Source organism: Vidua macroura, chromosome 1 (assembly GCF_024509145.1).
Source record: "Vidua macroura isolate BioBank_ID:100142 chromosome 1, ASM2450914v1, whole genome shotgun sequence".
In the NCBI taxonomy this organism is placed as follows: domain Eukaryota; kingdom Metazoa; phylum Chordata; class Aves; order Passeriformes; family Viduidae; genus Vidua; species Vidua macroura.
In genome coordinates, this window is record NC_071571.1 from 36,314,914 (window position 1) to 36,459,092 (window position 144,179).

The 144,179-nt window shown below is 39.0% G+C and overlaps 1 protein-coding gene and 1 long non-coding RNA gene across 7 annotated transcripts; one reads left to right on the forward strand and one right to left on the reverse strand.

Moving 5' to 3' along the window:
• Positions 1 to 22,582: 22,582 nt before the first annotated feature.
• Positions 22,583 to 114,709, reverse strand: SATB1 (SATB homeobox 1). Of its 5 annotated transcripts, XM_053980488.1 has the most exons (13): positions 95,951 to 96,156; positions 95,789 to 95,858; positions 92,834 to 93,069; positions 88,838 to 89,014; positions 87,910 to 88,036; positions 87,066 to 87,189; positions 69,163 to 69,274; positions 66,383 to 66,837; positions 57,699 to 57,911; positions 49,240 to 49,395; positions 27,391 to 27,594; positions 26,795 to 26,890; positions 22,583 to 24,302 (listed from the first exon to the last, which is right to left on the reverse strand). In XM_053980488.1, exons 3-13 carry the CDS (start codon positions 93,042 to 93,044, stop codon positions 23,820 to 23,822), a joined length of 2,358 nt encoding a protein of 785 aa, XP_053836463.1. In that variant the 5' UTR covers positions 93,045 to 93,069; positions 95,789 to 95,858; positions 95,951 to 96,156; the 3' UTR covers positions 22,583 to 23,819. The 5 variants fall into 5 exon arrangements, with proteins under 5 accessions (XP_053836463.1, XP_053836485.1, XP_053836474.1 ...); XM_053980510.1 differs by lacking the exons at positions 95,789 to 95,858; positions 95,951 to 96,156 and adding an exon at positions 114,655 to 114,709; XM_053980499.1 differs by lacking the exon at positions 95,789 to 95,858.
• Positions 97,702 to 100,110, forward strand: LOC128808888 (uncharacterized). 2 transcript variants are annotated; one of them, XR_008437563.1, is made up of 3 exons: positions 97,702 to 97,860; positions 98,484 to 98,743; positions 99,825 to 100,110. It is a non-coding gene; the product is annotated as an uncharacterized LOC128808888 (long non-coding RNA). The 2 variants fall into 2 exon arrangements; XR_008437559.1 differs by lacking the exon at positions 97,702 to 97,860 and having other exon boundaries at positions 98,049 to 98,743.
• Positions 114,710 to 144,179: the final 29,470 nt, after the last annotated feature.

Here is a 144,179-nt window from a genome sequence, read left to right on the forward strand (position 1 = left end):
CTTCAGGCTGCTATTGTTTGCAATCTGGAGATAAAGGCACACTTGATAAAACTCTTTTAATGATGTTAATATTAATACTTTGGTGGAATACTTTATCCTCTAGTAATAGCTTTAAAGAGTTTGTTGAGATTTTGTCATCTCATACATTTTAATAGAAAATTAGGTTTGTGATTAACAAGAAAAATATATCTACCTGTTACTTTATTTTACTTACAGTGTCGTATAACTGCTGCCAGTGGAATAATGTATACCTTGCACCATATGTAGCTCGGCACTTGTGGTGAATACTTGATGCTTCAGACAGAAAGCAAGGTGCAAACTAGCTACGAGCATTACCATAGGCCATGCTGCCCAGTGTCTGTCCCTTGGGATTTCTGCATGGATGTAAGGGATGGCCGTGAAGCTCCTTTTTCTGAAGGAGGGAAAGCTCCCAATCTCATAGGGAACACAGCTGCCCCCATTCTCCCTTTGCAGAGGGAAGGTCATCCTGTGATCTGTAAGCCAGCAGCTCTACTAGGCTCTGGAGCTAAGCCAGGGACTTTAGTTTGTCCCTCTCTGCTCCTTTGGGAGGTTTTTATGCTTGAGGATGTAGGAACAGTGGCTTCATTTAATTGCACGGCAGGGGTGAGGAGGAAAGAGGAGACTCCATCTGTAGAGGGCTTTGTCAGCTGGAAACACGACCAGGAACTGTGTGTGATTGCTGCTGCTGAAGCTGTGCAGTACCAACCTTGGAAGAAAACTCAGGTTAGCTCCAGGGTAGGGAGATCTTGCACTGGCTTCTGAAGACCTTAGAGTGCAGTGCATGGAGCACAGAGTGGCATCTGGATCATTGCAGTGGGTTCGTCTCTGATAAAAGCCAGGATAAAGAAACAGTTTGGGGCCACTCAGTTCTTAGGGACAGGCCTTTACTGCTGCATACTCTTTACTGAGAGCCACGAGGTGCACTTTGCCGGCTCCTTTGGCTCCCATTTCTAATGAGCCATCCTCTGGTCTTTAGGTTCAGGCAGTCACAGTAGGTAGTCAGGTAGACACCACATTCTGGCTTTGGAGGTAGGAATACTGATCCTATTAGCTATTGAATATGTATCTCCAGAAGTTCTCCAGCAAGTATGCAAGCAGACTAAAGTGAAGGGTTCATTAAAGGCACCTAAGTCCCTACATGAGAAGTCCTCCTATGGGTTATAGCATTGCTCACTAACATCTTAAAAAAGATGGAAGCAGTCCTGCTTAAGGGAAATCTTTTCTGGTCAATGTTATCCAGTGCTACTGCTATCTAACAGGAGGGAGGCAGCATTTGCTGAACAGGACAGATTTACTCATGTGCAGGAGAGTAGGGGATCCACCCCTGATCCCCTTGGCAGAGGGCAGCGCTGCTCTGCCCAGCATGGGGCTGCGGCAAAGCCATGTGAGAGAGAGCACTATCCTTGCACAGGTCAATTGTTTTGCTTGCTATTGCATTCCCAGTTGCATAATTTATTGTGGCTGTCACGTGAGGGATAGTGAAGACAGCCAGAATGAAGTGCTGTGCCAGTAACAGCCTTGGTAAATTAAGTAGTGATGGGCCTGAGCAGTAAGATTTTGATATGGATCTGAATTTTGAACAGCTCGAGTTCAAGGGAACTGGGATCCTGGTTTTGGGCTCTGTCCCATTTAGAATTACAGCAAATGAACCCATCACCATTTTGAACCCAATGTTTCACACTGTGATAGTGGCTGTGGGAACACTTGATCAGCTGCTGTCAGTCAGAGCAATAAATTGGCCAGCTTTGTGTCAGCTGATGAAAATGCTACAGAAAAAAAGTGCAGGCTTTAAATGTCCTTTGGTCTTTTTTTTTTTTTTCCTCAGGCCAAAAAACAAAAGATATTTGCAATAATATAAATAAGAATGAATTCCCCAGATTCCCTTCTTTTTCAAGCTGGTAAAACAATCATCTTCTCTTCTTGCAATGCTCATCAGAGCTCAATTCTTTGTGTCACAGCCAAGTATAGCAAAGCCACTGCAAATCAGGGAAAATAAACATTCTCTTCTTGCTTGTCATTTGAATTTATCTTAACCTGATTTCAGGTGAATGATACTTTGCAGGGCCTCATTACATGGCTCCACTGTTTCTTCACCTGAAGGAACTTGCTTACCCTTCTCAGAAAGGAAGAATTTTTCATCCCTCACATATGGAAGGATTTAATCTTGATACTAGACAGCATGCAGGATTCATGCTTCATAATGAGCTTCCACTGTGAATCAGGATGAGACTTTAAACCTGTTAAGGGTGGTGTAATGTGGTGATGGAAGATAATCTTGCTTGGAATTCCCTAGAATGACTTAATGACTGTTGGGCAAACCAACAGGATTGACTGTGCTGAAAGTTCAGCCAGCTCAGTCTGCACCAGTCTGTGTGTGGGGTGTTTTGAATGCATCTGATTATCTCCCAGGTACATTGTCCAGTGCGTAACTTTTGGGGAATGCTTAAGTGGTGTGTTTAGCCTGGGAATAAAGCTTCAATGCAAAATTCAGTGTATGTTAGTTACCTTGCAGGAGCTTGCAGGAGAAACTCTGTCAGGGAATGTAGCGTGACAGGAACTCTTCAACTTGCATTAAGAAAATTCAATATAGGCCACATGGTAGCCTTCTTCTATTTACTGAGAAGCTGGACTATTATTTGCACTAAGCTTGACAATCTCAAATATTAACAATGTCCTTGACCTGTGTTAGAAGTCCTACAGTTATGTACATGAGTAGTACTAATACAGAGCTAGGAAAAAACGAGCAATTTGTTGCTGAATGCCCAGCATTCATGACAGTAACTGTTTCCTTTCTCCTTCTGCTGCCACGGACTAATTAACAGTATTTTCTAGACATCTAGGGAAACTATGTATCAATTCATTTATTGTTTGATTTTGCTATTTCAGTTGTAATTGTTATTCCCAGGGTGTCACCCTTCTTTTCAAATTTTTTCTTTCTTTTCAATTTTCTTCCATCATCATTTCTCTTCCAGATAGTTCACATTGCCCAGTGTAACCTTGCTATCAAAGATAATGGACTTTATGAAAGACTCCTTAAGTCCCTTCTTCTGTGAGTAATCCTAATTGCCTAAACAGCCCATATGGCTTCAATGAGATTACTTGTTTAAATAATAGTTTCTCTCTCTTGCCTTACTGTCTCTTTCAATCCATCTGGTAATCCAAGGTTATAAGTGCTCACAAATACTGGGTTAATTTGCTTTTGCAATTTCAAAAGAAAAACAAATATTTCATAAATGGGTCTTCCTTGCTTGCCTTGTAAGGCTACCACCCTTTGACTTCAAGGAATCGAATGAAAATTCTAATTCTAAGGAAAAGCTCTAGCAAAATTTGGAACTATTTTCATCTTCTTGATTCTTCTGACTAGTATCTCTAAACTCCAGTTTTTCTATTACAAATCTACTGGACTTATCTCATGCATATGCATGACAGTAAGTCAGACAGTATCAGGCTACAAATATGATTTAGTAAACATTGTTATTCAGGAGACCATTTCTGTTTTGACAATACTATCATGTATTGTGTTCCTTCACTGTCCTACCGTGCCTTTTAAGCAGTCCCCATTTTCTAGTCTCAGGAGAACTTTTCAAGTGTGACGAGGTGATAATCTGTAATAGGATTTCTGCCTACAGAGTACTCACAGGGTTTTGAAGCTAAGAACTTTAACTAAAGGTATTAAGCATTCTTGAAGGAAGCATGCCCAAAGAAAGAGTAATCTCAATTCTGATGTACAACAATAGATCACCAACTTAAAGGCTAACTGATGAGTGCAGATGTTCAGAGATCATGGCTAATTACATCACAAGCTGGCAACCACTGGATTCTAAGTACCATATGTTGTTTCTCAAAAATAAGTGATGCTTCTCCTATCCAAGAGGATGCCACCGCTGTCAAGAAGCTAATAAAAGAGTTCGGGGTCTCAGTGGATCTGCATTGGAGCCAATGATGTAACTTTGCAGATGCAACTTTGCAGATGCATTCCAATGTTTGTGTGTCCGAGACCTAGACAGTGCTCCAGGCACAAGTGTGAGAGTTGCTGTCTGCTCCTCTTGAGAACAATCTTGCTTGCTAGAATTAGATGGGAAATTTGGTGCCTGTGGTGATGGTAAACAGCTGAAACTTTACTACAGCAAATACTTTACCAGTCTGCTGCTTGTCCTGTGAATCACATCAAACCTTGTAAGAGTTTTATCTGTTTGTTCCCTTATACACAAATGTTCATGTAAGTCTTCCTCCCGCAGCAGCACGAAGTGGATCAGCTCTGCTGAGCTCTGTACTCTTAGCTGTGCCTGTCTGCAGGCAGGAACTGCTTCTCTATGTGGTCTAAAAGAGCTGTACCTGTCCCACGGCATTACCATGGCTCATGTGGCAGCCTAGGCCAATATTCTGTCCTCTTCGGGGGTGGGGTTTCCCCAGGTACAAGGGTGGATTGTCTCAGCCACGGATTTAGGCAGGCTGGGCCGATGGAGAGTCTGAGCTGGAGCTCTGAGCTGGCAGGACAGTGTAGGTATGTCCAGGTTTACTGAGTTTTCTTTTCCTTCAGAGAGTCTTGGAATGAACTCCTGGAGACCTATGCAAACAGAGGCTTGTGGGTATTAGCTGTGAAGGAAAGAAAACATTCCACAGTAGTTTTACATTAATTTTTTCAAGTAGCCCAGCTGTAATGCTCTGTATTCTGAGAGAGTATTTGTGCAAGAAAAACTGCACATTTAGTATAAAACAGTGATAATTTTTACTGTTGGTTAGATGTTCTGCTTATCCATACTCACCTATTTTGCCTCTTATATCAAAAACTGACCAGAGAAATTTAACACCTAGGAACTGTAGTGAAAAATACATAGGGAAGAAGGAGGAGTGAATCCTGAGAGCTCTGGAGTTTCAGTTCCTAAATACAAAACCTCATATTCTGTTTCATTACAGTAAATGGCAACTTGACCAGCAACTTGGGGAATACAGCCATTATGAAAGGCAATGTCGAGCATCCGTTTCTAAAAAGTCCATTCTGCGTATGTTTTATGATACATTATTTTCTCTGGATTTCAAATGTGTCAACTGTCCTATAAAGGAAACACTTTCTTTGAAATAGATCTACATGGAGAATAAAAAAATGGGGGTTTGGCCAAGACCAGATATTGTAGAAGTAATTATAATTAAGGTAGGAGAAGCTCTAAAGGAGCAACACAGAAAATTGCCATAATAAATACAGTAATGAAACAACATGGAATTTAGTACTTAAAAAGCAAACCCTTTATAACTTAGGACAGTAGTTTCTAGCACATAGTACCTCACATAGTGATTGATATCAAAGAAATCTTCATTTGGAGTGAGAGATGCCTCATCAGGTGTGCTGGAGCACTTGCTACACTTGCACCTTTCTGAAATTGCCTATAACCATGACACTTACTATCCTGCTGTTTACTCACATTTAAGATTAAGAAATTATTCATTGTTTAATACAGCATGTAATGCCTCCCCTAGAAAACACCTCCTCTGTGCAAATATACCATGTATTTATTATGAATGAAATTCATTAATAAGTAGTGCAATCAATATTTGAGCTCCTGCAAATATCAAATGCTGGGGTTGCCTCTTGGCTGCTATTCATCTTAATGTCAGGATTTGGAGAACAGGTTGTACTTCAGCAGAGGTATCAATTTCCATAAGTCAGAATCAGAAGTCGTGTCACCTGTTTTGCCATTTATCTACTAAATCATTCATCTGTCTCTAACACATGTGAACACCCGCTGCAGTCACTACTTATGGCTGCAATACTTGCTCACTTTTGCAGTTTTCCCCACCATGCTAAAGGGATGTTTATGCCAGAGTCAGGAAAATCTTTTTCATCTTAGTTCCCATTCAACCACTTTCTACTCAAATTGTTTACCTCATTCTTAACCAGACTCTCCTTGCTTTCCATATTTTATCACATGGGAGGCATTTCAGTCTAGTCCAACGCCGAAAACCTTAGAAAAAGTTGAAAGTGTACAAAATTTTTAGCATAAACCTCTGTGTATTTTTCTGTTGGCTGTTTTTCTTGCTTTACTTTTCTATTATGAACTCAGTTCATGGGGAGGGGCTTGTACATCCAGACAAATTCAGACCTGATGAAAAGCAGGGCTGTAATGTGAGAGGTGGGTGAAATGAGTATGACTAAATGACTAAATCTGTAGGAACTGAGAAATGATCCCACTGGCTCAGCTATCTGCAAGGTGTAAGATTTAGCAGGACTAGAGGAGGAATGCCTTTAGACCAGCACAAGCCCTCTCTGAGTCTGGCTGGAGGTCTCATAGAGAAGCAGCTCTGGGGGTCTTCAGACCATACCTGGTCTTTGAAGGTCACTGCAGAGATTTTGGTGCTGGACAGATGTCCTGGACTGTAGGATGAGCAGCTCCTCTGTGGGCAGCCCCCTGCCTTGTCCATCCGCTGTCCTTGCCTCACCCCAGCAGAGAGGCTCATTGCCCTGCTCTGAAACTGTCCCCTGCAAGAGCCCACTCCAATGGAATCACCACAAAGACCTCAAGTGCCACCCCAAAGGTGTTTGCTGCACTCTTTTTTTCCCAGTGTAGCCTTTCATGAAGAAATACTTGTCTAAATAAATAAGCTGTACACTTTGCAGAATGTTTCCCAAGTATAGCTCTCTTTATTATGGTCAGGACAAAAATGACTGAATTAATTGCAAAATTAATTCAGCTGTTCTTCTTGCATTTCTCCTGACATGCCTTTGGATTTTGAGTGATGTCCTTTCGGGACACTGGAAGATTCCTTTCTGTAACATCCTCTTAACATTTTTAAGCTCATCTTTCTTTTCTTGAGCATGAAATTACACATAGTCATTCCTTTTTTGTTCTTAACCCTTACACAAATTCTTTTAAAATGCCTATTCTACATGTCTTGTTTTTTTTTTTTTCTGAGACAAGAAAACCCACTGCAGCAACCTTACTCTGCATAAAGCTGGGCTGAAGTCATCCTAGGATTTGTTAGGGCTGATATGTTCAGTATATTTATTTTATTCAGTTTATGAGCAATATATTACCTGACCTATTCACATACAGACATCCAAGCTCAGGCTTCATAGCCCCACTACAAGTAAATATATAATACAGTAAAAACTGAGAATGTAGAAAAATCAAGAGTGTAAGCTGAGTTCATAATGTCCAACTGAACTCACTGGTCCCATAAAGATAGATATGTCAAACCATCACAGCAATATACATGCATGCAATTTAATTCTGTTACACAAATATTTTGAATTGTCATTGTGATACCTTCTAAATTGAAACTTACTTTTATTATGGGGCTGTTAAACAGTAAAATACCTGTGTTCGTATAGCAAATATAGCTACAGATTTCCTGGCTCATTTTCTACTGTAGATTTAAAAACCTTTCTGCCTCCTTATTTTGAATTTTTTTTTCTTTCTTTAGGTATGTAAGAACCACATTTGCACAGCAGTCCAATACAGCCAGTGTAAATCAGTGTCATTCCCTCCAAACAAGCAGAGCTACACTGATTTACACCAGCTGAGGCACCAGCTGAAAATGGTCGTAAATTTTATGTGGTTTTTGACTTCGGACTTCCTCCTTTTTCAAGGATACGTGTGATTAGTGCTACTCCTCTTCAGAAGCTGTGTGGGTTTGTGTTATGTGTTACTCCTAAAGGTGTTTTTATCTGTCCTTGATTGTTCTTCTACTAAGTCAGCAGTTAAGCATAGCTCTGAAGAGACAGTTTTCTTACTGTGACTCTAGTTTTCTATGCTTCCCTTTTTCTGACTATTGACATCCTTAATGCATGACATTTTAATTGAATGAATACTACTTCAAGCAGTACATAGCTGGACTTAATTTTTAAGGAACAATATTCTCCTCTCTTAAACATCACTGAAAGTTTATACACAGGAAAAAAAGAGAACAGTTATCTGCTGAACTGTATCAGCGTCCTCTGATATAGCCATCTTTAAAGCACTCCTTTGGGTAATAGTACTAATTAAATCCTGCAATGCTTATTCAGTCTTCTGTCCATAAAAACTCCCACTGATGGGATCTGAGAGTCCTCTGAAAAGCAGGGCTAACTTTATTTACGTGTATAGATATGGATTCAAATGCCTAACATTGCACAGTCTCTTGGAAAATGTTGGCCTCTATGCTTAAGGAACACAGGATAAGAGACTTTAGAGATGGAATGGCAATTTAAAATAGAGTGTTTCTCAGCCTCCCACCAATATAAAGATGCGCAGAAAGCTACAGTGTATTTCTTTCTTTCAAGGAAAAAAAAAGGAATCATTGAAAAGATTGAAAAGAAAATCAATGCACTTGTTGCACTGAGTTTGTGGGACATGAGTTCAAGGTAATGTGCAGTTACAAGAATGAACTATTTGAACTATTCATACATACTCATTTGTTACAAAAGATTTGTAACTGTTCTGTGAGAAAAGCTTTACACAAAGCCATCAATACCAAAGAGTGGTTTGTTGACAAAATGTTTTGATGAAAAAAAACACATAAAAAATTAACTGCACAGAAATGTGAGCTATATGTGGTCCTATAATTCCTTAAAATTTTGTCATGGTTGAATGGCACGTGACATAATGATGACTCCTCTGTTAGCTGAATTTGATGTTAGATGTTCTGTGTAGGTTTCTGTGGTGTAAGCAGTAGAGATCTTTTCCTTCCTGAATTAGATCTTATTAGGAAGGGTTTTTTTATCCACCTGGATCTTACCAGGTTTTGGGGGTGAATCCTATATTTTACATTTCTGTCCACATGCCAGGCTATCGTGAATGTAAACATCTTAGAAATGTCTGGGCAATTACACTTGCCCTTGCCAGACCCAAGCACGTCTGGTTTTTGAAAGTCTAACGGAAAATCAGTGGTGCTGTCTCCTAAGACAGATTTTCAAAGTTGCCTGTTTACATTTTGATGACTTGGGTTTCTAAGTCCTGAATGTAAAGCATCTAAATCCCTTTGGTTTTGCAAAGCCAAGAGGACTGAAGAGAAATGGGGATGGTGTCTGTGTAGCACTTGGAAGAATATCAGGTAGTTTATTTTTGCCTGTTCATCCAGCTGCTCAGCCATTTCCCATCCTAATAAGTCTAAGTACGCAACCTTCTGTTTCCCTAAGGAGTCTAGACTGCCTGTAGCTACGTGGATTGGTCTCTAATAGACAAAATATCTTATATGCATAGGAGGTCGGGCTGGTTCATTGACATTTGCTTGGGAAGGGGAATTTGCCACAGCTGTCCATCTCCTCTGCTGTTTTGCAAATTATTTTTTTCCTTTCTGCAAAGGCTGTGGATCCCGTGTGCCAGACCTCAGACCCTCACCACCTTACAGTGGTAAGTCTCTCCTCTCTGTGGATGTGTGGATATTGTCCTGCTCTAGGATGCAGGAACTCTGCACCTGGGCATGGGACTGGGGTCATGCAGCTCAGGCATTGCCCTGGAAAGCTGCTTGGCATGCAGTGTGCCTGCTCTGCTTGGCAGCCTGGTGTTTCATGGCTAATCAGCATGTGCTGGAGCACAGGCAGCACAGTTTAGAGTGGAACTGACTCCTAAATGTCCCTTTCTGGAAAAAAGCAAGGGTCAGGTTTAAGTAAATCTCACAACTGAGGTAGCTCTTTTCAGTCTTCCTCCTGGCTCTAGATGGCCCCCAGCATGGCAAAGGCCAGCTGCCCAAAAGGAAGGGCAAGATCATGTGGGGATGCCCCTGTCATCCAGCCCCTGTGGCCATGTCACTCCTGTGCAGAGGTCCTCTGGGATAGCTAGTGTGCTGGCAAGCCCTCGGGATCAACCATGCTTACCCCTTAGCTTGCCACAGCTCCTCCTGTGGGGATAGACAATGATTATCTGATGTCAGCTATATCAGTTTGATGTTAATATTTCCAGGAATTGATGCTTTTACAAATCAGTCATGAAGTATGATTTTAAACTAATTTTAACAACCAGAGTGTCACCAGATGACACAAGCAAAAACGACGCACCACAGCCTTGGTCACGATGAAGAGACTAATTTATTTTTTCTGACTCCAATCTTTTATAGTTCTCAAAAGATGCCAGTGGATTGGAGGGTGAACGTGCCACCTCTCCAAAGACACTGGACAAACTACCTGTACATCAAATTTCTCTGCCTCTATGAAAGAATGCAAAACAATAGGTTGTTTACAGAAAGTTGTGTGAGAAAGTTCTCTACAAGAATGTAAACTCAGAAGGCTTTAGAAAACTCTTGATAACCAGGGCGACACCAGAGCATGCTGCCACTAGGAAATGACAGCAAGTTTTTTGACACCAATATTTAAATGAATAGGAAAGAGAAGGAGACTGTACCTGCTGCTGAGTATTATGTTTTAAAGAAAATGAGAGGGATTTTGCATTTTGTCTTTTCTATTTTTTTTTTTTTTTTCTCCTTAGAGGTAGAAGATCAATTTTTCTGGCTGGACACAACACAGACGAGAAACTCTCAGGCCTGTAATTCCCTTGAACAGGCAGTGAGCTTGTAAAGCAATTATGGGCTTCTGTGGATTAGGATAAATAACCTCTCTGAACTACAGTGTTGTCACATACAGACCCAAAGTATATCCTACAGCAATATCTGTGCGCTTTGGTCTAGCTTGAACCTGCCAAAGTCTAACTCAATATATGACTTTCTCATCAGCTTGGCAACATGTAGACATATTTACAAAATTTCCAAACAACTGAAGCACTACTTGATCTTTCTCACTCCTAAGGCACAAGGAAGCTCAGTGGTGATGTTTTTTCCTGAAAAGGGGTGGTCCAATGAGGTGCTGCTTTAATGTGATGTTATGTTCTGCTGAGCACACGGAAGGAGCTGGACTTGTGTGTCTGGGAATGATGGGAGACCAGCCATAGCAAAGCAAGAGTATATGAAAGAATTCCTTTTCCTGGTGAGATTTGGAAGGAATTTCAGGATAACAAAAACCTGTCTCTGTATTTCTGGGAAGATGCCATGTTTGTATGTGATTGACTAATGGTCTGCTTGGATCTTGGTGATGGCTGGGTCTTCAGATGCTGTATCTTTTACCTGAGCATCTATTATGACGTTGCTTTTATTCCCTGACACAAAAATAGATGTGTTATTATCCTCTTTCAGGCTTTTGGAGCATCTCAGTGGTAGAAGTAAGAGAAAGGATGACTTACTGTGTTTCAGTAGTCTTCATGGGCTCCTGGCCTCTAGAGAGTAACAAAAAGGAAACAGAAGTGTAAAAGAAAATAGAAATAGGGAACAACAGAGTTCTCCTTTATGAGCAGCTTTTTTTCCAGGACAAGTCTCCAGCTGGGGCTGTTGGGGTGTGTGGGTGCTTCATCTGAGCCCTTATCCACTAACCATCATTAAAGAAACCACAGTCTTTTAAATGAGACGTGACTTTGCCATTACTTTCTGGTTATGTTCCAAATGAGCAATCATATTTCACACAGGTTGCACACTCTTCAGGGAGAGTTTCTGATCTATACTTAGGATACTCACTATTAATAATGGGGACCTTTGCTGAGATAGGTGACAGCTCATTAACATTCTTCCCAGGACCTTCTATGCTTAGATGTTATGTTGATAATGCTGTCTTCTGGTACAAGTGCTCAGAAATAAAACTTTACCATAATCGGCAAATTAGCTGCAGAATAATAAGCTTCATTACAGCTAGCCAGCCACTCCAGCCTTCTGCTTTTATCAATGAATTAAAAGCTCTTCATCTGCAGTTATTACTGTAACATGACACAGCAGCAACGCTGAACACTGAGAAGGCGATTTTGCTGTGATAAGCATGGTCCCCCACAGACTGTGGTTCTGTAGCTTGCTTCCCCAGCCATGGGTTTGTTCTCCATAATCAAAGATTTCATTTAAAAATAAGAGTGCATTACATCTAACATGCCTGTAAAGGCAGCTTTTAAAATAGTCCTCCAGTGTAGGACAGCGTCAGGATGTCAGTCTAAGTCTGCAGGCAGACAGGAAATTATTAAGCCTAATTCAGTCACTGCAATTCTCCATGTATTTTGTGCAGGGAATGATAGGAAAGTGCTCAGGTCCCTGCACAAAGAGTAACCACAGTGGTTAATGTTTAGAAAATCCCTAATTTATCTTTGAACTTCTGGATTTCCCAGTTGTTCTTCATGGAATGTAGGGTCTTCACCATTGCTGGTGTAGTTTCCAGAGTTATTTCTCTTTGTTCTAGGAAAGAATTGTAAGTTTCAATCCTTCTCCTTTCTGAGATTTAGATATTTTTCATGTCAAAACTTTCTGGGATATGTTGGCCATGGTGTTTGCTAGAATCATACATCTTGAAAAAGTTTTTTTTTTTTTTTTAATAATTTTAAAATAGCTGTCAGCTCAAATTTTGATTAGAAATCCCTTTTGCTTTCAGTATAAGCTACCCCAGAGTTCTATTTGCCAGGCACCTAACTATGACTTTGCTGATTTTGAAAGGAATCTTCTTGCTCCCTGGCTTTTGCAATAGCCAAAACCTGTCTTTTCTAGGTGGGAAGTCCTTTGAATGATGGTCACCAGACACAAAGACCTGAAGGAGTACTGGCAGAGTAGAAATCTTGGGTGCTTGATGTCAAGCCTGAGAAACCCTATTTGAAACAAGAAGTCTGCAGACCTCTTGCTAATGCAATGGAAGGAATAGTAAGACATTGTAAGACATTATGCTGGCTCTTAGGGCTGGAAACTGCTGTGAGAAATGGGAAGAGAAGGTAAGCCCAGAAGAAGACAGGAGAGATGCTATGTAAAGGCTGGAATACAGTCACCCTCTTCCCACTGAAATATTTCTCAGGTGTAAAAAAAAAAAATTGCTACGCAGTGTAACAGCCCATTAAGGAAGTGGTCACACAACATCTTTTTCTGAGGAGGAATTTCACTTAAAAACCTCATTCTCCCATACTATCTCAAATAAATCTAATAGACATTTTTCTGTTACTTTTCTCCCCCTTCTCCCTTAAACTCTTCTGAAAGTGTTCTTGCATGGTACAGTAGCTGGGACAGTGGAAGCAGCCTGTATTATTTGTGTACAACTTAATACTCCCTGCTAGCACCAATGAAGGGTTAACACAAAGGTGCAAATGAATGCAGATGCTCTTTAGACTATGTTGCAGTTCCTGTTCCAGAAAAGTTATATGTTCATGAATTTAAAACTGTGAAAAGCCATCCCTCCAATATCTAGAAAGTCCTCCTTCCTTTTGGGAAGTTTCTAGCCTTCAAGTTTCTTTCTGCAAGGATAATCATATGCATTGAGTGTACCCTATGGAGTCAAGAACTTGGAATATTTTTACAGAGGCCCTAAATATTTTTTATAATGAAAAACCTTGGAAAGAATCTCAGCCCACATATCAGTGGCCTTTGAATGCTTTAGACATGACTACACAGTTCACTATCTGGAAAAGAATTGCTGCTTTTTATTTTTTTTTAAACTGAGAGTTGTATTTCTAAAAGAAATGCTTTAGCTGAATATTTTGTGTGTATGAGAAAAGCATCATCTTCCAATTGAAATGTTCAGGTGCTGTGCAAGAATGCTCAAAGAAAATAAATTTTTTGAGTTAGTATGACCTTTTTTGCATGTATTTTGAAATACTAGTACAAAGTTAAATGCAAATTTAAATTTCTGTCATACTTGCCATGAGAAAGCAGGTTTTTCTAATAAAGCAATAATTTTTCTACTGGCTTTGTATTTGGTTTTTTTTGGTTTTATTTTCAGAAGAAAACATATGGGGGTTTTGTCATGGTTTGTTTCGTTTTAATCAGATTTAATAATGATTAATACTTGACATTACTTTTACTGGGTCTTTATTGGCATGTGCCAAAGTTAGCACATATATTAGACATTGGCTCCAGAAATAACCAATCCAATCCAGGTAACATTAGCCTTTGCAGGTGCTCATTGCAGGAAGATCAGACAGGAAACGCTTTGCTCCTCAGACAGCTCGGTTGCTCGTTGCCAAGGAGCTGTTGCAGAGGGGGCCTGGCACTGCCAAGTAGCCAAACTTCTCCTCAGCTGAACCAGTAACACTGCAGCAATGCCAGCATTTGTGGGCTCCCAGGTTTTTGGTGGCCTTCCTGGTCACCAATACCCATGCTGGGTGGAAGCCAGCTATTTTCATCTGGGCCAGGGCAATAGTTTTCCGAGGGCTGGTCCATCCAAGAGACAGGTGATGTCTACTGTATTAACTCCTTCAAGGAATTTTTATTCAACTCCATAGGAGCTGAGTGTTGGTTTGATTTCTGCTGCATGTTTGTCTCTGTGTAAAGATGAGGCAGGACTATTTTTGCGCCAAGGAGAGGCCCATCATTGCAGGAGACAAGAGAACAAACATTCTCACAGTATAATCAATCTTATAGACCAGATGGATACAGTAATTAGAGCAAAAACAATTTTGCCAAGAATATTAACATTTCAACAGTTTATCAGAAAGGGGGTGTTGACACCGGTCAATAATTTTCTGATTATTGCAAAAACATCTTAAGTTGTTGACTATTTTGTGCAAAATAGGACAGACTAATTTTGGCCTCCTGACCTTGTTTACAGCGATGGGAGGTAGCATTGCCACCAAAATATTTTTTTAAAACAAACAAACAAATAAACATGTGTTTTTCCAGGATTTGAAGGTATTGTAGGCCATAAAGATGTATGGGGTTTCCAAAGACCATATTTATTTATATTTTACTCAGTCTCATGATACTTGGGTGCATGTTGCAAAAAATGAAACAACTGTTGTCAACAGTTAGCACAAGTCAAGCCTACCCATTCCTCCCCCTCTTCCCATACGTGGATGAGATAAACATCATGTGTATGGACCTAAAAGAAAGAATAATAATAAAAAATAACTCAGAAGAATCCAAGTCCATCAAAGTTTAAAACACTTCCCTCACTGGGGAAGCAATAGCTTCTATTTGTTTTGTTTTTTCTGTCTCAGTATAAAACTAGCAAGTCTGTGCAAGACATGAGAGGAAATATTGGAATAACATTAGTATAGATGAGGGATAAGATATTTTACTGACATTAGTGTGTATTTCTGTTGTCTTTTATTTTTTTTTTTCTCTCCTATTTTTATTATTTATTCCACTTTTTCAGTATCAAGGAAATCCTTCCCACTTGCATGTTTTCTCCTGTGCTGTTCCTCAGCCTCTGATGCTACTCTCTTGGGGCACTTTCAGTGGTGGGCCATTAACATGCTGCTACACAGACCCAGCAGATCCATTGTTCTGTGCTGAAGGACCCACTCATCTGCCTGCTGGAAGGGACACCTCTGTGGGGCATCAAGGTGCCTTGATGTAACAGCTGATTACACAGCTGGATAGAAAATTTGAAAAAAGTCAGCACAAATCCTCTGAAACAATTTCCTGACCCTACAGCCAATCCTGTAACTCACTTTGAGGTATTGTGAAAGGACTGGGCACGGGGATATGAATTCACTTTGTCTCTTGCTTTGCCTTAATGAATCACATGAACCAGGATCTGGAAGAACCCAGGAAGGAGAAATCAGCAGAAGGAGGGAATTTCCTTGATGTCAGGAATGCCCTCCTGCCTACCCTGCCAGATGCCAGTGCTGAAGGAGTGGATAAAAGACCACATGTTCAGGCAGAAAACTGCAGTTATAGCTGCTTGACTTGCATGTGGCACGTAACTTCTTACTATCAGCAGTAACACTTTGCAGCTATAGCTTTATATCCTTCAGCTCTGGCTGATGACCAGTGCTTTCAGCAAAACCAAGGAGGTATGGGGTAGTGTGGCCTTAAATTAAATATTTTTATCCCCAGTCTCAGTGTTCTGTGACTATAAGACCAGGAAAAGCTTTCCTGTTGTGTCCCATGCCTCTCACTCATTTTCTGACTGGGTCTGCATCATGACCATGCTGGGTAGGACCTGACCATGGCATTTCACCTCCTTTGTTACAGCAACAGTGTATACTATGATGCCTAGAAAACAAGGTAGTTTTCCTCTTGCCCTAGCAAAGTAGCCAGAGACCATCAGGAGAGCAGCTCAGCAGCTGCAGTAGAAAAGGGACAGCTGCTACTCAGAGCTCTTGCAGCTGCTCCGTGTTAAACCCTGTGGGTTAAAAGTCTGGACTTGAAAGTCCTTGTGAGAATAATTGTCCCATCTACTGGCTGGCTGGCAGAGGTTGTGATCAACAGCTGACATATTGATTAAAGAGGAGAGACAACGGGTAAGCAGATAAACTTTTATTTCCAAAAATAACAGCAAGTGAAATTGAAGCTAAATCACTGGAAATATGCCCCTTCGAATCTTTAAAAGTCAGGTGTGTGGATCAAAGATCAAGTAATTGAGGAAGTGAGAGGGTAATAAATGCCCCAAAGGGCCTGAAACAGCCTGAGCTTTGGCCTTCAAAGTTTGTGCAAAGCATCTCCCAAAAGGAGGTGGAAAGCAGGAGGGCAATCTGAAGCCAAGCCCTAGGGCAGAGGGTGGCAGATGCTGCACACTGGAGCAGTGCTCCATGGGACACGATGCCAGCCCAAGGGTCTGCCTGCACAGAAATGATACATTGGATTAGGCAATTCACTCTGGCTTCAGGAATGAGCTGCATCAAATGTGAAATGCAATCACATTGCTTTGATCTGCTTTCACACTGCACTCCTTTTGTCCAACAGTGTTTGCAAGTGGTGTCAGGCTCATGGGCTGTGTGGTGCCCTGGGGAAGTATCCCCAGCAGTGACCATCTCATCACCCAGAGTGTGTTCCAGAAAACCCAGGGAGAACTGGAGGAGGAGACCTGGAATCAAACCAGTACATTCCTGTGATTCTTCTCCTGGCCATTCTGTAGTGCATTCTTAAAAAGCTTGGGAGTGATGGCCTATAGAGATGGCCTAGGTAAATACATACATTTTTATTTTTCTTTTTGAATGCTGTGTGAACCTCTCCTCAGGGCTTTTGAAGAAGAGAAAGGAACAGGTCAGCTAAACCTAAATGGAAGTGGGTTGTGCAGAGAGAAGGCTGAAAGAATGGTGGTAACAAGTGATAAAAAATGGCCCAGTTTTGTAGGCAAATGGGGTCAAAGGAGTCCTACTTTACTTTTGCTGCAGTTGAAGCACAGTTGTGAACAGCAACTATACTGGTACCATGGCAATGACCAAAATGATTTGGGTATAAATTTTCATGCTGGCATGCGTGGGAGGGAATGTTTTGTAAATATGAGGTGACCTACTCCTCACTGAAATGATTCAAATCAGTTTTTTAAAAATCTGATTATGAAGAATATAGGGAATAAAGTACACAAACTGCACTTAGCATACCTGACAAAGAAGACAGCAAATTTCAGCCCAATCAAATTTGTCACTTTTGTGCCTATGGAGGACTCAAAGCAACTGGTTGGATGCTTGACACTGCCCATATGGATGCCATCACTGTGTTGCCAGTTGTCCAGTACAAGAGTGGAAAACAGGCCTCTACAAAAGAAGGTCAGATCTACCCTTTCTTTTCACAATTTCTTTGCACTTTTAAAAAGCCATTTGTGCTCTTTGGTATGAAGGAGTGTGTATAGCAGTGAGTTCAGCAGTTGGATGTACAGAAAAATGCTCCCTTTTACTTATTTTTAATCCTGCTAATTGATAATTTCAAACATTGCCTCTAGATGTGTTACAAGAAGTTTTGAAGTTTCTTTCTGTATTCACCTTCCATGCATCACTTATGGTTGTGCAGCAAGCTGAGCTGCCTTTTTACAAGCCTTTTCTACTCAGTCTTTCCTCTGAAACAGCACTGTGTTCAATCTTTACCCATTTTCACAGGACATCCAGTATGTGAACCACAAAGTGGTCCTCACTTAGTTTTTCTTTGTGGCTAACTTAGATTTCCTTTAATTTAAACTAGTCTTGTAGTTCTCCAACCATCTCTAGGCATGACGGCCCCCAATAAGATTTTACCTAAAATATTTTTTCTCACTCCCTTTTCCTCCTTTTCTGTCTCTTTACTCTTCTTCCAGCTGATATGAAATCCTTATTAGGCTGGAGATATAGCATTTTTCCTACTAAGGCAAGCCAACAACACATCTACTTATTTCACAGTACAAGCTGCCATGCTGTTAATGATAAAGAATCACTTCTTCCTTTGTGAAAAGACAGCCCAGATTACCTTTCCCTGCTCTGGTTTGCTCTGGGGTAAGTTGTTTTCTAAATTGCTTTTCCCAGGTGAAAATGTTGACTGCAGGTGAAAGGCCATGGCTGGTGATGGGAGAGTGAAGAAGAGTGAAGCTGTTTTGGGGCATGCTATGTTCAGGGGAACCCTCTGGAGATGGGGCACATATGAGGGACAAATAGCTGAGGCAGTGCTGCTTGTTATCAGGACAGGGTCCTGCTTTAGTGTAGATGTGGAAGGGCAACAAGGTTTGTACTGCAAAGAATCTTTATTTTGTAATGCAAATAACAAAACAGAGTGCCCTTTGTTTCAAATTCTGTTCTGGCAGAAGGTCCTCTGCAAATATAGTAGGATTGTACATGAACTTTTCTGGCCCCAACAATTTCCAATCATTGGAACTGATGTTTTGAGATAGCTACAGCAGAATGAAGTGTCTCTCTGAAGCCTCTTGGGGCAAAAATCCCAAGAGCAAGCCTCTTGGAGGAAGCCTTGGAGCAAGCCTCTTGCTCCAAAACTTCTGATCTGTGTGTGCTTCATACATCTCTGCACCTACAAAAGTCATGTTTTTTCTGTTCTCTTGCACTATGATACACATCTGAGCTATACAACACATTTGCTGTGGTACATCTGGTCTGAGGAGAAGGAGCACTGCAGGAGACAGCTCCAAAAAGTAGGTTTGAGGCTGCAAGTGCACTGCTTGTGTTTGGATGTGATCCTGGAAGAAAATGAGAGGGCTTACAGCCTGGATACTACTTTAGCACATTGTATGGGTAGGCAAGTAACCTAGAAAGAGAGTCTCAGCTGCAACTGCCATGGTAATATGTCAGCAGCTGGCAAAAAGAATCCTGCATATCCTATGCACAGGGATGGTACCAGAGGACAAACTGATAGGGGACCTCTTTAGCCATGAACTGCTGAGGAGGTTTTGGTATTAATCTAGATATTGCCCTTTGAGGCATATCCCTCAACTGGAGACAATTGTGCGTTTTCCATGGAGTCTTGGTGGTACTCTTTAGTATTTTGAGTTTTCCCACAGCACGCCTTGCAAAAAAACTTGATCGCCCATGCAATGGTAGCTATTGTGACCTTTCTGACTCTTTCATCTTTCTCTGGCACCTTCCTTCTTTCTCCCCTATGGAATGCACGTCCCCTTGCCCTCTCTACTCCATCAGCTCAGAAGCAACCTGTCTCTTGGTGGGTTTGCTCCAGGTGCCATTCTCTTTCCTATGCAAGTGGCTTATTCAAGCAACTCTGCAGGGCTCCCAGCGTGAATGGTGATGACAAAGGGCAGGTGACATCAGACACATACTGTCCTTGCTGCCTCATATTAAACTGTGGCACATATACCTGAGTAATGGCAAATAACCAGGAGAGATGACATTTGGCCAAGATGACCTGGAGCAGGAAGAGTGCCTGGGTCAGGCCAAAACTAAACAATGCAGCTTGAGATAGTGGGAGGGCTGCCAGAAGCAGAGCGGCAGGAAGGCTCCCGTATGAACCCAAAAGCAAACAAACTCACTGCCAAGTAGCACTACTCCTGCTCCAAGGAGGATCACTTATTGCAGTTTGAATTATTAGCTCATTTGTTGTAGTAAAAGAGTGTGTGGACGCAAGGCACCGTGAGGAGACCAACCTAAATTACCTCTGTGTGCAAAAAAAGGCCTGGGAGTATATTTATATCCCTGCTTTGCTATGGGACTGTTATTCAAAGCACAACATAAATCATTATGCAAAAATCAAAATACCTTTGGTCTCTGCAATGTACCTGACTTCAAAGCACAAGTTCAATAAGTTAAGCAGGATTGGTAATACTTGATGTTCTAGTAGAGCCTCTATAATATCTCATTTATACTGCTCTTAACATATGGAGCATTTGCTTTGGCAAATGAACTTAGTAATATTTGGTGCTTTCCCAGCACACAATCAAAGTACTGACTTTGTAAATCATTGCAACAAAATCACTGGTTTGGAGGAACCTTTTGCTTTCTCCATTTGCTGCACCTTCCCAACTAAAAGAAAAAAGTGCAATAATTTACTTTTATACACGGACAGTTTTTGTTGGGTCGTCTTACCAATTTAAGTAGTTATACAAAACACAAATCTAAACCCGTGCATTTTATGGTAGTGAGTCTTTATAAGTAACTTGTGGATGTGACTGGGTCTTGAAACTGTCCCCAGGCCAAGGACCTTTTGGAATCTGGGGCCTATTTGGGTTTCTTTCAGGACGGAAAAACACACACCAGGGATTCTAGCATATACATATTAATCTTATTAGTTAAATATAGAATAATGGGAATCATCAGAGAGTAAAAATACTCCATTTTTTTATAGTAAACACTATTACATAAAACATGGTAAATACTTAGCTTCAGTTTTATAGTAAAAACTAAGTCCTGCCATCCCCTCCCAGCCCTCAGTTCCCTCTTTTTTAGGCATTTGGCTTTCTTTGCACCTTAAATTCTATTCCTCGTAATATTCCTTCCCCATTCTTTCCTAAGTGTATATGAAATACTCATTTCATACACTCAGAGAAGTCCTACTCAGTGAGTTTTACTAACAATTTCCCTACTAATAGTGGTTTTATGTCTCAATTTTTGTGCTTCATTACAGAATTCCAGTCTGATTTCTTAATCTTTGCTGAAGTGGAAAGGTGTTCGTTAGAGTGGTTTTTTTTTGTTTTTTTTTTTCAAGGTGGCATATGCCTGTTGTAGCTGAATTTCCAACAGTACAAACCTCTTGCATTCACAGAAAGCTGGAATCCTTAATACCCATATCACCTTTGAAAACACTGCCAAAGATTTAACAAAAATGCTTTTGGTCACATAGGCCAAGTTAAAAGACTGTACTTGCAGCCCACCCATTGGGACACAAAAAGGCAATGATTCGAACTTCTGCGCAGGTAATGTGTGATATAGAGGCTGAACCATTTGGAAGATAACCTCAGCTACAGCAGGAGAAAGAACAACGAAGATAATGGAAAAGAAACAGCTATAATAACCATCTGCAAGCACACATGGCCTCTACTTCAGCACCCATAAAACTTAAAATGATAAAAGAAAAGGAAATTGCTTGCAAAATAGCAAAGACTACTTCAAAACATTTCTTATGCTTTTGTAGGGTTGCCCTCTTTCTGGTATTTGGAGTGCTGTGTGTATTAGCATTTAGCGTGGAGAGAGGTACATTCAAGTCTTTCCTTCACTTCCCCGTCTGCCTTGTATCTGCACACATTGTTACTTATAGAGTGCACCCAAGGGTGCCAGCAGTATTGTCCTGCCCACCAAATTGGCTTGCATTGCCTGGGCTACATACCCTGCCCCTCGGCTGTGTATAGGGGTCAGTCCTAGCTCCATCTGCATGGCTGCACACAGCAACAATGTCATTGAAATAAGGGAAGAAATCCAATCATGACCACAGTCACTTCCCTAGACTAGACTTATTTTTGTGTTTTAGTGACCACCATAGCTTTGGGCTATCAATAATTTTATAGCTACTACAAGTCCCTTAAGCAAGAGCATAGTTTTATTGCCTTTTTATTGGAATGCAATGCCAAATTACATAGATGTGTCCCTCCTAAGGCTTATTTCCCTCCCAGAGTGGTACTAAGGCTTTTTCATTCAACTGGACTGGATCCCAAGCCCAAACCATGGTGCAGCCCCAACACAGTCCTGGAAGAAGCCAAGAGGTGCCACAGCTGAGAGCTGCTCAATGGACCCACAAAGGACATTGAGACAAAGGACAGCCTGCAGCAGTTTTAAATTTCCTTATGAGCGTAATGGAACTACACCAAGACTATTGCTAAGAGTCATGTGTGCCTTTGAAATTCACGTTGAGTTTTGCAAACTTTTAGTCATTTCAGGAAGAACTGAGCTGAATCCCCATCCCAAGTCACACCACTTGTGAGTTATTTATCTTCTAGGAGAACAACAGTGCAGACTGCTCTTTAGACTAGACATGAGCCTTGCATAAATTCAGAGGTCACCAATTGTTATGGCTTTATCAAGAACCTTATTAGTGATCATTAAAAATAATCTTGCTTAGAAGGAGACTGCTATGAGCAAAACCCATCTTTCCTATTTATTTTATGACTATTAATGGTTTTTTTTAATGTTTATACATTAGTGCAAGGAACAGTGTTAGCATAATTCTAGTGTAAAATAAAACCAGCTGTATCCATTATAAGTGCATTACTGCCAGGAACTGTAAATATGTTTATGCCTGATAGCCTTCTGACTCAATAATATCCTGCTATCTCTGTTGGGCAGGCAAGTTTTTAAACCAAGAAAAGACAGGTTATGATTTTCATAACCAAACTGTGTTTTTTCTTTTGAAGTATGTTATCTAAATTCAAATTTTAAGAAGGTCATTAAAAAAAATCCGTCTGTGATTTTAAAGGAGAACAAAGTGGTGGCAAGAAGGTATGATGTGCACTAAGAACAAGTTATTCCTCCCAGATATACATATACACAGACAAACCCTGCCATATCATACCATACAAACAATTTTAATTGTGTAGTTACAGTCAATAACCACTCCTAGTCAGAACATTTCTGCATAAAGAAAATTGTGATACACTTATAAAAACAGCCAGCTGTAACAAAATAACTGGTGTTTTCATAGCAATAAACTCATAAAAAAGAAATACACCTTTATACAGAAAATTTATACAGCTGTAGCTTTAAAATTGATTGTAAACCAAAGGAAGACACATTGCAAACATCAATTATTTTCACATTAATTGCATAAGTTTCTAAGGTGATCTATTAGTTTTATTTACCTAAGCTTATTTGCATGATAGTAAAAATTGCATACAACAATAAGAGTGAAGCTTATAGTATGAATTGCTTGGATAACATAGAGCACTTTTTATAGGCAACTGTGTAAAGCACATTTTCTCTATTTAAAACTTTTAAGACACTTTGTTTTACTGCCCATCAAAATACATTTATAAATAGAAAAAAAAATCAGTATGGTAACAAGAGAAGCAATATTACATTTAACGGAAACTTCCAAAAAAATTAATTACAACATGATGCTGCAGGATCTACAAATAAATAATGAGGACTAAATCGTGTTTCACATTTTCTTTTTCTTTTTCTCTAAAACCATGTAACAATGAGAATGGAAAAAAAAAAATACAGTGACCTTTATTTCCAAAAGAAAACAAATCTGAATTACGGCAGTGCCATATAATACAAGGCATTTGTTGGCATATGTTATCTTTAAACTGCATTCCACAGTCTATAGTTCTTTTGTAACATACAATAGAACAAGAGTAACAAACTCTTTTTATTTTATTTTTTTAAATAAATGTGATTTTTCAAAGATCAAGTGTGGAGTGCTACAGTAATAATTAAAAAACAAGAACAAAACAGAAACAAAAAAACAGTAAATCACAAAAGTTGTAATGCTTGTCTGAAGGCTCCAGAATCAAAATCACTGGTATCATGCTTATTGGGTACACTCACAGTGTATCCAGTGAACACAAATTAATATCAAACAATCCTCAATGCTTCATCTGTTGCTGCGAAGCAGTTTGTAAAATAGAGTAAAACATCTAGTGCAGTCTGCATTATCCTTTTTTTCAACTTTTGTGCAAGTTTTGGAAGATTCATTGGCCAAACAATGAATAATAAGGGTTTTTGACACAACGCAAGATGGAATTTTCATTTCATTAGTAAATACCAGCGGCACTGTTGAAAGAAAATAATACTTTTAGATCAGTCTTTCAATTCAGCATTAATCTCTGTGTTCCCTTCTGCTGATAACTCTTCTTCTAGTTTAACTGAAAAAAGCGTGTTTGCATTTTTGTCTTGAATGCTGTCTTCTAAATCCTTGAGCAGCTCTTCTTCCTTGTATTCTGCAACATCCACCTCCAAACCAGAATTGTCCTTCAGCTTCCCATGGTGCTTGAGATAATATCGCTGGTTCTGAAAGAACTTGATAATGGTGTACTTGGGCAGGTCAAGCTGAGCGGAGAGAGTCTGGATTGCTTCTTCATCTGGATACAGGCCTACATCTTGTATGAAACTCTGTAGGATCCCTAGGGCCTCAACAGAAATCTTTGTTCGCGGTCGGGGTTTCTGACGATTTTCATCCTCAGATTCAGCTGGTGATGCTACTGTCGGTTGCCTTGGGGGTAGTCTGGGACCTGGTTGTTGTTGCTGTTGCTGCTGCTGTTGTTGCTGTTGCTGCTGCTGCTGCTGCAAGACAAAGAACAGCATTTTTTTGTACATGTATTCTTGCTCATATTTTGTTACTGAGAAAATCCTGAGGAGGGAGTGGGGGGAAGAAAATGCAAAGCTACAAACAAAGGCTTAGTAAGCTTAAAGAAAAAAAAGGAAGCGAAAAAAAGAAAGAACAAAAAAGAATACAGACCAAAAGCACCGATGATACAACATTGGTGCGGTTTAGCTCACAAATTTTAATGAACATGCTCCATGAATCAAGTGCAGACAAGACAAAATGCTAAATGACATAGTATAGGATTAACTTGACCAGCTTAGCCAGAACTGTAGCAAGGGCAAAGTGAGAAAAGTGCCAGATGAGGGCAAACGTGCCGGAGCTCTGCCAGCAACGGCAGCTGCTGCCCAAAAACAAGGGCTGCAACTCTCTAGCAATAGCTAGACGAATGGGCTGGGGAGTCAGGGGGAAGGAGAGTGTTTTAGCTCTTTAAGTACAGAAATATCTCACTGCTGATCTGACCTCAGCATGCACTGAAGTCTTGTCAAACTTGCAAACATTACAACATAATATGCTGGCTGGAAGTGCCTAACGTGGCGCTGTCAAACCCAGCCTCGGCAAGGACAAAGGGATCTGGAGGTAGAAAATCTGTGCTTCCCCTTCAGGATCTGATCTCTTCTGCCTGTGGTCTCTGAGCAGGCCTGCACTGCCTGTATCCCAACTAACAAACAGGGAACAGACCTATTTACCTGCCTCTGTGTTTGTGCTGGAGATTATTTAGTTAATATTTATAAAGCACTAAGATGCAAAGCTCTAAATAAGTTGCACTATTATTATTAGAAGGGAACATGCTGCATTCCAAAAACTCAGGCAATAAAAATGAGCCAATATGCACATCAGAAGAATAAGATAAAGTAATTCATGATGTAAATAATTAACAAGAGCTTAAAATGAAGTTTTGCAAGCATGGATTCAGAAACATTCTTAAAAGGTGAGGCACTGAGCCCTAGGGATAGAAATGTTTTTCTCATCTACCACCAGAGTACAGTACACTATAAGATCACGTTTAAAATCAAAAGTAAATTTATCAGTTACTGTTTGTGTTGACAATTCTTTTGCTGCATAGCACAGGAAGCACTGGTTAGTAAGATATTTTGGATCAGCAAATTTCTTGTCATATGGTACAAACCACCAGTTATTATTAAAAAACAACCACAGCAAAACAAGCAGTTGCTATCACTGCATTTTATTTCCCTTTGAGAGTCTCCCTTCAACAATTTTTGTGTTTTGGTAGTGGTTTCCAGGCTTCTAGTAGCAGTTCTTTGAGACCCTAAGAAGCCAAGAATGCTGTACAAATGGTATAAATACTGGAGGGATTATAATTCTGTCCACTTCATAGGGACTCTTGTGGTTGTGGAGACTGCACAGACAGACATCCACAACGGATTTAGAAGCCACTGCTTTAAGTGATCTTCATATTTTAAGATCTGACACAAATGCCCTGGAACTGGGGCTCCTTCCTCATCCCTGTTCAGGTCATTCCATGCTTTATGGTCTGTGCGCAGTCTCATTCAAGGCTCCTGTCCTGAAGAGATTCAAGACTACTCCCAGCACATTAAATTCTTATAAGACTGGAGGCTTTATATATACAGTTTGAAAACTTGTGTCTGAGCTACATATTTATGCATCTTTAACAATTACCATGTAGAACAGCAGAGACAAAACTCAGGCCCAATCTCCCAATCCTTACTCTTACAAGTCATATTAAGAGATTACAATGCAACTGCTTATGTGAATAATATTTATGAGATCAAACACACAACTTTTATCAACAAGGCAAGAAAATCTAAGTAAGTGGCATAGTGGTTGTATGTTTATACTGTGCATAAGCTTCTCCTTTTATCCCCTTAAGAAGCGATTTTATTAAAAACAATGTACATTTTCAAACAAGTGCTGTTTTATTACTCAATATAGATCTTTCTCTCTCTTTTTGCTAAATCAAACAGCAAGTTTCCAGGCTTTCACAATTATTTTAGTACTTGATATCCTAAGGGATTGTCTTATTCAGTTTGCTTTATCTTTAATATACACTTGTGTTGTTTCTGGCTGTGAGATAACTCTATCCTTCCTAGCTTTGTAAATATTTTTCTGTATAGGTAATACAAGTGATACACAGGGTCTCAGCTGAGGCTGGAAAAGCGTGGGGTAATATCTGCCCTTTAAGAAGGAGCAGTTATAAGGCTGACCTCAGGCATTTTGTGAGAAGTGATCAAAGAGTCCCCAGCTCAGAGAGACAGCAGTCCCTACTGACAACCTGGGCTACGCAGCTTAGCACAACAGCCAGCTCCGCTCCCAGCTGGCAGTGTCTGTGCCAGCAAAAAGGGTGTGTACAGCTCCTGGAGGAGGCCCCGCTGGGGCTGCCCTGAAGCAGAGGGAAGCTCTTCCAAGTCTCATCGTGTGGGTCTTGCATCCCCTCCTCTCTCCCTGACATGGTGCCCTTGTGCCGGCTCACCTGCGGAGCAGCACCCAGCCAAGGTCCAGCGGTCAGCAGGCCTGGTAGGAAAGCGCCTCTATGCTCTCCTTTCCCAAGGGTGGTGGGAGAGGGGCTCTGAAGGAAAAACAAACAAATATTGACTCACCCCAGTCTGAACTGGGGTTAAAGTGGGATGAGAAATCCCCTTCCCTTCACTCCTACCCAGGTCGAGCTGCTACTGCCGAGGGTTCTTGCTTGGTTTTCAAAAAGCAGCACAACAAGGTCCTCCTGCTTTGCTGGGAAGGAAGACCTTTGACTGGTGCCACACACCCCTGCCTTCTGGCTCTGGTGCCTGTCCAGCCAGGCACAGCCAGCACGGGGCTCGCCCTGCCCCGCACACAGCTGCCTCTGCACTGCTACCACACACATTAGCAAACAACTGGTGAAGCGAAACAAGAACCGTGGGTGGTCGCACGGTCTCCTTTGAACTGCGGTGGTGGACGGCAGCGCGCTCTTATCTTGCACCGGGAGACCTGCGTTTAGCCTGACCAGGAGGGAAGAAACACTAATTTCCTTTGCTCCGTTTAAAGCTTTATTTACTTAGCGCTCTGCGGGATTGGCCAAGGTAAACTAACCTGAATCTGTTCTGCTGGCACATGGATAATGTGGGAAGGCCTGTCACCATGGTGATGAACTGCATTGCTTTCTTGTTCATAAATGGCATCGCGTTCAGGCTGAGGAAGACTGAGGAACCTTCGGATCATGGAGAGATTCTCCCAGAGGGTCCTGTTTTCTGGTGATGGATCTTCTTTCCAACGTAACAGCTCACAGAGCCACCCCTTGAAGACAAAACCAGCAAAACAGTAGGTTTTTTTTGGTCACACTGCAAGGGGCAAAATGAGGGCGAAATGTGTACTTTAGAAGTGCTGCATTCTCTCATCCTCTCACCTGATCAAAAGCGCTTTCACTGCACAGGCTGGGGTTAAAGCAAAGACCAATGCACTGAGAGGCTGCCCAGCCATTTCACAGACCCTTACCAACCACAGGCATTTTGGAAAGCGTCTTCCCCTTGGTCTCACACCACAGTGCTGCTATTTGTTTGCTTGACTGTAGGGCTGCCTAACGTAAATCACAGCAGTACAGGAACTCCCTAATATCTCTTCAAAAGACAGGAATCCTATGACTAGATGCAGTCAAGCAATAACATCTTAATTTCTGCTACAAGAAGAGGTTTCTCTGCAGGTGAACTTATTTCAAGTGATACATAACTGTTTCCAGACTGTCCTCATAGACCCAGAAAAAAATCAGTCTCTCAGTTTTACATACAGGGTTATTAGGGGTTGGGGGGAAGGAAGACGTGCTCTAGCTTCTGATATACATTTCTACATCAAGGACAGCAAGGTGCCTAAGAGTCTTTGGGGTACATAATATGAAGTCGGCTACAGAATCCCTTGCAAGAATCGAAGCAGTTGCTAATTTGCTTCCAAAAGAGACATATGAGTTCATCACGAAAATTTAATGTTTCTTTACATCTTCTTAAAATTTAATTGAGGATTTTTTTCTCAACTGTGCACTGGTAGTTCTAGAAGAGGAATGCAAACCCTCTAGCTAGGACAGTGTACATCAGCAGAAATTTTCTAATATATTAAAATTTAGGAACAAAATATTACATGTATAAAACATTTATTTTAGCTTCAAGGATCTGTTTTCAAAAATAGGTCCATGCAGTTTTCTTTCTTAATGCTGTAGGAAAGATAATGTGACATTTTATTGAATCAACAAATAATATAAATGTACAGAAGCTTTTAGGTCCTTTTTATATGTACTCCTAGTGGATTAATGGTTTACTAACACATACAATAGACTCATAGATACAATATAGATATGTATTTTCTTGAAGATCCTCATATCTTTAGCTAATAGTTTATAAATGCAGTGTAAAAATATTGCCACAACAGGAAGAGTAAAAGTAAGCAAATAGTGCTAATGCATTCATATTGTATATGAAAATATTTAGTGAGATGTGTATAAAAAGTTGAAGTACATTTGCTTGGATATAAGTGAAAAACTGAACAAATGACACAGAAGAAAATGCCCCCAAGAAACTATCAAAATGACAAATGTTATAGAGATGGTGGTAGCAGAGCTGAAAAAGCAAAAATTTAAATGGGGCCAAAATCTGCCAGGTGCTCATTAGGTGTGCGAGGGAGGAGCGGAGACAGGGGAGAGCAGAGGCAGCAGAAGGGCTCCCCTACACCCTAGGGATGGAGCACACCCCATTCCTTGACCATGCACTAAGTGGGGATGCTGGGTATTGCCCCAGGGTTTAGCAAAACGACTTGGAAATGTGGCCAAATGCCTTCACACAGAACACACAACCCTCAGCCTGTCCTGGCTGGAATTGTATGGCATGTTTTCAAACCAGAAGCAAGGGTCTCTGGGATCTCACTGGAATGTATTAGCAGGGCGAGCTCTCCCTGCCCCTAACAAAAACAACATGTTGCTTGGTGGCTCTCTGCTCACCTTGCATCCACAGGGACACTAAATGCTGGATTATGCTCAACAGCAGTATTCATTTATTGCAGTAAGTTAAAAGCAGTGCACTCAGAAAGCAGAGGCAGCTTCTTGGGGACAGAGGAGAGATGATGATGAAGATAAACCAATCTAGATCTTTTAACTGAAGAGCAGTTACAAAATTTTTAATTAAAGAACCCCAAAGCCGCAAACCACTCCATGCCAAAGCGTAAAAATTGTCCTTTGGTTGTCTGGAATCTGCACTGCTTTACACTGAAACTGTTGGTTTTCTTTCTAAAGTGGTGAAACAAAGAGCAGAGCTGTCTATCATGACAGTTTGGTTGAAGTTAAAAAAAAAAGACAGGATAACCCATCTCCACTCATGACACCTCTCCAAGGCATACAAACAGGCTGGAAAAGAACTTTTAGAAGCTGCAGATGTTTTGTCTGCTGACCACAGGAATCACAGGGTTTGTTTTTCCTTAAAAATGCAGTAGAGACCCTTTAAAAAGCATCCATTAGAAAAAATAATTCCTATGCAATAACATTTTCTGTTCATTAAACATATTTCACAACAGTTTTTGTTAACTAAGAAATATCTTCTGCCCTTACTGTCTTTTCTGTTTCTGTATTTACTAGGTCAGACCTTATTTTTATTAACTACTGATAGCTAACATTGTATTTCTAACACTTTTCTCTCATTTTTTGCACTGAAATAATACTTCTAATGCCTTATCTAAAATTATTTGATGAATTGTAACCTGAAACATGTCTCTGCTAGCCTTTCAGGGATTTTGAGATAATGAAGACAGATACTTCTGACAGGGTACACAGAAAAGATTACTGTTCTACCAAAATGTCTCTATTCCACTCGGCACAATTTTAAAGAAGTAGACACACTCTGATGAAACATTTGATGGAAAACATGGAAACAAACAACTGAATTATTTCACAATCACAAGGATAGAAACAATTTTTTAGTCTTTACTTCAATAAGTATTTCTATACTTATTTTTGAAAGTTGATCTCACCAATGTTCTCAGAAGAGATAGCAGACGGACAGTAGGAGAGGCTGTAGGGGCTTAGTTTGTTAAGAGAGTAAGAACTTTATCCCAATATGCTTTCTTTTGGTTCAAGATAAACAATTAAAAATAGAAGTATTTTATTTAGTTTCTGGTTCAGAATTCTGGACATGAAATAAAGCTCATTCATAAAAGTCACCTACATGAGAAAGCATGAAATGTTTTTACAAAATTTAGGGAAAAAAATCATCCAGATTTTTTTAATGGTTAATTTTAAGTTCTGTAAAATTTACAAGTTTTGTTTCCATTTGTTCTAAAAAAGGTATGAATTGTTGCAAATAGTGCAGTTGAATTTATAAGTGAATGTAACAGGGCCAGTTTTTCTCCTTTCATACTTTTTTAAGTCTAGAGCAATTTCTGCCTAGTTTCCTTTTTTTCTTGTCTTTATAGTTTTACAGGAAGTGGAAATGACCACAAAATAATAAGGAAATATTTATAAATCAGATTAGATCACAGCCAGTTTATACAGTATATAGAGTACATTATTAAGAAAACAGCATTAAAATAATGAAGTTGATACATTTATGCAGAAAGGCAAACCCCCCAAAAATTCTGCAATGACATTGGGAACAACCTTGATTTTAAAACAGAGTAAATTTGCCAGGCAACATTACACTGAATATAAAGAGAGTACAAAGCAAAATATAAACATTAGCCACATGTAAATATGTTTGGAGAACTTTCAGGATGTTACTACTTTTCAAACTGACAAAGTTTAATTTGACACCTTCTGTTCTAAAACCTTTGTTTCTATTCAAAATCACGCCTTTAGCTGCTATCAATCACTATGCTCTCCCTATTACTTAAAATACTGGCATGGGCCCTGGATAAGCTGAAAATGCCATGCAGATGAATTCTGAGATAATATGTTCAAACCTGTTATATACAACACAAATCCTGTAAAGTTATGTATTGTAAACCTACATTTATTGGGAACTAAAAGTCTTAAATCCATCTGCTACAAAGAAAATACTGTTATGCACTTTCAAGTAACCAAGTACCATCTGCAAAGGTCTTGCTACAGTAAGCAAGAAAATGGTGAAAAAAAAAAAGATGCTAAACCTAAGATATTTAAAATAAATAAGAGTCTTCTGTCTGGTTTTCTGATAGGGATTTAGTAAAGAAACACAAGACATTAGAGGGAAAAAAACCTGTGAAAGCTGAACTGCTAAACTATTGCAGGAAAAGCGCAAAGAGGATAACTGCCAAAACTTAGGCTCTGCAATACCCATGAGCATGATTATTTTAAAGAAAGCATCTATGCATTTTATCCATATATCCAAATTCTATTCGTTTCAGTTAGACCTCTGCTGTGCTTAAATAAAATCTTCTGCTCTTTCACAGAGTTTCTAATAAAATATTCTTCCATTCTTTATTATTGAAAGAAAAAAAAAATCTACACCTATTTACAAGGTGTAAATATCTACCCTAATTACATCAAAGAGGATAGCATTACAATAATGAAAAATGTTCTCTGGCCAAAGCTTTCCAAATCAGCAACAAACACATCTAGTCTGAGAAGGGAAGGCAAGGTGAAGTAATTGGACTTGTTTGGTTAATTTGTTACATTGATAATAATTTGCCAAATTATTAATATTTCTTACAGAATAACAATTAATTCAGCATTTTTAGAAAGGCTGTAGCTTAAATCTAAAATGTGAAAACATTTTTAGAGTATCAATGCTAAGACATGCTCATGTTTTTTTTTGTTATAGTATATTTAAGATTATTTTGTATCATTCTCTGGGGCATATAGTATAATAAAAATATATGGTGTTAAAAGAAATCAAGCTAAATAGGGAGGTTTTTGATACAAACATTTTAGCAGAAAGTGTGAATTGTATTTCAGCATCTACTGTGAACAAAGACTAAGTACGTAATCCATTAAACAGTACTTCTAACTAAAAAAAATTGAGTATTGTAGACTAAACTAAAGTAGGCATTTTGAATGAGCACATTTTCAGCAACTAACTAGAAAGCTAGCAATTTATCATTCAACAAATAATTTTCTACTTTTAAAAGAATCTGTAAGTGTTACTTATGCTAATGAAGACTGTTTTTAATCTGCCCACAAACATGCTAATAGAGGGCAATTTTTATTATTTACAATGCTGAAGGCACTCCAGTTTATAGAACGCAGATATGAAATTACACTTGGTAAAATGGGCTCTTAATTGTCTGAGCAATCCAAATCCTTCACCTTTAACAGGAAAGCTTATAGACAAAACAAAGGAAAAGAACTCAGGGACTAAACTTTAAATATTGACTTTTTCCCCTTCAAAAGCCATCCAACTTGCTTTACAATCTCATTATTGTTCCAAACAGCTGCACTCATCTTAGATAGTTCTATTTCTTTACCCAACAGATTCCACATATACAAGGGAAGAAAAAGGGTCAACACAACCACTACCATATAGATAGTATTAGTCTTTAGTATTAAACTTGTAAGCTACACATTGCCCAGAAAGGTTGCTTTTGGAAAAGTCATAATACTTTGAGTGAGATACATAATGGTAGCAAAGGAGTACTGAAAGCATTTTAAATTATTTACTAGGTTAAAAGGGTGAAATGGTACTTTAAATACATCAAATTTCATCATCTGGGCCATTTTTTGGTGGCAAAGTGGTATTGATCTTTCCAAATGCTTAAAATTAACTATTTCCAGAAGGTCATTATTTGATTAAAGGCATTAAAGTTGAGGGCAAGAAATGATGCACTTTGTCTTCTTTCCCATTCAAATAATCGTGTAATTTAATCAGAACTATCCCTTCATGTCATGTAATAAAAATGTTTGTCTTAAGATATTGTTCTTTACCTAACATATTAACCTTTAAATGTTATGAAGTTCTTAAGAATAATCTCTGCTTAGAGAAGATTCTTCCATAATGCAATGAAAGGATCTCCAGCATTTAAATTGATAAGGCCAAATTTCCCCTACACATTGATTGGAAAATGCATTAAACCCTTCAGCTGAGATTTCTCACAGTGTTGAACAGGATCAAAAATTCAGGAAGTTCTGAATCAGTACACTCATGCATACGGCATTGAGAAGCAAAAATAAGCAAATGTCACTTCAGCACAAACAAATATGACCAATAAGTAACAATGGACACTGCTTATTTTCTCTGGGAAATGTTGTTTGTGCTACGTTTACATTATCTGAAAAAACAGAACAAGGAAAACAGGGAACACCCACTGCAGGGTAAAAACAGAGCATTTAATTCAAAATTCATTTTCATGCTAAAATCCCTTAAATCTGACTTCCTTCAGTGTGAAATACCTGTGGGTTCAGACATGGGAACAAGCCTACATGACAAGAGCAGTCCTTTTTACCCTTAGATGTTATTCTGGAATTTCCTGCTGCAGGAAAATTCCTTCTGACTGCAGGTTTATCTTTCCTAAAATACATAAAGTGTCCTGGCTAGCTCCTATGCAAAGCTGAATAGACTTAAGGGCTTCACAGAAGAACTGAAGTCTATTAAAAGAAAGGCCACTGAGTATTTTTATAAAGATCTGGGAAAACTAATAACCTACTGGACTTCGCAATTTTTGATACTGACCAAAACATTTGTTAGACTTCATTTTAGCTTATTTTCTCAAGAAATTTTAAGCACTGATTTCCTTCTGTGAGGCATAGTTTTGACTAATTTTAAAAACTGCAGTGAATATTCAATACTTTGGGATTTCCCCATTTTTCTAAGAAAATTGTGCATCTTGAACTTAGGAAGCAAAAGCTCATTTTCAGCTGGTTCCAGAAGATGAATAGAGATACCAGGATACAAATTCTCTTCTTGATATGTGGCCTAAAGTGATAATAAATGTGCCCATAACAATGCTTGCATTAGTATTTTATTTATGCTAATCAGCCTTAAGTTTCAGGCTTTGCCTTTGAGCATTGTCCTAAATCATAGAAAGTGTGAAACCTGAATCTGTCCTTTATCTCCAGATATTCCTGGTTCATCTATTTTACTGGCTTTCATTACTAGAATGTTGAAAAGGGAAGCCAGATGTGGATTTTAAGTAAATCTGTATCTACCATCATCATAGATGAGATTTGAAACTGAAAACCCCACAACCTCATACAGCTTTTCAGAAGAAAGGTAAACTTCACTGGCAGAAAAAAAAAACTTCCTTTGAAGAATACTGAGACAGATGATGCCATTCCTTAACTTTCTTATCCAACCTATTATTCAGCTACACCATCTGTCTGCATGGCACCTCCACCTTTTGTCTGTGTGGTGAAAAACAAATGACCAAATACCTAGCAGTGGTACACAAATTTTCAGTGATATTTTAGGGGAAAATATGTCTCTTCATCCTTCTGCCCTTTCCTCTCCCTAGCTGCAGCATTTCAAAGTTAAATACATATTTCTATTCTTGTAAACATCCAAACAAATAAATAGGAAAGGGAAATTTGCTAAAGCAACCTCTAAAATTCAGTGACAAGCATCTGACAAGTACAGAAGCAAAATGACATGGAGAGCTGTTGTGCTGCTCCCAGAGCCTTGTCTGTCATACCATACCTCTGTTTCTATGCAGAGCCATCCATGGTGAGTGGCCAAAAGCCAGGGCTTGCAAAAGACTACCTAGATTAAGGTCTGAGGCTGTATCAAAACTGGTCCATGCATCCCCCATGTATGAGCACTACAAACACCACCAGCTCATGGACAGAAAAAACCTAACCTGTAATTCTAAACCTGACTGAAAACATAAGTATCATTACTTTTTAGTTGAGTAGAGAGGAAATTCAATAATCTAAATGAAGGGCTTCTCCCAAGCTTGGTTTTTCTGCTCTCAGCTTCCTTCACCTTTTCTTTCTCCTGTTCAAATGTATCTTTTTTACAGCATTGCCTTCACTTACCTAGCAATGATAGATAGGCACAAGCCCTCATCAAAACCACAATGTATATATGTATATACCTTTGAGAATCTTATATAAAATGCAACTACATTCATATGCAAAAAGAGAAAAAAGTAACAGATGCAAAAAATAATGGGTGCAGCTTTACTATGCCTTTCTCTCTTCCAGATCCTTCCTCTTTCACACACACCTGATTCAATTGGCATTGTAACCATGAGAGAACATCTGACAAAAATGGACTTAACAATAATAAAAAAAAAACCTAGAAAGGAAAACCACCTGCTAATTATTAAATAACCCAGTCTTAGTCTGGTACATTACTTTTTATAGTACAGTCATATAAAATGGGTCAATGGGTTTCACAAAGGGTGACTGATAATATATATCAGCCCTTTATCTTTTATTTAAGCAGAAAGAAGTACTGATTTCACTGCAATATCAATGTGTCCCTTGAAAGTAAATACAACCTTAAATTCAACCACGACCCTTAACAGCCCACATTTATTTTTTCTTAAACATGCAATCAATTTTGTATGGCAGCTATATCTGCAGTTTAGTTAGAGAAGAGTCTTTAATAGAAAGAGCCTGGCAATTTTAAAAATCTTTTTTACTACTATCAATTTACAGTGAACAGCAAATGTTTATTATTACATTGCTTACAGAGATTTAACATTTGCTTTGGGGGAAAAGACCTCCAGTAAAAGAGCCATTGGGCCAAAGTGTCACTTTTGTAATTACTTATATGTTAACCCATCATGTTGTTATATATATATATATTTTTTTTAATATTATAATTTCCCAGATGGAGCAATTTAATTTCATGGCTTCTTGTCACTTGTTTTTTTCTTTCCAGAATTCATTTTGGATCAGGGGAAGATCTACCACACATTGAGGAATCACAGGCTCACAGATATTTGGACTTCATTGTAAATGCAGTTCAGCTGACAAGATATTCCAACAAGTGACATCATTCCAAAACATACACAGCTCAAATCCATTCTCAGACAACCCTTCAAATTTTCACATCCTAACTAAAAGCTTTCATATAGATTTGAATTAGACATTTAAATATTCTGAGAAAATGTCTCTTGCAGTTAAGCTGGATTCTGTGGGTCTCAGTTTCACAGTGAAGAACACTTAATACCCTGATAAAGCCAAGGGTGAGGGGAGTCTTAAGAAAATTGAAAAGAAATTTTTCTCTGACTTTCCCCCAGATTTTGTTAACCACAGCAAGAGTCAGAAAATTAATAATATTCATTATCTCAAAGCAGTTAAAAGAAAAAAATCTTTAAAATCCACACCTGTGAGACTTGATGCCTCCCAGCAAACAAGAAGGGAGCAGCCAGAAGCACGTATCTCACTCATGGAAAAAGAAAGGCAATGAAATCCTCAGAAAGCTAAAATACCCTTACTTGGAGCACAATTGCTTGCAGCAGAAGCTTAAAATAATAGGAAAGCTGGATCAAAAGGGAAGCTGGAGAAATCAGGTTTCTCTCTCCTGGGTGGGAACCAACACAAGAGTACTTCCAGGTAGTTTGCCGTCAGGATGAGGTCAAGAACAGCCACAAGGGAAGAGTTCGTAGAGAGAGCAGTTCTTAGTGTTACAATTTTCCTCACTGGCCAAGAAGAGTGCCAGCCTAGCTGAGTCCCAGTCCCAGCTGTATTTCCAGACAGCAGTTTCGGCAGTACCTTCTGCCCTTAAGAGGGACTGCAGGGAGCAGCACGTGTCTTCCTGCCCTGATCCCTCCCATCTGGTTCCTCAGGTGAAAAAGATCAATCCTTTTAGATTCTCTCTTTATATAAAATAGGAGTAGCAAATGATTCATTGGAGGTGAAGTAAACTGGCTCCCTTAAAGCAAAAAATATAAAGAAACTAATTCAAGCCTTTTCATAATTTTTTTGATTTTTTTTTTAATAACTGGTCTTACATAAAGAGTGGAAACTTCCTGTATCACTAGAGCTTTCTCTTGCATGCTATAGATACTAAAGATCAGGCTCAGCAAAATAACCAGTCACCTGAGTAAACCCACAGATGTTAACTGACATGTGTATCATTCTTGCTAAGTTGGGGTCCAAAACTTCAGGGAATTCTGCTAAGGACTTCTCAGTCCAAACATTTTTGCTTTACAAAGATTCTGAAAATTACATGCTTTTAAAATTCCATCCTGAAGTAAGGGAACATAACAATGCACAGGAATAAAAATGAGATGCCCCCCGAATAACAATATGCTTTCAGATAGAATCTGGCAGATTTGAAATTAGATAAATATTTGCAAATTGGAAATTTCCCCACTTAGCTAGCTTCATGCCTGCTCTAGCCTATTCAATAGATGCCAACAGTTTGGGCTAACGCATAACCAAAAATCTGAAGTTTGACTTAGAGGTGAAATTTGAAGAAAATAAATTAAAAAAAAAAAAAAAGGATGCAATGAGAAATTATTAGGAACAGCAAAATAAAAATTTATCTGGAACAAGAACAAATTATCATCTCCTTTCTCACCTTGCATCTAGAAATCCTGCAATGTTCTTTCAGGTGTAATGTGTTCTGAATTACAAAGTTTAGGGGAGAAAACACGCATCTGTTATTTCCTGCTCCTGCCTTTGCCCAGCAGCCCTTCACCTGATTTGTGATTGGTCACTCCTTCAGCAAATTACTTCTCAGACCGTTAGTGTACATTTGTGCTTGCACAAGATGCCTTTACTCTTTGCAGTTACATATTTAGCAGCTCTCGGTTTTTCAGCAGGAATTCTACTCTGTCATTTCCTGTTTAGTTACGGGTTGAGCTTGCTTTTGTTTTCTGTGCTGTTTACTTGGTACCCTGCTTCCCCCACAGCCGGGAACCACAGGCTGCTCACTAACTCCTCAGCCTCCTCCTCGCCTCTGCCACCACAGCTTTGTTTTCTTTTATGCCCCTAGTTAACTCTCATACAGCTCACTCAAACTTTCTCCCTTTTTATTAATAGTTAAAACACTGATATACTCAATCTTCAAAAACCTCCTGAATCAGTGATCTGCTCACAGAAGCCACAAGCAACCTGAAAAATCAAAGAGTATGGCTCTTTCCCTGGCTAAATCTGTGTCACCACACAGAGAAAGGAACAATGCTTCACCCTAAAAGCCAGCAGTGTTGGTGACCAGTCCAGCAAAGGCCAAGGGCATGGAATGCCCACACTGTGCCCCACACACAAAGGAATATGTGTACAAAATCATGGAGTATGTGGGGATGTGCCTAGGGTGGGATTCCAGCAGTCAGGGGACAGGGGTGGGACAGGATAAAGAGGCAGATGGTGCAAGAGTAGGTGGTGAGGGTATTTAAGGGACAGGAAGGTGTGGGAAAAGTCGAAGGCGAACTAAAAGAAAAGCTATACTGAGAGGAATAAGAGAAGGTGGTGAGATAAAAACAAAACAGAAGGTGAGGATATAGAAAGCAGGAAGAGAGATTAAGAAAATCCATCCTGCCAGAAACAGCACCTCTTGTCAGGCAGACAGCAGGTGCTGCCTGGGGAAGAGCTGATTCACACATCTGGAGTGTAGGAACCAGAACACCTCTACCTAAGAGAGAAAAACTAAAAATAAAAGACTCAGAAGGTGGCAGAGGGTGCCATACTTTCTTCTTTTGGCAACCCAGTGCTTCCCAACATGCATGACATTTTTTTGAATAGCTTTCTGGAGAAATGAGTGCTGTATTTCCAGATCTTTGCAAGAATCTTGACAGTTCATTTCAGCATTTCCTCATTCAATATGAACCCTTCCTGTCCTCCTCTTCATCTTACTTCAGACTTATTTTTCTGATATCTACAGCCATAGCACTTCCAGGACTTTGGCTGCTCCTCCAGAATATGATTTTCACTTTTTTTGGGGCCTGCATGGATCCTGAGGGGGCAACTAATGGAGATGCACTGCCATGCAGTGAGGGACACTGATGGCACACCTGCATCGACCAACTCAGCTCTGGGAAACTAGTGATGCAGTCAGAAATGCAGTCACTAGCTGCTGGCCAACTGGAATGAGCATGGGTCTTTGTCTGCATCAGCCTGGGGGGGGCATCTAAATTGCCAAATTTCCTGCTACAAACTGCACCTTCAGCTGTCGTGTTCACCTTCTTGTAACTGACTTCGAACACTGAGTCTTAGCTCCCTGGCTCTTGCACTTTCAATATTGCCACTGCATCACAAATCACTGCCAATGATTGATTGCCAATGATTGAACCTCTTACTAAAGCTACCTTTTTTTAAACTGCCCCTGGAAGCCTTATTACAGATTAGACTCGAGGAATTTCTATCCAGTGTACTGCTCCATTCTTCCTGCCTGATAATACCTGGGACAGCTTTCAGAGAATCTGCTCAGTTCCATTCTGTACACTTACTTTTTTTTTCCTTGCTGCAAAAATTGTTTTAGAATCTTATAATTAAAACTTTCTATCAAAATAGCATTGATTTTTTTTCTCAGTGTAGGAAAACTAGCCAACTGTGATCTACTAAAGAGTAGATGGTTTAAAAAAAAACACCTTACCAAGTACTGATGGCTGTTTAATAAGGGAAAGCTGAACAATTTACCTAAAAAAATGAATTTATGAAAAAAAGACAAAACAATTTACAGAAATTTCTAGTTTCCTAAAAAGTGTTTTCATAAGAAAATATTTAATTTTTCATTATCTGTTTTCAAAAGAAATATGGGAGTCTTTTAATAAAAAAACTGATCATTTTTCCATTTCCAAAAATTTCTAAAGACTTTGAGGATTCTTTTTTAAAAAGAATCTTTTCCCCAAAGGAAGAGGTACTGGGAAGGGTTAGCAAGGAGACAAAAAACACGGTGAAAAACTTTGGCAGAAAATTTTATTTCTGCTAAATTTAAGTAGCAGTGAAGACTACATTTTTTGGTTAGAAGCTCTTCTTAAAGTGAGGTGTTTGCTGGCATGTTATTTTGAAAACCAGCACAGTAGGATGACTTCTTTAATAAGTGGGCATAAACCCCAGAGATTAGAAAGTCTCAGAGTGAGTGACAAACCCCTGTGCGGTATCTGATTTCTTTGCCAAAACAGGGAAGGTTTTTAATAAAGGTCAAAGAGAAATAATCTCCAAAGACGGTAGTGTCTCTTCCCCCTGTATGTTTACGCTTTTATTTCACCCCTTTACAGCTAAAGGCAAACCTTAACACACACGCACACACAAAAGGAAACAAGAACCAAAGAGGAGGGAAAAAAAAAAAAAGCGCCTGAAATTTTAGTTACACCACATGTGGTTTTCATTTGTGAAAAATGAACAAGCTGTTTGTGGTTAAACTGTCTAATCTGCTGTTATCAATCTAGCACTGCATTCAAGATTTACAGGATACATCAGCTTCTGTGCCACATTAGCTGTAAAAGGGAGAGGGGGTGGGAGGAAAAAGGAGGAGGAGAGAGTTTATCCTGAGGAATAATATTTCCAATGCAGCCACACTCACACTACATCTGGTTGTGCTGGTAGCGGCAGTTAAATTGAAATATTTCACAGCGTGTGTCAGAAACATGCAGAATGGTAATTATGACAGATCTGATTAAGCCTGAGTGCCACTAGCTCCCTGGCCAGCTCCGGTTGTGCAGGTGTGACCTTGTGCGTGCCTGCGTGTGTAAATAAAATTAATTACAAGCGAGAGGGCGAAGGCTTCGGTGACATCACAAAGCGGAGAAACTCCCAAGGGGGAGACCTAATGGAATATTTTCCCTCAGTCTAATAATACAGTTCATATTGACTTGAGGTAATTAGTGGGATCATTAAAGCAGTTTTCCCGGCGTATTTGGCTGCCTGATCAGATTAGTGAAAATGTTCTTCAGAACAAGCCCTGTGTGGTCTGCCAGAGAAGGAGGAAATAAAAAGCAACAAAGCATATTTTGGAATGATAAGCAGTGCTGGACTTTTTTCACGGCATTTTGCAGGGTCAGTCCCAGAAGCCTGGGTGCTTGACTCTCCTGACCAGTTCAATCTTTCATCCCAGGTGCACATGCTCTTGCTGCACATCACCTGAGACTTTTAAGTTTTTGTTCTTCTATACTTCAAAACTATGCCATCCCTACCCCTCAATGCTTAAAAAATTCAGATAAAATCTTGTAGGGCTTGTGGGATCACAAGCCCTAGAAGAAATACATTAAGATAACTGGGGGAAGGAAGAATAAATATGTGATCAGATCCTCCCCACCTCTCCACAGAAGTCTAACAGAAGATTGAAGGACTGGTTTGAGAATCATTAATGTTTTCATTTCCTAATGAGCTTACCCCAGGAGAAGAAAAAGGGGGAAAAAAACCAAGAAGTTTAACTATGATATAAAGTCTTCCACAGTAACAGAACACAGAGCCCTAATCGAGAAATGGACCATTTGTTTAAAAACAGTCTATTGAGCATGCTCTACCTTGCAAATGGAATATGCCAAGCTCTGTCACAGATGGCAAGCTTTGACAGTTCCCATCCGTAGCGTCGATACTCGACAGTTCAGCACAAGATCAGTGACATTCTGTCTCATTAGAGCCACGCTAATTATCACAGCTAGTTTCAGGGGAAACCATGTGTTGCAATGGTCAATTTGAAGGAGTCTGTGCATCAACAAACTGGTAATAAGGATCAGACACCTTATTATATGACAGCATGCTGCCTATGATCTGATTTACTGAATCAGAGGTACTGAGGCAACACTGAAGCCTGATGGGTTATGGAATCGCGTGTACACAATGAGTAGCTGAAATATGCTTTAAAAATAAAAAGGAGCTATATAGAAACAATACAAATAAAAAATTTAAAATGGTGAAGTTATAATAGGGAGTTTTTTTCATTTGACGTTAAGACATGCAGAGATGTTAGAGATCTTGTCAGCCAGTTTTATCTTTAATCAAATCATATAAGATAAATAATTCAAAATGAAAACTGTAAAATTATGGATTATGCTAAATTATAATTCATTCCATGCTCTGATTTTTCAGTTTCAATAACATGTACCAAACATTCCTTATGTTGTGCCGTCTTGATGCTTTAACATAATTTTATATTTTGTAAAGAGCTTTCTCTTCTTGGCTCTCTTTTTTCATTTGTACATTTAATGACTTAAACTTGTACTTCTCCTAGCTTCTCTCATTTATGCTCTTTCCACCAGACAAAAACCATCCAACCAAAACCCCCTGCTCTGCTGTTTCTGGACACCTGCGGGCCGCATCCTGCCAGGCACTCAGCGGTCCCAGAGCCTCCCAGGGACGCGCCACAGGCTGCGGCCGTGAGAGCGTTGAGCATTAACTCCCAACCAGAGCAGGGCAGGTGTGCACTGTATCCCTCCAGGGAAACTCTCCTCAGGGCTCAAATATACTCCATCTCCTGAAGCTGCTACCAGTCCTTTAAACAGCAGCATTTGAACAGCTCCTGCTGCCACCCATCTGACTGGGAATCTCCAGCCTCAGCCGATTTGACCCCACGTGTAAAGCATGTTCAAGGAAGCACTCTTTTTCATCAGTGTGTCAACAAATCTAGCCTCTGCCTAATGTGTTGAAAGGGCTACCTGGCTCCAAGGAGGTGTTTGAAGAGGTCAATATAATCCTCTTAACAATTAAGTATTCTCTGTACCTGTTTATTTTTTCTTATTTCTATTTTGTTATTTCAGGTTTTAATGACTTTTTCTCCCTCCCTTACATAGATTTACATGGGCAATTACATGCTGATGTGAACCACCTTGAAGATTTTAAGGTGGTTTCTCTTCAGTGCACCTTTGTTGATTCATGAAGCTGCTGTCTGTTCTTTATTAGGGGGAACCCAAGGCTCACTGAAGTCAAGCCACTTCACCAAAGCCATACCAATAATGTGGGATATAGTCAGGATCAATGCCAGCCCTTTCTTGGGACTATCATGATCAGGAGATAAGAGAGTCAACTGAACTCGATTTTCTACTCCCTTTCTGAGAAGTATTTTTTTTTTAAAGCTACAGAAATTTCCTGAGCTTTTAACCTTTATTTCTGAGAAGAGATGTTGTAAAAAAGACTAGGACATGGGGCAGAGGAAGGACATGGAACATTCTTTTTTTTTTCCCTACCAGAAACCTGAAAATCTTTTTTCCTCTGACCTGGGCAAGACAGAACACACTATGACTCTGTAACTCGATATTTTGTGAAAGAAACAAATCAGCTCTATCTGCCAACTTTCACAGTTTCACTGAATGACATGCTGCTTTATGGGGCAATTCTTGATTGCATGCAAAAGCCCATCTTGCTTTCTCAGTTCACACTCTTCCTCCTGCATCCCGATCCCTCCCGGACTCCTGCTGCTCATGGCACCTCTTCAACTGCCAGAGCAATCACCCCCAGGCAATGAGGGGGGAGGAAAACAACATTAAAAAATAATAAAAATATATGTTCTTGTGTGTTTTTGCAGCTAATGTTTTCTAACTACTGTATCTCACCTTTGCACTGGGGTGAGGAGTTTATTTCCAGGTGGATCTGTGAAACAGCAGACCTCAGAGTACATTGTGTTTCCACCTCGCGTCTCCCCGTGCAGCATCCCTCCCTGCTCCACAGAGAATCCATTGTACACTGAGGTTGGGGGGGAAGGGGGGTGGGGGGGGGAAGGAGGTTTTTAAGCCAAGATTTAAACCCAGGAAGTGACTCAGCTGCTCTGAGGGAGACAAAGGCAGGAGAGAAATTGATGGAGAGCAGGGTGATGGGCAAAGGACAGAGCCCCCTCCTGCCCTGCAGGTTGCACCCCTCTGGGCAGCCTGAGGTGCAGTGCCCTGAGGAAACAGCTTTGGAAATAAATTTCAAGATCCTCTTCTAAAGCCACATTGTTACCAGAGGGTTACTCTTGGTGATAAAAAGGTTTCTTTTCCTCCAGCTGGAAAATAGTTGAATAGATTGTTCTATATCTGCGGTAATGGCATGTTACATCTCTGTGCCAGATCCACAATACCGTGCTTGTTCAGTGTGGGAAGCTGTTTAAAAATGACTTTCCTATTAGAGTATATAGCTTAGTCTCTAGATGGAAAAAGCCAGATCAAAGATATAGCATTTATAAAACTGCTGGTTAAAAAGATAAAAGTGAGATAACAGACATCAATTCTTCACTATAAATCTCTAGGTTTACTACAACATTAAAATTTCCAGTAAAAGCAGGGTTTTATATACCTGAACTCTAATGGCCTATTCTGAAAATATTTATGTCAGGAAAAGCATGGTATTTGCATGCCAAAAGCATTTTTAGTGCCAATGTTTAGCATTCCCTTCCCATTTAACTCCTTCCCATCTACTCATGAGTGCTAGATGCTCTGCCTTGCGCCTACCTGTTGGATCTCCTCACGCAGCCTCCTGGAAGACAAAACTCCGGGTGCATACAAAGACAAAAAGTCAAATGCTTCTAATTAAATAGCCACTGCATAAAATACTTGCCTGATGGCTCAGGATGGAGTCTCTAGCACGGTCTGAAACCCAATATTTTACCTCCACACTTTGTACATGAAATGACTACTAATCAAAGCAAAAGCCAGGGACGGAAGGACAGAAAACTGGGCAACACAACACAACAGCTCAGAAGTAACAGGTCAGAACTCTACATCATTAGATGAGGTTTCTGGAGGTATGGGTAGTACTCCATTAGATTTATTTTAAAATCAAAGCATGTTCCTGTGAGAACCAATTGTCTCACCCTCCACATACAGGCATTTTCATTTGGTGAGAAGGGCATTTGGCACCTATGGGGCCATAAAAAGAGCCATTGGTAGGATTGATGCTGCAGAAGAGTATTGATTTCACCCGTTTATTTCACTAAAAATTAAACTTCTTTAGGCAAAAAATGCAGGCTAGCGGCCTTAAACTGTAGTGCATGGGACTCTCAGAGGTATGGAGCTTGATATTACTGCAGTTTTTGTAAACTGTAATTTCTGAAATTTAAAAAAGCTTTAGAAATTTAACTTGATTTTCAGCAAAGTATTGCTTTTCTTCCCTGCTACATACTAGCACATACAAGCCACAGGTTTTCAGGATAAACCGTAACATAAATCTAACTTCTCAAAACATAGCAAACATACAGAAACGCTACAAGTCTCTACCTGCCTTATCTCTCACGGCTCTTAGGTATGGGGGTTTTGTTTGCTTGTTTATCTGTTTTTATGGAATAAAATTAGATTTCAGCATCTGTCACCATCAAGGAAAACTCATCCCTGGCTCCCACATGAGAACATCGTAACCACTGCAGAGTTACTGAACCATGATACCTTAATGATCATTATACAAATCAACTTTTTTTTTTTAATAACAAAATTAAGAATGTGCTTCCATAAGTACTCGAACCAGACTTTCAGGTTACAAATTTAATAAAAACCCAATACGATGAAATTGTAAAAGTAACGTACGCCACAAAATTTTATGTGTGGATTCTTTTAATTTAGAGTTATTCAGGTGTGCTGATTAAATTTTAGCAAATAATACTGTTGGCATTGCCACTCTACCATTAAGAATCAACAATCTGCGAGAAGAAACAAAACACTTGGTAAACCTTTCTGTCTTCCTTTTGTGTGCATTTTTGCAAAGCTTTCTTTTCAACATAATCTAACAAAAAAACCATGCAGGCCTATTAGAAAGACAACCTACAATAAAAGCATAAGATTTTAAACACGGACATTAGGTGTTTTGCTAATTAAAGTTTTAAAATTACCCAAAGATATGTTGTATTCAGGAATTTGAATTGTAATATCTTCCTTAGCTCCTCAGTATAATCATATTAACTTTTGAAGTCTATATTTTGAATTTAACAGATTTTTAATTTATTCTGTAGATAATATATCATTAAAAACATAGAAACTTAAAAAATATACAGAATGTATGCATTCCTGTATGGAAAAAGACTTCAACAATTGAAGGAATGTCCTAGCTGTCTCCCCAAACCCATTCAAACCCATGCACCAGATAGGCCCTTTCTTTTGGGATCACCAACAAGCTGCCAGTAAAGTGCACTCTGAAACTTCAAGCAGGCAAATCATCCCTCACCTGAGTCAGCAAATAAACTCTCTAACAGCGCTGCAACCTCTGCCTAATCCCACGACCTATGCCACAGCAGGCCCCAGCACCCAGCTGCTTTGTTGAGCATCAGGTTCACATGCGGTTGGTCCTCCACAACTCAGGAGGATTTAAAAATAAAACTGTTAATAAACACATTATTTTCTAATATGTTTCCTCCAGACTTTTCACTGTAATGAAGTGATTATCCCAGGATTTCCAGTTCCACTCTTGCCAAAGGCACAAACACAGCGCAAGGGAAGACGCTAGTTTTTTACCTTGGCGCTACCCAAATAGAAACTCCTCTAGCGCATCATTTAGTAACAATTCTGTACAAAGTGCTCTAGTCAGCAGAACATTATCTGCAGTCTCCTGGCTCAGGCAAGCCCAGCCACCTTGCAGATGCTGGCTGCTTAGACATCCAATCTAATGTTGCCCCAAATCAGTTTATTAAGGGGAAAAAAAAAAAAAAAAAAAAAGGCCTTCTAGGCCTTTGTCCTCTCTAAGAGCTGGTTTAGGTCACATATGATTTTATACCACAACTCCAGACTGCACTCAGAAATTAATTTTTTATATCCAAAATAAGATAAAATCAGCAACGTTCAATTTTAGCAATTTTTAAAAACAAAAATGTTAACCAACACATCATGTTCTAATATGTGTCCTTCAGACTTTTTACTATAACTTGGGTTGTTTCAGGATTTCCTGTTCTGAGTATGGAACCAATACCTCCAAATTGAAAAAATATCAGTAAGAGATTTCTCTCAAGAGAGGCTCTTTTAGAGAATATGTTTGAACAAGCCTCCTTTTGTGCAAGGGAGACTTTTTTGTCCTAAGAAATGTTTACTTATACCACTGAAGAGTTCCAATGAGAATCTTTTACAATACGTGTACCTCCTTTAGTATATGTGGCAGTGCTACCTATTCAAAGATTATTAATTGGGTTACTAACAGTCAGCTAGTTTGAGAAGGCCCAGCACATCCTAGTCTACCTAGGAGGTTACTTCTGCAAAGCAGCTTTCTGGTACAAATAACACTATCTAACTACAGACCTGAAAACTTGCTAGACACATAAATTAACATTACATTGCTGAAATTGGGAAGAAAAATAACCCCTGAGAACACAGGTATGATCACCAGAATAAAATGGAAAAGAACTATGTGTTTGGTGTTGTTTTCAGTACTTAGTAGCAAAGTTTGTACAAGAATCTAAATTTTATAGCAATGCTCAAATAAACCTGCACTGCATCCTCTGGAAGCTTTCAGGCTTCATTTTGGTTGCCTGTCCCTTGGAAAGTCAGCACTGGAAGAGCTGACCCACCTAGAAATTTTAAGGCTTTGCACTTAAATAAATACACTATCACACAAATCAGATCAGAACAAAATTATGTGGGCTGACAGGTTGGCTTCATACCTTAGCCATACAGAAGACTGCAGTGGAAAGGAGAAGGTGCAGAAAACGGACAGTTCTCTAACCCCAAGTTTTGACATGTAAATAAAGACATGTGAAGAGTACACAGGTTGGAAGCTGCTGTAACATTCTATCATAATTAGAAACATTTCAAGAGCTCTGTAATTTCCAATCAAAATTACAGTAATTTCCGATATACAAGCCATGATTCATGATAGAATTTTTACATTCCATGGGAGATTATAGTGGCCTGATGTATGACACACTGAGTACAGCACTAACATAAACAATTCAGTTTAATGTTTAAACAGCACTTGGTGTTTAGAATCCCACAATAAAAGAAACATATTATTGTTGAAATTATCACTTTGACAGTGATTGAAGGGTAGGCAGGCATGTGGCCTATAAAGCTATAATTTTTACAGTCCACAGCTTGAGTTTAATCATTTTGATACAACATTTCCAAAATATCCCTTTAAGTGCTCCTTACACCATATAACTTAAGAGACAACATCCTTTCTGTACAATGAAGTGAACTCCAAAATGTGAACAGCACAGAAGTCAAAAGTTAAAGCCCTGTTAAAAAGAAAACCAGCACTAAAATGCTGATGGCCCAAGAAACATCAGTCTAACTGAGCTTCACTAGCATTCCCTGGAGGATGCTGAATTTTTCTATGAAGTAATTTTAGAAAAATAAAGAAGTGATAAAGTGCATTTAACACTTAATCTAATATGAAAATTCAACATTTGCAACCATTGGTGCCTTTGGGTTTCTTTCAAGCATTTGTATAACCGTAGTCTTTCATTTCTCTATATGTTTTTCCTTTACTTCTTGAGTACATTCTCACTTAAATCAATGCATTCATATACTCCAGTGATCCTTCTCAGAAGACATGTCATTTATGATAATCACACCCAACAAGTGCTTTCTGATTTCCCTTTTGCCACTAAACTTGACAGAAAATCTTCAGTTAAAGAAAACAGAATAGGAAACCACAAAACAAAGGCTAAAAAACTGAATATGCAACGTATACATATGCAACCAAGCAAACATTGTGCTCCACAAAATTACACATATTTTCTCAGCTATAACTTGTACAACTGTAATTTTTGGGGGGTCTTTTTCTGTTGGTATTATTTTTTTTTTTTTTTTTTAATTTTTTTTTTTTTTTGACAGCCACACTCATGTGTGGGTCTGTCAAATTTTTTTTTTTTTGCAAAAAAAACAGCACCCCAGCATTCCTCATTGCAGCACATGTAATTGCAAAACACCAAAGCCTCAAGATGACTTTGGTAGCAATACCCAGATCCTGACCATTGCTTTTGCCTGATCCACACCAGCTAAGAACTGATGAACCTCATCCCTTCTGAGCCACGCCACAATCCATGGGCACACAGGGAAGGTGTCTGGCTGGTGGGGAAAAGGGAGTGAGAGATGTCAGGAAGCTGCTTCTCTACCCTGCCTGGGGAAACAGAGGTTACCTCCAGACTCAGCAAGGAACTCTGAGTTGTTGTACTGGGCTGATACACTGACTCAGCTACCCATTTTAACTCACATAGAAACTGATCTGGGAGAACAAGTGCACAGGACATGGAGCTCTTTGAGCCCTGGGAATTTTACCTGGCTTTTGGTTGCCGCAACCTTCGCAAACAGTGCTTGGGACACCTTAGCTCTCTTCATTTCCTGCTGAATCTCATCATAAATAGAAGCATTAATGTTCATGGAATTGTTTTCTGGTTTTCCATTCCTCTCTGTAGCAATAGTAGCAGTTTTGACCTAGAAAATATGAGACATTTTTCATTATGAAAAAGTTATTTTCCTCTCTTTCCCTCCCTAAGCAGTTCCCCTTTGCATTTTATTCCTTTTATCCAATCTTTCTCTGATATTCTTTCAGAGTTTTGCAGAATAAACATTGTTAGTCATCTATGGTTCAAGCAATTGGGAAACAGGAAAATTCAGTGCATTGTAAGAGGTGAGTGCATCTGAAATACAAGTTACCATTAACAGACCACTGCAAATTTCAATATCATAAATTAGGTGGAAACCTGTCAGTCTTGTAGAGACTTGTGAATCCTTACATGATTTCTTTGCCCCACACAAATTAAATAAAAATTGTAAGTGCAACATAAAAGAATCTCTAATGAAATAGAAATCTGACAGATATATCTTGGTTCATGTCTTATGCCCAGTACACTCAAATGCATGATAATGTTGAAAAGTTGTGGCTTTAGATTGAATTTTTAAAAAATTATCTTATCAGTTTGGTTCTTAAGCTGTTTTTAAGAGACAGTTTAGAATAATGCATACTTTAACCACTCCTTCATGAAACCAAGATAGGACTTTCTTAAAGCTACTGATTCTAGTTGTATTTCACTTACATACATCAAATATTTATTCTTCTTCCAGTCCAGATTAAATAAACACCAAACATGTAAACAAGACAGAATGATTACAGTACCACCTTTATGCTGCATCTGCAGCACTAAGGAAAACAACAAAAAAATAAATCAGTAGCTTCATGATGTGCAGGAGACTATCCTTTCCTTCATCCTCTGGAAATGATGGAAGTGATGTTTCAACACCAAGCATCATCCCACCAAGGTTAGACTGCAGTTTCTGCAATATCAGTTGAGAGGTACAGAAAATCAGCAGGTACTCAGCTTATCCTACAATACTCTCAATAGTTAAGGATAACGTCTGTCTTTAGCAGTTACTCTTGCAAGACTTGCTCAAGATCAGTGGACCTAATGGGCCACTAATCCTAAAGTGGATCAGAGGAAAGGAAAACTGGATTTCTGCCAAGAACCCACAAAGCGATGATGCAAACAAAATCAAACCTAAGATTTAAATTCTAACCTACTGATTCATACTGAGGTTATTGAGAACTGAAGTTACACAGCTAGTTTAAGACAGTCCTTCAGGCTAATTCTAAGTCTAATGGACAGAGCCTAGCACTTCCAGAGGTGATTCAGCCTACTCTTAAGTACGTGTCTAAACCCACACTTTCACTATCAGTTTGATCCAGTGCAAGTCAGCATCTTCCTGTGCTCTGAAGTCCCTTGAGGTTCAAAAGGAAACCATGACAACATGATAATTCATCTTCTAATCTCACTCTCTATGAGCTTTCATATGTCACAGGTCTCACAATATGGAGAGTTGAAGGCTTTGGATGAGAGATGTACTTAGGCAAATCAGCAGCCCATTTTTTCCTAGAAATGCCATGCTCAGTTTGTGTTAGCTATCATCCATAGTGCTTTTAATATAAAATAATCAAGCCCAGAAACTGGGAGTGCATGCCACTTTTGCTAAATGAGATTTGTCCATCAGGCTTTTCAGGAACTGTGCTAACACATGCCCATTAACTACAAGGGGCAAAACACCAGAAGAACAAGGTGTCCACAAGCACTTCCCCTTGCCCCCATTAGGGCAGGCATTAGCACTTTCTGGTGTCTGAAAACAAGGGTCCTAAGTAGAAATAGAGAAAAATCCCAGAATGTGGCATACAGATAATCATGTGATTTTTTTTCATCTAAAAACAATTAGTACTTTGCAGCCATGCCTTTTTCTGCAGTAGCAGAGACATTGCAGAAGAGGATGGCCAAGCCTGAACCAAAGGCTACTGAGAAACATTTGAGGCACCTGGCAGCAGGCAGTGAGGAGCAGCACCATGAAACTCTCTCCTTCCTACTGCAGAGCAGGAAAAGGTATGCCTCACACCAGACAAATCAGTACAGGACTGCAAGAGCAAGTGCATCTCCTAAACATCATACAGTGAAATAATTTAAAAATACAAAATCAGTGGCAATTTTATAACCTTTAAATAAGAAGGACATGATAGAAGATAACTGACAACTGGTGGGGATGTTAAACATACAACTGAAGACAGACTTATTTCTGTGCATTTTTCTGTAAAAATCAGCCTAAGCTAAATTAGAGAATGAAAAAGTGATGGCTTTGTCAACATGCCTTCTTGAACCTTGGGTTTAAATTTTGGGAAACAAATTTCAGTCCTTCTCCCCAGAAATAATTTTAACTTGAAACTAATCTTTGAAGGACCCAAGAGGAAGATGAAAAGATGAAGGTATTCAGCTAGCATACACAAGTTTTTTGGGAAGGAAACACTTTGCTCTTGTGATCTTGATCAAAATGTGTCTCTTCTGTAAGCACACTGCCTTTTTGATTGCTACTGAGCTTCAAAGGACAGCTTCATGTTGTAGCAGTACTTCACAGATCACTTAACTGAGCTGCGAACATGCAGACCATCAAAAACCATCACACACCATGCTGTAGACATAATTTAAACTATGTTACTCGGTTCACACTTCTCAATGTCCAATTTAATGTGGATATGCATTTAACCCAAGGGAATTACTGAAAATCCTCATTCTGGTTTTCCAATCACATCTGTCTTTATACAGGTACAATAAATTCAACAGCATCTAATATGTCATCAAAGTTAAAACAAACAAACAAACTCCTATTGCCTTCTGTTGATATTTAATTAGGGAACACTAATTGAATTCAGAAAACACAAATATCTGCATCAAAAAGCAGCATTAGCCCAAAGATCTTCAGGGGAATAAAGTCTTAAAGTTATAAAATGATGGGTTTGGGGATTACCTAGAGTTGTGATTTGCAGTCATACCTTCTCCCTCTCCAACTCAAGTATAAAAATTCTTCTCCTGTGTCTTAATAATTTCTCTTCAAAGATCAGGTATAGACTCTGGCTGGTCTAGATGGACTATTGGTCTTCTCTGGTCTGATGAATTCCATGCAATAATGCCAATTAACCTCTTGGAGAATATCCATACATATAACTGTTTCATAATTTATACATAAGCAGCATCCAGGCTGTTGTGTTGAATTTAAAATTGAGTTCAAGACAGAGGCTGTTTGAAGCTGGGTTGAAAAAACACCCTCCTCCTCAAAAAAACCCAACAGAAAACAAAAAAGCTCTCAACGGTGCAACTTCAGGACTTGGGAGAGGAGGTGGAAAAAGTATTCATTTTGGAGAGAAAAACAAAACAAAACATAATCTCTCATCTCATCCACACTTAAGCACAACCTCCCACCCCACCCACACCTACAGCCACATTTTCTGTTTAGGAAAGAAACCATAGATCAGCTAGTTTTTGTTTTTTTGTTTTTTTTTTTTTTTTTTTTTTGTTTTGTTTTGTTTTGTTTTGTTTTGTTTTTTTAGTAACCAAATTTTGCAAATACTGACTGAAGAGGGGAGCATTATTTTACAAATGCAACACACTGAGAATCAGGAATTCATTTGGCCATCTTCCTATCACCAATCAATCTAGTCTTCTAAGAATACTTGAAACAAAATAACATTTCCATCTCCTCCTGGCCTACCCAGATATATCTTCTCATCAAATAAGACTGATTACAGCAGTAAGAAGTTCTGGATTAACTCAATTTTCCTAAAAAAAGGGTAAGTTGTTGTCATAGAAGGAATAACCAGTATGAAGAGGTTTCACAAACACGGAAGTTCATTCCTTCCCCATCGAAACTGAAACAAAAAAATCTTATATAACACATTCTCATAAGTACTGTTTTAGCTTGGGAACAAAAATCTTCTTTAATCCTGGTTTAGCTTTTAATATTACATTGTACATTAAAATTCATAAAGTAGTTCATTCCAGGCAAAACAAACTACTTTTCAGTTCTGCTCTGCAAATAGCAGAGGAGGTACAATAAACGCTGTTGCTTTCAGAACAGCTTTTATCAGGACAAGGTTTACTACTCCATTATTACAGTGGCGCCTGGAAGTGCAGTTATAGTTAAGTGTCAGGGTTTCCATTAACTCTCCTCCATGGTGGTTTTTGTGGAGGTGGGAGGAGAGGATTGCATTTATTATTTTGTTCATTTTACTTTTGTTAAAATGCAACTTGGCACAAATATTATCAACCTAAATCTAAAATTTTGCCAACTTGAAAAAAAATAAAAAAAATTGTTGGTGGTGATACATGGCACATGCATATGGGACTCCACCATAAAGTTTCAGGGAAGCTGGTGTTATCCAGAACTTCTTGCAATGGAGATTCACTGGTCCTCAAACACCACCAAAGTAGTGTTCTCCTAGATAGCAGTCTTTCAAGAGTAACATCCTATCTCTGAGACCCAACCCACGATTGCTTTAACTTGAAGGAACTGTAATTTATCTGCAGTTAGAGAGACCAGGATTGTATTTATGAGATGAAGGTTTTGGTCAATGAGTACCTAGAACCATGACTCATGCAAGATTTTGGCTACTTCTTAAAACATTGCCTTGTTAAAATAATATTCTACTCTTGACATTACATGTACTCTATTTTTACACAGGATGATGACGGGCCTCAAGAGTTAACACAAATTTTCTTCAGGGAATATGGGTGGCAAGAAAGATTTCTTCCTCAGCTCTGCGGAAATGGGGATTACTTGTGTTGAGAAAAAAGCGCTTGTAACTGCAGGATGGCTAAAAACCTTTAAGCAGAATATTTTGGAAAAGAAAATCTGTAACTTGGCTATCTCTATCCTCCTCCACAAATTGTACAGAGGAGGGGGGAATCATCTTCCCTCCACATCCCAAACTGCCCTTACATAAAGGCCATCCCTAGCACCTCATCATCCTCTAAAGTATCCCCAGATTCTCTCATTTCCACATAACATGCAATAGACTCGTTCTCTCAGCCTGACCTAGGAATACCCCAAAAAGGCCTCTGTGGGGTGATCTGCAAGATGAAGGTGTTGAAGAATGGGGAGAAATTTTAAAATAAATAGAACATGAAAGGACCTTTTCCCTTCCTTCTAGATTGCAGAGGTTAAACGATGTCTCCATGCAGTACCTACCTGATGGAGATGCTAATACTTATAAATTCCAGTGCCCCAGGAAACAGCCTGACAGACAGGCTTCTGCCCCAGGGGTGGCAACTCGAACAATGTCCAAGGGAAAAATCCTTGTGTACGCCGTCTCCTTGTGCTCAGTCCACCAGTGTGGAAGATAGTAGCAGACTTTTACAACTTGACCAGCTTAGAGGGCTATATACGCATCCCAAAAGCTCATGCATTAGAGGCTAATGATTTCAATTAAAAAAAAAAAAAAAAGTAAGATTTTGCATTTTGTTTAAGTCAGAGAGAAAGGGAGAAGTAACGGGGACAAAGAGCTTCTTAAAGGATTTCAAAAAAGAATTGGAAACAATCCAGATACATTAGCTCAAGTAGCAACTAGTGAGAATGCTGTAAAAATGAGATAAATTCAACAGTGTTCCTTCTAAGTCAGACACCAACGTTTATGCTTGGTGAGTTCCTACTATCCAATCAGACCTGCAAGGTCACACTTTCTGTTTTTGCATACAAGAGAATGCAAAATTTACACAGAACAAGCTCAGTTGCTAAATGGTTAAGTCTGCTCTACTGTCTGGCCACCAGTTGGCAACACAAAAATGCAAAATAGATCCTTTTCAGGATGTTTATTTTCACATCCTTCCGAAACTGATAACTTGCAATTGCAAAATAAACCTTCATGTGTGGCATATTAGCTCCCATTTTATATGGTTTCATAGTTTAATTGTTTCAAACATTGCACTGGTCTAAAGATTTAATATTAAATATGTTGGCTCTTGTGTAAATTCTGTTAGGATAAACGGTCTGTTTTCTCTTTCAATGGTTATCCGAGAAGCTCACAGTCAAGCTGGAAAAATATTATGCTGTATTCCTGCAAAGTGATCTTTAAATAATTTCTTATAATAAATTTAGTAGCAACGATGATAGTAGTTTTATTTCCTTAGTATCAAATATTCAATAAACTGTGGACATTTTGGGGAAGGTATCACAGTAGCAGTTTGCACTGAAAATTTTGCAGTATCCTGACTGTAATTTATTTCTGCTGTGATTTGTAAAGTTATACTTGCCAGTCTTACAACTAGGACAATTTCACTATTATTTCAAACACCAAGTATTGTAGTTATCTTACCAACACAGATATTTCAATTTTCAAACTTAGGACTCTGAACACTTAGCAGCAGGTGAAAAGTGCTTCAGATGTTTATGGTGGGGAATTCTGGAAACATGTAAGAAGGTCACAAAGAATCACAACTCAGAGGTTTCAACATTCTCAATCTATTCACTAGGGAAAACGTGAGTGTTTTGCTGAATGACAGAGAACAGCACAACAACTGGAAAAATAAGTGCTTTGTTCTGTAGACCTCAAGAATTAGTCTATAATGTTTCCTTGTAAACTTGCTTTCCTTTTGAAAAGGATTAAAACAAAAATGTATGCTGTTTCCACTTTGAACTGTCACAATTAGGTTAACTATACTCCTGACTACTCACACTAAAAAAATGAAATGTAATTATGAACAAGAGCACAGTAGAGACAGATAGATTTAGCCCCCCTTTCCCACCGAATCTGGACTTACAGTATGTTTTGTCAGAAGAAAACCCCTAAGTCTCACTTTCTTTCTGGCTGCAAGGGATTTATACAGTTTAAAGTGTGAATTAAAACCAGTACAAGGACTACCTCTGACTTGACATCCTTCAGGAAGGTCCTGTAATTAACTCTGTTCTTTAGCTGTGAAATTGCCCAAGACCACTTGAGACAGAGTGAGACATTACCTTGGCAGAAAGAGATAAGTTAAGAAGGAGGGTTAGCCTTGGCTCTGAATTACCTGGGCTGTGGGAGCAGGTATAGATATTAAAACAAACTCAAATGTTATTTTAAACAGTTATCTCTATTTAACTATTTCCCACAAAAGCATTACTATGTAAATAGATTTTTGTCCTTTATCTTGAAGCATATCTATAGTGGATTTTATAGACTAAACTCAGTTAATGACAACAAAAACTACACCATTAGTACAGTCTGTTTTTTCTGCTAAAAATTTCTTCTGTTGTGGAAAGTACTGCAGCAGGTCAAGGTGATCTTCTGTCCTCCCTCCTACAATTTTGTTATTCGTTACTTTAGTGTGGTCCTTAGTATCCATTAGCTGAAGGAAACTTAGAAAAATAATCTCAAGAGGAATTTATAGCATTCTGAATGGGTATAGAACATAGTCACAGTCACAAGCCTATGACTGGATAACAAAAACCTGCTGTTTTTGTCAAAAAATCACCCGTCACAAAATTCACACAATCCTAAAGCTTTGCTTTGTTTAGCAAAACTGGACTGTGTATACAGCATGATTCCCATATATCTGCAGATCAGTTTGGATTCTCCTTGCATAAGTACAACCTTGAGCCAGAGCAACGCAGAGTATTTCTGAAAATATACAGGTTTTGGAGTGAACCATGTTTCTTTGTGGAAAGCCTGTGCATTCCTACGGCTCACATGCATTTCTCATATACCTTAAAACAAGCACCAGTTTCCTTGATCCACACAAGGACTGCCCCATTGAATCTCTCGATCCTACTCTATCAAACTCTGTAATTTTTGAAGAATTAAATAAAATAAATTTTAGAGAAATCAATAGGAGTTTCATTTTAACAGGTACTACATGAAGCTTTAATGAACATATCCAAATCATTCAGAGCAATGAATATAGCAAGCTGTTATTTTAAGCAGTTGTCAGTAGCTCAAGATGGTAAAAGCATGCCGAGCATTTTGGGACGGGATCTTCTTCCCCTCATCACTTTAGTTTTACCTGTTTGCTTTCTGGAAAAAAAATTTTTAAGGCACTAGAAGGTACTCACACTTCTGTTTTCATTCCCTCTCAGCTTAATGGTCCAAATCCTTCAAAATCCCTATCTGAAGTTATAACATTAAGAACCTAAGAATTTTAAGAAAAGATGACAGCTAAAAGCTATTATCTTCCGTGCCCAGTAAAGCTTGTACCTCAATAAAATGAGCAAAAAATTCTGTAGGAACCATAATGGATAGAATTTATCTTAAAATTAGAAAATAGGTAGTAATAAAGTGCTACTATCATCTATTATATTTCTTAAATTTAATTTGCAATATGCACTGCAAGTAATGATTCTGAGAGTGTTTAAAAAGTGCAACAGCAAAAGGTTTCTTCTTTTTCAGAAAGGTCTCACCCAGAGGGACAGTGAGAGAACACAACAAGCAAATCCCAAAGGCAGAGAGAGAGGTTTACTTGTGGAGGGCGGCTGGGCGGTGTGCTTATGAGAGGTGCCGGGCCCATCGCAGAGGCTGCGTTCAAGCTCCTTTCCCTTTCATCCTGGTAAATTCGATCTCGTTCTGCTTCCGGCAGCTGCAAGAAGTTCTGCATAGCCCGAAGATTTACCAGCAAGGACTGCGAGGCAGTCTTGGGATCCTCTTCTTTTCGGAGTATTTCTGAGAGCAAGCCCTGTAAGGAAGGAAGAAAAAAATAGGCTCGAGAGTTAGCCTAGGTGAGTGTCTGTAAAACTGCGCTCTGCGAAGCCACTGCTTATCAGCCCTCATTCTTCTTACCTATAGTCTGGGAATGAGAACAGCAAATGCACAGTTCACTCCACATAGGATTATATTAACGGCATTTTAGGTAGCAGAGAAGGGAGCCTCAATTGTACCCTTAATTTTATTAAGCATCTATTTTAAATACAACATAAACTGAATCTTCCTAATACATCTTCCTCCTTTTACTGGCTTAACTTGCCATGATATCTTTCACAGTTCACAGATAATCACGAGACATTAAGGGTAAGTGAGATACACTGGGGGGTTCTCAAGCTTCACAGGCAAAATGCATACCCAACCTTAAAAAAAGGCTTTCCACATTTCTAGCGACTTAAATAGATCTTTGAAAGGATGTGATATTTCACAACTAATCTGAAACTATAAACTTGCAATGTTCCTAAAGTACTGCTTCACTGACTCAGGGCCATATTTTTTATAAGTCAATATTTCTTTCTAAGAGTTGCATATTGGAGTTTAACAAGTAAGGAAACTCGCTGGATGCTGTCATGCTCCGCCTTCTTCTTGCACCTTCCTCTCTCTTCATGAGGATAACCCTAATCCTCAAACAGTCCATTGCCTGGGCTATTTATATTTAATGTCAACAGGTTCTTGACACCTCCTCTCCCTGTCAGATTCTCCTTTTAAATATTCGGGCATTCAAAATGCTCTGCTGTCTTGGATTAACAAGATGGCGATAAGAAAGGTAACTTTTGGAAAACCAGATGTGGATTACTAAGAATAAATATTGTTGCCATGCTGGGAAAGAGAGAGGATTGGCATGGGAGGCTCTTACTCATAGTATAACAAGGAAACACACATGGGAATTTCAAGAAATAAAGTAACCCAATGTTTCTTTTCCTAAAGAACTGTTGTAAGTTATTCAGGATAATGGAGGGGTAAATAGAGAGAGGGAAGCAGACAATAAAAAGCCAAAACTAAGATAGGCAATACTGACTGAGAATATATATTCCTAAGGGGGTACAAGAGAATGATATGGCCAAGGGAATCTTTTTGGGAAGTCTGATGCCCACAGCACCTGTGGAAGTTGTCACCTCTCTCAAAGGTCTTATCCTTTCAGGCAAAAGACCCTTAGGGAGGTGCTGCTGCAAAGCCACTGCTCTCAAGCAGCTGTGCTTAGGCAGGTCTAGGGCCCACCCAGTGTGGTGTGAGCTCTGCACTTCCCTGTCAGGCGATGAGGACAGGGGTATCAACCACTACACCTCAGCCAGTGTGATCCTCATGGCCCTGTCAGTGCCTGCACACATAACAGGGAAATGGGATGGAAAAAAACAAACAGTCTTTCCAGCATTAAGCATGAAAAATATTTCAGAGGAGGATAGAAAAACATAATATTGGAGGATTCTTTCTTACCACTTTTCATGATCCCTCCTGTTTTCTGGTATCCAGGCATAAATTTCTCAGAGGGTAAATAAACAAGTTACTGACAAAAGTAGCATTTGGGTAATGTTTTAATTTTTTTTCTTAATGGTTAGTCTAATAATAAATTTACTTATTAGCAAACATGGAAAATAAATTTGTGTCTATAATTTTTTCTACTTTTAAGTACTCAAACCCACAGTTACCAATGTTTGTTAGTGATAGGGTTACACAATCCACCTCAAGAGGTACAAAATGATTTTGTTCTACTGGAGACAAGGCAAAGCTGCCTGTAGAGCACAGGATATGGAGAACATAATAGAAAAATTTAGGTTGGAAGGGACCTTTAAGATCATTGTGTCCATCCATTAACCATGCACTACCAAGCCCACCACTAAACCACGTCCCCAAATGCCACATTTATATGTCTTTTAGATACCTCCAGGGATGGTTATTCCACCACTTCCCTGTCTGCCTGTTCCAGTGCTGGACAACATTTTTGAAGAAGAAATTCTTTCTAATATCCAATCTAAACATCCCCTGACATAACCTGAGAACATTCTCTCTCACTCTGTTGCTTGTTACTTGGCAGAAGAGACCAAAGCCCACATCGTTCATCTCCTTATAGGTAGTTGTAAACATGTGTGATTTCTGAGTGTTTCTGTGCTATAGACATCTCTCCATGAAAAAATGAGCAAGAAAAACTAAACTCAAGTGGACTGATCATTGTCAGGAGAGAAGACGCCTTACAAACAGCCACCCCACTGTCAGCCAGAGGAAATGTCCTTAAAAAATACTTTAGCCCATAATAGAAAATATTTGCTTTTATAAGCCTTAGCCACATAGTGGACAGCTAAAAAAGTTAGAAAAGACTGGTTTTCTTGTATAACTTTTCCCTCTTCAGTGAAATAAGTAAATAAAGTAAATGCTGTTGGTGGTTTTTTGTTTTTTGTTTTTTTTTTTTTTTAACACTTGCCTGCATTTCCACTGCTGTGGGACACCTCTTGGTGATTAGAAATGACACTAAGTATTGATTTTCCTCTCTTGCCCAATCACTGTCATGACTCCTTGTCTGAGCTGGGAGCAGAGCAGAGGACAGCAATACAGAGAGAGGAGGGGAGATGACAGAGCATGAAGAAGGCAAGGAGGAGTTTGCTTCTAGGCTCTTAACCTAAATGTCAGAATATGTGAGGAAAACCCGTGAAAATGAAGATGTAGTACCGGGGCAGGCAGTCTTAGAACACAGTTTGCCTGCTTCATATATTATTTCGTTGCTGCTACTTCAATTTTTGAGCACAAAACTTTAGCTAAAAGTTGTTAGACAAGATGTACAATGGGAAAAATCCTAGAAAGAAAATACTGGCTCTCACATTCTGGCCTGTGCTGATGTGCACAGACTAACCGTTCATTTTACCAAGCTTGAACTCGTTTTCCAGGATATTAGTCTTGGTGTGATCTCCCGATACTGTACTCCCGATACTGTTAATTGCATAAAAACTAAGCTTGTTTTGCAAAGAGATTATAAACACTGTTAGGCTCAGAGCCCTTATCACTGTTCCTCCCTTGTATTCTCTTTGCAAAGAAAATGTATTTTTTAAAAATATTTCCAGGTTCCATTGAAAAAAAAAAGAAAGTTTACATGTCATCACAAGTATTATTCATTACTAATGGCACAAAAATGTTCAATAAAAATTATCAAGGCTTTCAAAAGCTCATTACAAATTCTTTAAAAATGGAGATAAATTAAAGTGTCTGCAAATATGAACAAAAACACTGCCTGTCTGGCCCCCAGTTTGTCTCCTCCTTGAACATAATCACTGATTCAAACAGATTTTTATCAGTGTGATAGAACTTTAAAGCTTCCAGAAGAAACATGCAATTTGCCCAAACCTTCCCAAACATGCAGAATATCCCTTAATACTATCCCTCTTGGTTGCAGGGCCCTCCTATCCCATGTCCAGGTGGAAGATTATTCCCAAACTCCACTCCCAAGCCTGGAACCTAGCCAAGTAAGTTATAAGCAGACACATTTATCTATGTCGCTTAGTAGCAAGAGGAGAGCTGTCATGATAGTGTAATAGCACCTTTTTACCTTTTATTCAATAGTGATATGGATAGTGTACTTTTTCTTAAATTACACTATGAAGAATTATATGAATACAGTGGCAATTTCTGTTATATTTAAGCAGGCAAATTTCTCTCTACCACATAATTTACAGAACTCAAATTCAATAAAACATTACATGATGGTCCATTACTGTTATCAATTTTGAATAATCCATCTTCATTTTTCATTTTACTGGAAAATAAAGTGTGCCAAAGACAAAGTGGAAGGAAAAAAAAAAAAAAGTAGTGCCTGAGAAGGTGGTTTGTGTAAACTTAGATTTTGTTTTACAATTACACAGAGCCGTTTAGTGCATCCAAGCATTCTCCTTTGAAATAGCATTTGCCCAGAATTAGCATGAGAACAGTCCTAAATACACAGAAATTTTCACATATGAGAAAAGGCATTATACATGAACAAAAGACAGTACATCCTGGCAGCTAATGTTTTAAACAAGCATGAGGCTCAAGAAAGAAGGGAGTAAGAAAAGTGAGAAACACTGAGAAATATTCAGAAACCTTCAGATTAAATGATGTCACTTGTGGGAAAAAGAAGAGTATCAAAATTCAGACACGGAAAAGCAGCAAAAAGCACTCTTCCTTCTTTCATGAAGACAGAGCCACGAGGTCACCTCCATATAACAGCACCCAAGTCCCTGCAACAAACCTTACAGCTGAAAGTGTACACAAACAGAGACAGGCAGCCCCCAGTTCCAGTTCCAACCACAACCATGACTAACATAATTCCTTTCTCACACAGTGCGGGCTCGTCACCCTGCCATGCACCATGCTAAGCTACATCTTCCACTCAAATGTCAGACTGGTTGTGGGAACCCAAGCCTTTCGCTTCCTGACTCATGGTAAGATTTAAAAACACAAAATACAAATGGGAGAGGAGTTTATTTATTTGTTTAGGGCTCTGAGGTCAGTTCAGCCCAACAAATGTTGATGTTGCACTCCAGCTTTAAGAACAAAACAGAGTAGAGGAACTCCCAGTTTAACTTAATATTTGAAAGAGCAGGAGGAGCCTCTCTGCTGACAGGGGCCTGTGGCACCACACTCTAGGGGGCTACCCCAATGCATCATCACTGTCACCCTGGCTGCCTGGGGCTACCCAGGGCAGCAAACTGATCACAAATACCATTTTCTAGCCTTCAAAGCACAAAAAAATACTGAACTTGCTCTTTCAAGACAGTAGTGGTATCTGCACAGTGTAATGACATCAGCTAAAACAAAAACAAAATATTGTATTTATTAATTTGATGAACTGGCAACAGAAACATAAGTGTCTCAATTTACCAAAATTATCCTGGCAGACTGGTGACCTTTGGACACCTTGCTTGAGGTGAAACTCAGATCTGCCTGCACAAGTACTAACTCAACAAAGTTTTCCACGGTGCGCTGAAAGGAGGTGCTAACAGGATTCAACCTGTTTCTTTGCATCCAGTGAGCTGGAATAACAACTGCTGAAGGACATGCAAAACTTCAGATCCTACTGTACTCTGAAGACTTCCTAGAAGGACCACAGAGAAATTCCTCCCACCAAAACTTCTTCTGCTCTCTGCAACAGTTGTCCTATTGTGCCTGTATAGATGTGAAAGTTATTTCATTGATGTTATAGGTATCTGGACCTTGATTGAAGTTTACAAGGCACATTCCTGAGAATTCAGTTTTGAAATTACCATTTGGAACTTCAGGGTGGGGGGGAAATTATTCAAGAACACATTACAGTCACACTCTTTCTTAAGGACACACTTCTAAGTTGTAGCTGAGGGGGTTTTTTTTCTGCTTTATAGCTAATTAATATCAGTAAAAAAAAAAAAGACACTCAGTTCTCAGAAGTATTTTTGCCAAATCCTTGGGTTGTGGAAAGATAGAAATATTTCTAGTTGACGTTTTTGCAGCCAAATTAAAAAATCTTGAAAATTAGGATTAAGTGTTGAATTACCACACTGTACTGGTAGAAACTTCCTACCCAAAATCATCACCAAATTTTTTATTCATATTGTAGAGCCTAAGTCTGAAAAACAAAAGCATCTTCAGCCTATTTCAAAGTCCATTTTATTGCCTAAACATTAAGCTAAATAACTCTTAATTTATAGATTGCTTCCTTCCTTAACTTTTACAGTGAAAGCAAATCTCTCCCTTCATCTGAGACTGTATCTTGACACCAGGGTTTTCTTTGTACAGAACTCCTAACCAGTTTCAGAGAGTTCTTATGTCTTTAGAAACTGATGGCATGATATGGTCCCTGGACACGGCTCAAATATGCTTATGACAGTTTCAAAAATGTCAGTGGCAAGCCTGAGTCAGCTTTCTATCTCAGAAAAACAGAACATGAATTTAAACAAGCACTTTCACTTTTCCAGAAAAAAAAAAAAAAAAAAAAAAAAAAAGCTTAGGATATTACATCACTATTAGAAAATAACTCCTCAACAGCATCAGTTATTAAAGTACTATCTGAATTTTAGCTCAATGTGATGTATCCTTGAATAATAAGCTGTGAGGAATTCAGAAATACAGCAAGCAGCACAAATTTTTAAAGTTTTCATGTAAGAATTGCTGGTACCTGTGTTTACCCTTGGATATTAGCTGTCACTGTGGATAAAATTAACAATTTCCAGGTTTGTTAAGGTGAAATGCACCCGCAACAAACTACTCTGTATTTCAGTGGGGCTTTGCTTCATATAAAAAGTATGCTGAGATATTTCTTGGCAAAACTGAGGTTGACACTCTCTAGGCTCCTAGTATTTTTCCTTTTTGCTCGTTGTTTGCCACAAAACATAACAAATACTGCAAAATCTTACCTAGCTAACAGCAAATACTAACTTGATTAGCAAAAACAACTTGTAGAATGTAGGTATACTGCTCTGTGTTCTTTCATATAGATTTGATTGAAAATTGCCGAAATATATGGGTGTATTTCATATCACTTTAGGGAATTGTTTTCAATGTTCATTTTGGGGTTTCCTGTCAGTTCTGGGTCACTTTCAACACATTTTACCAAGCTGGTTAACCACAAAGTCTGGGGAAGAATTGAACTTTAAACAAATATTTAATAACATTTGTAGTAAGAAAAATACATAGCAATACATATTTTAATATATATTTAGTGAAATAATACTAATATTAAAGTAAAGAATCAGTATTTGCACTAGAAATCTTTTTCTACAGTTGCATTCATCACATTGAAAGAGCATTTTCTCCTACTCTGCCATATAAATTCAATGTCCAGTCAGAAGCACTCATCTTTGTTTTTCAGGTAACAAGTATTGCTTATGAACAAAAAAAAAAAAAAAAAAGAAAGGCTGTATGCAAAACTAACTGACAAAAACTGACCACTTCAGAGAGGGGAAAGTTCAGATAAAACAATGTGCTTTTATGCAAACCTGAGAAAGAAGTAAATATAAAATAAACTTTATTTTCTGAATTACTTGCTTGCCTTTTTGTCCAGGTAAGATGGCAGATGCAAACCACTGTAACATGAAGGTACCACTATTGCTTTAATACTTTAGAGTATTAATAATTAATATTTTAAACACTGTATGAAGCAAGACTCACTTATTTGTAAGTATAACAACTAACAATGTCTGGACCTAACTTAATGCAAATAATCCTTAATGAGTTCATGTAACCCATGAAATTTGGTATGAGAGGCCCAGATCTTGAAAACCTCCTCTGCTGTAAAGAGGAAAGCCACACACACACACACACACAGAGCCCTACAGAGAATTCACACAATGGCTCTACTTTCTTTTAGCTAAAGGAGGATGTAAAATATTGTAAGGCAATAGTAATTCAGAACAATTATAAATGACATGCTGATTCAAACCTGCACCAGAGCATATGAATCAGAATTTTTATTCTCTAAGCTATGCAGGGAGAAACAAAAACATTTCAAGAGAAGCTCAAATTATGATATTTTTTGTTATACTATAATCTACAACAGGCAAATTGTTCCCTAAGTATGTGTTTTCATTTAAAAACAGGGAACCCAAAGCAAATTTACCTATGTCTTTTTGAAATGTTTCCCATTTTACAAAGTCCTATTAAAAATATTTTATTTTGTGTTATAATATACTTCTAAAATTTTGAGATCTTATTATTTGCATCCAATATACTGACATTTCTTCCATAATTTCTGCTTGATTAAATTCCATGCAACATGGCATTAAGTTAAATTCATAGAGCAGAATAAATTATAACAGGGTTAGCTTCTAAAACAGGTGTAAAAAATAACACATTTTAGTGTTACTTATCAGCTTTGCTAGGGCTGGCTTTTTCTGCATTGAAGAGCTGAAGTATATGTTCTGACGTGGACACCGGCAAGCTCAGCAACTACTGTTTTTGCAACAAACTACAAAAATACATGAAGAGAGTAGATGATCTAGAGATAAAGCTTTTAATTTTTAATCTTTTCAGAAGCCTGAAAAGATGCTATTGGGACTTTCACGGGGAAATAATAAAAATAAATGCAAGTATAGATAAAAGACCATCTTCAGTACACCTGTGAAAGAAGCCAGGTTGTTCAGTGCGTGCAGGTGGTCAGAGCGGGTACAACTCTACAACACAAAAGGCAATCTGTTGGGTGACTTTGTGAATGGTTCTGCATAGAGGTGGTCATTTCCTTTACTGGGATATTCAGCTATTCATAAAACATCACGACTGGAGAGGAACCATGCTTTCTGTAAGAACAGTGGATATTTCCACAAACCAATCCCTGAGGATTTCAGTACTGTTTCAATATAGACAGTGATCCTGCAAGGAAGCATGGTTCCTTCAGAGGAGCTAAGTGACAAAGTAGAAATGAGAAGACAGACTTCGAAGATGGCAATTACTAATTAGAGAGAGAAAGAAGGGACTCTTAGACTTTAAAAAAAAATAAGAAAAAAGACAACTGACCTGAGTTCGGTTAAAAGCCACGCGTGCAAATACTGCCTGTGAGATTCCTGCTCGTTTCAATTCATCACGGACCCACTGGTAGATTTCGGAAGACACCTCTGTGTTCGTTGAGACCTGTTGCTCCAACGGCTTGTTCATGGATCTACTGACAGGAGGAGGGTGGTTCAAGTACTGTTGGTTTAAGGACTGCTGGGCTAGAAGTCTGTTCACTGCATACTGCTGGTTCAGCAACTGGGCCATTACCAGCTGCTGATTTACCAGCTGAGGGCTAATGGGAGTAGATACAAGTCCAGGGTGCAGGTTTGGAAGCGGGGTCCGAACTGATGGTTGACTACCATGAGAAAGCTGAACAGGAGATGGAGGCTGTTCGGCTGTGTTCCCTGGGACTGGCTGCTGACCGAAGTTGACATGGTTGGCACCTTGCTGGGATAGTTCAGAAAGGCTATCCATCTCAACTACAGCAGAAAAGAAACATTGAAAAGGCCAACATCAGACTGAAAATCACAACCTTGACTGTCCTCACAAGACATGCTAACAAAAATAAACAAATCTAAAATGATGCAATGCAACGCAACCATGAGCGGGTTGTTGCATCCCACTGTGACAGACACAGGGGACTTTGGACAAAGCAGTAACGAACTAGAGATGGGGAAAAGCCAATAGACAAAAACCCACTCTGTGCTGCAGATGATGCAGGTGAAACAGCAAGTGCATCTGTGCAAAGGGTAAGGAGGGCTTTTGTGGGAAAACGTGTGCCAGCAGGAGAGACAGAAACCCCCAGTGGCTGATTTTGCTCCTCCCATGAGGTCCCTGCCATGACATCTGCAGCTCCCAGCCACTGGAAATCTGTAGTAAGCAGGGTGAGGTCCAGACCTCCCTATGCTCCTCTAATTTCTAGATGCTGCATCAATTGTATGGGACTGCTAGGAACTAGTATAATTTATGTAAATTACACAGATGGGCTGCTTTATCTTGCAACCATGTATGCATGTTTTTTTTCAGTGACTTGCAACATGGTTGAATTTTTTTCTTATATTAACTCATCTGTGTTTGACACACCCTCCTTTTTAAATAACAGCACAGTTTTTTTAAACTACAAGAGTTCTTCCAGTTCCCCTCCTGTGCATGATTAAACAATATAAAATAAGTCAAGGTTGATATGAAGGAGTCTCCTTTTTATCAGCATTTGTAACTTTTTTTATTCTAGAGCTTTAGCAGCTCTGGTCTGGAAATAGCCTTAAGAAAATAAACTTTATTTAAAAACCAAAAGTCCAGTATTTTCACAAAAGTGTTATAGCAATTTTTTTTTCTTATTTTAGTAAGGCTTTTTTTTTTTTCCAAGGCAATGTCTGAGCTCGTCACAGTAGTTATGATCTTCACTAACAATCATCAGTGCAAGGCCACCCTTTCCTTCACAAGTGTCAGAGCTGGATGAAGAAATCAGCACTTGGATTCTCACCTGCATACTCATCTTCCTCCCGTCTTATCACAGGCAGAAATTTGATAAATAAAAAGCAAGCCACTTGTTCTGCAGAGAGTTCTGGTGTCCATAGCCTGGATCAATACCCAAGCAGAGGCCCAGGTACTCCTCACACATGTAGCTTTGGGGGCAATGCTGCCTCTTGTGCCAGTATTAGTTTACACAAGAATACACTAACACACATTTTCTATTCGCTGGCTTCACTGGCTCCAAATGAATGGAAGATTAACCTGTCTTGTCAGACCATTTAAGTAAAATTTTGCAGGGGTTGCCCCATGTATGAGCACTGCTGCAAAGGACATGGGAGAGGCTGCTGTGGAAAGGTCACTCTGCCCATTTGGCCACTCTGCTGCCTCACGCATGGACCATCTGAAACCAAGTGAAGTCTTACCACTAAATTTGGTGGTCTCAGAAGAAGGGTTCCATGTTGCACGGAAGGTACAAAGTAGATTAAGGAAAGAAGCTGCCTTTTTTCACTCAGGGAAAGTAGAGATCAACCCAAGTGGGCCATTTACTCGGAACAGTAATTCAAGCAATTATCACAAAAGTGATGCATTGTCTTCATTACAGCCTTAAGCTATAAAAGGCAAGGAATCCGTTTGGGTAGATGAATGATTTTGCGTCAAATACTGAAAGCTAAGTCAAGCTCAAAATTCAATCCAAATTGAGGTCCTATTTTTCCATTCTGTTGAAATCTATGTAGAAATTTTCTGACATAAAGTGTTCAAAATTATGTGAACAGGTTTAAGAAAGATAAAAGGTATCACAGAATTGATAGATTTTTTTTCTCCAATAATTTACTTGTGCTTACTACAACAAGCAAACAATTGTCACAACCATTATTTGCTAAAATTAATTGAAATTAGGGTCCCAAGGTTAGAGAAAGCTATGAATTTATAAAATTACAGCATTCTTGCTGGAAGGTAGTGATAGCAGTAGAAGCCTGTTTCTTTAAATATACATTAGCCAGCACAAGAAAAAAAATATACACATTAAAAAATCAGTTCGTCACAGTTCCAGGAACAGGTTTTCTAAACAATTATTCTGGGTGGTAGAAGATCTCTAGATTTACAGAATGACAGCTTTACATCTCTGGCAACCCAAGTCAGCTTGGCTGTTTCAATAGCAAATATTTATTTAAATGAATTCTTTCACTATATATGTACTTTCTACATCTACTCATCAAAAGCATCCTAAACTTATCATGAAGGGAACTGGCTTCTTATATGACTGTGACAGACCTCAATGTGACACATAATGGTATGTAACCACCATCAAGGCAATTTTTTTTTTTGCTTACCCATCATATCTTTTGCCTTCTTGAAATGTTTATACCACCTTCCAAATTCCTGACATTTTGCTGCTGAGACATTTGCATAGTAAGTGCTGTTCACAATGGAAGAAATCATACTCTGTGTGAAAAGGGGAGAAGAAAAAAAAATCTGTAATACAGAGCAGTACAAGTCAAAGCACAAATTATTTCAATTGTTGAACCAATATATTTTTAAAGTTTGAGAACCATATTGCATTTTAAATCCTATCATCCAAAGCCTTTTAAAAAACTCATTAATTGAGCATGACAACAAACCAAGGTATACTATAAATGGGAGCAAAAATAGCAGATGTACTAAGGGAAGAACAAAGTTATCGACCAAGAAACATCAAGCAATGGGATGGGCTCTGGACAGAAGATGCTAATCTTGAAAGTGAATTTTGTTCATCCTTTTTCTGCTTTTAAATTTGATTGACCCTTCACACGCCACACAGGCATATAGTTCCTACACTGCCTTTACAAATGCAAGCAGTGACCCAAGTTACCCATGTCCAGTTCCTCTGTGCCACTTATAAAAGAGTAGACACCAAAAAAACACATAGATAGGATAGAACTTTATATGAATGACCTATGAATAGGATAAAATACGGGGTTTATAGTAGAATAAAATATGTATCTAATAACCCAAGATGAACCCTTGTTTTTCCTAAACAGGGTATTTTAAGTGATTTGCAAAAACAGGCTTATGAAAAGCTTATTGTCATGTCTAATTCTGTAACTGAATATTAGCTGTAAAATAGACCAAAGGAAGATCAAGATGATTTTTTTTCTCAAAGGTTCTCGAGATATCAGATAGCTACAGTGAGAAATTTACCTTCTGCTCAGTTTTGACCAATTTTAAAATAGTGGAATTTTCAATGCATAAAACTTTCAGTTCCAGTACATTCTTTTACAAATCAATTAAGACTAAGCCTTGCAAAATGAGATAATGCTCCAACTTGAAAATTATACTCAGTATATGATGTATGAACAACAAAATTAGCAAATATAATTTCAACAGACTGAACTTTGCCACCCTTTAAATGTCTATGTGGAAAGTAGTTACTTTTGGCTTAACTACAAGAATTGTCCAGTGTATCAAAACAGCAATGACAGTCAAGAAGACAAAGCCTTGATTATCACATTTTTTCACTATTCAGCATGTAACATTTAGATATATTTCTGCTGTCTGAAGAATCATTTAGAGCATCAACCCTTTGTTCCAGCAACTACAATAGCCAATGGAAGGAAGAGTCTGGAGTAAAAATGCAAAAAAATATCTTCTTTCTTTTAAACGGCTAATTCAATTTCTGACTTGAGTACCTTCCTTACTGATCTTAGTGAAGTTCAATATAATAATTTTCTGAGGCACTGCACAGTAGCAAGGTGTTCGTGGAGGCTCAGAACTGCTAGAGTGAGGCAGTATTATTTATGCCAAATGTGGATATCCCCAGGCAGGTATTTTAATGATTCTCTGAATCACCAAAATTCTTGCCATTTCTTGATACTAATCTGGCATTTCTCAAACTAGCTAGAAGTCTTTTGTCAGTGGTATAAAAGGAGAGTGAAATTTTAATAGACTACCACAAGTCTAGCCTGAATAATCAGAACCAAGCTCAGCTGAACCCAATTCCAACTTCCGGTATAACAGCAGTATACATGTTTAATATGTACAAAATTATCTTTTAAGCTCTTTTATAGATTAAACATGGGCACACGATGCATAAGGTGTGATTTTAAAAGTCCTGTGGATCTGAACTGGCAAATTATATGACTGCACAGACTACTGCAGAAACTGCAGATCTGTATGTGCAAAATGGGGAACTGTACCTGTCAGAGGCCATCATCCCACACCATCTCATGTGTATTTTGCAGATGTCATTTAGATTTCAAGGTGGGTTTCTCTTATTTTGTTTTGCCCCTTTCAGATGTGTTCTCCTGCCTAACTAACTTAAAGTATGAAAACACGTATATTAATTTTAGTAAATTACCTGTTATTGAAGATGTTTGTCTAAGATTTCCTAGTGCTCCCTTCCATGTCATTTTACAAAAACAATACACAAATGACATGGCAGTTTGCAACACATCCCTTGCTTCTTCAGGAATAAATTTAATGCAGTGACTTTACAACCAAATAGGGGACTGGTCTGTTTAAGAAACGCTGCTGGGAGTTTTAGCTTCTCTGACACAATGTGAATTTCAAGCTTTGGTGGCTAACACTGTGATGGCACTCCTGCTCTTCAAAGTAGATTAAAAAAAAAAAAAGACAGACATTATAAACACATTTAAAAATGAAAATTATCCTGCATTTTCTTTGAGAACACTTCATGCAAACATTCAAGTGATATTACCTACGCTAAGAATCCTCATCAGGAGGAATCAATGATTTATTTACTAATTCACTGAAGGCAAAATTTTACAAGCCAGATAAAATATTATTACCTTGTTAACTCAGAAAATATCTTGACAACACTGAATTTCATTGTTTCTATTCTTTATTTATTGTCATCAAACGTGCAGTCACATTAGTGCAGAGAGATGCACTTGGCTATGGAAATTTCCTGTTGCTATAGAATTCTTGTACATTTTAATACCAATCTACATATATAAATGTCTGGTATGCTTATGGCCTAAAACTTAAGATTAACCCCAGGAGTTAGTGGTCTTCAGAGATTTACTATCTAGACTGAAGGCATATTGATGTTTTTCGTATTACCTGGGTCATTACAAATGAGGAGTTCCCCATGCCTTGAATTATCAATAATCAATATCAAAATTATTGTATTTGAAGCACATCATATCCTGGTACTACAGCACATATTCTCCTTATTTGTGAGGCACAGAGGCAGATGCCCCCCCCACAGAAGGATGACGAATATAAATATATCATACAAATATTCAAATGCATCACATGCATCACTCACAATCAGATTTCTTTTTCAGATGTTGCAAAGAAAATTGAGAGAACGCAAAAACTGTTCACAGATAAGCAGTCTTAACTTATCTCCTTGTAGTTTATCCATGAAACTAAGTTGTGAGCCTTCAAGATCTCAAATTTCCCTCTTTTTCCTCTCCCATATCTCCCTCCCCCCAACCACATCACTTGCAGTCATGTTCTGAGAATCGGGAGATCTCATCTGAAATGGTGCCACCTTCACAGAAATCCCACTATTCTGGAATGATACCATCTGCTGCAGCCCAAGTGCTCTTTTTTTAGCCAAATAAGTTAATTATAATTAGGCATCCAACAACTGTGTGAAGGTAGGGGTAGAATTTGTTCTGAGGTTCAGCTGAGGTTCACCCAGCGTAGATTGAACCAAATCCCATTTTCTCTGGAAGATTAAATACCAGAGATTAAATACCAGACACCATCTTTTTCTCAAAGAAGTTGGGGAACTCCCTGGGGAAATATCATAAATCTCAAGCAGGAATCGTTTCATATGCCCATCAAACAAAACCCAATAAAATGGTAGCATCAGACACCTTTTGTTTTGTGCCAGAATCTAACGCAAGGTGCATCCTGCAAGATATGGGAAGGACCCGAGCCTTTCATGCCGGCTCGTTGCTGCAGCCACCGCTGCAGGTGCTTCAAGAGAGGCATTTCTGAGTCATTGCCTCTAACACTGCTCTTCAACCAGGTGAAGTGTTGCTCGATCATCGCTAAAAGTATACTGTTGTCCTTTTTGCAAAACAACAAAAACAATGTTAATCAGGTTAATTCAATCATCTAAACCAAAACTGTTCATGCTTTTCTGCCAAATCAACCAACCACAGCAAAATCTGTTATCAGTGATTGCTCAGCTTCCAGTCAAAAAAGCTTTTAACCCCCACAGTCCCAAAACTTCCACTAAATAACCTTAAAATTATTTTTATATGGGCAGAATAAGGTTGTTTTCATGCCTCATGAAGGGGTACTTGGGCTGCAGTATTTACACAGAGCAAATACATGCTAACAGACTTAGGAGAGAGTAACAGACACAGCAGCTTCCTAGAACAACTCGGCTGAATTAGATATCAGGGATTCCTTTGCAATTTAAACATTCTTCTCAAAAGAAGCACTGTAACCAAAACTTATTTAGGCCTTCCAGGTTGTTTAACTAGGAAAAAAAAAATCTGAGCTTTTTCGCAACTCATTCATTGGTGTTTAAAGCTTCAAGCCTGCTCAGTGGAAGGGGCAAGGGCTGCAACAACTTATTTACACAATTATCTAAATACGATTAAACAGCTGATGGACAAATATTAAACTGGAAAATGTATAGTCATTTCAGCTTAATGTAATCCCCTTTCTGTAAACACCCAAGATGATTTTTTTTCAACCAGAACAGTCCTGACATCTCATAAGCCTAAGGGTGAATAGCAAGAGATTGTTTTTGATAGTTATAAATATTCAAAAGACATGCAGACCATCTGCTTTCATAATACAGGTAAAGCAAGACTGAAATGGTGACTGCTGTATAAAAATGGTTCTTTTAACAAAGTCTTCCTCTCCTCGAAAACTATAAAGACAGATGTCAAAAACTGTTTACACAGGGTAATCAGGAGCGTGCAAAATGTAATATTCCTTTTACACACAGTGCTTGCTAAAGAGATTTTTTTTTCTTTTTCTTCCCATCTGTGTGTTGCAACACATTTCTACAAGTTAAAAACATTTTTTCAAACAGAGATCTCATGAATACCCAAAAACATGCTATCTGGTTTCTGAATGCTAATTAATTTCAACTAAGGAATCTGATTTTTTTTTTTCTGTAGAAAGGAATGCATGCTTTTGAAATGGAGTATTTCAACAATGACAGACACTGAAAACAGAACACCCCACAAGTTTAATTTTGCACTAGTTTTACACTGGCTATTTTCACAACTGTTTTACATTCAAACCCGCATCTGCTAAATCTGGCTATAAGACAGGCAGCAACTATCCTCTCACTTTTCAAATTGGATTTTATTTACATTTTACTATTTATCAAGTTTTTCAGTATAAAGCCTTGTAACAACATAATGGTTTTGTAAAGCGGTAAGTAGAAGATACCTCATCTTACAAGCAGAGTATGAACAGTGCTGCCCATAAACCCTACAGTCAATTTTCAGAGCTGAAACACTAATCTTGACAGTACCCTTTTAATGTCTTATATTAATGGTACAGAGGCGTTAAGCACCTTTTTTATAATTCTCAATAAAATGAACATTTACTGAACAATCTGTCAAACCACTGGCTCAATTTTTTAAAGCCAAACTTTTAAGACTTGATTCTATTTTGTCTCCCATAAATCCTCTGCTTTACATCCCTAGACACCAGCAGGGAGGCATGTTCCAATGCTGCAAACTTAACATGCTTTTTATAAAAAAAGTAAAAGAGAAAAGCTATAAGCTTTTGTCCCTAGACCTAATTTGAACAGTGATAAAGTTGCAGAACAGAACTTAAAGATTTGGGGGCAGATGGGGGGGGGCGGATCTTTTCATAAAGGACAGAGAAATTTTGTTTCCCCTATTCTAGCCACTATCAGTGGCTTTTGTTTGCGTGGAAATAGCAAGCATCAGTTCTAATAGAAGCCAAACACTTACGAGCGCTTATTTCTCAGGAGGTTCCACGTTAACCTTTTTTCAAATGAGAAGGGAACATTCAAGCCCCAACCAGATAACACAAGATTATCCCCAAATCAAAATATTTTAGCCTGCCTGAGCCTATGCCAGACCACATACTACAAAAACCCAACCAGGGCAAACTGTTGTTCCTAGTATTATGACATGGCAGAGAAATATCATCTTCCATTCTGAATAAAAGCAGGACAAATATATCCAGCCACTAGCTGTTTTTTGGGCAAGAAATCTTGACACAGACAGTTTAACTACACTGTACAAAGAATTATGTGAAATTCCTTGGTCCATTAGCTTGAACTATAGCAAATAATGCAACTGAATTTGTTGTCATATGCCCTATAAACATGTAGGATCAGGGAAAAACCCACAGATGGACAGAGAAGAAAAAAACTTTTGTTTGTGCCTTTGGCATTGCACTTGGATGGCTATCTGACCTCCACACTGTTGCCAGGGTCAGGAGAATAAGGATCTGCATGGCAAATGCTGGTCATATAAGTTAAAATGGAATAAAAGGCAGATTTACAGTGACGGCACAAGCTTTTCTTCCAATACATTAGTATGCCTTTCCTCCTTTCTCCTATCCTTGAAAAACTGAAATTATCTCCTCCTCCTTTTCTCTCTTATGTTGTCTTTAAGTATTATAAATGTATGTATTAATGTAAACATAGAGCTACATTGGTGTAATGAGGGAAGATATAAAACTAAAAGAACCCAAATTATATATACATATATACACATATATTTATATATGGATAGAAATATACCCACACATGGGAAGATTTTGAAAATCAGAAATGAGGATTCAGCATCTGAAGGAACTGATCCTTGCACTATTTTTACCATTCTGTAATGTAAATTCCCAGTTGCTGCATGACAGAGCAGCATTCTCCCAGTGTTTTCTGAGCATCTCCCACTGATGGATATAAATAAAGCTCAAATAAAAAGCTGCTTCCCAAGATACTACTCTTATATCTACAAAGGTTAAAAGCTTAAAAGAGAGAAAGATAGGTAGGTGGGAAATGTTAATTCAGATTTGAAGAACTTCATAACTGCGTTACAAGCTTCATGGCACAGTGCCTTAGACTAAAAAATTTTAAAAAAAAGAAAGAAAATGAAGTCACAACCTCAACCTATAAAAGACAAGGAGACATAACGCATTTTTGTCTTCATTGTCAGATGTCCAACACAAATGTTTTTAAGAATCCCAATTCTACTGCACACGATTTGTAAATGGCAGATACTTAGTAGTAAAAGTCCTGGCTAAACCCTTCCTAAAAACAACTTGGATAAAATACAGAATGCAAAATAACCACTATTTAATAAGTTAATTCTTGGTTTATTTCACAGAATGAAAATGAAATTGAGGGGTGAGTTATTACACCCTAAGATTTTGATTATGCAAGTGCCTTTGCCAGCAAAGCCCTGAAATTTGATAGTTCCATGGGTAAGAAATGTGCTATCCATTTCAGCCAGGAATCCATTTGAAAGAGCTGTTATGAAATGAATAGATTGCTTTAAACTTCTCTTTCAGCTTGAGCTGGGGATACATGTTTTCAGGAGCTCTCCCCACTGGTGTCCACCACAACACTATCTGGTACAGGCAGAATTTGTGCTGGATGAAGACAAACCCAGAAGCCATGCTCCAACGTGGGCTGGACTTTAAGTCCACAGAACCAGAATTAAACTACTCCACGGTAAGATACATCCCTCCTTACCAGTTCTGTGTGGTGACAGCCTCAACCTCTCTCCAGAAGGCTGCTGTTCTTACACTCGGCTATGGACTACATGAAGCCTGTGCACCTGCAGTCGCCTCTTCTTGGGATGCAATGAATGGGACTAGGGGAAACTAGAAACCCAAGAGGACAATCCGAATAATCCTAGATACAAACCAGCATTTCTTGTATGGGAATAGAGGTAGTTTGGGTCTTGGAGACCTCACAGACTGGTTTGGTGAAAATATGAGACACCGTCAGCATTCCTCTCTGGTGAATTGCTTTTCTTTCCAACCACTCTGTTCCAGCCAGGTCAGAGCGCTTCTGCCTTGTTTCCTATCTGGGATGCTTGTCCTAAATGAATGTGCTTTCAAATACTAATCTAATGCAAATGCTTTGTGCGATACAAGACATTTTAGACCTATTAATGCATTAAAGTCAGCTTTGTGTACTGTAAAATTTTCTACAAATCTGCAGTATATACATACTCCTGATAGAGATGTTGATAATTGCACTATGTTTCTCCAGCCACAATGTTTGTTTTCATTTCAGTTTTTGTTTAATATTACCCACCATGTTAAGGAAGATTTCCTTTCTGGGAAATAGGACATGATTTTCAGCAAGTCTCTTCTCAGATTCCACTGTTCTGCTAAGCAAAGCATCAGATGTCTGGCATGAAGATGAGCCCTAAGGCACAATGTCCAGACAAGAAGTCATCAGACTCAGTAGTGCTAACAGTTGTCTTGCTGAATTTCTTTTGGTGTTAAGGATAAGCCTTTCCTTTGATCTCTTTTCCATTTTCTACATAAGTTTTTGCAGATTTTTAAAGTCAAAAGAGGCCAATTTGAGCATCCATTTTGGAATCTACATAAAATGAGATCCTAGAACTTCATCCAGCAATTTCTGAGTTCAGCCAAGTTACCAGTGGCTGAGCTAGAGAAATCATCAAGTATTTATCTGAAGACTTCTTGTGCTGGATCTTTCATCACAGCCATTGTAATCTCTTTTTGTAACCTCTAAATGTACCTTTCATCTACCTTTTTTCTTTCTTTTTTTGAATGTATGACTAGCTTTTTGAACTTCATTGATTTTTGCTCCTAGAGAGTGCATTTCTCATGCCTCTGCTTGCTTAAATACCCCTCTTATGCCAAATGTAACATCCCTTATCTATCCTTTGTTCAAATGGTTAAGTCTCAGTTTTGCTGTTTCACGTCACATGCCTCTACTGAGAAAACCATAAAATTTGTCAGGAGAAAATTAATTTATAGTATGAAATTCACTATGGATTCTTAACTTTTGCTGTGTAAAATTGTAAAGGTGACATTGTAAGCAGCTGTGTAAACCAAGGTATTAGTTTTGCCTCTGTGTTGCTGTCTTTCACTAACAAGAGTTTGTGAAAAGTGTAAATGCTCTGAAGAATTCATAAAAAGATCCAAGATTCAATGAAGGTATCTCAAAAGAGAAATGTTCCAGCTAGCTTTCTGTAAGGAATATGTATGTGCACTTTAGGGTTCTATTCTAGGGTTCTACTAAATTTTTCTTAAGTAGTCATTGCATTAACATTAAAATATATAAATTTAAAAAAAATAGCTGAATCAGACTTAGCACACAAAGATTCTCCTTACAAGAAGTGCAGAGTAAGGAACACACCTTTAGGAGCTTGGGGATGTGCAAGCTGGCACATATATCTTGGTGGAACTTTATTGTGAGATATATATATATATATATATATATATATATAAATACACACACAACCCTTAAAATTCTAAGGAAGTCCCAATATACTGATTCAAGTACAAACACCCTAGGTAAACTTATGGAGCTGAAATCTCTCTGGCTCTAGAAAGGCCATTGATACCAATGATACCATCCTTCTGATGGGTTTTGTGATGATGAAAAACTGAGACACATGCAAAGGACATTGGTATCAATGGCCTTTCTAGAGATCCTGACAGTTTACTGTAAATTTTCAAATCCCTTGGAACAGAGGCACAGCCAGGCATGCTTTCCCCTCTTCTGGTACAAGCTTATAGAAGAACTGCAGTTCTGAGTGTAGGAAATCTTAGTACTTAAAAAACAAAATAAAAATAAATGAGACAGGTGTACATGAGGAGAACATTTCATCCTTTCCCACCTCTGAGGAAGAGAACTTTTCCCTTTTGAGCAGTTTATTCCACGGCTTCGAGTGAGGCATATCTGAGGTTGCTACTGTCCTGAAAAACCTGTCCTCCGATCACTGCTGCAAGGCACCAGTGGAATCTGATACCATTTGTGCTGCTCTTAAGGAAGTGTCCAAGGAAAGAGAGACAAAGTTCACCCTTGCCTTAGGGTTCTCCTACCATGGTTCTTGGATATAAAAAGGAAGAACTTAATTACTAATTAAAAAAGAAAAAAAGTGGTGATGGTGGGGGAGCAAGCTTTCAGAGTTTTGCTCAGTCTGAGAAGCTCATCTCTTTTCTTCTAAGTTACGATTATAGTGAAGGCATGCAATGAGTCTGGCCTGACAAGGTGAGAGTTGCATGTCTCTGAGCACTGCCTCTCAACAAGTGGGTCCTGTTTGCTTTTGCTCCTGCCAGGTAAAAATTATTACCAATGCAAGTAATTTTTCCCTGGCTCATCTTTATGCCTACACCCCTTCGTCCCCTAACACAGATGTACTTCAGCTTCAAATCTGCTGACAGTGACGCTACAGCACCTACAGAATTTGCTCAGCTTTTGGGTAGGTTTTATAACCACGCTGATCCCTGTGCCTCCCACCACTGCTAGTAATAACTGAACCAGTCAGAGAAGGTCTCTGCAAACCAGTCACAGCAGTGATTAAGATGTAGACATACGTATCTCCTCGCCCTTTAAATAGAAGGCTTAATTGGCGATGTGGATCGCAGCTTTCTAATGGACAGAAATTAAACTCCATTTAATTCCTGAGCAGACACTTCCAATGCACAAGGTTTACCACACATTTGGAGTGGGGAGGGAGGGGGGAAGGAAGGAGCCACATGCACAGCTCTCTCTACCTCTGACAATCACTGAGGAAAAGCAACATGAGGACCAGAATGGCATAAGTGTGGCAGGTGTGAATTGACCTGCACTGGCAAAGCTGCGAGCTGGGAAACTTGCAAATCACATGATTGTGCAATACTTGGCTCCAGTCAGTGCTATCGTGTTCTTTATTAAAAAAAAAAAATCTTAAAGACATGTACATCAAGTTAAGGGATTAACTGTCAAGTGACATTACTGAAAATAGAGACAATATATTTCTTTATTGTTAATGAAATTCAGTTAAAAGTGAAGGAAGTGATAAAGAATGTACTGTTTTGTAATGTATTTTACATAAGAACATAATATAGAAAGGGAAGTGCAATTAAATCTTAATGTGGACTTTTTTATTTTTAGTTTATCATCTGGTTTACATTTTGAGCCCCTTTGCAGCAGTAAATTATGCTGGCATTTCTTAGGGAATAACTGCCATGTTAATTTAGTTTAATAAAATAACTGACAGAAAAGGGGGAAAAGAAGCAAGAAAAGACAGTACTGCCCCCCCAACTCCTTATCGTTAGCTAAGTATTCAAATGCTTTCTCTATGAATTGTCCGTGGTCCAACTCCAGTACCATGTAATAATACAATACATTACAACACAGTACAATACAATCTTGGGTTTCTGTAGCGCCCTTCATGCAAGCATCCCAGGGTGCTTTACAATCATTATGAGTTAAAATTAAAACTGAAGCACATACAATTCCTAATAGAATCATTTTAAAAATGCTAAACAGAACAAATAACTTTTAAGTCTAGATTTAAAAGTCCCAACAGCCAAGCTTTCCTTACTTCAATTGGCAATGAGTTCCAAAGCTAGGGAGCAAAGCGACTAAAGGCTCTCTCATGTTATGTTAAAGGATCTCTCATGTTGTTTATACTTGTGCAGTACTCCACAGCCAAAAATTTGCCAATAAGAAGAAAAAAAAAAAAAAAGAAAGATTTATTTGCAATCTTGCTTTAAAGAACACTGGAGAAGTGGTTTGTTAACTCTCTAATAAAGTTATGGAAAAAATAAATGAATCAGGGTTTGCACTTGGCCGTGACTGTGCTAAGAGGTATGCAAGAAACATGAACAAATAGGAATGAATACAAAATTCTGTAGAAGTGCATTATTTGACTGCCTCTTAACCCATTAAATTTACCCAGAAGAAAAAAAACAAAACAAAACAAAACATGGTTATGTGTATATGTCTATCTACAAAAAGAAGAACATCACTACAAATACTTGAAATGCAAGTTATTCTATATACCATTCTCAAGAACACTGAGTGAAAACAGAAGTCAGGTAGGGCTCAGTTCTACAACACATGCATGCTTTAGGAGGAAAACAGAAGAAAACGTGCTGTGTTTCTTTTGCATCCTGTAACTTCCCTAAAACTTGAAGTCCATATGATGCAGATACTCATTCATATGACACAGTTCTCAAAATTGCCGAGATACAATCAAAAACGGTTGCTACTCAAAGTGGGATGCACAGTCCCAAAAAAGCATTAATTCTGTACTTTTCACAAGAGAGCCTGGTGGAGGACAGGTACTTTTAACTCCTGACTTTAGGAATGTAAAAACAAAATTTAAAAAAATCAAACAGCAACAAGAACAGCAACAAAACCAAACCAAAACAAAACAACCTTCAACACTAGCACCATTCCTCTCTTGGACTCCTCCACTTTTCAGAAGCAGAAACAGAAGATCACATTACAGCACAGATACCAAGGTACACACTGACACCTTACAGACTCCCCTGAAGTCAGATACTGCATTTATTTGAAGAAAAAAGCGTGTTTTCCCCCTCCTCCCACAATAATTTCAGGCCTCATAACTGATTTGGAAAGTGACTTAACATCCTTGTTATACTTAATTCTAATGAAGAGGCAGAAAAAAACAGCTATATATTTTTGCCTTTCATAGGGTGCTGCTACGCAGATAAAACAGTTGCAGATAGACTGGCATAGCTTTAACAATGAGAGTGTTTAGGTGCATCTAAAGAACATAAATCAAACGATCAATCGATTGAAAGGTTGAGTACCCTGTGAATGTCCTCACACAGCTCTACCCAAACACCTATTATATACATCTTGCTCATCCCATCAGCAATAGGCTCTGCAGTGCCCATTCTATCTGGATGACTAAAAATTCTAGGCACCAATTTTAATAGTTAATTGCAAATATTTTAAAAATCCAGATACCATGTCAGCTTGAAGAGACATCACAGTGAATGCTCTTGAGCAACTGGGGGGGTGGGTTGAAAAGCCCTGCCTGCCAAAAGCTGAGCCCAGGCCCTCAAGGATTTACTTCCCCGAAATAATTAATGACATCTTTAAAATCTAAAATACAGTAACTTCTAAAGCAGAAAAAAGAGCTGCATTCCTTACTTAGGTTATTAATTATTGGGGGAAGGGAGGAAGACAGAAGAGACTTACAAGCAACAAAGAAATCCAAGGACTTGATCTCAGGTCTAGGCAGGTAAAAGTGAAAGGGGAGGGGGTAAAAAACACCTTTTGGTTCAGTAAAGCATGAATCAAAAACTTCTCATAAAAAGTATATATTCTGGCAACCCTTAATAGCTCATTCCTTGATTATCTATAGGTACAGAAATTTTAATTTTGGCAAACACAACTTTTTGCTTAGGATTTTGGAAGGGTGGATCAGAACAGCAGTGTGGAAATGTGAGAGGATTTCTATTGAGCTGCCTATTTGCTATGGTGGCCAAGTGCTTTCACATCAGGTGAACTCAGAAACACTGATGTTCCAAGAAAGCTTTCTGTCTGTTGTCTCTGCCAGATCTCATAAAGTCTGAACAAAACAGCATGCAAATTCAGGGCAGGGTATTTGAACAGAAAGGAAAATATATGATCTATACTATGCCCACGTCAGGTGAAGAGAATCACTCACTACAGCATGTAAGCTTGTTAAAAATGCAGTCAGAATCGTTATATTTGTCACAAGTGCAAAGCTATGCAGACTTGGGTACCGTACCAGCACTTGTACTGTGTATGCATACGTTTCATGCAATGCAAGCATACATCCCTCTGACTAAAATAACGCTATTCCCTCATCACCAAGAGCAAAATTATGTAAATGCCATTATAGGTGGGGGAAGGGGGGGAACACACAAATATCTTCCAAAAATTTTAAAATAGTCTGTAAATTACTGTGTCTCTTAGTATCACAGCCTCTGGATACCTTTTTTTTTTAAAAAACTGCATGTCGCCTACAAAATACTGAACAAAAAGCCATTGAGATTTCAGATTCTACTATATATCAGGCCTGGAATTTCTCATCTATAATGTACTGACTTGTGGTTGTCCTGAGAGTCAGACTAGATACAAGCAGTGTCAAAGGATGAGCAAAAGGGAGGGGGAAAAAAACCCCAACCAAATACATTCACATTTCAGGATACTACGGGGTAAGAAAAAGAATACCTTGCTTGAGAAGGGCTTTTGCAGTGCTTTGTTAGTGCCTGTTTGTGAATACTAACAACAATCATTTAGAATATCTTTTTGTAGAAACAAAATCAGGAAAGATAATACCAGTAGAAAAGTCAATGTTATTTGATCACTGCCATATTTTTAAAGCAGTGCCCAGATACTAATTAATCTCTACAATCTCTTCATTTGGTAGGTGACTTGTTATCATCTTTTCATGGAAAAGGTTACAGGAAATCAAGATAAGGGATACATCTAAATGTTCAAAAGCACGGTGAGTTTGTTCTAGAATTATCAAAAGGATTTCCTGTCCTTTTCTTAGACTAATACCCCATGTTGCTCTCCTCTTCATCATAAAAGTTGATCAAACTATATATATATATATATATATATCTCATACTTATAAAATACACAGAGAAACAGAGAAAGATGTAGTAATTCAATAGAAGCAAAAGAGGAAAAAAACCCTTATTAATATCAGAATAAATATATAATACAATAACATTTCAGTTATTAACTGTGGAAGTAAGAAGAAACTTCTGCACTAAAAAACAAAAGAGAGCGAAACTGTGAAAGTGAAGTATGAAAATGCTAAGACTAAGGCAAGACATTGAAGGACAAACATTAAGTAAGTAAATGCAACCGAGCTGCCTGCCTGTCTGATCACTTTAGAGCAGCTCCCAGAAGGCTGACGTAGAGTAGAGCTTCTGTGCAAGGGTTTAGAAATAAGAATTGATGGTAGAACAATTTCTTTACAACCCTTTGGAGACTGAAGAACCAAAACAGGAGGGAAATGAGATCTAGGCCACTCGCGAGGTAGACCAATTTAATGGAATGCACAAGACAGCCCAAAATTGAGCCCTAGATTAAATTCCAAGTTACCTTCCCGATCAAAAGAGGTCTGGAGAGGAAAGAGAAATGAACCAAGCTGTGCGTATCAAATGCAAAAGGTCTTTCAGTCGGCATCTGCACACACTGCCAGTCTCTAGCAATAAAATACGCAAACCTGATGTAAAGCATGAAAATATGCACTTTAGTGCATAATTCAGAACAGACTTGGGTTTTCCATGCAAAATTTGAAGTGTCCTTTTACCTTGACTGCTTGATACCAAAAATTTGAGGCTAAATGTCTGAATGGCTGTTTGTAATTCCACAGCAATTCAGAGGCGTGCATTTGCTCCGGTCCGTCCTAAGCGCTCCAAGTCATGTTGACAGGGATTCTCCATGATGTGGGCTCATACACTGAGCAATAAAACTGACCTTCAGGGGTGGGCATACAGTCACAGAGTGAAAATTACAGCAGCTTCAAAAGTACCATGTATTCAACTCTCCTAATGAGAGCAAGAGTCACAGTGGTATTTTATCAAGGCATGAAGAGTTCGTACCTTTACACCTCAGGGTTTTAGTTGGACAAGAAAATAAATGGCTAAGAAATTAAAAAAAAACAAACACACTCTAGCAAATAATAATGTTAAGTTTTCAAGACTCTATAATTGAAACAGACTGGTTATCAAAGTTTTGTTCATGTATTTTCAAGTTATTAAGTATGTCTGCACTATAAAATAGTTGGCTTGTTTGTTATTAGGCTTTTTCAGTACATAGAATGCCAGTATTCTGAACAAATATGAGCAATTTTTTAATATACAAAATGCAAGACTGCTTCAGAAAATAGAGTAAACACTAAGTGAAAATGGGGCTTCAGAGATGCCATGCATTGAGCACAGCGGCTTAATTACTTTAAAGCAAGTCCTTCCATACCTACACAAAACAGAGTATTGCTAATGACAGTGACAGAAAACGATAACTACTCTCGTTTCCACTTTGAGTCATTTTTCTGTGGTTAATAAATTATATCCACAACAGTGTTAATAAGTTATGGTACGGTGTCACTGCATTAGTTTGCATTTATGATGAAGCACTTCATATGGCATTACCTATACCCATGGAAGAACATAACAGGAGAGAGCCTTTCTCTGCTCTCAGAAGAATTTCCTATGCTTTGATGGATCCCCTAAATAAATGCTGTCTCCTGGCCTCTGCCTTGCTCTTACTTCTCACCTCTGCTGCAGGAGCACGCCATGACAGGGCAATTCAAAAACTTTAATACCTTTAATAAAACACTGGCACTCTTAAATCAGTGTCCTTTCCATAGGAATGATATACAAGGAGTTAGAGGTAAGGCAAATATGGGAAGTATTCAGATCAATTTACTCATGTGAAAAGGACACTGTCAGATCAACTCATCTTCCCTCAAGCTCCCAGAGGGAAACAGGAAGACTTAAACTGACTGATGGGCTCGTGATCAACTACTGTAAAAGCTTGTTTTTCCAAAAGTTAAGAATAAATAAATAAATAAATAAATAAATAAATAAATGTACTTTAAGCTTAATATTATTTGGTTTTTAAAGAAAAAAGAAAAGCAGCAGCTATTTAAATTCTTGCAACCCAACTGTGGCAGCACTGGTGAAGACAGAGATGGCAAAAGTAATAAGCACACTTTTAACAACAGAAAGAAGCTCATGGCTTTAAGTATATTCTTTTACAAATAAAGAAATACAAACCAGTAAACAAAGCATCCCAAATCAGAGTTCTGTAGTGTGGAGTTTTAGTCATCTCAAGCATTAACTTGAAGAGCTGCTATTAAGAAAGGTGGTTTTTTGTCCATCAAAGTTATTACATAAAAATTCAATATTGTTTGAAAGAATTTTTTAGAAGAATGTAATTATTGAGTTGTCTCCACTACCATGATACTTTCTATAGTAAAGCGTTCATTTTAAAAGCTTTTTTTCTGCTTTTATATAAAGAAACTCCTTTGTGAAACACAATATCCAAATAGAAATGAGATATTCCACCTCAATAGAAGTTATTTGCTTTCCATCAGTATCAAGTAAAAAGCAGCACTATTAGATTAAAACAGAGAAAAATCCCAAGTTATCTGCAGTCTCCATAAGCCAGCAGTGCAAAAGATCACATGCTTTTACAGTAGGTACATACAAGATAACTTCACAGACATATTACTGGAATGGTTTGCAACCAGTGAAGATAATTTTGATTATTTCCACTTCAAAACTTCCTATATTGGAGCCACATCATGAAAACAATCTAACCGTAGGGGGAAAAAAAGTGATGGAAATAAGTCTGCTAATCTCTTCATGAAAACTAGACAGAAGAGGAGCGTAGTCTCCTGTAGATTAACTGAAGTCTTTCAGAGACAAAGACTCCAGTATTCTAAGCAAAAGAAATAAAATCCCCATAAAAATACCTTCATGTAATTTCTCTTTCTCCCTCCCTGCCACAACTGGCATCATTTATTTGTATATTGAATTCGTCTCCACTGCACCACAATGAAATACATTTTAAAATTTAAAAGGTAGAAAAAATACCACGTTCCCACCACAGCATCATTGGACACCATACTGCATAGAAAAATGAGTCGTGCCTTTGCAGTAATTTGACAAGAGAAGAACAAAAAGAAAGGCAAAAATAGAACAATACGACTAAGGTTTGAAGAACGCATCGGTTTGAAGAATGCATTGGTTCAATATTTAGCAATGCATAAATTGAGGTTTCATTTTTGTTTAGGTATATTTTGATTAGAACTAATAAATGACTGATTTTCCTTTGGTTCTTTGCAACAACAACATATCACCCAAAGAGCTTTATTCTTTATTCCCTTCTCATATAGCATGCCAAAGACTGTCTCAGTTTATGAATTAGCATTTAAAACTACTGTAGGTTATCTAACAAGCATTCAGATTCAATAGTACTTTTGACAGCAGTAAGTAAAGAGCCTTTTAACATCTTGAACACACGTGCTTGAAAAAAGTAGTTGCATCAAAGCAGTTCAAAGACTGCAGACAAAAACCAGTTAAAATCCAGTTTGCTGTGAGATGATTTTAGTGTGGTGTAAACAACCTTTCACGACTCCCCATGGGAAATGTTGTAAGACTATGTTCAAAATGAACCAGGCATATTTATAAAGATCATGAAGTGGTCAAATGCATTTGCATTTTTGGCAGATCCACTCCACGGGTACTACTTACTACAGTCTGTAGAAATCTCAAATCTCACATCAATGTTGCCTATATTGCTTTATTATTTATTACATGTTATGCTAAGTACCTGCGAAAGGGGACATTCCTTGGCCAATGAACTCTGGTTCATATCCTTCAGTAAGTCCTTCAGAGCATTTCTTACTGTTGTGTGAGACCATTGTTCAGGAGGCAAGTCTTCTAGTTTAGGGCAACTATTTGAAACACAGATTAGAAAAGGGATTATTACAAGATTGCATCCTGCTGCAGAACATTCCTTTAAGACAGACAGATTTCATTTTGCGCATCAAGCAGATGCATCTGGAGATTGCTCTCGGTCTCCTGATTGTTCCGATTAGTTAATTACTTTATACAACACATCTGCTGTATTGATGCATGAATTATACATCAGCTGCATGTGGCGACTATTTTTTCATGTTACTTCTACCTTCCTGCTCTGATGCGCTTGGTAAAACAATTTAAGGTGTAATGCTTTCTCACGACTGATCATGAAAAACATTAATATATTAACCATTTTTTTCTTTTTTGTTGCTGTGAAATTTAAGAACCTAGACAACAACAATAAGTGCGAGCAAGTCATTCTTTTACAAAATGCACACAGATGGTACTGTTCATGATATGCAAAAATATTTTTCTCTTAAGTAAACTTTATGTAAAATGCCTTCTTGTAATGCATCATTTAATTGACTAAAATGCAATATAGTTTTAATGAGATATCCAAAGAAAATCTATGTATCAGAGCTATAAAAGTTTTCTGCAATAGTATACTGTAAGTTAAAGAAAAATTAGAGTAACTAAAAAGGAATTTAGGCAAGCCTTTGAGCACAAAGCACAGTGGGAATTAAATACAAGCAATATTAACAGTTAAGAGCAGACAAGTAACAGTTCACATCCCAGAACTGCGTATGACTTACCTGTGTAACTGGATTTTCAGTGTGACCACATGATAGACGTCTTGCAGCATGTCTGCTACTGTAGCATCAGGGGCATCTGTCACATAGGAGAGTGGAACTGGATTCCACTTCCCAACCTGGATAAGCCCTGCAGGATTGTAATTTTTGGAGGGGAGGGGGAGTGGGCAAGAAGGGCAGGAAAAATTGAAAGTAAGTGATTTACCTAATTCCTAGGGGCAAAAGAAATATCTGATTTTAACAAGATCACCACCTTTGTTTCTAACCTCTTAAATCTGGCAAAACAAAAGAATACTCCCCCCCAAACCCCCCACCCACATACCACCAAGGATAGGCCTTATCTATATTATGAAATTATAGAAATACATTGCAGTAGAGATTTTTTTAATATGTATAGAAGAATATTTTCCTAAGTTCCCATGAATTCAATAGGACATGATATAACAGCATTCCTCTTAACAAATTGGTAAGAATTTTGCAATGCAAGAATTGAGCGCAAGAAAAATTACTTTGCAGTCTATAAAACCATCAGGAACAAAATAAAAGAAACAGAGCTGGATATTCAGTCATAAATGCAAGTTGACTCTCAACAGTCCATCTGCTCAAATATGCTTTACACTTCCTTGTGGATCCTCAGTGGAGCAGATTATTAAGGTCAATAAGCATACTAATGATTCAGTTGAAGTCTTTTTTCTTCTTTAAAAAAAAAAAATTTTAAAAAGGAATTTACCTCCACATTCCCCACGAACAAAATGTGCACTAACTAAATAAAAACACATCAAGGAAAAAAAACCAAAAACTATACAGACACAGAATCAGCAAGAAGTTTAAGAAGTAAAGCCTGCATTGCATTCCTGAAAGAAATCCTGCCCCTCCCCCAAGACCCCATAAACAAACACAATTCATTGTACAATTTCATAATCTTATTTACCTTTTGCTTGGGCAGCAGAGCTGTGAGAATATCCAAGAGATAGCAATGCCATTTCAATCAGCTGGTTGAAAAGCATATCCTTCCTCACCAACACAAATTCTGCATGCTCCTCCTTAGAATCATATTCAATGGCATTTTCATAATGTTCCACTACACAGAAAACTGGAAGCATACTTCCTATTAAAAAAATTAAATTTAACATATTAAACTTGAGTTATAGTAGAGTAGGTGGGTCTATACAGAGTTATGTAAATAAAACCTGTATGAACAGGCAGAGGAGGCATCAAGAATCATCACAAATATTTGATCAACATATTCCCTGAGTCCTTTTCCCTCACCCTCCTCAAAAAAGAGAAAGTTCTACAAAACATACATCTCCCTGAAAGGCAGAAATGTAAATTTATCTCCCTTGATCAGATGCAGATTTAAAGAATTACCTTCCATAGAAATAACAAGGTTGACTGAAGAGAAGTTGATTCTCTCTGTCCTGCCTGATTTGTTGTGAGTAGCAGGCAGTATAAGAACCTAAATACATACTGCAGATGTCTTCACTGTAAGCCATTTTAGTACCAGCCACATAATTTTGTTTGTTAACATTAAAACTTTCTTAGTCCTGCCAAAAATATTTAATTGGTTTCAACATCAACAACAAATCACCTTGTGTGTTATATATTCACTCTGAAAAGAGTACACAAGGAAACAAGGCAAAAGTTAACACTAACTCGTGCTTCATTCACTGAGTGCAATTGAGCACTACTTTCACTCACATCTTTAAGGAACAAATCATTACTTCAATACTGCTTTAAGAAGTGTACCTGCAGTTTTCAGGCTGATTTTTGTTGTTCTTGCTGTTGTGTCCTGCACTTTACATCCCTCAACACTATTTTAGCATGCCTGAAAGTTAATTACTAGTTTCCAGTTTTGTAGCATCATATGGCAAACTCTTCCATACACTGCACAGAATATTAAGCAAATAACCTTTTTTCTTTCATTTTGCCTTTTTTTTTAATTTAGTTTTGTTTTGTTTGTTTTTTTCCTCCCTTTCAATGACAGAGAGAGAAGTAACAAATGACCCAAGCTGGTTTAGGGACAAACTCTCTCACAGCAATCAGATTCCTGGACTTTATGAAAATCCCTCCCAGCCTCCCAGATGGACATGGATGACACAGTGACCTGTGGTTTTAAGCTCCAATCCTGTTCTGCTGTCTGCAGCAGCACAGGTTAGGATCTCTTAATGACAGAAAGCAGAAGGGTTAAAAGGAGATGTACAGAACTGTCTTATGGCAGCCTGCCAGAGGGGTATCATCTTTAGCATAAATGATGACAAGGGTTATTTTAACAGGGCACCCAGGAACTCCAATTAGTCCTACAATGTTAATGCCTCTATAACCACTGCCCTCTGGACTTACAGAAACCTCCTAACCTGCTAAGGTGCACCAGACATGCTGTAGTCTAAAAGGAAGCTTTACTCTTGACAATCGAGTAAGACCACATCTGCTGTTTTGTGCTCTTAACGTATAGTAAGAAATCATGATAAAAAAGATACCTCTTAAGCACGTATATTTAAACTACATCTGTTCATCAGATAGCCAATCTCTGGCAAACAAACCCCTTCAGGTTTGCAAGGAAAAGCTCACAAACTCACTCCAGTTTGCCCAATAGGCTCAGCATGAAAGACTGAAACACAAGAGCAAAAGCTTGCCAATATTTATGTAGTGCAGGAAGGAGATTTTTTTTTTTTTGCTTTTTAATTTTTTTTTTTTTTTTTTTTTTTTTTTTTTTTTTTTTTTTTTTTTTTTTTTTTTTTTTTGTAATCGGAGTGAGACTGGCCAGGAAGGGAGAGAAGACCAAAGCAAAAGCAGTACATGCAAAGCGGTGTTTATTTCACTGGTTTTAAATAAGCTGTGGACGCACACGATTCATCTGCAAAAAGGTAGTGGTTTGTTTTTTGGGTTTTTTCTCCCTTTCAGGCTCTGACGATGTTTCACCTACTTCCATCTGACTCAGAGTAAGGGCTCAAAATTCTTAAGTAGTTTCACTAGTAATTCCTGAAGATAAAGCGTAAGCAAAGCTTTATTCTAACAAACAGTGCAGATACATCCTAAACCAGCTAAAAGCATATTGTTTTTCCCCTTATCAGCTCCTACAAATTAAGCTATGATCAGACACAACATACAGGTACTTAGCTGCTTATCAGCACCTTTTTTTGCCAGGTACATGGTTTCTTCAGTTGCAGCATTTTGGGAAATGTGGTACTTTAAACAACACAGGCCTCCTGGCCAAATTTTGAGGCACAGCATAGATCCACAGAGGTGGATCCCGGTAGTGTGACACAGGTATCATCTGACTACAAATCAAGCCACTAAATCTTTTAGCAAACTGTCACTAGTGTCCTTCTGTTAATGTGAAAAATGTTATACAGGAGAGCACAATCTCAGCTGGCTGATCACTCCTGCTAGTACTTGGCAAGACCTCCAAGTGCAGCAACTTCATAACCTTCTAGTATTAAAGGGGAGAGCATTGGTCAGTGCTCCCTGCTAAAAATACAGCATGATTTAAACCTGAAGGCAGTGTTAGAGCTTTTGCTGAAGGTTTACGAGTCTGTGTAAACAGCACGTCTGCCATAAGGAGCACTGAAGTCTGTAGAATCCTTGTCTAAAACTGTCCTGGCATTAAAGTTTGCTGTGCAAATATCACATAATACCAGAGACAGCTGAAATCTCCTATTTAGGAATTTATGGAACTTATATGTTTGCAGGCGTCAGAAAGTCCTTTTTATACAGCCCCACTGCTTCACTGTACAATGTTAATGCACTCTGCTTGAAAAGCCGTAATAAATTATATTTTTAATGCTCTTACCCTGGGCTTTCTTAAGATGCATACATTCTTGGCAAACAATCAATAAATAGGGTAATCATGAGCAGAGGCCAAAGAATTTGCTGAAGTGCTGTTTTTCCATTTTTAATAGATAAAGATCTAACAATACGGACTGCTGTGTCTGTTCATTTCAGGATCAATATATTCTTTGTTTTCGCCAAACCGAGGAAAAAATAAATGATTGTACGATAAATGTTATGCATCAGACACAATGAAATTCCTCTGCCTTCTAACTTTGTCCGTTTAATAGTCTTGGTTGCATTTTGCACTTTGCTTAACAAATACAAGAAAAATCTGGATTATAAATGTAACTGATTATACTAGGAAAAGTAGAGGCTGTTTTAAGATATATGCCAAATTACATGCAGCGGATTTCGATTTAAATTAGCAAGCCTGCCGGACATGGTCAAAAAGACTTAAAAATTTTGATAAGTAAAATTTGCATATTATTGTCCATTAAAAGTATTTTTAATGCAAACAAAAGCCATCCATATACAAACATCAATGATTCTAAATGTGCCTTTTCCTTGTGTAAATGTCTAATTACAGCAAACCAGCCACTGAAAAATATGACACCCAAGTTGTTCATTGTTCAATAATGAATTGTACTTAAGAAAATAAACTGCGAAGATTGACATCATAAATGACTTTTCCAATGTGATACCTAAAGATTTACACTCTCTCCTTTAAACCAACTTGCAACTGTTATGGAAATACTGCTGCCCTTCCAATCATAGCACCATCATTAGGAGGAAAGGTGAGAATTTGTTTTGGGGTTCAGTATTTACTCTTACATATATTCACATTTCTTAGCCCAGCGCTTACTCAAAGAATTAATGCACCAAATTACTTACATTTCAATGTAAGAATTTACTTTAATCACACAGCTAGCCTTTACCTTAACAAAAATCAGACTCCACCCTGAAAAGCAAGATGCTCCACCCAAGAATGAACCTTACATTTCCCAAATGTGATTTATATCAGAATTGGGAATAGATAGTATTTTAGAATGGCGGCTTTAATCTTGAAATATAAATGAAGTAGAGTCTGCAAAAGTATGCTTCCCCCCCGAATATTATAAATCATATTTCTCTAATGCAGAATTATCAAAAGTGTTACCTTTTCTAATATTAGTTTTCATCAGGTGTCCAGAGTGTTTTAAAGGCACTCCTTGCATTTTAGTTCCTGTACTTCCAAGTCTTCCTCTTCCTAATGGACTCCCATTCTGTTCCAAGCGCGCAATTTTGGCTGGTGGACCCTTCGGATCGCTTACATTGTTAGACATTTCTGAATGTTCTTTCCCCTGAGTTGCCTCGTTCAAATGATCCATACTCAGTCCCGCCTCTAAAGATCACCTGCCATGATTAAAAAAAAAAATATATATATGTTGTACACGTGTGCGCATATGTATACGTACACAGCCTGCACATATACAGAGACAGATATATATGTATCACAAGCTCATAAAGAAGAATAGATAACCATTTTAACTAGGAAAAAATGCCTTTTTTAAAAGAAACAAACTTATTCTTCAAAAATTACCTCATACCCAGTTTACAGAGAGATTGTATCATAATCTAGTGGAATGGTTTTTTAAAAGCCAACCAGAGTACCTCTTAAAAAAGAATTTTAAAAAAATCTTTGGAGATATTCTACCAAAACCGAGAGAGTCTAAAACTCATATAAGTGATGATGATTGTCAAGGTGCATACTCCAAGCCAGCTATTGTTACAAATCTCACAGAAAGGTTTGTTATTAATCGCGGATATTTTTATTGTGGAGAGAGAGAGAAAGATTCTAATGAAAAATTTCTTTATCTATTTGCTTATAAAATGGACGAACAACAACAATAGAGAGATTGTTAAAACTTTAGTTGAAGAAGCAACAGATTTATTAGAGATGTAGACTATTGTCCATTTACAATTCCTCTCCCCCTTAAAAATAGAAGTTAGAAAAGAATTTAACTTCAGAAAGCAGTGGCGGGAGATGGTAGCTTTTGAGTTTCCTAACCAATATTCCTAACCTATTCCTAACCAATACAGAGTTTATCAACTTTTGCAAGGTTCAAAATATGCAATTTTTCAGATATTAAGCTTCAAGTGTTAAACAGAGTAGTTTATTCAATTAAGATAAATAACTGAATAGTTTCTCACCAAACATAAAGCTGAGGAAAAATCCTCCACAATTTCTACAGTACTTTTGATGCCCTTAAATATAAAAAAACCCCAAAACCTGGGTCATGCTGACACAGCTATTTGAAACCAAAAAAACAGAATTTCAATAGCAAAGTAAGAAAAGGTATATATTAGCATGCTTGTACTTCCCGTTTTATAAACTTTTGAAACCTCTGTCCATGAATAACAATTACAGTTAAATCACTAACAATCTCCCAAGCCAACAACATAACAGAGTAAGTTTTAAGGATTTTTGCCACTCATCAGAACCTGTTTTGCCAACTATATTAAAAAACCTTGCTGACAGTAAAGGCATCTTTCTGGTTATGATTTCACTAATCAATACTGTTGTGATTGTTAGATATTTTATCTACCTTTCCCTGACAGGGAAAGGTATAACTACACAGACAATTATGTTTTATATATATATATGTGTATATAAAAATAATGTAATCTAATATAATCACTAAGGACAGGTCAACAGACATTAATCTTTGAACTAGTATTTACATTAGCAAGTACAAATACTAATACTGGGGAAGTCATATTTAGAAAGACTGGTGTGAATCGGATAATTGTTACTTTTCTTTCAGTTGCCTAGTAATTCAATACATTTTCTTGCACATTTCATAGCCAAGTTATTAGAGCCTAAATATCTTGGAATCTTTATATGTAGATATACACACTTCTATGTCACTAGTATACATGCCAGTGATAATTTTGTAGACTATTTTTTTCTTGTTTGAACATCATGCTCTTTTTCCCGATACGGTGAAGAAAAAGGCAATGTATTAATTCAAACCTTTACTAGCAACCTCAAGAATGCAACCAAATAGATGAAGTTCAGACAATCATTATTTTTCCTTATGCTGTTAGGTGACAGGCTAAGGTTCACCATTCATCTTTATCGCATCTGTTTTAGGTCATGCGTCTCATTAACAGTAAACATGCCTATTTTAGCCACTTTTCAAAAAGAATTTTTTAAACTGTGTTAAGTGTAACCTAAGCAAAGAATTACAGACTCAAACTGTTAACATCTTCCGATGTTTCTAACAACACTAACATACCATAAGGCTACTATTCTGAGACTGGTCTATCTCAAGAAAGAGGATTAACAAAAAAAAAAAAAAGGAAAAAAAAATGAGTGGGGGGGGAAGAGTAAAAGAAAACACACACAAAAAAGCTACAAACAAGAAATTCCTCATCACTTTTGGCAACTTCAGAAGTACTCTAAGGCAGGAAGGTTCTTTGCTACAAAAAGTATCTAGTCATCATGAGTCAGAATCGCACTACATCATGTACAGTGAATAAAAGTGATAGATCGCCACTTAGTTAATACACTGACTGCAACCAAAACACCAAATGGGTCATTTTCGCTTGGCCTGAGAATACCCACCCATCGGCATCATTTCACCGCTTAGTCATCTTGTAAAAAGCTTTATGTTACAAAGCAAAATTACATGCACATAAAACACCTAATTTACTAATTTAAACTCCATGCCCAAGGCTAAAGTTCACTGAAACCTCAGTTTGGAATAGTGATGAGCAACAACCAGCATGGCCTGCCCAGGGAGAGAGGGTGGCAGGAAAGACCTATCATCTCCGCCGGTTCCAGGCCAGGAGTTTCCCCGGGTTTCGCATTTAGGCATCTTTCACAACTACAAGTTTTCATCACAGATCAGTGAGAGAAGAGCACGATTTCAAGGCACAGTTTCCCGGAGCCAGCGTACACGTACAGGCACACCGCGCAATTTCTGAATGAGAGTCGGTGCCGTATCGCCTTTTGTCGCGATGTAACGCTGCCGGTATTATATTATTTCTTTCTCTCCTCCTGAATCAGCCCCCTCCCCATGCCTTTCCCCTCCTCTTCCCTCCCTCCCCCATAAAAACCCATAATCACATTTGAGAGAGGCTCCGCACTTATCCGTTCCATATGGCTCTCACAATCCAGGCCAAGCTTTCCCTGTGACCTTTTAAAGAGACAAAGAAGCAAAGTACTTATCTAGAAACAGAAACACTGCAGTTTTCTGAGTGAAATTAGCAAAACCGACCCGAAACTCACCACTTCAAAACTTGACAGCATATAAATAACAAAAACAAAGGAGGTTTCCTTTGCAGCCCGAGCTCTTGAAGAGGAAGAAGTTCAAGACTGATGTTTTTAGGTCCCCCCCTTTCTGAAGGGGGGTGGGGGGGGCAGCAGACCTGAGGACTACTTCCCCTAATATTCTCTTATTTTTTTCTTTTTTTTTTTTTCTTGTTGCTATTTTCCTCTAGGCGGGGAGGGGCAAAAACAGATAGCGAGAAACAGAGTAGCCATGAGCAAAAATGGCAATGGACAAAAAAAAAAAAAAAAAGAGATTAAATATCTTTTGAGAGAGACAGTTTTCGAGGTTTAGCAACGGAAGATAGAGCTGCAGATCAAATTGATCAGACAAGTGTAACGCTCAAAACCAGGAATTAATAATAATAATAATTTAAAAATAAGTAGCAGGTTTAAATTAAGGTGGAGGGTGATTTGAGTCTAGCTATCCTTTCAAAAATAAAACCAATGCATAAATGATCAAGTGAGAAAGGGGGTTATTAAAAAAAATTAAAAAGCAAAGAAAAAAAAAAAGGCAGCTTTTCTATCCAGTGTGAAGAGCAGAAAGTCTACTTCTAGGTTGTCACTTACACTATTATTCTCCAATAGGCACCCAGAGGAGCAGCACACACAGAAGGAGCCCGCTCCCCTCCCCCTCCGCAAAAATATACACCGTAACAGCCCCCAAACTTTCTGCGGAAACCTCAGCCCCAGAGATCGCTACTGAAGATAAAAAGAGAAAAAAAAAGTGGAGAGAAAATTGCAGGAAAAGGCACTAAAATGCCACTTTTAATCTTGCCTCTGCGGTCCGGGGAGGGAAAAAAAAAAAAAAAAAAAGAAAAAAAAAAAAGGCAGAGAGGACCTGTCTCCTCTCATTTACCGGGGGCTGTTGTGCGAGTGACGGGGGGAGAGAGGGAGCGAGAGAGGAGGGGAGAGAGAAAAAGAACAGAGGGGAGGAAGGAAACACACAACAAGGCACACCACCACCACTACAAAAAAGTGACGAGGTTTCACTCCCTCCGAGTCCAACACCGGGAGAAATTATAATTAAAAAAAAAAACCCGATCCTATTGGAAAAAAAAAAAAAGAAAAAATAAAAAGGATAAAAAGAAAACCAACAACAAAAAGACTGGTTCTGCTTCTGCAAAGAAAAAAAAAAAAAAGAAAATCTGGGAACTCCGAGAAGAGTTACTCACAAGACGGGGTAAAAATATAAAATAGAAAGGTTGCAAAAAGCCAACAACAACAAAAACCCAGCCAGCAAAAAAAACCCAGTAACAATTGAAAAAGAATAATAATAGTAGGCTTTGTATTTTGTCTTTTTTTTTTTTTTTTTTTTTTTTTTTAATTCTCGTTTCCCCTGGCTGCCTGGGTATGGTTGTTATTTAGGCCGGTTTGGTGGTTGTTGCTGGATGTTACATGGATATGTGTGTGTATGTGTGTGTGTCCCCGGACGGAGCTGCCTCGCTCTGCTCTGCTCCCCCCCCTCCTCTCTCTCTCCCTCTCTGTTTCTGTCCCCATTAAATTATTAGTTGACTCATCACTACTCCTCCTCCTCCTGCTGCTGCCGCCGCCGTCCCCTGCTCACAGCCTCCTTTCCTCCTCTCCGCTACCGCTCGCTGCCGCTGCTGCCGCTGCTTCTTCTTCCTCCTCCTCATTTTAATACAAAATAACACCGAGGCCACCGGCTTGCCTTTTTTTTTTTTTTTTTTTTTTTTTTTTTTTTTTTTTTTTTTTTCTCTCTCTCTCCTCTCTCTCTACAGCCGGAGACGGGAGGAGGACGCAGCCTCCCTGCTGCTGCCCGGAGCCCTTCCCCAGCGGCCCCGGATCATCCGACGCGTCCTGGGAGAGAGAGAGAGAAAGTGGCAGAGGAGGAGGATGAGGAGGAGGAGGTGGTGGTGGTGGTGAAGGGGAGAGGTGTGGGGGAGGGGAGGCCGGAGAAGGGGGAGGGGGTCGGCAGAAGCGCGGTGGCAGAGGGGGACCTAGCGGGGAGGGGGCGCCGGGCCAGGCCGAGCCGGGCCGGGCCGGGGGGGGGGGGGCGGCCGCCGGCGGCGGTAGGTGAGCGGGGGGGCCGGGGGAAGAGGGCGTGCGGCTTCCGGGCGCGCACGAATTTGCAGCTCGCTGGGTGCGGGTGAGGCGGCCCTGCCTGCGCCGCGCACAATGCCCGCTCCGCGCCGCCCCGCGCCACAGCGCGCCCCCCCGGCAGATGGGGCCTGCGGCGGAGGGGGCGAGCCGGGGGGGACGGGCATGGGGGCACAGCAGCAGCAGCAGCAGCAGGAGGAGGAGGAGGAAGAGGGGCGGGGGTGAAGGCTGAACAATATCCTGCCGGCGCTGCCGGGTGCGCCGCGCTAGCGCAGCCCCCGCCCCTCCGCGCGGAGCCTGCGCGGGCCGCGCCGGGCAGGTGCGCGGCGGCCCCGCAGGTGGGGGCGCGCCGCGGGGGCCGCCCCCGGGAGCCAGCGGCCCACGTGGGGGAAAAAAGTTTCTCTTTCACTCCCCTTGCCTTCGATACCGACAGGGGTGAAAGAACAGCAACAACCACGGTTCTGAAAGGCGGCCGAGGCTGAGTGAAACTGGCCTCATTCCGCGGCAGGCATCATCCACCGCGGCTCTTGTGGCTCCGGTGGGCGCCGCGGCCAACCAGAGCAAGCTGCAACACACCGTGGATGAGAGCGATACATCGCTCCGGGCTCGGGACGGCGAGATGCCACATCCCCACGCCACAGAACTGTCCCTGTGTCAAGTCCGCAGCGCGGGACCGAAAGACAGCCCTGAAAGGTGAAAGCTAAAAGGTGGTAAAGTATTGACAAAATAAGTATCTGCGAGACAGACATGGCTTTTTCCCATCATGCACTTGGAAGAAAGTAACCCAACTAGACAAACTTGAAAGCAACAAGTTTGTACAAGCTGCGAGATAAGGGAAAAATTAAACTTCTTTATTGATTAAATGCATAGTGTTTGAATAGACTATGTCTAAAGGGAAAGTTGCATCATCGACCAAACAAAACATGAATTACCGCATAGACAGGTATATAACCAAAATGTTTAGGGCAGTAACTTTTAAAACAACCGACGACAAAATACAAACATGAGGCAGCAGCAAAAGTAGGTGAATGAGAAGGCTAATACCAGTCCTGTAATACACAAAATAGTATGGCCTCTGAACACAGAAAGGGCAAATCATTAAATCTATAAAGAGAAAATTTTGCACTACGCATATATTACTTATTATTAAAGAAGAGGAATACATCAAGACAACATAAAGAATCACATTGATGTTTACTAAAATAAGCACAAACAGCATATAGGACATGCAGGAAAAAGAAAATGGTAATAGGGCGAAATGCATGAAATATTTATCATATTCTGTAGTGCATAAAATAGATTATAATCTCAGAAGCAAAGAAATGCCAGGTTGGAAAATGAATACACTGTTACATAATACTATTATTCAAAGCAGAGCAAGTGGAGGTGGCATATGTATGAAACATGAAAAGTTGTACCTATGTTGTGTGTCTTGAAAAGGCTTACTAAGATCATTACCGAGACTGCTTAAAAGGAAAAATAAAAACCAAAACCCAAAACCAAAGAAACATGTTTCACAAAGAAAAACAAGGGAAAATGTAGATGACATCTTCCATAACATATGATCAAGGGGTAACTGTCTAGCAGGTTGTTTGTTTAGAAACTAATCTTTTTTCAACAAGATAGAGTATTAATCAGTCCCTCTTAAAATATATATATCTGTATATTTCCCAATACATTTGAATATTTGGAAGAAAACTGTATTAACAAGTTGAATTCAAACTTTGTGGGCACAATGGAAAATATCAAGGCATTATTTTTTCAACCTTTTCAGAAAAGCCTGACAAGGTAAACTTAAACTTCAGCACTAAGCAAGACTGGCTACTAAAGAAGAAAATCATGAAGGATGTGAGAGTTTCAGCTGGCAGTATGCTGCCTGCAGCATGATGGAGGAAAAGGACACTGAAGATAATTTAAGAGAAGCAGAGCTGATTAGAATAGAGCAAATATGATCTGGAACAAGATTTGGGACTAAAATACCACCTTATAAAAATGATTACCAGATATGACAATAACAAAAACAAATAACAACAACAAAAGATTAAAATCTTTTAAAATAACTTTTGCTTTGGTGTTCAAAAATCATTCTGTTCCTGGTAAAAAAAAAAAAAAAAAAAGCAAACAAAAGCCAAACCAAAACAACACAATGTTTGGATTAAAACTAATTGATTAATCTAAAAAGCAGAGATGGTGAATTAAAGGAGCAGGGAGATAACAATCTGATAATACAGGAGCACAGAAGGCCTAATAATGATATTATTACGCACATAACCAAACACTGACAAACAAATATTCTGTTAATTATATAATCGTGCATATGCTTCCTATGCTTGAGATAAATGATTATGGAAAAGAACTCTCTTCTTGAAATTGCATATAGTCACTAAACCTTATAAACTCCCTACCACATGGATTAATCTAATTCCCATACACCACTTATGCCTGGTAAAGTATTTACTACAGACTTGGAAAGCTGAGCGTGAAACCCTTGCTTTGACTAGAAAGCACGAATTACTGAAGGCTGCTACATCTTGACAGATAGACAACAATCAGATATCTCTTATCAATACCGAACTACTTGGAAATAATTCAAGATACAGATATCTGATTTTCATTTGACCTATTCCAATTTGAACTTCACTGTGTCAACTTTGATATTAAAATGTTCAGCTAGAATAAAGATATTTATAATAAAAACATATATAAAGAACAGAAGATGAATAGATATTGTCATGGATACATATGCAGGCAATCATTTAAACATGCGGCAATAGTTACATCACATTTTTCATAGCTTCTAGTCAACATACAGCAGGCAAATATATGCTTAATAAAGGTTATTAATCCTTAATAAAATTGTTGCACTGTTTTTATTATATATAAATGCATTTTGCCCTAGCTTATGTTGAAGTAAGACAAATATTTAAAAAGTTGGGCTGCGTATTTTCAACCCCATGGTGAATTAACTCTCGAGCAGCAGTCTCAGTAGCTGCAAAGCAAAACAAATTCTCCAGTGTGGCATGCTGCCTCAGTGCCTCCTAAGGTCTCTGTTCCAATATTTTCTTGTTCAAAATAAATTAGGAAATATGGGCCCAAATCTTGAGGCTTGGCTCTTGTGCAATGCAAACAGAAATGACCTGGCAGCAGAGCAAAACCAGCATGGCTATGTATTCTCTTTTATCAGATTTCTTTGGGGAGATCAGGCTGATTGCCTTTTACATATACGTACTTCTGACAACGCTGCAGCCCTTTGGGCAACCTGTAAGCGCTATCCCATGTTGGAGGTGATGCAGAGCTCTGCAGCAGCAGTGGGACAGCTGGGAAATTCCCTTCAGTGGGAATTTGAATGCATTTCCTCCACTGCAAGGTGTGATGGGTGCACATCTATGGGTAGTGGTAACCGCTGGACAGCAGGGCAATGGCAGTACCATTCCGTGGCTTTCTGAAGGTAAACATCTGTGGCCGGAAGGTGGGTGACGCCCCGGAGGGCTTGTGCCTACTTGCCACCTGGGTTAGACAGAAGTGTGGGTGAAGGGGAAGGATGCACCCCACAGTCCTTTCCCATGTCTGCCTGTGCAAACCTCAGCATATCACCACTGTTGCTCCAATGCAGTCTCATAGCCGTACAAGTTTTGCACCTCGGACTGAAGTTGTTTTTCAGTCTCCTCAGACTAACTTCCCTTTCGCTTTGCCCTGAGCCACAGTAGTTGCCTGACACCGCTCAAATGCTTCAACCAACCTGACTGCGGCAATCTCATTTTACATACGACCCAAGAATCCAATGCACACCAATGTGAATCACAGCATTCTGCGACATCCCCCACGCTGAACTCGAAAGTTACATACCAACCTAGATTTTTTTGACTGCAACCTGCCCCAGCCTGGATAGGATGCCTGTCAAAAAGCAAAAGTGCTATGAAATGAAATTCATAGCACTGAAAGGCATCACACACAAGCTGTCGTCCCCTCTCACATTTTGCATGAGCAATTTCTGCTCGTTTGTGTTCTCTCACACACCATGTCCTGAAACAGTTACGTAAAATGAATATTTAACTTACGATAGTCAGCTGTATTGAACTGCACTTAATTGGTTATTAAGTGAAGTAAATTATCCTTACCATATTTGTCAGAGGTGAAAAACCTACATATATGGCTACATGTAGTGCATTCATTAGTTTACAGACCCCAAGGCCCCTGGGAAGTATCAGATATCTACATAGTGTCCCATGGTGCAGCATTTTTTAGCTGGATGTCTCAGCTAGCTTGCAGATATGTAAAATCATATACAGACATCTCCCTATTGATTGCCTCTGCGACGAGGCTCGTTTACTCCTGCAAATATTATCTGCAATGTACTTCAATCACAGAATCTTTTTTTAAATGGAGTTGAAAAAGAATATGCAAAATGTGATTTTGGATAAAACAAGTTACTTTTAGTCAAACTACTGCATCATTTTGTGCAAGTTATTTCATAGCTGTATGTCTATTTTGACTAAGATGCTTGTGCAACTGAAGTAAATGCATACTTCTGCAGATGTGGCCCCAACAGTTATTTCAGTTCACCCCTTGGTGAGTCATGGAGAGGCAAAATACTGGAAGAAAATTATGGAGTAAAATCCAACAAATCTGCTTGGCATGATGTAGTGAAGGGTGAACAAGAGCGCTAATGAGAATAGTTAGTCTTTCACCCCTGGTTGCCACAAGAAATCTTAGCTGCTTAAAATTGTAATAGAGAGGTGCCCACTTTCCCATAAAAGATCACAGCAATCAATATTAATGGTTAATCACATAAATCTTACTCTGTAGTTGCACAGTCTCTTGCCTGCTATGTGGACAAACTGAGTTCACTTTTTGCTATCAATAGTAGGACATCAACTCCCATAAACACTACCTATATGTTATTTAATATAAGCCAGTATATTTTATGACTGTGGACTTCAGAACCACTTCAAATAAAAAGCTTCAACTTTAAAAAAAGCATTTTGAAGACCATATTCTCTTCCATCCTTAGCACTAGACTAGGACCTTGATGAGTCATGCTCATAATTTCCATGTGGCAACTACAGCCAACTACTTCCACAAAAGAGAACAAATAAAAAAAAAATGCAATAGAGCTTTATATAATAATATTTTATGCAATTAGGCAGCTTGAAGAAAGGAGGAAAGTTGGCATCTTAGGATCAGCCAAGTTTCCCATGTCATAAATATATGTTCAGCAGGTCACTAATTTCACAGCTTTCTCCCCAGAGGTATAATTTTTAGGTCTTTCATGTGAAGATGCTTAATGTGGGACACTGAGAGATGAAAAAAAAAAGTGGTTCCTGTTAAAGCCCTCATCATCACAGCACTAGATAACTCCTAGGCATGAGATGGGCATATAATTGTTACCTAAAAGAGTCAGTTGATAAGCGGTTATTTTAGGGATGTGTCTGAATAGAAGCTCTATTAATTTAACAGTATGTAAATCATGATCCCTGGACATAAAAACCCATAGTTCCTGTTATTTTTACTTGTTAAAAGGAAAGTTACACCAAGTTATCTCCGAAGTGTTTTTCAATGTTGTTTGCAATTTTTTGACTGGTTCTGCTTATTTTTTTCCATTTTGTGACTCATTTTCCCTCACTCCCAACCACTGTGCTTCTATCCCAGTTAGTATGCTTTTACAAATACAGAAATTTGATCCAACAATTCTGGGTAAGGATGAATTTCACACAGCCCAAGCAAAGCTTTGCATTACGGCAGAAAACATCTGAACTGTTGCATTTCGCCCTACAGAGGATTATTTAAGTATTATTATCTAGAGCTTAGATGTTCATGCTGTAGAGCTCAAACCACAGTGAGTTCTTACATAGGGATTCTTCACCAACATGAGAATCATCTCTGTCACTGACCTGATAGTACAACTAAAAATCTAGTGACACAAACTGAAAATATGGAAGAGTTTTAAGTCGAAGGAAATGGTTAGAACTGATTGATGAATTGAACTATGTCAAACTTTCATTATGAAACACAAAACCACATGAAATGTCCTGTTTCCAGTTTCATTAACTCAGAACTCTGCACATGTTCTGCTACACTTTTTCTAAGGTTCAAAACCTTTTAAGTAAAATTGTGCATCTAATTACAGCCAAACTTGACAGGAGTCAATATTCACTGTACATGAAATACATGCAAAATGTGTGGTTTTGGTTTAAAACAAAATGAAAGTTCATGGTTTTGGCCAAATTAGCATTTTATTCTAGGGCTCCTTCCAATCTCAAACTCAGATGATTCCACAGTAACAAAGATGAAATGAATGAGCTTTTCAGTTCTTTTCAGGAGCAATTAGCTCTTAATATTCACAGCTCTTTTAAGGAACAAGATACCTGTTAATATTACCAGGTGGTAACTGAAAAAGGTTTAGCATATGCAGTGTCACCAAGATAAAGGTCATTTATACATGTGTCAGAGTATACTTAGTTTAATGCAAACAACATAAAGCAAACCAAATAACTTCAAAATGTTAAACATACTTGTTCTGATTTAGGAAAAAAAAATCCAACAAAAACACCAAAAAACCCCAAAACAAACACACACACACACAAAGAGAAATTAACAAACGTATTGAAGTATTTGATGTATAGATTTGCTTTAAGCAACTATGTTTCTAGATTTCCTGCTAAGTGGCTACAATGGAAACAAACTGAGATAGGGAGCAGCAGTTGGAAACTCACTGGAATACAGTATTTTTAGGGCAAAATTAGGTTAATATTTATGATACTAATTTATACTCATGAAAACACATGAAATGCCATAACAGGTGTGTAAAAAGTTAGTTCCTGTGTTAAATACAAAAATTTGTGGGGAAAGTTGTTTTCTCTGTAATTTGCTTGTGGCAGGTTTATACTACAAACTCCTTCCTGTATTAGACTTTTCCTTCACAAATGTTGATAAAATGAGAAGTTTTGGAATATTCTGCTCATGAAAGATGCAGTGCATTATTTCAATTCATTTTTCCTTTATGGATATACAGATGGAAAACCTCTCTGCACCACATCTGCAAATGTGCCACTTCCAAAGTGGATGGGGCCAGGTGAAGAAATGCTCCAAATCATTACAGTCATAGAAAAATAACATCCAAATCAACTTACCCCCATTTTTTTCAAACACCTTCAAATACAAGCATCGCTCAATATGCTGCCACGAATTAACTACACAGAAACACATCTCACATCTAAGCCCATGCATAAAACTCTTTTAGATACTTTTGTATAAAAAGAAAACATATTCAGATCTTCACTTACTTAATACCAAGTGGTCATTGCTGTGGGCATATCAAAAGAGTTATTGTCATTTTTGCTTGATTGAGTTCTGTAAAAATCTTTCCATGACCAAAAGAAGTATTGCGTTCAGTCCATCCTGAACTTTTTAATAAAAAGCAGTAAAGCAATCTACTTCATTGTCAAATGATTGAAAGAAATTTAATTAATGCCTTTGGAGGGAACGCCTATATAAGTATCACAATCACAAGAATGTGCATATATGCATATATGAATACATATGCCCAGCCGCAGTCTACCCTGTTGCTTTAATGTCATAACACTATAGTCCATGCACAGCTGAAGGCAAAAATGAACTCCTATAATTTAAAATATCGTGCTGACACAATTTTAAGGTCAAATTACATTGTGTAGTTTATTAGAAGATTAAATGCTCGCTTCATCACAGGACACTTCAGCCCTAGGAAAGGCAGGCAGTATAGAAATGCTCACAGACAAACAAATTAAAAATAGTAAGTTATAAACAGGGGAAAATAAGTTTATGCCACACCAACAAAACAAAAAAGAAACAAAAAAATACCAAACCCAAAAAGCAAAAAACACAAAGATGCATGAAAAGCAGTATGCTATGTTAGATGTTTATCTATACATAAGAGACAGGTGTCACAAAAACAAAACAAAAAAATCACGAAGCTAAAGAGAAACTTTAACTCACCAGTTTCCATCTGTTATATCTGAATTCATGCATAATTGATTATCCATGACTGGTAAGTTCTTTTTTTTCACTAGCCTAACACAGTTTTCTAAACATTATGTGTTAAATCACCACCAAAGTAAAGGGTGTTTGAGAAACCGTAAGGGCAGAATAAAAATTTTTTAATGAAAAATAACATGTCAGTTAATAATAGAGCTGACCTATGTTTAAGAGAGAAATTTTAATCATGTGCATATTAAATATTAATAACCTATTCTGTTATTGTTATAATAAGGTTAAGTAAGCTTCTCCAGGCTTAAGGAAAGAGAAGAAGTAGGAATATATAACAGTGAAAAAAAAGCGCTGAGAAGCAGAGACATAAGGAAAATGTGTCAACAATAAACAAGAGGAAATGAGAAAGAAGGAAAAGATGAAGGTGGAAACTAATCTCTATGTGTCATTATGACTGCCAGAGTACTGGCAAAGCAGCAGCATCCTTTTATTTCAATTTTAATCATTTCTGAATTTTAATACCCTGCTCCTTTTGTAATTCTCCTGGCATTCCCTATATGCATCCATCCCAGCCAAAACACCAGTGTAAATTAAATGGCACACAACCACACCACTGATGTAGTTCTCCCAGTAGAACCAATTGAGTGACCAAAAAGCAGAGAAGGTATGACTACTTTGTATCCCTACAGACTACTGGCCAATTAAGTGACTTAATGTTCTTCAATTCCTTTAATTTTGAAAAGAAGGGCAGTGGTTAGGTAACCCAGCAATATAGAGCCATTAAAAAAAAATAAAGCAAGCCAGTAGTAATACAATAATCAGTGACCATCAGGGCCTGGAAAAATGAGTTTGCTCTCACTGGCACTAAGGAGCATCACATGATTATTTAATTACAGCTCTAATTTTTGTCTCGTGGATGGCAACATATCAACAATTAATAGGGCAAATAGAGGAGACTGCATTTTTAAAGAGACAGAACCTATATGAAATAGTGCTTGGTAATGCAATTTATCAGACAATATAATGCTTCTTACGGCATATCTGTCATCCTGCCAAACATATAAAGAAATTCTACTGGTTCAATTCTCCTGCATGGTATCCATAAAATTCTTCTGGAATGCTTAGAAAACAATAACTATACCTATGAGTATCCTAATTGTCATTTTAAGCAGCAGTGCAGAAGTCGGTTACTTGGAGAGCTCGCAGCCCAAATAAAGTAGTGCAATCACAAGTTTCAAATGCAAACATGATATAGAATTGTCTTGAAAAGACTTTAGCAAAAGTCATCAGGAATGGCAAAAATGATTATAGTATTCAGTGAGTCAAGTGAAGAAAAACGAAACAGAAACTCAATAAAATACAGTCAATGGGACAGAGATTGATTTTGACCGATTGACTACTGTGCGATTTTCTTACAAAGCATATTGAAACTAGGAGCTCAAAACCTATATCATACTGCTCCTGCACAGGACTGCTAGATAAGAAATGAAAAACAAGACCTAAAAGAAAATGTATGATACATATTATTGACTGGAGAGCTCTACTTTGAAACAGCTGGATGTGGTTTCCCTTGTGCCTCATCCTGCAATGATGGCAGTGTGGAACCTAGGAACTGTGGGAAGTTCACTATGTCGAGAAGCATTTTTCACAGTTAGGGGAATCTGAAAATATATCAAAAGAAAAACTAATTTTATGCACCTTTTTGCAAATGTATTCACCTTTTCACAGCAATGACTAAGCTACGAACCCCATACATTTATATTATCTAGTGTATGTTTCAGACAATAGTCAATAGCTCCAAATTTCCTCTCAGCAATAAACTGTACCTGTGAAAAACCTACCGTACTATGCTTAGAAGTTTTTTTAATCCCACTTCTCAATATAAAAATTAGACATGCTTTTTCATTTGATATTCTAAAATCTACCCTTTGAACAAGCAAACAAATGCTGAGTTTGGGCCCTTACACAGAAAAAAGCCCCACTGCTAAACAGCAGTTCAAGTATTATTGCAAAAAGTGTGACTAGAGAAGCAGTACTATAAATGCTCCATTCCTCCCTAAAATTGTGTCAAATTAAGTTGTTTTCATTGAAGTCATGAACATTCTGGATTGGAGATCTTAATCTATAATCTTAAAAAGAAAGCTGGCAAGCAAGAGCTTGTATGTAAAAGTAAATATCATTCTTTTTATGCACTGGTTACTATACAGATAACATGTCTCACAAAGACTGTAATTAAATGTCTAGTGCAGAAGTAACACTAAAAAGCATACAGTATTATTACATTACAATGAATCCTTAGAAGCTAAAATTGTCATTTTTAAGTTTTAAGATGCCTTTAATTATTCTTGAGACTTCTTATATTTATCAAGAAAGCCCACCTATGATGAAAAGCACTAATGATTTAAAATCTTTCTAATACTGCTCTCCACAAAAATATTAATTTAATCTTTGACTATAAACATTTTAAAACTCAGTCTGGAATTCCTCTCCACTTAATTTTTTGCCTTTGGTCCTTCTGAGAGCCTGCATGCACGCACGCTCTCTCCCACTCTCTTTCCCCTCCTCTCTTTTCTGTCTTTTATTTAATGTAATAGAAGTAGGAATATAGGGTGTGTATGATGTTTAGAACTTTCCTCCTTTTCATTGAAAATGTTTTTAATTACTTGGCTATTATGACCAGACATATATTCTAAGTGCAGTTACTAAAAAGGAAATACCTTTCTCATACCTTTGTGGGTTTGAGTTCAGAGCATCAATTCTTGGCACTTCTGCTGAAATTTTTTTCCATTCTAGGACTGATTTACAAATATAAAGAATTACTTAATCCTTCACTGTTCTATGAAACACATATACTACTAATTTTATAGCTGGGTAAATAAGCCAGGAGCATATGAAGGCCGCATTTATAAAAGGATAGTGTGCTGCAGCTTCCTTTTCCTTCATATGAAGTTATGTGCTGAGCATTTTCAAAATCAGGGTTACAACATCAAAGATGGCAAACATGGCATGGACAGTTATTAACCCAAAATTACACATTTTTTCAGGGCTGAAACCAGAACTAGGAGTAAAGACACCAGAAAAGATTATGAGACAGTTCTCCAAACACAGGTGGTCTGAATGCATCACGACTTCGTCTAGTGAGCAGCAAGTGTAACGACCCACAAATGATTGCTGCTGGCCAAATAAATCCTGTCAGAGCAGGATCCCAGGAAGACGAGATGCACTTGAGGTTTAAAGCACCTCCCTCATCTCCTCAGGTCACATCATGTCATAATGTGCCACGGGAAAGAGATAGAGCAGATAGTCCCTGGAAGTTATGTAAGGCCAACGCAGTTGACAGACATGGCCCATCCTGATGTTCTGCATCCAGGTGCAGCTGGGGTGAGAGGCTCCTCTGCCTCTCCAACCTGCAGTTCACAGCAGCAAAGCACGAGGTAGTGAGAGATAACTTCTGTGAGCCGACAGCTGTGCAGAGGTGTCACCAGCAATGCTTTACAACAGCTCAGAGACAGCAGCTAGCCTGCACTCTGGTGAAAGCAAGTCTTACAGTCCCCATCCCAGCAAACACAAATGCACAGTGTTTCACAGGGGAATCAATCTGCAAAGACACTGCTGTGCATTGGTGTTCTAAATAAATAGCTGCAAGGTGGACCTTGGTGCAAATACTAAGTGTTGTTGTGTCCCTCAGCCCATCTGAGCGCCTAACACTGATCCTCTACAGGACCAGTGAAAACCCAGCTCTCCAGTGACACACCAGTGTGCATGGGAGCAAAGTCAGGCTCAGCAAGTTTAAAAGGAAATATTTAGAATTCAGACAGTGCCTGAGGTATGTTACTACACTCTACTACTGTACTCTGCTATTACTATGCCATTCCTAGTACACAGCACCAGATAAAACAGATTAAGAGTAGGTTACAACTGTTACAGGGCACAAAGACCAGTTCAGAACATATGTGCAAGATCAATGCTGACAAGTCTCCTTAAAATTAATCTCTATCAAGAGTTAAACCTGCTGAGAGCAATGCTGTGCAGAAACCATGAGAAAGTTGACATTTGCAAAGCAATAGAATGGATACCCATTATGTAATGAAGTGTTGGTGATAACTGTGGTAAACTTAGATGCCACAGGATGGCAAATGTTCAAAACCACCAGCATTTTTGAAGGGAATATCATAGTATATCCTCTTGGATATACTAGTTGTGGTCAGGGCTGTTGAGAGTTCATGATACCACAGCCAAGGGAACTGACCAACAAGCCAACTTAGTGTTAAGTATAATACTTTGAGAATCTGAGGGAGGAATTAACCTCTCAGGTAAAAGTTATTAATAGAGTCCTTCAACAGAGAATTTAGAGAAGCTTTTTGCAAACTGTGGGTTATTCTGACTGTAGTTTATCTTCAGTTCAAATGCTGGCTACTTGGACTCATCACTCCAAGATTAAAAGTAACATCAACAGGGCTTTTTGAGACTGACTTTATAAAGTTGCAAAATTTCCGTATAGCAGGCAGTAAGAACTGTAAGTTACTCTTTAACCGTCAAACTGTTTTACTTCTTTTTTTTTTTTTTTTTTTTTTTTTTTTAGAATCAGTAGCAACTTTGTGACAACTAAAGTTTAAAAAATGCACTTGATTGCATAGTGACAGATTTGCAGAACATTTTTCATCACACACACATATGTGCTTTCAGTTATTAATAAAATGCTTCTGCCCTTAATCTGCCATTGCCTGAATATACAATTACAGTGTCTTGGATAGACAAATACTGTTAAGGAATTCTGTTTTCCCTGTTTGAGATGCAATTCAATTACACCAAGTAAAACTGAATACTATGTCTTTAAAACTGGCTTCGGCTTGCCACAGAAAGGAATACTGAATCACTTTTCTATTAAGTTCCTCTTAGAGTGGAATGATAACAAAACTTTCTTCTCTTCCTAACCCCCACCTTCCTTTTTTGCTTCTTTTAAACAAGGAAGAGCCAGCTGCCCTGGGTAACACCACAGGTAGATATTAAAATGGAGACAGCCATTATTTAGTGGCGACAGGAATATAAATACAGGCACTAACCTATAAACTGGTGTTTACTTCAGGAAAGTAAGTCATATTTTTTCCTCTGATTGCCGTGCTGTCAGTTTAATGCAGCGTAAATAAACAGTAGGTGCATGATAGCTTTAAGTAGAAAGTGTTCATTCCACAAGAGGAGCAGATTACTGAAGCCTGATGCCTATAACGGCAAAAACAGAACTTCCATTTTACCTGGCTAAGAGACTTGTGGCTTTTCTATTAAATTAATTTGTCAGAATTCTATGAAAAATATTATGCACTCAAAGAACTTTACAAAAAACATTCATTTTTGCAGCCCTCAACTTGAACCATTTGAAAAAACAAAAGCCAATCACTCCTCTGTAATTTCATCATCCCATCGCTCTAAATGAAAGCTTTATATAATCAACCTAATATAACAGAAAATAAAATGATATATAGAATTGCCTATACTTTGAGTTATTTTGTTCTTATAAATATATTCCCTGACTGAAAGTAAAAAAATTCCCCTTTGGAAAAAGCAATGATGTCTAGGAAGATTGTATATACACTCTACATCTATTAACATAAATTATAAGAAAGTAAAATGTTCCAGATGTGTTTAAACTGTTGCAGAAGGAAAGTTTGTGGCTTCACTGGATATATATTAAATATATCTAGAGAGAGCAATGGCAGTTATATACAAGAAGGCAATAAAATGCTTCACTAGAGTCTATGTTAAAATACCATAGTTCCTAGAAATATGACTAAAACATTTCAGAAGTCGTATTTCCTCCAGTTTTAATTCAGAAATCTACTTTAATGTATTTTTCTATATATTATGAACTATTTTATTAATAATATTTTTAATTTTTTTTCAAATACTGCTGGAAACCTAAGGAATTACTTCAAATTCTTCTGACAATACTTAGACTAAAAAAAATAGGTGACATTAAAAAGGTAACAGTACTTGGAAAAACCAAGTAGTTGATACATTTAAAAGAAAGATTTGGTGTGGTTTTTTTTTTTTTTTTTTTTTTTTTTTTTTTGTTGGTCTTTTTTTTAAAGAACACCAGACTTCAGCTGATTATCTTCTAAATGGCAGTTTCACACATGAAAAGCCCTCTCTATCCCAAACCTGTAATGAGTGAGAAACATTCTCTTTAGAGAAACCTCTCTAAAGAGGTTTTTGTGCTGCAGGGGTGGACGTGCCCACGTCCCCAGCAGGGCTGAACGTGGTGGCTGGTGCCTGTGGGATGCTGGCAGGGCTGCAGGCAGGGCTGGTGCTGCCTTGGGAAGCACAGCCACAGAGGGCAGGTGCTCATCCTCTCACCCGCTGGGCCTACGCTGCAAACCAAAGAGGTGCCCTGCTCGTGTATGAGCTGGGGCTGGTGTGGCAGCCTCTCTCTGCTTCTGATACTGCCAAAGCCCTGTGTCCCATCAGTGAGTTACGGATCGACTCTGCTTCACACTGCTTTCTCGGGAGCACAGCAGCAGGTTAGGATTCACACGAGTCACTAAAATAGCATGAGAGGGGAAACTGCGAGAGTTACTTTGCTATTTAAAGTATCAGGAACAAAGAATATAAAAAGGAAATGGCCAGTTTTTCAAAATTCATGCACAAAAAGCATTTCATTTAAATATTTTTTGTTCCAGTAAACTATTTTGCATACAAAGGACTTATTTATTACATATTTGAACTTGTGGGAAAAAGGGAAGGAATGCACTGATTCCTGAAATAACTCTACAGCCTTTTTGGAGGCTTTGCTCTTCTGTGCTCTTGTTCTACTCTGAACAGTTTTATTACAGGGACAGAGGAATTCCTTGGAGTCAGTTGTTTCTTTTCCACTAGCTGTACTGAAGAGTGGGCATACATAGCATACTAGCCAAGGATTTTAATTTCTCTTCTATTGCCTTATTATGTGTGTGCACTATCTGTTCCGACGCATGCTTATATGTGAACACGTTGCATTTTCTGCCTGCTCATTTTTTTTACCTACTCTATGTTATTTCACATTTCCTTGCAAAATCATTGCTTCAACATGAAAAGCAAGGTAATATCAATAACAACCTCAAATAGAAAGTGAATTAGAAAATTAGTGTATGTATGTATAAACATATTAAAGAGCATATAGGCGTACGGGACTGGAAAGAGGATTCTCAAATTCTACAAATAGTGCTGAAGAGTAATTAGAAGATAGAAATTGCAGAGAACATGCTATATTCATGTCTATACACTCTGTGCTTACAGTTTCAAGTTGTTTTTGAATAGTGCGCCTGATTTGACACATTTCTATCTGGTGATTGTGTTAAATGCTTGATAGTGAAATATCCAAGCATTCCTTGTGCTAACTACAGCTGAAATTTTACACTTATTGTAACCTTTCCTAACAATGTGAGAAAAACAGAGTAAATATATTAAATTTGTTTCACAACAGATGCTTAGGTTGTTAATATTTAAGATGCCTATTCATGCTATTCCTGTCTGCACATTTGTCAAAAATGTAAGCTTGAATGCTAATGTTTGCCAGCAGACTACAGCAGACAAATATATGAATGCACTGTACCAAAATAATATAAAGTAGAAATAAGGGGCCGCTACTAACTCCCACCCAAGCAGCAAGGACCAGAATGAAAGGGCACCTCCAGATCACACACCCTGGAGTCTCTGCATCTGAATTTGTGAATTATTTTCGCAGAAGCGCTGTGCTTACTTGCACGGACTAAAACCAGCGGAGAGCTTTTCTCAGTTTAAATTCATTTCAGCTTAGGAGCTGGTGCAAAGTGTTTCAGAAAACTTAGATTGTAGCGAAGTTTCTCCCGCAGTCAGAAAAAGCTGGAGACTGGCAGAGGGAAACTCCGGGTCGGGCAGGTGCCTGTCAGGAGCGCTCCCCCCGGCAGCCGGCGGAGCCGGCGACAAAGGGGCGAGGATTTAGCAAAACCTCGGGTGGCGGGTTCGGAGACGGAGCAGAAAAATCAAAAGTAAATCCTGGAGCACACGGACGAGCTCCCGGCGCTGCTCCCCATGACAGCGGCAGCGCCGGGTTGTGCCGCGGGCGGGGGGGACGTGCCACCCACCGCCACGGGCGCGCCCCCGGCTGGGGCAGCCGCCGCCGCTCGGCCGCCCGCGCAACCCCCGCGCCACCCCCGCGCCCCGCGGAAGCGCCACCCCGAGACCCCCCCCCCCCTCCCGCCCGCGACCCCCCGGCCCCGCCGCTTCGCCCCGCGCCGTCGGGGGCGCCGCCGCCCCGCGCCCGTCGCTGCCGGGAGGCGCGCGGGGCCGGGTAAGAACTTTGCCAAACTTCTGGGGTTTTTTCCCTCTGCCCCCACCCCCACCTCCCCCCGCTCCCCCCGTGCCAGCGGCGGGTGAGGCGGCAGCGGGCAAGGGAGCGGTGCGGAGCGGGGCCGGCGGCGCGGCGGCAGGTGTGAGTCCGTGCCGGCCGGGAAGCTCCGGCAGCGGTAGCGCCAAGCGCAGCCACCCGCCCCGCGCCTCCCTCCCGCCCGCCCTCCCGGGCCGGCACAGCCGGGTAAATCGCCGCGGCGGGTGCCCCCGGCACGGCTCTGTCCCCCCCGTCCCCCACGTCCCCGAGGAGAGACGCCGAAGGAGCGGGACCGACTCACTCATGGGAGCGCGGCGGGCGAGGCCGGCGACACCTCCGGCTTCCGAGGCGCCGGCGAAGTTAATTGCACTGAAGTTCAAGTTGTCTTTTCACCCATCAGGAGTGGGCGTTTAAAGGAAGGAGAGCGAGGAGGAGGAGGGGGAGGGGGGAGAGTCTCTCTCGCTTGCTCGCTCTCGCATACACACACACACACACACACAGGGGCACACGCATGCACGCACGCACACACACACACGCACACGCACCCGCCCGCTCGGCTCCGCTCCCGAGCTGCCTCAGCAAGGAGGAGCCCGGACGGAAAACACCAGGGCAGCAAGGTACCGGCGTGGGGCAGCCCTGCCTCTGCCTGCGCGTGTCTGTGCGGGTGTGTCTGCGTGTGCGTGTGTATATGTGTGTGAGCGTGTGTGTGTGTGTGTGTGTGCCCGCGCTCCCCCCGCCTGCTGCCTCGCACGGCCCCTCCAGGCGGGGAGGTGCGCGCTGCCCCCGGGGAGGGGGCGGCGGTGCCGTCGGGGCAGCGCGGCCGCTGGAGGCCGGTCCGACTGGGGCCGGGGTCTCCGAGCCTTGCGCCGCCCGCTCTGTTCCGCGCCCGCTGCCTCCTGCCTGCGCGGCGGCGGTGGGAGGGGGGGAGAACCGAGCGGCGGCTGGAGCGCAGCGGTGGCGTGTGTCTGTGTGTGTGTGTGCGCGGCGGCTTCTTCCCTCCGGCGGCTCCCGGCCCCGCGGGGCGGTGGGGCTGACTTGGTGGAAGTGCCGGGGGATGGTGGTGTGCGTGTGTCCATCCATGCCTGCCGTGTCCCCCTTCTCCCCGGAACTCGGGTCGAAACCCTCCACCGTCCCCGCATTGCCTTCCCCGGCACCGCGCCCCCGCCCCCCTCTTCCCCCTTCTCTCCATGCTTTCCCCGTTCCTTTATTCCCACAGCTGTCCCCGCGCCCTCTGGCCGCCCCCCGCCGCTACTCCCAGAGCCCCGGCGGCAGCCCCTTTCGGGCAGGCAGCGCTCCACGGCCACCCGCGATTTGAGGTGGCTGAGGCAGAGAAGCTCCGCTACCGCGCTGGCGGTCTCCGCGGGCTGGGGATGCCCGGGTGCGGGCAGGCATCCCCCGGAGGCCTCTGCCTGCCGGCAGTTCCGCTGCCCCGTCGGGCCGGGAGCGGGGCCGAGTCCCGCATCACTGTGGTGCTCCTGCCTGGTGTTTCACCTGGCACCACGTGCTCCTCCGTAACGCTGTTTGAGAATTGCCTTTATTCATGAAACTTCTCCTAGGGGAAGTACTTTTCTCTCTTTTTTTTTGTTTTTAAGACCTTCTTTTCCCTCTTCACTGATGCAGGATTTGGAAATGGAGTTCCTGGAGAATGACCCTGGCAATGAGCGCATGTTTCCCTAAAAGCTGAGGCTGTTTCTTATTCTCTAGGAGACTGACGAGAGAGGGGACCCCGGATGTCAGCCCAATCTCCGTTTTATTTGTCTCGATTTTTAGGCAGATTTTCTCTTTCAGCTCTGGGAACTGACAGGTACAATTCCTGTAGGCACCTTTGCATGAAACAAGACCAAGGCCAAGAAGTTGATTCGTCATTGCTTTTCCTAGTTAGCCAGCAGTATGTCCTTCTATTAATTGCTATTAGTAAGTTAACCTTGTAGCTCAGTTATTGAATAATCATTAATCCATGGAGGATACACAAGCCCAAAGGTTAATAATAGGAATAGCAATTAATATATTGACCTTGCCAGTGGGCAGAGTATTTTTGTCACAGTTATTAAAAGGCACTACTATTTATACTAGGTATAGTGATGCGAATTTGGACTCAATATGTTGAATACCAAATTACTGCAACAACACCAGAAATTAATTCACCCCTTTATCTCCATGTTATCAGTCCTCTGACTTTTTCTCAGTTTAAAATGTATCATCCCCTACTCTCTCATTTTAAATAGAAATGCTAGGTCTTTAATCAATTCTGACATTTCCACTAGAAAATAACATTGAGCTCACTTACACAGATAAAAATTTATTTGCCTGCAGCTGATTTGTTGTAGTGCTTTGGACCTATTCATTTCTCAGAGAGGATGTAGCTTTTTATGGTCTTTTGATACCATGGGGTAATAAATAGGAGATCAGTACAAAGGGGACATTCTCTCTTTTATAGGTCCAACTCTCCACTCCCTGGAGTTGCCTCCTTGCAGAGTTACTCTGACTGACTGACTAACATGCATCTTTCTATTGTCAAAGACCCATCTCTTTTATTTGTATCACAGTTCTGACTGGCTGGTCAGTAAGCCCTAATAATAATCATGTTTCATGTCTCAGAAATCTAATAATCAAGTTACTCATTGCTACAAATTGCAGCTAAGCTATTTGGGTTAGTCACGTTATCCCCACTTTAAAGTCAGGGAAACTGAAACAGGAAAATGAACACATTTGCCTGAGGCTACACATGGATTTAAGACTAGATCCAGAACTGGAACTGAGTTTAGACCAAGCTCCCTTTTAAAGATCCTCAAGTGCACTATGGAAAATCCTTCCTTAAAATAGGAAAGTAACATAAACCTTATTTTTCATCAACTTCATATATTAGTCAAAACACACACACTTTTTTTAAGGTCACATTTTGTTTTTAAAAGGTAAGGTTTATTCAGCTTTTTTAAAAAAAGTGTAATACTTTTCAGCTACATCAGGCAGTTTATTTTGGAAACAAATATTTAATACCAGACTGTGAGCAGTAATGGGAATAGAATTGCTTGGTATTAGGCTACTGTAAACAATATTAGCTGAATGCTATGGTATTGTTACAAACCAACAAACTATGATGGGAAGTCCTGCATTAGTATAGATAAGGTGCTCTTGCTTACCTAGTGTGCACTGGTTTGCACCATAATGTTCCTTCAGTGCTTTCAGTATCAAAATAGCTAGTATGAGTCTAAACATTGAAAAACGTATGGGACAACCATACGTTTGAGAGTTATGATTTATATAATTAAGCACTGAGTTTTACCAAGTTCTGTCATTCATGTCACTGAAGCAAGACTTATATTGCCTGCCCTTTAACTGTGGCATGTCATCAAAGCTATTTGGTGTGACTGAGCACAGATGCATGCCTAAAAACCAGGTGTACAATGTAACTTTCCTATTACTGACACGTAGATATTTCCTCTTCCTCAATTTCCCCCCCTAGATGTTTGCTTGCCCAGCCTTGCACAGGAGACATAGAAAGTCCTGTTCATCCTGCTCATCCCTGATGCCTGGAATTGTGCAGTTGAAAGCCTATACAGAATAAGTGTTCACATTCTTTTTTAATTAATTTTTTATTTATGCTGACAGCTCCTTTCTGAGCATTTTTAGAGTCCTGATTTGAGGGAAGTGGGTGCAGATCTCATTCAAATAGTCATTCTCCAATACCATTAGCATTACCTGCCAAAAATGAAAGTGGCATATGAATCACAATAAGCCACTCATGAATTTGTGGATTTAGAACCTGCCAAGGAACAACAGATACACACACGATTTCAAAGACCCATCAGTTTTAGGTACTTCCAGCAGTGCATAACAGTACATTTATCCAAAGACCATCTTATTGATGGCACATCCTATAAGGCCTACAGACATAACTGATTCCAGGGAAGGATAATACTAACTGAAAATATTTCTGTTCCAGTCTTTCTTTTACAAGTGATGTAGTGAAAGTGACAAATCTGCTAATCATAACCATGTCAGAGGCCCTTCCTGAGGTGTCCCTTATAGAAGTGCTACTGTGACATAATGATGTGCTGCTTTTGTGTGAGAAGAGCTTTAAAATCCTCTGGGAAATACCACAGTTGCTTTCCAGTTCCTTTCAGACATGTAAATACCTTTATGTTTAGACATGAGTACAGAGGGGTGGAAAGTGAAGTTCAGCAAGGAGTAGAGTGGGGTTAAAAGCATCCACATGGATCCAGAAACCAAATACATATATATGTGGGCTTTTTTCTGTATCTGATATTACCTGAGGCTTGAAATGCAATGTTCATTTTCAAGAAGAAACGCTGTAGGAACGTGTGCCTAATGGAAAGTTATGTTGACCCATGGTTGACAGAGAAGGCCATCTTCTGCCTGAAATTACACATGAGCAACAGAACTCTCAGTAGTGCTCAGACACTTGTGTTGTTCTCAAGTAATATGTACATTATCAAATATGGTTTATTTCCAGCTTGTAGTGTGTGGATAATGCTATATCAGTGAAAACCACCACATGCCACCTATCATTCTTTATAATTGCTTGCTTTCATCATGGTTTGCTTAAGCTGAGCACATCAGAAACTGAAAATAACATTTGGGTATTTTTTCCTTCTTAACATACAAAAACTCCAGCCTACATTTTGAAAACTATTTATATGTTATTATTTGTGAAACATAGCAAAGAAACCTGCATATTGGCATGGAGTACACATGGATGTCTCAGCAGCTTGATGAAATGTTAAGACTTGGCTTGAACTGTGTTCCAACCAGTTATAAATGTTACCTGTTGTAGATGAAAACGATAATCAACAGATATAACCATGCTGAAGTAGCCTTCTCTGTGCGTATCTTAAATGCAAGTGGCCATTACAAGCTGTGCCACAGCTTTTTTTTTTCTGATGTTTCATTTTGCTAGTGGCTCAGTGGAAGGTAGTCAGATGTCTTTTTCTGAATAAATCTTCAGTGCATTTCTGCAGTCAGTTGGTTATTCTACTCTTTGTTGGTTAGACACCAATCTCTCGAGCTCAAGCCTATATGACCTTGCTACTTGAGTGTCTGTTCTGAAAATTTCTTTACTGAAGTGGGCATCATGTCAATAATAACATATTCATTTGTCTGTCACCAGACTGGCTTAAGTTCTCTCCAATCATACAGTGAAGGCCTATGTTTCCAGGCCCGTATGCTACACAGTACCTCAGTCCATTCAGCCTCTCTCCAAGATGGAAACTTCTTTCTGCTCCACATCTCTGTTACAGGAGGTCTTTGGATTACCTAAAAAAGTAAAGTGCATTCTGTAGATTGCCTCGTAAAACTTTGCTTTTTGGAAAAGAAGATCAAGTTTTTGCAGATGCATCAGTGATGTCAGACTCACTTCTGTTTTGCCTGGCTGCTGTCTCCTTCTTCCATCAGTCTGAAAGTATCACTTTTAAAGGATTGAAGGAGATATATTAATATTTGTGTGAACCACTTTTCCTGCACATTGTCTGTTCTTTTCTCCTTCCACTTGGTGTCTGGTTTGTCTTGGCTGCTTTTAAAAATTCTGTTGCCTGTATTGAGAGACTGCCAGATTAAACCAGTGAAGAGAAACCAGGTGACTGTCTACTTTTATGAATATAGGTTGTGTATAATAAATTCTGGTTTTACATCTATGCAAATTAAATCATCATATGATTCTGACTACATGCATTTTTTATCAAATATGGCATATATTTCACAAATTATATTTAACTTGTAGTCATGTTGCAATTTTGAATACCTAACTAGGAATTACAAGGTGTGCCACTAGATCTTAGTAAATAGGTTTACAAACCCAGAAGAAATAGGATAAATTTAGCTTTTTTTCTTGTATTCTTGTTATATCTAGTGAAAAAGCTTTTCCTGCTATAGGTGATAATATAAACACCTCACTACTGTGCTGTTTAGAGACAAAAGTACACTTGGTTTCTAGAAATGTAGAGATTCTGTAAGGGCCTAAACGGAATGTGCCCAGAATAAGGAAGTTTCAGAGAAACATGTCTTTGGTCTGGAGTTTACAGTGTCTAGTTAGTGAGGCCTTTTATTAACGTTTCTTGTCACAGAGTAGCAGACATCAGTCACAATGTCAAAATAAACATTTTACTTCTGCAAAATTATATTTTCACCTTGGGAATATTGTGAAGTGAAAACGGGATTTAGCACAATTGTTCCTGTGGACAGATAGGACAGTTTTAGTGTGAAACCCTAAGCCTTGCAATATGATTCCCAACCATAGGTGCACCAGACTTTGAATAATCAGTCTGTCAGATAAGCTGTAACAGGCATTATGCTGTGAAGGTAACCACTCGATGCTTTCAATGTTAATGATCTTCAGTAACTGCTGCTGTTTTTTTCCTAAATAAAAAGATATTTTGGTGAGCACAAAGATGTCTCTGTCAATAGTTGTGTTTCGGTCAATAAAAGGATCTGGATGGTTGAAATGTGGGAATCAGGTAGAATTAAAACATGTGAACAAAGAGCTGTGATTCACAAAACCTCTTCTAAGAAGTTGCCTAAACCTCAAAGCACTAGGTTTGCCTTAGAGTTATTTCCTTTTCCACCTGGGACTCCTAAGTGGCCATTCAGGACTGATCATGCCCACCCAAGTCCTCTAGACCTGCAATATTCTTCTGCTTGAGTGTCTTGGTCAGATTGGCCTCCTGGTTACTTGTGGAGTGTACCCAAACTCCCTGACATGACTGCATTCTTGACAAAATGCAGCAGGGTCACTGTGGTAATAATGGGACTTAATTCCAGGACTGTTTTTATTTTTACTCTTATTTTTGTTTTTGTTTTTAATTTTTTAGGGGGATGTTGTATGTATTTCACAAAAATTTAACATAGTGAAGACAAAAATAATCCCGAGAAAACTCAGTGTGTGCCCCAGCCCTGGGAATAAACTAAACATAAGATTATGATCTAAGGAATCTTGAATTCGTTTGTGCTCAAGGGCACTGTTTCAGCAAAAGGGTCGAGACTGCCTCTTCTAAAATAACCATCAGCCTGGTGGTCAGAGTCCTCCCTGGGGTGAGAGGAGTTGTAAATTGGGGCCTTTCAGGGCAACAGAGATGAATCCCATGATTGCATTAGTGCTCTAATCACAGAGTTGTTATATAGAGGGAGATGGGAAGCCAGCTTCTCCTCCAGCTATGTTTTAATAAAACATAAGTTTTGAAGGAAAGATCACAGGGACCTATTTTCATAAAAAGAACGAGGGTGTAGATACTGAGTGGATGGAGGCATCTCTCAGACAGCCCTGGGTAGAGCCCTGTATTTAGAGGTAACCCTCAGGTAGAGCCTTTGCTTTAGGAGGAGGCAGGATTTTAGATTTGGGACAAACCTAATTTTTCCCCTGGTTAACTCCAGTTGTCTTATGTTGAGGTCAAGACATGCTGTGCTGGCTGTTTTCCAGGCCACCCAGGTGTCTCTCCTGCTACCCTGCAGGAAAGTCATGCTTTCAAAACATGATTCTGGATACCTGACAGGGAACCATGGGACAAAAAAATCAGAGTTGGAGCACCAGGATGCTTTATAAAATTAGGCCATAAACTATATAAATCAGTACCTAATTATTAATAACAGTTTATTTCATAATAACAGCAATACTTGGTATCTGCTGGGAACTGTTCTCTTGGTACAGCTTCTGGTCCATTTTTACTTTGCATCACAAAGGACAGCACAGGAAACTGTTGGATTGCATATTACTTGTAATGAAAATTCTCTCTGTAAGTGTTTCCCATTAGAAGCTCTAATGGCTAACATGGCTAGACACTCATATTTGTTTTGAGTCCTGTGGGATGCAAGGTTAAAATTATATTTTTATGGAATTTATCTAAATTAAAATGGAAATACATTCTAAAATGTTGGCCTTTTCTAGGAAAAGTGTAATAATATTTAAAGATGCTTATTTTGCCTATTTGAAAACTTCCAGAATCAGGGACAATATAGTCCTCAAAAAACTTGACAGCAGTGCATTGCATGGATTTCCTCTGCCATGGCATAACTGACTGCTTTTGTCACATATAGGATGTATGGGTACAGTTCAGAGAGTCTGCCCCATCTGTGTTTCCTTCCCCAAACCTGCTTGATACAACTGAAGAGTAGGTTACAAAGCTGTCCTGGAACCCTTCCACTTGTGATCTACATCCTACAATATGGAATATTCTAAATATCTTGGGCTTTCCCTAGCTAACAAGCTGGTTATTCTGGCTATGCATGAAGATACAGATTTGGGTCTTAATTAACATCTGTAGTTTAATCAAACCATTTATGATCCTGAGAAATCTGAACTGTAGACTTTCTGGTTTTTCTGATGACAGACAAATACCATGAACTAAAATAGTAGTTTAATATATAAAGCATTTGCACCAGCTCTATGGCCGTGGTAACTTTTGTGGAAGCGTGAGAAGTCTGAAGATCATATTTTTCAATGTCTGATGAAGAATTCAAAGATAATAGATATGAGATCAGATACACTAGGGACTTCACAAAAGTGTTTGGGGTATAAATTTAAACAGCATTCTATGCCACTTTACTGGGGCGAACTCTCCTGTGGTGACAGTCCTGTAAATTTCTAGCTAGGCCCAGTTTTTTTATAAAAGAAGTTGGCTGGCCCAAAAGAGAAAATATGGAATAAATTGCTGTGAAAGTGGATTGGCCTGTTTAGTCTGGTGACCCAGTGAAACAGTGGAGGACTTTATAATCTGCAGTGCAGACAGGTCTTCATTGTTGAAGGAAGCAGGAAGTGCTAAGAGGGCTGTAATTGCATATTCTTTAATAAGAAATATAATTGTTGCTTTCGCCAAACAGATCTCAGACAGATTTTAATAGTGTGCACACATTCAGAAGCCTCTGGAACACACCTTTTTACCCTAATTTGTTCATATACATTGATATATTCTAATGTATTTACACCCTCTAAAAATGTAGTCCGTGTGGAGCACCTCTGAATTGCAGGGTTCCTTACTCTTTTTTTTTTCCTTTTTAGATTGACTATGACGATTCAGTAAGACAAAAGAAGATCCTGTAGATGTGTTTCTTTTAATACCTTTAATTTGCTATCCTAGAATAAAGACTTATGTTTGCAGTGATTACAGTGGTCAGTCTTCACTGCACTGTCAGGGCCTTGCCATCTTTCATTGTGCAGTATGTTTAAAAAAAACCTACATACCCTTCAGTACTGTATTTTTTTTTTTTCAAAAACTTCAAATTAGGAAACTATATTTGTGACATAGTGTAATTTTCTTTGTTGAATCTGAAGGGATAAAATCTTGTGTTACATCAGTATCAATGTAAGTCTCGGTCGATAGGAGGGAAAGCAGTGTTGTGCAAAGCCTATCATAACCACTGAATGTGAAATCAGCAAAAGGAGACATGATCTTCTAACACTGCTTCAGGTGGCTGAAATTCAGTTTTTCTTATTTCACATTCTATAATCTTCTTGTAGTCATTGCAAAGCAAATAGTTTTCTTAACTGGCATTAGGTGTATGGCTTCCTGTGAACCATGGTAACCGAGGCTTGAGATTTATGAACGATTGTTTAGTTTTCATCAAACTCCCTCAATCTGTAGATCTAAGCAAAAATCACACCATATGTTGAAAATGAGTTCAATAGTGACTGTCTTTCAGCAGCTGTGCTAAATTTGTATTGTTCTGCAGTGTTATGGACAGCTTTTTTCAAGACAATTGAGATCACACATATATACTTAATTATTTTTATTACTGTTGAGTATCATATTTTAAAAGGCTGGAAACCTTTTTTCTGTGAAAGATGAAGCTAGGAAAACATTTCCTTTTTGTCCCAGGATGCTCATGCTTTCAGTTTATCTGTAGAAAAGCTAAATCATGGATAGATAGATAGATAGATAGATAGATAGATAGATAGATGATAGATAGATAGATCGATCCATCCATCCATCCATCCATAGATGCTCCATGATGACCAAATTCTAGAATAATCAGTTGAAAGGTTCAAATGTAAAAGGTTAAAATGTAAAAGGTTTCAAGCTCTGCACCATAAATGTCATGTATTTTTTGCTTTACTACCAAAAAAAAAAAAAAAAAAAAAAAAGAAAAGAAAAAAAGTGCTGCATTGTCTTGTAGATTTGACATTGGCTTTAGAATACAAATGCTTGACTGATAGTAACTCGTGTGAGTTCATCAATTCCTTTTAGATTGTCTGCTAATCAATCACATCCTGTTAAAGGCTTCCATTGCTCAGGTGGCCTACGTGTGAAGTATCTCACTTTAGTCCCAGGGGGGTATTCAATATCATTTTTCAGATCAAGGAAAGGGTAGGACAGTCTACAATATCTGCTGATAATATTCAAACAACTGAGGTTTAGGAAGAGATTTTGTTAAAAAGAACATCTACAGAAAGAAGAAAAGTACCACTACAGTTGGTCACAGTTCATATTTGTCTCTTTTAAAACCACATGTCAAGGTAAGTTGCATCTGTGCAAGCAGGAAAATGAAATCGTGGTTTGCTACTGCTGGGCAATATTCATGCAGTGAGTCAAGTCAACAATACTGAGGTTGAGCAGAATACAAACCAAGGAGGCCGCCCATGCAAATGATACATCCTGGTTGCTTCCTCATGAACTCTTCCATGAAATCTTGCTGCACCCATCTTGATTGCATATGCTAATCCCGGCTTCTTAATTGACTCATAACAGATTTATCTGGATTTCCAACTTCCTCTTCTCTTTTGAATGTTAATTAAAAGAAAAAAGATTACATTTAAGATATTCATTACAGTAGCAGAGTTTTCTGCTAGAGGTGTTCAGAGCCAAATTTTGGTTTTATTTAGATGGACTATTTAAAATCAATGAGCTTAAGTCTGTTTTGCACTTGGGACCTTTTGATACCCACATAGTAAAAAATGGCCTTAGCAGCAATTGAAGAATTTATAAAGATCATAGTCTATATTTTCTACATTTTACCTCATACAGTAAAATTGAGAAAAAGTCCCCAGTTTTTAATATAAAATATATGTAACAATCCAAAGCCAGTTTGTTTGGATGAAAATGAGCTCAGAACTGCTTATGTAGACTTATAGATTCTGTCTTCCCCTAAATCACTCACTATCATTCTTAGACCTGCAGAAGCAGGAAAAAGAGGGCTTTGATATCCTCTGTGTGGAATATGGAGATTTCAAGTCATGTCTCTAGCCTAAACAGATAATTTTCCTTTGGTATTTTCTAAGCCAGATGCAGAGCTTGTTTATTTTTAGCCAATATTTAGGAACACTTTAAATAGTAGCTATTTTTTTTTTTTTTTTGTCATATGGACAAAATAGGACTTAATTAAAGAAGAAGAATGAAAATTCTCTTTTTCCTTAAAAAAAAAGAGCAAACCTCATTCCTACTGTGGAGTTGCACAGGGCTTTTTTCCCTCATTTTTGTTATTGTTATTGTTTGTGTTTCTCCTAAGTAAGATATTTTGTAGTTATACTCTTGCTTGGCAACCCACCATATTGTTGTTGGTAATTTGAGTTTTTTTATATTCAGTAGATTAAATCATACTATCCTATTTGGGATCTTCCCACCATTACAGCTTTTGCCACCCATAACCTTATTTTATGATCAAAGGGGAAATAAAGGGAAAGCAGTCATGTTAATAGGCTTTCCCATGCAGTCTCTCTGGGAATGGTCTTTTTATAAGTGTCTTGAACTTGACCTCTTCAGAAGGCCCAAAGGTCCAACACACATTTTTAAAGTTGCATTTAAATTTTAATATTTTTATTCTGTGAAGCCATTTAAAACCTGGCCCTCAAAACACAAAGCATAAATCTTTCAGGACAGTCATCCAGTAAAATTGATGTGTGCGGAAGAGAAATTCCGGAAAACCCCTACAGCTCTATTGCTTTGCTTTTCATGTTGTTTTATAGATACATTCCCTACAACACTACCAAATAATCAAACGAAATCCAATGAATAATATTGTGATTTCATCACTCTGGCATTTGAACTTGCAAATACAATTTAGCAATGAATTAGGAGAGGAAAAGTTTTGCATTGCCCCACCCTCATTATAAAAATGTTCTTCTGAGCCAAGCATTTGAGGCATTAGAAAGATTTACAGTAATAATATAAGTAGCAATAATGAACTTGGGAACAAGGGAGTCTTGTAAGGGGTTCTCAGAATGAGAGAGAGGTTTTGTAAGCAATTCTATCAACTCTAAATAAATATTTAGGAAGATTGTCTTCTCTTAGTGAGTCTGTATAATAATTGTACTGCTAATAGGAAGTATATGATTTGGATATGAGAAGATATGTATCTCTGAGTCCATTCAACTCGTTTGTGTGGGTGAATCTAGTTCTCATTAAAGGTACTGGTTTGACTGTCCTGATTGCTACTGTCTTCTTTCCATGAAAATGTCAGCTTTGTCACCTGCTGTGCAAGGTTTCCAGCCATCCCAGTTCATCTGAGGGCAAGCTCTTCTATCTGTAGTCTCTTTTATTTTGGAATGGTCAACAATGCAGCCAGGTGTGACAGGGCAATTTGCTAATGTAGTTGGAAAGGAAAAAAGCATGTGTTAAATTATTGAACTTGACCTGTAGGTGAGGGTCACACTCTTGCCCATCACCATAATGTCAGTGTGCACTCCCCACAGAATTCATGTTTAAATTTCTTCTGCATGTCCTACCCCTGCATTCCTAAATTCAAGTCTCTGGCTGTACCAATAAACAGAAAAAACTGGGGAGCAGGAGAAGGCAAGGCATGAGGGAGGCAGGCAGGGGTGGCTATTTGTCTGCCTTACCTCCTTGCTCAGTGTCCTGCTGTGAAGGGAGCAGGATTGAGTCTGACCTCTTGCTCCCAACGCTCACCCTGGCGTCCCGAGTGCGCGGCTGAGCTGAGGATGCGGGCACAGAAACAGGGAATCCCGTTGGAATTGCTGGAAAAAACTCTCATTAACTTAATGAGATTTGGAACATTACAAGGGAACTCCAGCTGGAACCAGATCTGAACCTGAGTGCGAAACATTCCTGAATACACTACCACAAACTTGTTTCAAGGAGAATATGTGCTCAGACATACAAATGGCTAGATCATGATCTCAGTAATGCCAGTGTGAGTGTCTTGACTCATACAAACTGCACTCAGAGGACTAGCCCTGAAGACTATAAAATGAAGATGCACACATGCCACAGGAGACTGCAAAAGGAGGGTGGAGCTACGAGGATTCAGCCACACACCTTGCTGGAACACCTTAAGACAGGTAGACCTGGCAGCAGCTGGCTGAGACGAGACTTTGATCCTGCATAATCACTACTTTCCATAATTAAGTGCAGAGTCTGACTGGGTTCACACTTCATTGTGCTGCAGTCTAGCTATGCTCACATCCTCACTACCAGACTCCTTGACCAGCGCTGTAACAAACACTCTCCGCTTTCATTTCTTCAAGATCAGTAGCTGAGCTGCCATGACTGCTGGGCTTCTGAGGGAAAGAGAACTGCCTTGTGAATATCAGAAATATAGATGGAGGAGAGAAGAAACAGATTCTCCTTTCAGCATAGTGTGATATGGCAGCAGGCTGGTCTCAAAATAGACAGAGGAAATGCTGAATGACCCAAGTGATGACAGGCTTGGTGGCATTCTCCTGCATGTATAGAAGACACTTGTTTTGTCCATATGTCTCCATATCCATACTGTAGCTGAGAAACTACTGTAGTGTTCTTCTGGAGTGATATTCAGACCACAAGTTTAGTCTGAAGGAGAAAGCCAGTGTGTTTCCATCTAGTTTATAAACTATTGAAAAATGTCAGTAGAATAAAGATCTTTACGTTAACTAGTCTGTATTTTTTTCCATCAGTGGAAGAACCAAAAGCTCTTGGTTCAGTCAAAGTTAATGTGAGATTTCCTGGAATATGAATTGGCCCTTTAGATAGAGCTTCGACTTGTCACCTATTTAAGAGTGTTTTCATTATTTTCTGATTACTTACCCGGCATTGCCAAATTTTACTTTTCTTTTATTAAGTAATTTAATACTCAGAGCTCACAGAAAACATGTCATCCATCTCTTTCAGTTTAAATGATTAAAAGCAAACTCCATTTCTTAAAGTAGATCCTTTTTTTTACACATTGCACATCTGAACTTGCAGTGAGACTAATACCAAACAAATAAAAACTTTCTTTTTTGAAACTTTTGAACAAGTTAAAACACATCAAAAACTGCATTGCAGTAATTGATACTAATTAAAATGCTGAAGCTGCATTAACAAGAAATGAAAAGAAGTATTTTGGGTCTTATCTTTTGCAACCTGAATGTTTTTCAGGCTCAGCTTTTCATAAATGCAGAAATATTATACCTTGTATTATTTCCATGGAAAATGCTATTGCTGCTTGGTATTTTATGGGGTGTGGTTTATAATTTTATTAACACCATCTGTTGTTTAAAAGATAATATAGAATGTTTAAAAATTACCAAAAATGCTGGTGTACACAGAATTAGGAGCAACATTTGTAGTTTGCTCTTTGCCTGGCAATTCATCTGCACATAAAGCTGATTCATATTGAAGACAGTTGAATTTAACTCCTTATGGTTGATGGGATGCTTTAAATATCTCCATTGGCTTGTGTATTGAAACACTGTTAGTATCATGAACACATTCTGTATCTGAAACAGCCCTTGCTGCCAGATCTTCTTAAAAATGCTAAAGAGTAAGAAGGGAAATGAAAGGCCATATTATGAAAGGACTAAGAACCCTGAAGATCACCTTCCACCAAAATTACTGAATTACATGGCTTTAAAAGGGAAAGGCAGCAAGAAGGCCAGCAAGATGGATGAGAAATTGAATGTTTGCATGTCTTATGCTCTGCTAGAAGCACTTAGGCACATCCAAAGAAAAAAAAGAGGTTTTAATTACTGAATAAACCTTTTTTCCTGAAGCTGAATGGAAACACATCATCATGGGCAGGTGGTTTTACACATTTCTCTCCACCCACAGCCTGAGAGCAGAACCAGTTAAAACACAAAGGCAGGAGAGGTCATAAATACAGGAGGTAAGAAATGCCTGAGTGAACTTGGAGAAAGATTGGTGCTACAGGACCAGGAGAGATGCCTGTGGCTGGCTGGTGTCTCGGCCAGGTGGAGAGCTATTTCAGCTTTGCTTAACAGGCCAAGCATCAAAGCTTTCTCAAATCTTTGTCTATTACCTAACTGCTTAAAATAAATAGCCAGTTGCATTTAGGGAGAAAAGAGAGACAAAACACTATTAGATAAGAGTTTGCCAGTCACAATTTGATTCTTCTGGATTTATGGGCCAGAGAAAAATTGTTCTTTTTGCTAGAGATATACAAAAAAGAAGATATTTTCCAGCATGATCCCATATTGTTCCAAATAAAATTTGTAACACTTTGGCTTCCCGCTACATATTTCCTATCTAAAGAATATGCTGGGGAGGACAAGTCCTCCTGTTACCAAGGAATGGAAAATCCTTGTCAAGGAAAGGTACATCAGCCTGTTACAGGCTGCCAACACAAATATTTTGGACTGAGAAAAACTACATTTCAAACTAACAAGACTCCAGGTGACATATGCTTTATTTAACTCAATATCATAACCTCATCTATAAGGAAAAATTGACTGACATAGCTATTCTAGGGGAAAAAGAAAGTGTTCTAACTACTCATGTAGAGAATTAATATTCTGTCATAAAAAAACCAAACCCCAAGCAAACAGACAAAACCTCCTGCATGGGTGTGTATACTTTATCTTGGAATTAGGCTGGGTTTTATTTTAGAATAATTATTCCACTAGTCACAATGCATGGTAATTATTCCCAAATAAAGTATTTTTTTTTATTGCAATGAAGTGTCCACAGGGAGGTATCACAGAGTAGTTATCCTGGAATTGCTATGCTGCTTAACTTTCCCCAAGTAGACAAGCCTTAAGAAATCATATCCAAAAGAAGATCAAGGAGAAAAAAAGTGTCTCTGCATGTGTTACAGCATCAAGTGAGTGAGTGCTAAAAGTTATAAATTGTAATGTAGATGCTGTAAACCACACATTTATCCCAGGAAGGTACATGGTAATAGCAGCAGAAAAGGATTTTGTGGAAACGTGTAATAAGAATTTATGCCTTTTCTTTTTTCTTTAAAAATTACTTTCAAATATTTCAAATTGGCTTTCATCTTTATTCAAAACAGATGCACTGTTTACTAAACAATTTTATGGTATTCCCTCTCTGGATCTGCTGGGAAGCTGTGATTAACAGTGATGTTCAGTCTTTTGGAATACAGTAGCCATGGTATGGTGCTGGGTCATAACACCTTAAATGAGCTGAAATGTTCAACCTGTGGTATGTGTCTGAACAACAAATTAAAATCAAGGATGAGAATGAAGAATGTTTTATAAGCTAAGCTTATAAATAGGAGCTTATAACCTCCTATTATATTAATATTTTACTGAAGTGCACAGCACTGTTCAGCATAGTACTCTTGCTTCAGCTTGAGTGATGTACAGTTGTAGCTGAATCCATTATATTTAGGTCATATTTTCACGCTCTTTGAACTTGTAGAAAGGTCCATAAAAACTATGCATAAGGCACAAGACTCCTGGAGTTTGTGGTTCTGGGCAGAAGTTGGACTATCCTGTCACTATATATCAACCTCAAGGTATCTTTAACTATTTGTGACCCAGAGAGGATCATCTCCTCAGACTCCTGTCATTTCCTCATGAGAGAGGTACCCTTGCAGTGTCCTGGACTGCTTCAATGTCATCCTTGTGGCACACAGTGTGACATGCCACTGGACTTGTCCCCACTCCCATAGTCACTGTGGTATCCTTGGTAAAGCCATCCTAACACTTGATCCCCTGTGAAGGTCCCACCAATATGCATGCTCGCTGCAGTATATGACCACTCATGGGGCTGGAAAAGGCAGGGAGGAAGAACACAATGGTCCAGCCTAGAGTAGAACCAGCCAGCTAGTTCTGTTGGGAGCATGAAAACCAGCTGATCAGGCACTATATCTATCATCCAAGGTACCTTGGCAAGCACCAGTGTTAGCTCCATGCCTGGTGCACAGTATCTGGCTGGTGAGAGCTGCTACCTCTGAGCCCAGATCCAATATTCTCAGCTGCTCTGGGTGCCTATCACAAGCCAAATAATGCTGCAGTGGTCTCCTAGGTAAGGAACAACTTGACCCTCTGACTGTAATTTTGGGATAGGTGGAAGAGTACCACTGTTTTTGCTTTGCTTTTTCTTTATTTTTCCAGGAGCAGGCAAGTCGTTCATGCCAGGGCAAAGGCTGGTAGGCACTGTCTTCTGGAAGGTCACCAGGTAGCTCTCCCCAGCTTGGGGGAGAGCAGCTTGTCATTTGCTAACCCACTGGCCTTCCAAATCCAAGCAACTGTGGGCGGAGAGGGAGGTCTGCAAGGTCTCTGCCAAGGCTTGCCGTGACCTTAGGTGCTGCCTCAGCAGACACAGCTCCGGCAAGAGGAGAGCCACGTGCAATGCCATCTGGACCCACGCTGGCGAGGTGACCCTCCCTCCGGCACTCTGGTCACGGACACCTGTGCCTGAGTCTGCCTCCAGAGCCCCAGTCCCTGCTCCTCTCGGATCTCACCCTGCTCAGGCATCTCCCTCTGTCCCTCCTCTCTGCGGACAATGGTGACAAGCTGTTGTCTGTCCACCCCAGCTAGTCCAGGGCTCAGCAACACGCACATTTGGGATGTGGGTCTCTGTGGCTCCTGTACGAGGAGATGTTTGTGCAACCTCCTGGGACCCTTGCTTGCCTCTGCAGCCACCCAGCAGATGTAGGCACTACCAGGGACTGGCTTGTCCTCTCTCTCACAGCCCTCTACAGCTCTCCCAGAAAATGGAGCAAAGCAGGGGAATTTGCCTTAATGTCCCTTTGATTTCAATCAGTTTGAGAGGACACAGTCGGCAAGTATGAATAAATAATATTCTAATCAATAATCAGCATTGAAAAGAATACTTGAAATAAAGTGGGGATATTATCCTCAATATACAAACACTTCTCCTAACTTCTTGTTTGGAGAAATGGGAAAAAGAAAAGAAAAAGATCCACCAAAAAAACTGTTGGGAGGGTTTGTTTGTTTTTGTGAGTCTTCTAGCTCGTCTTGTGTTTTCATCTTGCTCAGCAGGACTGCCAGACCTTTCTGTTCACGTTCTGATACTTCCTCTTTGTGATCTGGATGAAAACAGTAATTGCAGAAACATTTGAATTTTTTAAAAACATGTTACAGAACTTTTTTTAAAGAATTGTCAGTAATGTTTGGACTCAAATTTGAGAGCTGGCTCATGAATCCCATGCTGGAGCGATAATATTTGTATTTTTTTGGCACCAGATACTTATTCCTATTGCTTTCAACTGTTTTCAGGCAGGAAAATAAAAAAATTGTGCTGTTTCTGATAACTGTTCTTGCACACTTTCTTAACTGGTATATTGCTGATGATAATCTTGTTACCCTTTCAAACACCATGAGAAATGTCCCAGTTAATGCCTTTGCAATAAATGGGGCAGTTGGTCCACAAACATGGAGGTATTCTAATATTCTCACTTAGTTTATGATCTTCATAGTTTTTCTTACTGCAATCGTGATCATTAGCACTAGAAAAATGAGCTACACTACAATTCAGGCTAATTACCGTGTTTTAACACATTTCAAGTAAGAGTAGTACTGTTTAAAATCATGTCAGCAGGCTGCACACTGATGGAAATCTAACTCGCTTTTTTACTCTGTATCACTTGTATTACTGTCTCCTCAAAACCTCTCCACTGTGTCCCATATACCTCACCTTTGCATGAGCAGCCTGCCCTCAGTCCATCAGCTGTTGTGACTGCAATAGTAAGAATGCTGATTATTTAGCTATGAATTCCCTTGTCTTGTTTGCCCTCAGCTTTAGGGTTTCTTTGTCATGTTTCCAAATCTAAAGCATTGGGAAAAAAAAGAAAATAAATGCTTCTTTGTTTTAAAGCTTGTTTTGTTTTGTTCTGCTGTAGATCAGGAAGTATATCACTCCAACACTGTAAAAGGTCCAGGTAGTACGGAGGCCTACAAGAGACTACCTGTTGTGGTTTTACTTTGCACGCCTGAAAGAAAAGTCTTTTCCTTCCAGCACATTCCCTGCATTTCTGTAGGAGGCTCATTTTCCAATTGCAACTTCTGTTGGCATTCATGTCCCCAACATTCTTTTACAGAGACATGCAAAGTGATCAGCCTGACATCTCTGGGTCTCCAGTTGCATCAGGGGAGTTGTGGCTGGTGTAGATGGAATGGGAATGATCTTGGCCTCATGAAGATCAATATGAGGATTGCAACTGAAACTATATTCCTTTTTTTTTTTTTTTCTTTAATTTTAGAGAACCTCATTGGTCTGAATTCTGTTTTGATCCTGAGATGAAACTGGCTAAGAAAACTCAGCCTGGCTTTTCAAAGTTGTGAACAACTGGACAGAAATGGTGGCCAGGAATCCCTTGGGGATGGAGCTCACATGGTTCATATCATTCTTGAGTTCTCCTTGGCACTTAATTAAAAAAAAAAAAAACAAAACCAAAACAACAAAAACCAACCAACCAAATTCAAGTCTGACGTTTTTCCGAAACAGTGTGTTGCCATGTGAATCTACTGGCCCAATCTACATGGGCTGCCTATGTAGAATAGCTGTGTGGAGACACCACAGTCCCTATGGACTGTCAGCCACAGAGCTAAAAATGGGATTAATCCTGGCACGGCATCTCATGTACAAAAAAGAATATTTGTTCTGGTGGAATGTCTGTGACCCCCTTTATTCTTTATTACTCTTGATGTTTCACCTCCTGATACCAAGGTATGTCAGAATATAAAAATAAGTTTCTTTTGTGCACTGGATATAAACAGAATCAATTTAAATGTGCCATTTCATTCTCACAGACCCAACAAAAAGTTCCTTATGGTTTAGCTTCATCAGGTGTATTAATTTTACCCAAGACCCACGGTGCTGACAACTGTATGAGTCATAAAGAAGCATACCATCATGAACCTCAAGGAGTAGAATTTAGATGTGGCTTGAAATATAAGACAGAAATTCAATGTAATAATGAAAAGCATTTGATTTTCCCATAAAAGTGGCAGATACAAGGTCAGCAAGTGAAATATGAATATGGGTACTAATTTCAGCACTTCAGTCAGGCTTCCAATCCAAAGTTTTTGTTCAGAGGCTTGTGACTCATTTATAAATATTTACTAAGGTGGCAAAACTGTCACTGAGGAGCTTGGGAGGTTTCTCTAAACAAACATTTTATCAGAAGAATAGGTGTTCCATCTTGAAGCTTTGTGAAATGATGTGGGAAATTTCTCCTCTGAGTTGGAGTATCCTAATGCAAAACATTCGTAGGACTGCAAAACAACAAATGCAGAAATGGACAGTTTTTCATTTACTTATCTTGGTTGTTCTTTAAACCAAGCTTGGATCAAAACAGATTTCAAAGAAAAAAATAACCAGTTTTCAAATACTTAAGAATAATTTAAGCACAGTTCTACTTAAAGCCATCTATCTTGAAAATGGTCCAGTCCAGAGCTAACAAGGTCTGTACACACCTCTCTCAGCTTTCCAACTAGTTGAGCCCTGAATTTTCAGGAAAAAAAAAAAAGTGTTATAATAAATCTCAGAAGCATTATTTCACTTGGAAACACATTTGAGAGAAATGCATGTCCTCAGAAGTGTACTCACATTAGTAGTAGTTCATTAAATGGTTCTAACTTTTTGAAGCGTGTTAAGTCTGCAGTATCTATCCATGTGAGGTAAAATTGCAGACTGAAAAACTTGATGTCTGATAGTACAGAAGTTACTGCTGTTATAAATCAGTCTTTTTTGTGGTTAAATTATAGGGTGGAGAAGGGTGAGGGTGAAACAAGTAACTATCTCTCCTCTCCATCTAATTTGAAGGAACATTAAAAGATGAATGAGAAAAGGGTTTTCTTAAATTTAATTTTACAGCATCTCTACAGCTCTCTGAGTTTAGCTTTTTTTTGTTTGTTTGTTTGTTTGTTTTTTTCTTTTCTTTTCTTTTTTTAAATTTTAATTTTCTGGTAAAATTTGCCTTCACTGAAAGAATGCTAGATGTGTAAGATACTGCCTGAAGAAGCAAAATTTCCAAGCAGCGTCAGATGCTGTTTGGGAGCAGAGTCCTGGCTCTCTCTGCTCTATCTCCCATATGTTGGCTGCTCATGTTGGAGGACACTAATGAACTCTAATAGACCTTAATGATGAGGAAGTTCTGCTGAAACCAAAGGTATACACAGGACAGCACCACTTCTCTCCACAGCAGGACAACAATCAGAAGTTATGTGCAAATGACCACTGGCAGATGCTTGTAAGAGATTGATGACTTTTTTTTTTCTTATATTTTTATTCTTTTTTTCTTTTCCCCTAGCAGTTCTTGGTGGCTTCCTAATTTACATAGCAAAATGTAAATAGAAAATGAGTCCTTAATTGTAGGGCTGCACATCCATGATCCTCACTTTTAAAGAACAGCGCATGGCCAGTGTCTCTGAATATTAAAAAGATTTTATTTATGTGTCTTTTTTTTGGGAAGCTGTAAGAGTGTTATCTGATTTACCATGATCTGTGAAATTGCACCCAGGAATTGCCTAAACTTTTTTTTTTCTTTTTTCCTCCACGACTGTATATTTATTATTTAACTGCTGTGGAGCATTTGGTCAACTAGTAAGATTATATTTACATTCTAGCAGTGATATATTACCTCAGTCAGAGATCAGAGGTAGATCATGGGCTTTTTTACAAGTTGCTTTGGTTTTGTTAAATTAATAGGAAAAGAGATTATTCTGACCCAGCAAGTTTACAAGTTTACATCAGGATACAACAAGGTGCTGAGACAGATGAATAAGCGGTAAATGTGTCAAGAGGAAAAGGAGGAGGAGGAGAAAAGCATATTTTTTCCATAAGAAATAGTAATTTCCACTCTTTACCTGTTTAGTCACTGTTTCTTCTGGGATATAGATTCCAGGACAGATTATTTGCAAGTGAATGAGTCCTCCGTCCTGCAAAAACCTGCACAGGTGACTAAATCCATACATTTGCTTTAGAGGATTGAGGCTTCAGGGTTTTACACTTTTGCAACTTCAGCCTTATGTTTGATTCTGTCTTTTGATTACCTTCTTGTCTAATGGCATAATGACAAAATGGCAATCAGGCACTTCTGCTTTTATATTTACAGTAACTTTGAGTGATCATATGGGGACTCACACAGGAAAGCATAACTTACTTTGAACCTCCTACCCTTTCCTCATGCATGGCTTAAAATAAGTAGGCACAGTTATCAGACTCTTGTCAGGACTTGTAACTTGTCTGCAATAACAAGGTTAACCAGCAATAGCTGTCTGTGCTCTGTGGTTGCATGCCAGTAAAACACTGACAAATTGAAAACTGTAATGAGAATAAACACATTATGAATATACCGAGCACATTGACACTTTTACATTAGAAACTGCGGTCATGGTAAGTTGCCTTGTCCTAACCAACCCCTGCTGTTTGAAATAGGGCCCCATTTTAAACTTATCATGTGCTCTAAAACAGTGGTAATAAACGTGTCCCGTGTGCCATAACCCTAGGTTTTCAAGACATGGTTTAAAATGATTTGCCTGCTTGGTGTATTCCTACTTCCCTCAGTAAACAAGATTGAAAGTTAATAACAAGAATGGTTTCATAAATGAAAACATAAATTGTCACAGAGCTGAATAGACTTATAATTTATAGACAATCAGAATTTTCAAGCAATAATTGTTCTATTATTTTTGTTTGGGCTTCTTTTAGAATTTTGTTTTTCCCCTGCAGATATGATTTGGCACATGTAGATTAATAAAAGATTCACCAAAAATCATTTTTCAGCACTGAATTGTCTTAAAATGTGCTCAGTGATGTTCTGTAAATCACACAGAGGATTCTACAGACAGAAAAGTGTGACTTCCTGGTTTGGTATATGGTACATACACAGGTGGTAAGGATGCAAAGGATGTGTTACTATATCAGAACTGAGAGCTGTAGGCCTGAATTTGGCTGTTTGCACTTAAAAGTGGAGTGAACGGGGTGGTTTGGCTCCGTGTGCATTGCACAGTCGGTGCGGTGGGCAGCCCTGGCACGGGCAGCGCATCTCTCAGCAAGCAGGTGTGTCGCAGTCAGGAGCGAGCTACATTGGCAGCGCTGCGTGGGGAAGTTTGTGCCGTGGTTGCCAGTGCTGGCTGGAGCAGTGATTATCTTTCTGCTTTATGTGAGCCTTCTCAATGACTGTTTAATCTCACCCCGCTTCCGGCCCCTCCAGCGGGTGACGTTTGGCCAGTAGGGGACATGACATGCAGGAGTGGAATGGCTGGGTAAGAAGGAAACTTTGGACCCTGGAGTAATTCAGGGAACCCAGCAGCTGGAAAAGGAAGGAAGTGCTTTTGAGTCTCCAGAGCTGTTTGTGTTGTGGAGGATTTGCTCCCAGCTGAGCCTTGGCATCCATGCAGGACCTGACAGGTTGCCTTGTGGGTGTCCTAGGCAGCCCAAGAACTACGGTAGCCTTTGTTGTCACTCAGATTTGGGGAGCAGGATGTCAAAAAGGCAAAGGAAGGAGGTGGGGCTGTAGACCTATTATCCCTCTTTATCAGCCTGTGGAGCTGGGCCAGTACCTGAGGGAACAACGTGGCGTGTGATTGCTCACCTCCCATGAAGAGAGAGTGCATGCCTTGAGACTGTAGCTGGGTGGTTTTAGTATCCTGCCAAAATTTCAGAAATTTCCCTTTTTGTATCAGGATGAAACAAGTGTTCTAAGGCAACTCTGGAGAAGCGAGTAACATACAGGATATTAGGACACACATGGAAGATGCTAGTGTCCCATGCTTCAAGCCCTGATTTTGCTTCATTCTAATTTAACATTTGAACCTGCCAAAGGCCATGTACAAAACATGTCCTCTTTTCACCATCCTAGCATTTTTTCAAGGGTGGGATTTTCCCCACCTCTCTGCACAAATATCACCTCCACCCTGTGTGAATTTAAATTAAGTGCAATTCACAGTCAGACAGAGGCCAAGCAGAAGAGGTGAGATCCAGCAGCCTGGATTAAGACAGCCTGAAGCTGCAGGCTTCAGCATCAGGCAGAGTTTTGCCATTGCCTCACTTCAATAAAGTTCTTTCCTGGACAAGGACAGAAGTCAGCAGAGGGAAAATGACTCCAGCACTGCACGACAGTAGACTCAATCCCATCCTAGTCTTGGTGGCAGGAGTGAAAGGTCACTAATACTGAGGGGAGGATTTGTATTTCCAACAGTGAATGGACAAGGCCACCTGTCTGTGTAAATACTTTCTGAGGGATGTAATGATGTTCTCTAACTTCAGCACCCTGAATTAACTGACACAGGTGCCTACATCTTTCTGGAGGCTACAAAGAGAAATTAGGCTCTCAGATAGGTTTCCTGAAGGCAGGAGACACCCTCCTGTCACCTGCCTGGCCTGCAGCTGCTGCAGCAGAAGGGCTTCGCTCTCCTATACAGTGTCTGTGTTACACCTGTCACCCTGGGCTGATATCTTAGCTATCCTAACTTATTCCATGAACTTGATGCCTAATTTGGAAGAAAGCAATTTAATCCTGGGCTCCTACTTTTAATTACCTTGAATTTCAACTGGTCTAGGTTGAGTAAAGCATGCCTATACATGACAATCTCCTCCCTCACTGGAGTCTGTGCAGATCAGCTGGGAGCCCCAATCTTGCAGTCCTGGCACCCTTGAGAAAAGCACAAACTTGGTTTGGAAAACTCACACAGGTGCTCCCATCACATTGGGCTCTGCTGGCAGAGGTCAGATGGCAGGTCTTATACCATGTTTCCATTCAGCCTCCTACACTCCTGTTCATTTTCTCATCTCTCCCTGATGACTGATGACTAGACTCATCTGTGATTCCAGGCAAAAGCTTACATTAATGCAATTTCTCAGATCACCTTCACATTTGGCTTCTTCAATAGAAATATTCTATTTTCTTTTATCCCCAATCAACAGACTTAAATGCTTTTCATTTCTGAAATTTACAGATTCAGATGGCATTGAACTGGCTCTTGGAAAATACTAAATGAAGTAGACAAAAATGTTGAAGCAACAGTATTCATTTACTCATTTTTCAGTCCTAAGCTGTTAACTACAGAAATGATGCTCTAGAATAATTTTATTTTGAGTGAGCTGAGGTTTGAGCTTTTACCCCAGGAACAACATTCCTAAGAAGACTAAATTGTTTTAACTACTGGTTCTGTCAGGTCATCTGCCATATTGATGTGTTTGGCACACATGTAATCTTTGTTGCTGCTAAAGAAAGCCTTTCCAGTGATTCTCTGCTTTTCTACAGCACTGCCTTTGGCTACTCTTAGTAGCCAAGCTAAAGGTAAACCTGTGCTGCAGACACCAGCATCACATGGAGCTGTGCAGTAATGCAGAGCTTCATGGAGGTTAATCTGCTCTGCCAAATAGACTTTGGCTGAACTAGCCAATAGCCACCATCTCCTATTCAATTTTATATGATTTAGTCCAAAACCAACTGTCAGTCACAGTAGGGGCTGTGTTACTAAACTATCAGTGCAGTGTCAAGGAAAAAATGCTTCAGGTGCATGGCAAAGTGGTACCCACACAGTGCTTTGCTATAATTACATGGATGTAACTAACGAGGGAAAAGGTGTTGTAAATCTTTTTCATCCAGTCTTTCACTGTTCTCTTGTCTTTCTCCAAACAATGGTTACAAAAGGCCTGGAATCTAGATAAAAATAACAAGCATTAGAATTCAACATTTAGAAGAAATAAACATCGGTAAACTGAAATGAAAATTGACCCTTTTAAATTGCCCCTTTAACTGATGTTTTCTTCCCAACATTTAGGATTATATTAGCATTTTGAAAAGATTTTTGATAAATATGGATGTGGGAAAGAAATACTGCAAAGGTATCTACCATATATAGCTTAGAAAAACCATGTGTGTGTTCATGTCAGAAGGAGAAATGTATTACCTGGCACCAAGGCAAAGAGCTTGCAGAAGATATGAGTGCTCTAATCTGAGTTCAAATTTTTTTTATTTAAATATTGTTTTGTTCATGTTACATTAGGTCTTAGAAGTTATGGCTGAGAACAAGACCCTAATGAAAATGCAAATAATAAAATGACACTCTAAAGAAAAAAAATATTATCAGAGGTAAACAATAAATTATTTTGAAATGGCACTAATATTCAGAAATTATATTTCTGTTCCAGAAAAGGCTGAACTGTCATAATCTGAAATGTCTGACGTATCTCATTATTATATTGCATTGTAGATAAGCCTTTTTCTGCTACTCCTTTACTCAAAGCTGTGGCAAGGTTATAAAATTCCATGCAGTATAGAAGGGTTCAGTAAATCTGTTTTGTAAAATACAGAGGATCTTTCACTCTTCTTCTAAAATTTCTCTAGAAAATAATAGATGTTTTCCCACCACTATTTTTTGTAGCCAAACAAGTCCCAGCTACCTACTGTGTGGGAGGAGAGACTCTAAAATGTAAACAGGTTAATACTACACCATGACATCTGGTAGTGATGAAGCTGAAAGAAAGAGATGGTTGGAACAATGCTGATGAAAGGTTGCTTCAACTCAAGCAGAGGAGAGAAAGTTGTTCAAGAAATTGAGTGAAATGGAGAAGCAGATGAGAAAATCATGCTGCAGGCTAAGCTGCAGGAATCAAAATGAAATTTCCTTGAATAAGTGTTTTGTAACTGTGCTTTCTAGTCCAGGAAACTAAGCAGACTGAAAATAGAAAGTTGCAGCATTCAGGTAAAGGGCCAAAACCCCTTTTTGAGACTACTCTTTCAATCAGGGCACTTCTAATGATTTTTTCTTGATTACCTTGTCTTTCACAGGCAATTCTTTAAGTGTTAAAAGCATAAACAGCATAATTTTCACATGTACTTTTATGAAAGTAACAGAATTACAACACAGTGCAAGTTATACAAATAATTTAGGAACCAAAATGCCACCGCCATATTACTGAAGGACCTGTGCCATTCCCTGCCAACTCTTCTCTTTTGCATGACTTTGAGCACTGGTTTTAAAAGTTATCCTTGCCAACCATTTAGACAGACATTAGGCAATCTGCTTATTCTCTTGTTTGCTGCTTCACTTGTATGAAAAGCACACTTTTCCATTTCTATTTTTTAGCATTTTTTCATCAATCTTTTTTAACTAGGCAGAGACAGCTTTAGCAAGCAGCAGTAATATGTAAGTGGGATAAATTTATCTTTCAAAAGCTTACACTTGGTCTTGCATGTTTTCTTGTTATTAAGGTTAGAGCTCTCTTTCTCATTTTAAAATACTCAGTATTGCATTTTTAGATATCCTGCCAATCCAGTTTTAACTTTAGGGTGTCAGTTTTTACTTTTCACTCAAAATTCAATTCATTTGTTCTACATGAACTTGAAATCATCTTCCTAATGCTTAGTCCCTTCTGGTGTAAAAAAATAAATCTATGTATTGATAAAAGCATGATAACTGCTTTATATGCTTAACAATAGTGTTTTTCTGATAATACAATTAATCTTTTCTGTCTTATTTATTTTAAATAAAATAAGCATTAAAATTGGTCTCCAAGAGCTCTGTTAGAGTTATACTTCATTTGTAGACTCCTGAAGGATTATTTTTACTTGGATCATTTCAAGGATCTGGTTTATTTCACAGCCCAACATCTAGTTGTGTCAGCATGACCAGGGGGAGGCAAACTGTGAAGTGGGGAGTGGGAAGGAGGAAATAGAAAGTTTCTTCCCTGCCAACTCCTCTGTACCATTTAATGACAACTTGCATCACTCCCTAATTTTTTCTGCACCTGAACCCTTTAACTCCAAAACAAGGGTTAATTTTCATAAAATGACCAGCTGAATTAACTAGGCAGGGCATGTTAGAGCCTGGACTCTACTTGCATTAGCCTTTCTGTAGTGAGGATGCAGTCTCTAGCAAAAGCATTATGTGCTTCTTCTCAAGCCTCCCCACACATCCACAAGGTCAGATACAGGTTTCCTGTGGTTACTGGGAACAAAGCACAAGATAGCCAGCTCATCACACTTTAACTAACAATTTCTATATAACTTTTACCCATACGAACAAGGAGGAAAGAAAAGCCTTTGGTTTTGTGTTGTTTTGCAATGCGGTTCTCAGAAAAGCGAGTTTAATCTGAGTCGTCAGGTATTGGTCATCAAGACTAATTTTGATATGGCTTCAGAGTTTCCATCTCTGAAAGACACTGATTTAATCACTATTTTCCCTTCGCAAACATTTGGAGGAGAAATTTACAGTAAAACCCCTAAGAGTGCCCTAACCAATGACATATACAGCAACACTGATGAGAGTGAGAAGCCACCTCTGACACAGATGAAAATGTCTCTTTGTGGCTCATACTTTTTGCACATAATGGACACAAAGAGATGGCTGTTACACTGCCTTTTTTTCCCAGTTTTTTTAAATTGTATATATTACTTTGTATACGTAAAGTACTCTTACTGCAACTGCTTATGGGAAGCACAGGAGAAAAATAACTTTTCAGAAAGAAACAGCAACAAATTTATATTCTGTGGAAGAAACTAAAAACTTGTTGGCATTTAAAGAACCTGTAGGATAGCTTTAAATGAAGCTGCAAAACTTGGAGAAACTTTACTTTCAAGTGCTGATGACACTTAAAACTTCTTGCAGCAACTAAGGAATCACACAAAAATGATGCTGCCTTTGTGTTTCTCAGTGAAAAGAACATGTAAATATGGACATAGTTCATTACTTCTAAAAGGAAGACTATCAATTACTTTTAACAACTAAGTAGTTCCTCACAAATACAAAAAGTTCAGGTTTGTTTTTTTTTATTTGCTGCAAGTATTTCGGAGCCTACAGTTTTTCAGCCTTTTTAAATTAATGAAGAAGCTAACAAACATTTGGTTTTCTGAAAAAAAAGAAGGATTTTCTCATGTTGTACAACTACCACACTTTTTATTTAAAATCAAATAGTTGTGAATATTTACTATTACCTCCTTTTTGTTTTAACTCCTTCCTTATGTAAATGTTGGTAATTAAATGTTGCAATGGTATTACTGTCCACTACAATGCTAAGAAATGCTGGTCTACATTACCTAATCATTTTCCAAACCTAGTGGTTGTGATTCACCTCAAAAATTTTTCCAAGAGTTTTCCCATAATGCTGTTCACAAGCTAGCAGCATTATCCTGATAGCAGCAAAACCAGCGAGATCTGTCCTGGTTCCTACTGTTATGGCAAACACGTATGATATATATAGATACACTGATATTTCCAGCATAGTGTGAAATAAGTGGGTCAACTGGATCCACGTTCCGCTGGCAGATGAAGTACATTGTGCTAAATGATCTGCATTGACTAACAACTGACAACACAAGGATGTGGACATGGGGCATATCATGGAGAATATTATTCACTTCCTACATACCCAAAAGATAGCAGAAAAGACATGTTAGGAACCTTAGTTTCCCAGAGCAGGCTTTTGGGAATGTGAGTTTAACACCACCAAGCACATGTCCAGCCCAAGTAACATAGGAGACAGGTAGACATGAAGATGCAGGCTGGTTGTGGTAAGACCAGGCTGTGACAGAGCTGTTACTGACAGTGCATTACTTCTCTTCCTCATAAAACTGACAAGCTCTTCTCTGATGCATGCTGTTGCAAGCATCTTTTTTATTCCTTGCAGACTAAAATTATGCCATGTGTCTTTTCCAGTGAATATAGTTTTTCAGCAACTATAAATGAAATTTGATCCTGAACATATATGTGTAAAAATGTGGTTAATA

Coding starts and splice junctions, on each gene's coding strand:
- SATB1 (XM_053980510.1), bottom strand. CDS start 93,044: ATGGATCATTTGAACGAGGCAACTCAGGGGAAAGAACATTCAGAAATG. Junction 87,190..87,909: donor CTGAAAATCCAGTTACACAG/GTAAGTCATACG, acceptor TGTTTCAAATAG/TTGCCCTAAACTAGAAGACT. Junction 26,891..27,390: donor TGCCAGCAGAACAGATTCAG/GTTAGTTTACCT, acceptor TTTTTCCTTCAG/AGCCCCTCTCCCACCACCCT.